This window comes from Pelobates fuscus, chromosome 2 (assembly GCF_036172605.1).
Source record: "Pelobates fuscus isolate aPelFus1 chromosome 2, aPelFus1.pri, whole genome shotgun sequence".
NCBI classification, from domain to species: domain Eukaryota; kingdom Metazoa; phylum Chordata; class Amphibia; order Anura; family Pelobatidae; genus Pelobates; species Pelobates fuscus.
Window position 1 is genome coordinate 262,004,655 of NC_086318.1, and position 144,179 is coordinate 262,148,833.

The following is a 144,179-nucleotide window of genomic DNA, read 5'->3' on the forward strand; positions in this document are numbered from 1 at the left end:
ATATATATTTAGTAAAGCCCCTAGTTTTTGTTAATATATATATATATATATATATATATATATATATATATATATACATACATATACACATACACACATACAGTAGTATACAAAGCCAGGACTCAAAGTTTCCTTAAAATTAATAATTTAATCCAGAGATTAATCCAAGAAAGAAATACAAATAAATCAACATTTCATGAACTTTCCTTTAGGACATAAAACATATACACACACACACACACACACATATATATATATATATATATATACATATATATATGTGTATCGGAAAATGTATATAGTTTCCATAGTTGTCTTTTCCTGGTCATAGGCCATGGTAGCACAACAATGGGTTAGCTCATCCCTATCCCTAATTGGACAGGAACCAATTAAAATAAAGGTACAAATACACCAACCTACCTCCTCCTCCCTCAGTCTTGTTATCAGCAATATCCCAGAGTGGGATCCTTGTGCTGCCATTGCCTATATGGCTTCATTTTTTTCTAGTCATATCCATGGCAGCACAACAATGGGTAATACCCGTGCAATAACCAAGGGAGGGAATAAAGAAAAACTCAGACTCCATATTATATAATGCAAGAGTATTAGCACAATCAATCCAAAACGTGACAATCACTGCAAATAAATCAAACTCATAAGTTAGATGCAGAAAGGACAGTTTTACCAAACTGATCAAACTGACCAGGCTTTATTTCTATTCAAAAATGTCTGGAGACACTTTTGCCGCTGCTGCCAAGGATGAAGAGAGGGATCGTGTAGAGTGCACTTTCAGACCTTCAGGGACCCTCATTTTAGATGCTTTATAGGCTTGGATGATAGAGACTATCCATCTATGGATGGCTACTTTAGATGCTTGAAAGCCTCTTCTGACGCCCTTAGGTATGATAAAACGTCTTTGAGAGATCCGCCATTCCAAGTTCTTTGCAAATAAATTCTAAGACATCTCACTAAGTCAATAGAGGCCAAAATTGATTCTTCATTGGTTTGTTCCTTGGAAATCAATGTTGGGAGCACTATTTCCTCATTTGGGGCGGAATTCAGAAACTGTCCTTAATATCACTCTGTCTTTATGGAATATTGTGAAAGGCTCCTTAGCAGATAAAACGTGACATTCCGATACGCTTCTTCCAGAGGCCAAGACCACTAGTAGAACTGTTTTAATGGTGAGCAGATGAGCAGAAATAGACTCCAATGACTCAAACAGATGATATTTAAATGCTTTCAGAACCAACGGTAAATCCCATGGAGGAGCAACAGGTTTGATAGGCGGATTCATCTTTAGGACTGCTGTCATGAACTTGATTATATCCATGTCAAAGGCCCACTTATGGTTGCTAAGTGGTGAAAAGTGAGTAAGAAAGAAATGAGTTCGATTCCCAGCAAGGGGAAAAGACTTCATGTGTGTCCGGGGGCGACCAGACCAGGGGGTAACCCTTACACAATTGTATGAAGATAGAGAAGCAGACCTGGTGGGTCAGAAAAAATTGGGCGCCCCCCAGTGGAAATCCATGCATATATACAGAGGGTAAAACATAACCTTTAATGAATGCTGTATAAAAAGGTATAGTAACCTATAATAGGATCGCAAATAAGTGATAAACAAAAAAGAAGGAAAGAAGAAAAAATGTAACAAATATATAGGAGGTTATAATAGAGAGAACACGTTGGATGGGGTGAAGTGTCCTATGATAAGTTCCCTGGAGGATACTTCAATTGTCCCCCCACCGTGTAAAAATAGCTCTCAAGTGCACTGGTAACTCGATGCAGTAATACTATATAGAACCCTCCAGTAAGTTCCCAAAAATCGAACCCAACAAACCGGGATCAATGAGGGTGGATAGAGTAGCAAAAACCTGCATACTCAGGAGAGAACTGTGGCAACAGGAAATCACAAAACGAGGTCTGTATACTTATGTGGTAACACACTGTCCAGGATATATACAATGTAGCTGAGACAGCGATCTGGTTATTAGAGTCTAGCCTGCAGTGGCCAGGGGCACAGAACTGTGGGAGAGAGAGAATCAACTGTGCCGAACAGAGTTTCCCGCCCCAACCCCATACATCCCTTCCCTCTTGCAGCCTCTAAGGTGACTATCTCACAATCCAGATTACTAGTATCACTCGTGGAATAACCTTGGTTGCTAACTAAATCTTTGCCGAGAGCAATGACACCGGATAACCTCCCTTATCCGGTGGTTATCCGGTGTCATTGCTCTCGGCAAAGATTTAGTTAGCAACCAAGGTTATTCCACGAGTGATACTAGTAATCTGGATTGTGAGATAGTCACCTTAGAGGCTGCAAGAGGGAAGGGACGTATGGGGTTGGGGTGGGGAACTCTGTTCAGCACAGTTGATTCTCTCTCTCCCACAGTTCTGTGCCCCTGGCCACTGCAGGCTAGACTCCAATAACCAGATCGCCGTCTCAGCTACATTGTATATATCCTGGACAGTGTGTTATCACATAAGTATACAGACCTCGTTTTGTTATTTCCTGTTGCCACAGTTTTCTCCTGAATATGCAGGTTTTCGCTACTCTATCCACCCTCATTGATCCCGATTTGTTGGGTTCGATTTTTGGGTACTGACTGGAGGGTTCTATATAGTATAACTGCATCGAGTTACCAGTGCACTTGAGAGCTATTTTTACACGTTGGGGGGACAATTGAAGTATCCTCTATGGAACTTATCTTAGGACACTTCACCCCATCCAACGTGCTCTCTCAGGCAGGCAGGGAGGTTATCCGGTGTCAGATTCAGTTAGCAACCAAGGTTATTCCACGAGTGATACTAGTAATCTGGATTGTGAGATAGTCACCTTAGAGGCTGCAAGAGGGAAGGGACGTATGGGGTTGGGGTGGGAAACTCTGTTCAGCACAGTTGATTCTCTCTCTCCCACAGTTCTGTGCCCCTGGCCACTGCAGGCTAGACTCTAATAACCAGATCGCTGTCTCAGCTACATTGTATATATCCTGGACAGTGTGTTATCACATAAGTATACAGACCTCGTTTTGTGATTTCCTGTTGCCACAGTTCTCTCCTGAGTATGCAGGTTTTTGATACTCTATCCACCCTCATTGATCCCGGTTTGTTGGGTTCGATTTTTGGGAACTTACTGGAGGGTTCTATATAGTATTACTGCATCGAGTTACCAGTGCACTTGAGAGCTATTTTTACACGGTGGGGGGACAATTGAAGTATCCTCCAGGGAACTTATCATAGGACACTTCACCCCATCCAACGTGTTCTCTCTATTATAACCTCCTATATATTTGTTACATTTTTTCTTTTTTGTTTATCGCTTATTTGCGATCCTATTATAGGTTACTATACCTTTTTATACAGCATTCATTAAAGGTTATGTTTTACCCTCTGTATATATGCATGGATTTCCACTGGGGGGCGCCCAATTTTTTCTGACCCACCAGGTCTGCTTCTCTAAGTGGTGAAAAGGATGACATTTGGACTTTCAATGTACTACAATTCAGTCCTTTCTCTAAACCGGATTGCAGAAATTCCAGAATATCTTTGTTAGATGCTTTCTGAATATCCATTTGTCTAGATATTACCCATGAAGGAATTACATAACAGACTCTGTAATATGTGGCTGAAGTACTTTTTCTCCTTGCCTGGAAGAGAGTGTATCAATCACTGTTTGTGAAAAACCTTTGTCTCTTAACCCTACCCTTTTTAATTCCATGCCATCAGGTTGAGGGATGCTGGCACTGGGTGAAGAACTGGGCATTGTTGTGTTAAAAATTTAACTTTTAAGAGTTGCCATAGGTATTCCTTGCAGAGAATCAGTAGGAGCAGAAATCATGGTCTGCATGGCCAGAATGAACCTACTAGTATAATCAATACTTTCTCTTACCTTAGCCTCCTCAGCAGGGGAAAGATGAGTGGAGTTGGAAGGAATGCACATCCTAGTTTGAATTGACATTTGAATGACAATGCATCTCTTCCTAAGGCTTGTGGGTCCAGCCTTTTCGAGAAGAAGTCCCTCACCTTCATGTTGCTGCTTGTAGCCATCAAGTCTATGTGAGGAAGTCCCAATTTCTCTGTTATCATCTGGAACATCTTGTATGATAGACTTCATTCTCGTGGATCTATGCTGAGGAAGCCGGCTACAGAATTTTGTATTCCTGGAAGATGTATGGCTGTTATACCTACCAGATTTGTTTATGCCCAAGTCTTTCAAGTGGTAAGAGTTTCATTCATGGGTGGTTCGTGGTTGCAGAAATATAATGATTTCAAATCGGGTCCATCTTTTAAACACCCTGTATAATGTATCTATCAGAATCAATGCAGGGTAGAAGCCATTATTCTTTTATTGTTGGTTAACACAGAGTTATTCAAAGTGGCCTGACCTTGAAGAATTGCTGCCTTGGAGAATTTTTCCAGTTTGGCTATTCTGACCGTAAATTTCTAATTAAGTTTGAATTCCTAACCCTTCTCACTTTAGTGACCGACTCCGGGTATGTTCAGAGCATGAGAATAACAGTTTTTATTAGATTATTTATTCTATTTAAAAAAAAAAAAAAATATTATATATATATATATATATTTGCTTTATATCCGTAAGATTTCCCAGAAGGGGCTTATAACATCTTTATACATCACATTATATCTCACACTACTGGAGGAATACAAATCTTCTTATATTTCTCAATGGGAGGCTGATTTGGTGGGAATGTTGGGGTACGGGAGGGAGAGATTGGGCATATATTTAAGAGGCAATTTCAAAAGTGTTTTGGTAAATGCAGTTTCAGATACAAATATATAAAATATTAATGAGAGGGTATACAATCCCGTAAAGCTATCCAATGTATTGGTAATTTTGTGGGGGTTTTCTATACTGGGAAATTAGTTAGGGGCCTACTGTTACAGGTATTTCATACTTCTATCCTAGTCCACAGTAACTTCCTATAATTCTGACTAAGAAAAAGGCTCACATCTCACCAGCAAAAACTTAAATTACCCTGGCCGCATGAAGTGCTTTGGCAGCTGTTTAGCTTAAAAGATACCTCCCACTCTTTAGCAATAGTCGAAAAATCTAAGATAATAAAATAATGTATGAACTGAATATCATGTTGCATAAAATGATAGCTGCATTCAATAAAGTTTGGAATAACTCATCTGATTATACTGGGTTAACTTGGCAGGTTTGATCTGTTTGCCCTGTGGACCCCCATCCTATGCCTTTTACGATTAGGCATTACTTTTACGCATGATTTATGATATGGTATGGTATGGTACATCTATTTTGTTTGCACACCATACCTGTGCATAAGTCTGGTAATTTTTTTTTTATTTTTTTTTTTTTAAGTTTAACACAGTCAATGAATATTTCAAATATGAAATAGTTACAAAATTCTGATAAGTTTGCATGTAATCTTGTTTGTGACGTCAAATATGTAGGACACAAGACAACCATATATATATTCAGAGCTGGACTGGACATTCTAGAAGCTGTGCATTGCAAGAAATGTCATACTTAGCATGTGTATACCACAGTGAAGAAATTCAAAATGAAAAAAATATTTATTAAAAGGTTTAGTAAGAAATGCAAAGGGTGAATACACTTAGCACCACCTACTTAGAGAATACACCTTTCATATTTAACAGTTTTATCAAACACTGTCATATTAACTTATGATTTGGATTGTTGGGTTTGTTCAACATTATATTTTGTTAACCAATGAATTGGAATAATGTAGGTCTCCAGGGCCGGACTGGCCCACCGGGATACCGGGAAATTTCCCGGTGGGCCGCATTAAGCTGGGGCCGGGCTGACAGCCCTAATGATTATTATGATAAATCCTCCCCTCGGACTGTGCCAGCCAATCAGTCCGAGGGGAGGAAGGAGGGAGGAGCTGGGGGCTGGTGTGGCTGCCAGCAGTTGCAGGGAGACCTGTCAGTCTCCCTGCACAGTCTGAAATCATTCCGGCCGCATGCCCCGCCCCCAAACGGAAGCTCCGCCTCCCACCCACAGGCTCCGCCCCCACGCATGGTGCTGAAAAACTGCCCACCGGACCAACAGGAAACTGAAGGTATTTACCGTTTTACAGCCCCATACCCACCATACAGCCCCCCACCTCACAGACAGCCCCCCCTACCCACATCACAGCCCCCCACATACTATACAGCCCCCCCACATACTATACAGCCCCCACCCACTATACAGCCCCTACCCACTATACAGCCCCCCTACCCATACCACAGCCCCCCTACCCACCTCACAGCTCCCTACCCACTATACAGCCCCCCTACCCACTATACAGCCCCCTACCAATACCACAGCCCCCCTACCCACTATACTGCCCCCCATCCCACCTCACAGCCCCCCTACCCACTGTACTGCCCCCCTACCCACTATACAGCCCCCTACCAATACCACAGCCCCCCTACCCACTATACTGCCCCCCATCCCACCTCACAGCCCCCCTACCCACTGTACTGCCTCCCTACCCACTATAAAGCCCCCTACCCACTATACAGCCCCCCTTCCCACCTCACAGCCCCCCTACCCACTGTACTGCCCCCCTACCCACCTCACAGCCCCCCTACCACTATACTGCCCCCCTACCCACATCACAGCCCTCTTACCTACCTCACTGCCCCCCTACCTACCTCACTGCCCCCTACCCACTATACAGCCCCCTATCCACTATACTACCCCCTACCCACTATACTGCCCCTATCCACATCACAGCCCCCCTACCCACATCACAGCCCCCCTACCCACTATACTGCCCCCTTCCCACCTCACAGCCCCCCTACCCACTATACTGCCTCCCTACCCACATCACAGCCCCCCTTCCCACCTCACAGCCCCCTACCCACTATACTGCCCCCCTTCCCACCTCACAGCTCCCCTACCCACTATACTGCCTCCCTACCCACTATACTGCCTCCCTACCTACCTCACAGACCCCCTACCCACCTCATAGCCCCCTACCCACCTCATAGCCCCCCTACCCACCTCATAGCCCCCCTACCCACCTCATAGCCCCCTTACCCACCTCACAGCCCCCCTACCCACTATACTGCCCCCTACCCACCTCACAGCCCCCCTCTCACCTCACCACCCCCCTACCCACTATACAGGCCCCCTCCCACTATACAGCCCCCTACTCACTTCACATCCCCCCTACCCACTATACAGCCCCCCTAGCCACCTCATAGCACCCCTACCCACCTCACAGCCCCCCTACCCACTATACTGCCCCCTACCCACCTCACAGCCCCCCCTCTCACCTCACCACCACCCTACCCACTATACAGGCCCCCTCCCTCTATACAGCCCCCTACTCACCTCACATCCCCCCCTACCCACCTCATAGCCCCCCTACCCACCTCACAGCCCCCCTACCCACCTCACAGCCCCCCTACCCACCTCACAGCCCCCCTACCCACCTCACAGCCCCCCTTCCCACCTCACAGCCGCCCTACCCACTATACTGCCTCCCTACCCACATCACAGCCCCCATTCCCACCTCACAGCCCCCCTTCCCAGCTCACAGCCCCACTACCCAATATACTGCCCCCCTTCCCACCTCACAGCCCCCCTACCCACTATACTGCCTCCCTACCCACATCACAGCCCCCCTACCTACCTCACAGCCCCCCTACCCACTTTACAGCCCCCCTACCCACCTCATAGCCCCCCTACCCACCTCACAGCCCCCTTACCCACTATACTGCTCCCTACCCACCTCACAGCCCCCCTCTCACTCATCTCGGGTGGCAACACATACGTATTACATGTGACAATACATGGCGTAGTTACTTATGGGGCTGGCATTGATTTTTTTCCAGGGCTGCTTTGTATCCCCAGTCCGGCCCTGTAGGTCTCTCTATAGGCTATATAGGATGTTTCGATGTCATACACATTGTTTGTGCATGTAATTTTAATCTCACTTCAGTTAAGTTCTAAACATGGACAGTTTGAACAAAGGCACTTTACATTTACCTGGAAAATGTTTAAACTTAATTTTTACCAACATTTTCTATTACAATGAAATGGCAACCCTACAAATGTACACACCACAGTGTGTTTCTTTAAATTAAATGTACACTTACACAACATTTCATTCCAGTGGTATAACCGTAACCATTTCCAACCCCAAAAAATAAATTACCACAATGCTCTAAAACACACAAAAAAAAAAAAAAAAAAGAAGAAGAAGAATAGTTCTTCAAAATTGTACAGACATAATATTAACAGTATGATTATGTTTTGGCACTAAACATACCAGGTCCTGGCATGTATTCCGTTTGTACACACACATTAAAAAAACATACAAACTTACTTCCTTAAAAACCCAGACTTTCTACTCTTAAGTCAATTATAAAATATATAAACAAAATCTAAAATGATGGTGCACAGCTTTATAGTGTGATAGATGAAGTGAATATATAGGGTAATACTTACACAACCTTCTATAGTGTAATAATTCCAGTACACTATAGATGTTTAATAATTATTTATGATCCAAAAAGCTTATATAAAGTCAGCTTACATTTCCAGATAAACCATTTAAAGGATCTGCCATTTAGAATAAATAATGTTTCCATCCATATAAATAATGGAGAAACTCACTTTTTCAATGATTCACCTATTATTTCAGGTTTTATTTGAACTCAGAAAGATTACGAGAAATGTACTTTAATGGGGGAATATTTTGGGACGCTTACCCAAAATAGAGTTTAGGAATTATGAGTTTACTTCTAGACTAGTGCATTGGTGCATTTCATATATGCCCAAACAAATTGATCAGTCTGGTATTTACCATTGGAGTATTATTCGATGAATAAGACTCCACAGTCAAATTCCAGATGTACACAAGTCTAATAATTTCCATGAAACGCCAATATATGCATTTTCAGACAGCAGTTGTCATGTCACAGTGCTGTGATATTAGCCTTAATGTACAAAAGAAACAAAACATGATTTTACACAATGTATTATTTTACACAATGTATTATTTTACACAAGCATAACAAAAAGGTGTCTAAACTTTTTAATTTTTGTTCTATAATACAAAAATGGAAGCTTAGCAAATGCAGAGCATGCATGTGACAAATGCAATCAAAATTGCATTTTTATTGGTATTTATTTCAGTTAATAAGAACCACTTCTAGTTAATCTTCACATAGATTGTAACAACCTTTAAATGGCTCCCAAATATACTTCCAGGTAGCAGCTTGTTTGTTCTTGAACATGGTTTTCATCTTCAGTGAGTCATTTGGCCTTTTTTTAAGTAGATTCTGTTTCAATCTGCAGTTAATTAGAAAGCTGTTGTTTTGCAAGGGTGAGAAGGCATTTCTGTTAGAAAATGTACAACAAAATTAATACTAATTTTAGAAATAGCAAAGTGCATTGCATGCATCTTCCTTTTAAGATCGGATTCCATATTAAATGGGATTTCTTGTCAAACGGTGCCAAAATATTCACCAAAATCACAGGTATTAATAGATTGGGGTTTTTTTTGTCTCTCTACAGTCGTGCTGTTGGAAGTTTTTCTTTGATCATTTGCAATCCTGTAAAAGTGAAAGATACATTAATATAGAAATACATATTTCAGGGTGTTCGTTATAGAATAGTATCACAGTTGTATATATTTCTTTTGAATTTATTTAAATATAATAAAAAGTGTGGACTAATAACAGTACATATAGGAAGGTGTGGCCTGACTGCTGACCAGGCAGGCTGTGTGTCAGAAGCTCCTCAGCTTATCTTTTATCTTGAGTGTAGATATGCAGATTTGTTTGTATTTTTTTGGTACTGAATCTACAACAAGCATCCTGACATTATTCTGGAACCAGCTTTTTCAGAATAGTCAGAGATCTCCCTAATTGTCCAAAACTGCAGCCTACATTCCCACATCTTGGATCAGTGGGTGTTTTCCCATTGCACTAATACTCCCCAAGCAGCCCTGTGACTATCAATGTTTAAAGTTTACCTGACATTCTCTTTTTTTTTTTTTTTTTTTTTTTTTAAGTATAAAGGTTGTCGTTTAACTGCTCATATTTTTAGAACAATGTTCGGTAATACAATAACATTCAAGTGAGCAATACAGGCTAGTTCTAGATATTGTCTTTGCATTAGCTTGATAGTCGTTTATAGGTTATTACAGTTGAGAAATAGGTAGCGTAGATGGGCAACAGGCCTAAACTAAAACAAAACATTTCGGTCTAAACCTACGTTCTGAGTGGATGCAGGTGTGCATATACACAAAGATTTCCTTGAGTCACATTATTTGCTAGGCGGGATCAAGGTTGGGCTAAGACAGACATATATGGCACGGAAGAGTAACATTGCAGGTCCCTTGTCGCTGGCTATTCCGGCCATGTGATTGCAAGGACGCCGCAATCACATTGCCAGGGAGGGCCGGATCGGGCAGTGGGAGTCTGCCTGAGATCCCATGCAGACCCCAAGATCGCGATTGCCGGCAGGGGATCGCCAGCGATCATGTAAGTGGCAATTTAGTAAAAATACGTACAAGGTACGTCCGCGGTCATTACCGACTTTTTTTGGCTTAAAGACTCCCCGGCATACTCAGCAGCCACAACATTGAAACCACCTGCTATATATTATGTAGGTCCCCCTTGTGCTGCCAAAGCAGCTCTTATGTACCTCTGAACAGGTCATGTGGTATCTGGCACCAAGACATTAGCAGCAGATCATTTAGGTCCTGCAAGTTGCAACGTGGACCTCCAAAGGTCCACGTTCTGGCACAATTCATGAATGCTCAATTGGATTGAGATCTGGGGATTTTGGAGGCTAATATTTTTTCAGAATGCTGCATCATAAGCCTTTCTCTTTACCCATGTAATCACAGTCTGGAAAAAGACATGCAACTGTATATCTTTTTGACAGATACAATATTTATTGTGAGTTCATTATTTTGCACCTATAATTTTGATGTGGGATGTAAATAACGGTTATATGACTCATAAAATAGTGGTGCAAAGCTCTAGGGAAAATGTATAGCCAAAAGAAAACAAACAAAAAAAAACCGAAATGTTTAAAATCAAGGAATTTTGCCAGTTTGAACTACACGTGCATGCCAATCTATTTCCACTATATATGCAACTTAACCCCTTAAGGACCAAACTTCTTGAATAAAAGGGGATCATGACATGTCACACATGTCATGTGTCCTTAAGGGGTTAAAGCACCTGACTCTTGTTTCTTATAGGTCATTCCTCAAATCAAACATATCTTGTTTCTAGACATGTGGTAACCGTTCTGGAGGAATAGGGCATCAGCTGAATCCATGCACTAAAATTCCAATATATTTGGTTCCCTGCAATCCACATTGTTTATGTTTAACTGGAAAAAAAAGTTACATACTGGTCTTAAACACATTACAGTACATAAAAGTCTAAACATCTTACCAAGGTTTTCCGCAGTTTCCCTTATGGATCTCTGGTCTACAAGGAAATTTGTTTCCGTAGCTCTAAAGAACAAAAACAATTGTCATTTAGTTACAAGGCAAGAAAAATACTCTAAATGTAAATATAGTTGTGAAAATATATACAAATTGTAACTATTGGTATAAAGACGATAATATGATTAGCGGTTTAGTTTAAATACTGATTTTAGATTGGTGTTTTGTTTTTGTAAGGTTACTCCTCAAGTATAATTTATGTTTGCAAGATAAATTGTATTTATGTGGTTACAGTCCACAAAGCTACTGTTAGTGGAATAAAGGAAGACATTAAAGCAGGATGCAGCAAAATTGTTGAAGTGACCATAAAATATGGCCTTTGCCAGGCAAAACTTTTTTTTCCTATAACAATTATTGCTAGAACGTAAAACTAAGAATTACAGGGATGCCACGATAGGTGGACGAAAAGCAGGTGACTGCAGTGAACAACAGCCCTGGGACTTTTTTTTGCCAAAAGCGATTAAAATATCACATAATTTAGAAAATCTATTGGCAGATTTGCAAATCTACTCCAACCCTTCCCTGACAGTACAACCAAGAGTCATTTACAGGTGTGTAAAGAGGACTGTGATTGTATTAGGCAGTTGCTCATGTTCTAAAATGAAGCATGCTGGATCATATACTTCATCCAGCCCATCCATAGCAACATAACTCACAGATTGGCTCCACATAAAAAGTTCACAGCCATCCATGACCAAGACTGAGAGCTCACTATTGGTAATCCAAAACACCTTACTTTTCCATAATTGCGATAGTTCCATGATTCCCTGGAGCGGTGCTCTACTTTCCCCTGTCTCCCACCCTTGTTATTTTCCCATTCACCACCTACATTTCGGATGATTAACAGGACTTGCACCGACTCAACAACTGGACACAATTCAAGTCTAACTAAGTTAATTGTTATGTTCAATGTTCTCACTTTTTTGTTTGTTTATACACACCATGTGGAGAACAGCACCTATACACAAGCTGCTACTGCATATCTGACTTACCCAATGGGGACGGTCAATATGGTTTTCTGCAACGTTAGGGATTTAAACTCACCTGAAAAATGAAATCTAGTACTCTAGTAGTTGCAAAACTGAAAGCACATATAGTCTTTCTCCAAGAGACAAATCTTGGAGGCCCAAATGCCCCAAAACTATACCATAGGAAATGTCCACACTTTTATTACAACAACCTCTCAAGTGGTAAGGTCTAGGAGAGTGTCTATAGTATTGGGTGTTCATGTACCACTTACCTATAAAACAAAACATCTCGGACAACAAGGGATTGTCACGGTTCTCACAGTGACATCCAGACATGGTCGCCCCAGAAGTGCCCAAGAGGGGATTTAAACTCTGGACTCTGTCTTAGTCCTGCTGTCTTGTCTCTGGGTTTTTGTTTCTCACCTTGTCTCCTCACCTTGTCTCCTCATCTGGGGGCTGGACTTTTCCTGTGGCTGCGCCTGTCTATCTAAGCCCACCTGCGCACTGCCTTGCCCTGGGAACTTTGTCAGTTCGTTGTTTCATGTTTCCTGTTCCTGTTGCTTAAAGACTGACTTGGCTTGTGACCCCTGCTTCTGAATCCTCGTTATTGCGTGTTCGCTGCCTGCCCTGACCTTTGGAACTGTGTCTGACTACTTCTCTGGATTTGCCCTAGTCTGTACTGCTAATCGGAAAACCTTTCATGCACAACCCCCGTGCACAGATTCACAGTCCTGGTGGTTTCTAACCTTATCACCTTAGACTGTGTAGATCTGCAAGGGTGAGCACAAATCTCTTCCTACCGGACTCCCAACTAAGGTAAGCCCTGACAGGGATGATTTAATCCTGAAGGGTTCTTTAGGGACCACACTTGTGACCTTTGATATTTATTGGGCAAGTAAATATTTACAATGTGCATCTTCTAGATGTATGCTTTCAAATATAGGCAAAAAATGTGACAGCAGAAAATAACCATTCGGCCCATCTAGTCTGCCCAATAATTTAAAGAGTGACTTGATTATAGGGGGAGACTTTAAATCGATCCATGGATGTGGTCAGGCATAGAACAGCTAGAAACCCATTATGTAACAGGCAAAATTAGGATAAATCCCAAACATACCTGGAGATGTATTGTAGGAAAATCAGATAAAAAAGGTGCTAGTGGTTATTGTATTCGATAGAACACAAATTGTCTCTTAAAATGAGTAGTAGGTCTTCACATAATACATAAAAACCCTCAAGAGGTATTGCCAGGAAAAGTGCTGCCTTTAGCTAAAACAAGTGGGGCACATCAACTAAGTAGTAGATTGAAAATCAATGCTGAAATTATATAAACAAGATGCTCTAAAAATATTGCATCCAAGTGTGCTCAAATAATGAATATAAACATGATGTAAATCAATAAATATGCAGTTGAAACACAGTCCATAAAAGATATGAGAAAAAAATATGTCTATATTGCAACAATGTCTCAACTGTCTGGATAAACACCTATGTTATAAAGTAACATAAAAGTTACAAATCATCCAAAGCTGATGTATAGTATACAGTATAGAGAAACTGCTATGTTTACATAGCAGGGTTAATCCAACCTCTAGTGGCTGTCGTATCCAACGTGCAGAACGTCCATAGGAACATGCACATTCCGCTCCACTCAGGAGCTGATGTCGGCGGGGGGAGGAGAGGTCACCAGCGCCGAGGGAGCCCGGCGCTCGATTAAGGTAAGTTGCTAAAAGGGTTTTAACCACTTCAGCACCAAAGGAGGGGGACCCTGAGGGTGGGGGCACCCGTAGGGCACTATAGTGTCAGGAAAACAGGTTTGTTTTCCTGACACTATAGTGATCCTTTAAAGTTGAAAAGGGTGAAATCCTATATCTTACAGTCAGAAAAAACTATGCATTCCTTCTTAAAGTTCTTATTCCCTTGAGCCCAAGGCAGCATAAAATATCTATGGGTTAACATCACACGAGACACTAAAGAACTACACCTAGCCAACTTTCCTTCTCTACTGAACGACATTAGAAAAGACATGGAAGGCCAAAATAAACCCCATTTTTGATAGTTGGGGAGAGTTAAAATAATCACAATGAACATCCTTCCTAGGATACTTCACTTACTCGGTACTCTGCCCATCTCCATACCACCAAGCTTCTAAAAACAGTACGATCTATACTTATCAATTTTCTATTAGTAGGGAAAAAAACCTTGTAACCAAATGTTAGTCAAATTGGGAGGGTTAGGACTCTCCTACATACTCCACTATTATTACGCAACCCACCTGAGCAGAATAAATCGGCTGGTTTTCAGGATTCCTTTGGTGCAATCAAACATACATTCACCACTTATGGCTTTACCATGGATGTCCAGCCATACATCATATAGTTTTGTTGACACGCACCCATCTATTTCAGCTACGTTAACGGTATGGAAGAAATTAGCTACATATAAAGATTTAGCCCCAGATATACCTCTGAAATACACAGTCTTATACAAGCCACTATTCCCAGTTGGTGAAAAAGGCTTACTGCTAATAACTAAAAACAAAATCAGTCTACTCTTCCCTACTTATCGCTGGGAGACATTGTAGAAAATTCTAAATTAAAACCGATACCAGAAATAATTATGCAGAAAACACAAACACCCCTACATATATTTCAATTCCATCAATTAAAACACTTCCTGGCAACATTAAAGCTACCAGAAATGGACTCCGAGAAGAACCTATGTATGAAAAACTATGCTTTCAGAACAAACCAGTTACGATTACACTTTCCAAGTTTTATAAATTGATCAAATCCTTGTTTAACTCCCAAAACGTTCCTAATACACACGCATATGGAACACACAACTCACAAAACCACTCACGGATCAAGCAGGGTTAACAATTTGTCAATGTACATTCGAATCACATTTAAACTTCAAATCAGTAGCTAGATGGTATACCTCCCCTTTAGAGATCCACAGATTTGACAAGTCCCAATCACACAACTGTTGGAGATACAATAAAGATCTTGAGACACTTCAACACATATGGTGGGACTGTGAACAAAAACATGCAGGAATTTTGGAAGAAAGTTCGAGAAATAGTAGACATTTCAGGTGTTAATCTACCTTTGGAAATTCCAACACAGTTTTCACCTAACTCATATACCCTCCAATACATATAAATATGTATTAATATTTTCTCCTTACTGTTACAAAATTTACACTCCTGTGGAAATCCACAAAGCAGCCCTTATACTTAACTTGGTTGTCCAGATTTGAACACTTCCTGGCTATGGAAAAAGTCAGATTGTCAACCCTTGGGAAATGACAAACACACAGTGTGGAACTACATGCACAGTAATATAGTTAAACCTTCTATGATATGAAACTTTCAAACGCCAGGGCGGAGCATAGGTGGGGGGAAACTCGCATAGTATTCCTACATTACTCTAGACTTCTGACTAGCTCTGCACACAACCTGATTCAACTTAATCCAGTATGCTCTCATTAACCGCCTCTATTAATCTCGGAGTACCATGGGACAAGATAGACCACCTCATTTAACAGCTTGTTTTTACACATACACAAAATGAATTGCTGAACCATGGAAGACCATGTAATGTTACTATACTTTATTAGCGGGTATTTTTGTTATCAATGTTTTTCTTTTTTGTTATTTGCATTCTTTCTTGATGGTTCAACTACAGGATAAATAGGCAATTAAGAAATATCAGGTGTCACCATGAATGTGCATCCATTTTATACAGATAACGTATCAAGAACAATACGGACTCTTTCCATTGCTGCAGGGCTCTTTTTTTCCTACTATATTATTTATTATTTCCTACTACATACAGACATTGTACAAGATGTATCGATTGCAATTGTGTTGAATTGCAATTTATGAAAAACCTTAATAAAAATAAAAAAGTTCACAGCATGAAGCATGTGAATGTTCATATTGCCTAGATGGGTCAAGCCAAGACTCCTTAAGGTCTACTGATGCCATCTCTATAACTAGTTCCCTATGTCCACATCTTTACAACTTAAAATTGAGTTTCTGGGAGAAGGAGCAGGGAAGTGCAAGAGACAAGCATTTTAGTCATTTCTAATAGACAATGACGTTATCCTAACCATGACTGCTTTTGTGGACTGTGAAAAACATTGATTGTAAAGTAACGTGTGCTTTTTTTTTCCACATGATAATACAGGAGCAATATTGTCCTGCATATAACAAGTTGAACTACAACAGAGGACCAAACTTCTCCCCCTGTCACTTTGTTATTGGTTGCCATTCCTTGACCAGCACTGTTAAGGATATCAGTCATGGAGCATTGCACTCTAATTGGCTGTTTCTTACAGACCTTTAAAGGGAGAGTTTTAATAGCTAACTTCAGACAATCATAGAGAAGAAGAGAAGCAAACAAAATAACACTAGCTATACACATCACTGCTCTGAGACAACAGATCAGTGACTGACATATCCTGACCAATAACCTAGTACTTCAAGAAAACAAAAATATTAACAGTTCAGTAAGTGTAGAAATTGAGTAAATGATCATTATTAAAAAGGTTGCATTAAAGAATTAAACATCAAATATAAAATAAAAAGGACTATATAAAAAAAAAGCAAATAATACTACTTACGATTTAATGACCTTCACAATTCCAACTTGCACAAATGAAGATAATGTGTTCTTTTGCATATCCGAAGATAAGGCTTCATAACATTTGGTTACTCCTGTGGAGATTTTTACAAGGAATTTTCAGTGAAATTCTTACTTAAATTATAAACAATGAGTAACATCATAAAAAGTTTATAGAGGGGGGCGGGGCCAGACCGCCGAGCTGGACGGTCGCAAACAGGAGAAGCTCCTGCAACAAACCAATAATCCAACCACTACAACATGCTTTGACCACCTTAATTAGACCGACAACGATTGCACCTGGAGCAAGGGGTCCGCTGGGTCCAGGGAGAGACTGGCTTCCTAAGCTGCAGTCCCCTGGGGGAGAAACTCTAGTGGCCAACACTGGGGCCTTCACCTGCGGTGAGCGGGGCGGACGGCCGCTGCCCCACGAGGTACAATCCCGAGCGGATCCGGCCCTGCTCCCCCCCCCCTATGGGCCGGGGGGTGATCCCGGCCCTTACCCTGAGACCCCAAGCGAGAAATCACAACTGCGGCTGGGGGGACCCGAGCGCTGTGCCTAAAATGGCGGGCGCCATGTGCTCAGGAGGTGGGGAGGAGACCTGCTACCTCCACGCGATCACGACTCACAAAGCAGCTCAAGACTTACGACCCTACAATAAAGTAAGGCGGAGAAACATTCACCGGTCCCCGGGGCCATCTGAGCCAAAATCAAGCTGCCCAATCAACCCACGCGAAGAGAGAACAGCGGCAGCACTGAGGAATGGAAGTGCCGCACGGCACCCACCCCCACCAGGGATCTCTGAGCGAGAGGCAAGGCGGGACACTGGAGCGGTGTAGCCTCGGGGCCACCAGGACGCAGACACAATCCTACTGGGACAGCCCGGGTCGCCCCGACCAGCCAGGGTGATAACCTTTATAAAGCGATATGACTTGAATGTATCTATACAGCCTAATTGCAATAGCATTAGCACAAAGCTTGTACCACACACACTAGGCAGACTCTCGGACGCTTAGCTTACACTTAGCCTACAACCAATGATAAAATGGAACCTGCCAGTTCGACACTTTATTGGCTTACCTACTTTGTACTCACTTCAAATGTATACCACTAACGATACTGCTTTCATGTGTCTCCTATGAACACCTAAACACCTTCTTGTAGTTTAGCATATGTATTTACGCACAAATATAAAAATGTGCAAAACTCAATATGTACCCCACTGTTACAAATGTTGCTGAAACAAGCAAGTGGAATGCCTTTGGGGCACCATGAGCGTGTCTGTTAAACCTATATGCACAATAAAATAAAGAATTAAAAAAATGATCCACAGGCCTAGTAATGTTATACAGTACTTTTATTGTGGATATTTCAACAATAATCTGTGGATGATGAAACCAACTTCAAGCACTATAACCACTTCAGTGCGTTGCCACCTCCAATTTCCTCCAATGTCCTCCAATGAAGAAAAACATTTAAGAACGGTTTGGCTTTTTACCTGTGGTCTGTCCGGTTCGGTTTAAAAAGAGAGAGCCTCAGCTGATATCTCTCAGGAATTTGTCAGCTCAGAGCTCTCTGAAGTGGTTATGGTGTTTGTAGTGTTCCTTTAAGGTACACATGTAAATGTAATCTATACATTTATATCTACGCATGATGCATTTTTTTTTTATGGCGCCACTTATGCAGATTCAAATTAAAGGGACACTGTAGTCACCAGAACAAGTACAGCTTATTGAATTTGTTCTGGTGAGTAGAATCATTACCTTCAGGCTTTTTGCTGTAAACACTGTCTTTTCAGAGAAAATGCAGTGTTTACATTACAGCCTAGTGATAACTTCACTGGCCACCCCTCAGATGGCTGTTAGAGATCCATCATGGGTCATGGCTGCCTGAAATGCACCCAAACATTTAGTATCTCCTCCCTCTGCATGCAGACACTGAACTTTCCTCATAGAGATTCATTGATTCAATTCATCTCTATGAGGAGATGCTGATTGGCCAGGGCTGTTTGAATTGTGCTGGCTCTGCCCCTGATCTGCCTCCTTGTCAGTCTCAGCCAATCCTATGGGGAAGCATTGTGATTGGATCAGGCTACCACTTCTGATGATCTCAGAGGAAGTTCACAGACAGAGGCAGCAGCTTCAGACTTGAATACAAGTAAGATTTTTATATCTTTGGGGAGGCAAAGGGGGCCAGATAGTGGTTTTAACACTATAGGGTCAGGAATACAAGTTTGTGTTCCTGACCCTATAGTGCCCCTTTAAATACCAAGGCATCACATAGTACTAATCTTTGGTCATATCTGCTTTCAGGAAGCCCATCTATTTCATTTTACCACACAGAGCAAATGTCAGCCTGTTTATCAAAATAGTATAAGATTCAAATGAAAATAATATAAACTAACTAAACCTAACTACGCAATCTAGACAAAATCCCCTTCACTGATTTGAACCCATATATAAAGCTTTATTTTTTATATTTGTGGTATTAGGTTTCAAATTTCAAGATATTTATTCTTTATGAATTACAGGTCCTCCAAAGTCCACACACAACAATACGAATTAGAGGATATTCATTGTAATTAATATAGCATGCAAGAAAGAACAATTTTCAATAAAAGGAACACATCAAGCACCTTAACCAGTACAGGACGCTTTAGTAATTATGGTACCAGGGGTGCTGGCTCCCCCCTCCATTGTTAGTAGTCATGCCAGTTTAGAACGGTAGGACTTCTTAACTTGGTTCCTCGGGGGCACATCTCCAAAACAGCCTTCAGCCTGCTTAGGAATTTCAGTTAGCTCTTGTGAGCTAAGCCCTGCAGAGCAGAGATAGCTCAATTTCTGAGAGAGCGAGACGATTGCTCTCTGCCAATGAGCTAAACCACGCACCTCCAGGCTTAGCTTAAACAGAGAGCTTCCGGTTTTCTGAAGGCGGAAGTGGAGGCGGAGCACAGTGCCTTGCAGACCATAGGTATTGTGAGCGTAAAAGTGGCATTGTGGTTGATGGAAGATACATCAGGCCTGATTTGCTAAACTGCGACCTGAGAATTTTCAGTTACATGCCCCAGGAAAGATGTTAGCGTTTGCAATCTACATTGCTGAGGTTCTGCAAAACATGGTATGGATCCCTGGGGCAGAGTATTTGGAGAGTAGGATGGGCCAATGCTCCAACAGCACCAGTTGCTGTGTAACAAACCACAATTTAGATTTGACTTTAGAGTTAACTAATTGACACTCACCTGTAGCTAGTCAATTAGTAGACAGGCCTTTAAAATGAAGAGGGCAGCCTGCTGCAGGGGAGGGAGAAAAAGACAGCTAGGAGAGTGAATGACAACTGTGTTCATTGCAAAGACATTTCTTTTGTTTGGAAATTGGTAAGTGGGAAAGCCACCCAATTGCAGATGGCAATTTCCTGTCTAGTAAGAGCTCAAGTAAGAGCAAGGGATTTTGTTTGTTTTTTATTTAAAGCACCTGTTTTCTTACTGAATAAAGAAAAAGGAAAATCGAGCTGACTGTGTCCTGGACTTTATATACCCTAGAAGGCGGTGGTTACTGCAAGATCTGTGACAGCCCTACCTGTAAAAGAGGTGGTTTGTTACATATGGTGGAGAATGCGGGCATAACCACGTAAGCCTGAGGGTAGGAGTCAGTTAAAGCTCAACATGGAGGATGTTATCAAGGCTCTGATCCAGTCCACCTCTGTGCAACAGGAGACTAACAGGAGAGCTGCAGAAAACAGTGCAGCCCTGCAGCAACTGGTGCTGGCCCAGGCAGATGGTGCTAAAGTCCTGGCTAAAACACAAATGGAGTGCACTGAGTCCTTGGTGAAACAGCTTGTTGTGACACAAGCGGAGATGTTTAAAGTAGCCCGTGAGGAGCAGCAAAAAGTCACCCAGGGGCTACAACAGGAAATCCAAGCTATCTTTGGAAAATTGAATGGAGACCCTGATGGAGGATATCAGGGTCAGCCAAAGGCGATTCGGGCGAGCCACTATCTTCAGAAAATGACCACATCCGATGATGTAGAGGCGTACCTTCTGGCATTTGAACGCACTGCTGAGAGAGAGGGATGGCCGGCTGGTGAGTGGGCAAGCATATTGGCACCGTTCCTAAGTGGAGAGCCACAGAAAGCATATTATGACCTAGAACCAGCCGAGGCAAGTAACTACAGCAAATTGAAAGCTGAAATCTTGGCACGACTGGGTATAACCTCTGCAGTACGTGCCCAAAGGTTCCACTCATGGTCATATTCTTCAGACAAAGCCGCACGCTCCCAAATGTTTGACCTCATACACCTTGCACGGAAATGGCTACAACCTGAAATCCATTCAGCTAGCCACATTGTGGAAACCCTAGTTATGGACCGGTTTTTGCGTGGTTTACCAGCTGCCCTACGTCGCTGGGTCAGCCAAAGTGACCCCCATACCGCTGACCAACTGATTACCTTGGTAGAAAGATATGTGGCTGCAGGAGAACTGCTATCTCCTACTTCAAAGGAAAACCCGCGCAATCCTAAGCCCCATGATTCGGCAAGACCTGGTAAGACTGTTCAAGGTTTAAGGGGAGCTGAAGAGCGGCAGCTCTATACACAAAACACCAGTGGGGCATCCAGGTCTAATAGGCCTGGGAGAGGAACTGATTGGTGGACAGATTTCACTGTCAAATGTTTCAGGTGCAAAGAGGCTGGTCATATGGCCAAAGACTGTCCATTGGGGGATGAACCTATGGAATGCAATATGGGCAAAGATGAGGGAGCCCGTTCATGTTTGTTTAACTGTTATGGTACTATTACCAATGACGATGATGATAACCCGCATAAATGCTGTGTAACTGTGAACGGAAAAATGTCTAAAGCATTACTTGATTCAGGCAGTATGGTAACGTTGGTAACAGAGTCTATAATACCTTGGGTAAAACCCGATCATGTACAGAAAATAGGCATTATCTGTGTTCATGGTGATAAAAAAAAGAATACCCCACTGCGGAAGTAAATATTGGAACCCAGTATGGGGATTTAAAGTACCGAGTGGGTGTTGTACCTAGATTAGCCCATGAGGTAGTGATCGGTAGAGACTTTCCTCATTTTCTAGAATTATGGGCAGCTGTACAAAAGAGGAAACAAAATTTATCAGAAATTAGTCAATCGGCCGAGGATAATGTGTTCCCTTTTTCCGATATGGACTTGGGTTTTGACCACTGTGACGGAAAAATTAGAAAAAGGAGAAAGTACTGCCCTAAACCAGTATTAATAGGAGATAACCCAGCTCAAACTAGTGAGGAGTCTACCAATACTACAGACAAGGATAAGGACCTAATTGATATTGGAATTAGTCCAGGTAATTTTAAAAGTGCTCAGTGGGAAGATCCCACTTTAGTGACAGCTAGAAATGATATTAAAGTTGTGAACGGGGTTGCTAATCAGCCAGGAGAAGCCCTACCGTTCCCCTATTTTGAACTACAAAACGACCTAATGTACCGTGTAGAAAAAAGGGATTCAGACGTCATTAAGCAGCTGTTGGTTCCTCAGACTTACCAAAATATAGTACTAAAGTTGGCTCACAGCCACGTATTAGGGGGACATTTGGGAGTCGAAAAGACTAGAGAGAGAGTCCTTAGAAGGTTTTACTGGCCTGGAGTGTTTACTGCTATTACAAACTATTGCTCTTCGTGCCCCGAGTGCCAGTACAGGGCTCCTTTCAAGACTTTTCGTAGTCCACTTGTACCCTTACCCATAATTGATGTGCCTTTTGAAAGGATCGCTATGGAGAATAAGTTCCTTGCGACTTGGCATGGACCCTATGAAATAATAGAAAAAGTGAGTGATGTCAATTATAAAGTCAGACAGCCAGGGAGAAGAAAGCCTGAACAGTTGTATCATATAAATCTGTTAAAGCCATGGAAGGACAGGGAGATCCTGATTGCTTTAAAACCTACAGACCCCCCTATAGCAGAGCCAGAAGTGAACGTATCTGAGACTCTGTCTGTGCATCAAAAGCAAGAGGTCAGAGATTTCATCAGAAGAAATAGGGATGTTTTCTCGGTAGTTCCAGGAAAGACTAAAGTGATCAAACATGATATAATAACCGAACCGGGGAAAAGAGTTAATCTCAAGCCCTATAGAATTCCTAAGGGCCGGAGGGAGGTTATAACATTAGAAGTTGAGAGCATGTTAAAACTTGGAGTCATTGAAGAATCCCAGAGTAACTGGAGTAGCCCTATTGTATTGGTGCCAAAACCTGATGGCACATGGAGGTTCTGTAATGACTACCGCAAGTTAAATGCCATCTCAAAATTTGATGCCTACCCAATGCCCAGAGTTGATGAGTTAATAGAAAGACTGGGTAAAGCTCGTTATCTAACAACCTTGGACTTAACCAAGGGTTACTGGCAGGTCCCTCTCACCGAAAGAGCCAAAGAAAAGACAGCCTTTTCAACACCCAGTGGCCTATTTCAGTACACTGTATTGCCATTTGGGTTGCATGGGGCACCTGCCACATTCCAACGAATGATGGACAGAATTCTTAGACCTCATGTTCGTTATGCTGCAGCATATTTGGACGATGTCGTCATCCACAGTACAGACTGGGAATCCCACCTTCCCAAAGTTCAAGCGGTGCTTGATGCTGTCCGCTCAGCGGGCTTAACTGCCAACCCTTCCAAGTGTACAATTGGTTTAGAGGAAGCAAAGTACTTAGGTTATTCTATTGGGAGGGGTTTGGTTAAACCACAGGAAGCCAAAGTAGAAGCCATACAAAAATGGCCACAGCCCCTTACAAAGAAACAAGTAAAGGCATTTCTGGGTTTGATTGGATATTATAGGCGGTTCATCACAGATTTTGCTACCATGGCTGCACCTCTAACAGACCTTATTAAAGCCAAATCCCCGGTCATAGTTAAGTGGTGCCCTGAGGCGGAAGAGTCTTTTAAGAGTTTGAAGGAAGCTATCTGTAGCCACCCTGTCTTGGTGACCCCAGATTTTTCCAGGGACTTTATAGTTCAAACAGATGCTTCTGATATTGGCTTGAGGGCTGTCGAGGGTACACTCTCTGATTTCCATGGTCGCTCAAACCAATAGGTATGAGCTGGGGGGGAGGATATGTGAGCGTAAAAGTGGCATTGTGGTTGATGGAAGATACATCAGGCCTGATTTGCTAAACTGCGACCTGAGAATTTTCAGTTAAATGCCCCAGGAAAGATGTTAGCGTTTGCAATCTACATTGCTGAGGTTCTGCAAAACATGGTATGGATCCCTGGGGCAGAGTATTTGGAGAGTAGGATGGGCCAATGCTCCAACAGCACTAGTTGCTGTGTAACAAACCACAATTTAGATTTGACTTTAGAGTTAACTAATTGACACTCACCTGTAGCTAGTCAATTAGTAGACAGGCCTTTAAAATGAAGAGGGCAGCCTGCTGCAGGGGAGGGAGAAAAAGACAGCTAGGAGAGTGAATGACAACTGTGTTCATTGCAAAGACATTTCTTTTGTTTGGAAATTGGTAAGTGGGAAAGCCACCCAATTGCAGATAGCAATTTCCTGTCTAGTAAGAGCTCAAGTAAGAGCAAGGGATTTTGTTTGTTTTTTATTTAAAGCACCTGTTTTCTTACTGAATAAAGAAAAAGGAAAATCGAGCTGACTGTGTCCTGGACTTTGAATACCCTAGAAGGCGGTGGTTACTGCAAGATCTGTGACAGCCCTACCTGTAAAAGAGGTGGTTTGTTACAGTATGCAGAAAAGCCATTCTAAAAATACTTACAAAGTAGGGGGGTCTCAAGGTACTACTGGCAACATAACTACTACAGTTTGCTATAGTGTTTACGGTGCTTGGCGTTTTCCTTTAATAATTTGGCAGTATACAATGCAAGGCAATATAAAACTGTGTGTTAACTTTCTAGAACCTTCCGTGGAACATTCTGTTCGCCAACTGTTACTGACTGAAGAAAAAAGCTCTGCCCAGCATTTATTTCTCAGATGCAAATACTTATAGGTTATATGATTTACTGAACGGTTTATGAAGTTAAATGAACAGCTTACAAGTTCAAGGAACTCACCTCCTACAATTCGTTGAGAAATAAAACTTCTCAATCCAGACACATACTGTTTTTCTGTAAAAGTCTCAAACACTTCCTTTGCAAGGTACAAACAGGCCAACTGTAGAGTGGAAAAAAATATTAAATATAAAACATTTTATGTTGCTCAATAGTCAAAAAGTGTACTGCTTGAAACCATGTTTCAAAACGAATGCAGCAAAATATTAAGTTGTAAGTAAAACTAAAAGCACTAGTACAGATTAAAACTAAAGGTGATCTTTCCACAAAGGAAAGTAAAAGCACCAGTAAGCATACATTTTACAACATGACAGGAGGCTTCATATTTTGCATTAACTCTCTTAACTCCACAGCAGCAAAGATAACACATAAACAAGGTGAACCACTCTTTAAAGTGCTGGAACAAGCTAAACAGTCCATGCCCCACTGCTCCCGCTATGACTCGAATTCTGAAGCCTCAGATTCCCACATTAAGGAGAATGCGCGCCCTGGCAAGCGAAAAACAAAAATTCAGCACAAACTATACAAGGGCAAGGCAGCTGCTAAACGCTACAAGATGGCAACAACCTATGCCCTTACCCCACGACACAAACGATCCATACTGGATAAATGGCAAGCGGTGTCGTCAGATGACACTTGGGATTCGGATGCCAAGTCACACATCGCATTCATGCGGGAGACTATTGTGGGTGAGTCCCAGATTATGGAGGGCACTGGCCCCGCACAAGAGGATGGGGAAGCTTTTTGACCCATGGAATATCCGACAACCACGTTCAGGTGAATGGACACCCCTGACCATTTGTCTAAGTTCATGCATTTATGGCTCCATAAGCCTCTGTAAAAGGTGGTACGTAACAGACTGAGGTCGGAATGCCCACGCCTTTCCCTGGCCAATAACGTGGCCCAAACCCCTGAATTCGACCAAGTGATGATGACCTTCATGACGAGAGGTGGTTGTGACCCCCGTAAAGGTGCCCAAGATAAATTGTTGGACCCCTCTCACGGATCATGTACCTGGTGGACAATGCAATCAGAGCTAGCCAGCACTGATTCCAGCACTGTTCAGGAATGGGCTCAGGGCATACATGAATGGGCATAGAGATGTTTCTGTTTTATCAGAAACACAAATGTAGCCCTTTCCTCTGAGAGGCGCAAAGCAACACTGCTCCATATAGACAGAAAGTTAGTGGACTTAGGCACCAAAGAGCTCGGACCCCAGGTACAGGGCAAACTGTTTGGTGAAGCCTTTCTAAAGGAGCTTAACAAGCATGTTAATGTCTTCACTTTGCTCACTAAGGTACAGACCTTGATGCGGAAGGTCTTTCGGGGCAACCACAAGGGGTTTTTTTTTTTGGCAGGAGTGGCCGACAAAGGGGCCGTGCCACCAGCCAATTTGGGCTTTCACGCCCCTGTTCCTCATAACTGCAACCGTTTTACCCGGAAGTGGGCTACAGACAGCCTGTCATACTCTAGAGGCTCAGATAGAGGCCGCGTATCACGTGGACTTGGCAGAGCATGTTTCTCCTCAGGTAAGCAACATATTATCTCATTCCATTCTATATGTCTCCGTACTGCAGGCCATATCTCTGTATTTTCAGAATTGGGCGGACATCTCCACGGACGCGTGGGTGCTGCAGACGGTTCATGGTGTTATCAACGACCTCATTGGTTTCCCCCATCAGACGGGTCCGCCCGACCTATGAACTGCTCCGCGGACGATTCCAGACTCATCGACTCCGAACTCTGGGAACTTCACACCAAGGGTGCGATTCAACCTGCTCGGGAACCTGCAGGGTTTTTCAGCAATATGTTCCTGGTAAAAAATCTTCCACCCAGTTATCAACCTACGGAAGATCAACGCTCATGTGGTATACAGCCATTTCAAGATGGAGGGTGTATCCATCTTTTGAGGGACCTTCTTCAGGATGGCGATTGGTTCACGAGGATGGACCTCAAAGACGCGTACCTCTCAGTACCCGTTCATCCTTCCTGACATTAGTTCCTCCGATTCATGTGGCTCGACCAACCTTGGCAGTTCACGTGCCTCCCTTTTGGCCTCAGTTCGGCTCCATGGTGTTTCACCAAGCTTCTGAAGCATGTGGCTACTCATTTTCTAGCAAGAGGGGTTCGTTGCAGGTCGAGACCAAAACTAGACACTATACCGTGGAACTGCTGGAATCGCTGGGTTTTGTTGTAAACTGTCAAAAATCTGCAATGACGCCCTCCCAAACGATCCAATTTCTGGGTTTTGAAAATCTCGCTCACGTAGCGGGTCTCCTGTCCGCATCCATCCAGGCCTTTTTATCGTGTCCACTACACTACAGAGCGGTGCAACGCCTGAAAGCCTCGTTACTTCGTCAGAACCCTAACTACGACCAACCGGTACCGGTGACAGCATGCAGGCCTGGAACAGTCGGGCTATCTTCGTCGACAAACCAGATTTTGTCCTGGAATCAGACACCAGCCTCTGGGGATAGAGCACGACGCGTGAAAGAGTATCTACAGTGGGTGTTTGGACATCCCAGAAACTCTCCATCAATTGCCTAGCAGGACCTTCACAATCTACAGCCTAGCGAGGGAGAGATCCAACTGTTAAATTGTCAATTTTGAGGAGAATGCATCATATCAACCACTATATCAACCGTCTGGGCGGAGCCCGATCCAGTCTCTTGTAGGAAATAAAGTAGATCTTCAATTTCTGTCTACCTTGCAACATCTCCCTCAGGGCGGAATACTTACTGGGCAAGATAAATCTCACGGCGGACTGGTTCTCCCACCATTGGCGAGACGGCAGCAACTGGATGCTGGACCCCTAGATATTCAACACCGTCTCGAACCAGAGAGGCCCATTCCAATTGGATCTGTTTGCATCACGCAACAACATGCAGACTCCGGACTTCTTCAGCTGGCTTCCGGATCTGGAGAGCAGGGCAGTGGACGACTTCCTGCAGATTTGGCCAGTTAACGTAGCCTACACCTTTCCCCTCTTTGCTATGATAGCGAGGACACTCCACTACCTGAGAATTCAACAACTGTCACTCTAGTCAGCCGTGGTTTCCAGACCTACTGGACCCGCTTATCCTACCATCTTATCCAACTCTCCTCAAGGATCCAAAGGGGAACCATCACCCGTTGCTCTTGGATGATTGTCTACCCCTTAGACTCTTTCCGGGGTGCTTGGAAGATCAGTGAACTATCGCAGGCTGCTAGAGACCTCTTGTGGGATTCTTGGGCCCCAGGGACGAGACGATGCTACCTCTCGGCTTGGGCCTCCTGATCCGCTTGGTGAATGGAACAGAACCTTGATCCGTTTACTGCCCCTATGTCATCCATTTTGAACTCCCGGTCTTCCCTTCTTTCTTCAGGTAGATCCTATTGATCGATTAATGTTGTGCGTTCTGCGATTTCGGCAGCTTACATCCTGATTCAGGGGGTCCCGGTGGGTAAAGATCCCCTGGTATGTCAATTACTGATGGGCATTTGCCTTCAGTGACCCCCCGAATCCCAAATACTCAAGTTTGTGGGACGTCAACCTCCGTTTTTTACGGGATTTGCCTCCTTTTGTCGTCTCCGACCCTCAGCTGTGTGTTGTTTCAGCATTATGGTGTTATGTGGAAGTAACCTCTCCATTGCGATACTCTGCCTCCGGGCAACTACTGGTGTCTTACGTTAGACCCCATAATCCTGTGTCGGTTACTACGCTCGCCAGATGCATCTACTGGGTATTGTCTATAGCGGGTGTGGATGTCTCATTCAGAGCGCATTCTGTTTGAGCTGTGGCTGCTTCGTTGGCTTTCTTAGCTGGGGCGTCGCTGTCAGATATCTTGCGAGCAGCGGACTGGTCTAGAGTGACCACGTTTCGGACTTTCTATTTCCGTCCGGGATCTAATGCAGCTTTTTCTCTCCTTTCTCTGCGTTGAAAGTGTAAAATATGAAGCTTCCCGTCATGTTGTAAAATTGAAGATTATGCTAGTTTTAGTGTACTAATAATCTTAATTTTTGCAATGACAGGAGGAGAGTATTTTCCTACCCATGTTACCTTCCCTTTGATTATGGGACAACGTGTTTTTTTGCCCTCTGGTTTAATAAAATAAAGTTACGGAATATAGGATAATAAGAAACCATGTAAACTAGGACAGGAGAAAAAGATTTATGAATAAGCCAGAAGGAAAAAAAAAAAAAAAAAACACATGTTGTCCCATAATCAAGGGGAAGGTAACATGGGTAGGAAAATACTCGCCACCTGTCATTACTAAAATTTTGATTATTAGTACACTAAAGCTAGCATAATCTTCAATTATCATTTTTTTTTCTTAATCTGGAGAAGGTCTGCATATGAACTCTTCTATTAGATTATCAATAACATGATTCAAAAAATATCTGTGCTTCAGAACTAGGCATTCAATTGCCAAGCTGTCACATACATTGCCTCCAGTTTTCTAGTGCATTTGCACTGTGATGTGCTTAATTTATAGTTCTGGCTGTGTCAGATTATAACAGTGATACTCTTGCTCCTAACCTTAGCTTGTAGTGACTTTTCTGAAATATTTGATCAAATTCTGATCCTCAGTTTCCTTATACATCCAAGTGTATCCCCTACTAACTGCCTACAGTCCAATCAGACATTTTTCCTGGTTCATCTTCTCCAAAACACCACTGATGCTTCTTTGGCTTTGGTTATACATTACATAACATTCCAGCCTTACAATGCAAGCTGTGAATTTGGTATGTACATTTAGACACTAGAACTACTCCAGTAGATCCTGTATAAGTTGTTTCAGTATTTGTCCAAGTCACAAAAGACCCACTAATGTATGCTGATGAAAACCAATATTAGAATTTCATCACAAGGAATGAAACCTGCTAAAGTATGTGGGATACTTATTTGAACATAGACTAGTTCAGATATGGATTTTCAGACTCACTGGAAGATTTAAAAGTTGTTAATCCAGAATTCTGAATGGGTGGATGGATGCTGGATTGACGCATTAGTGAAAGGGCAAAGAAATTTAGAATTTTTTTTTAATTGTTCTTTTTTAAATGCTAGTGCTTTAAAATGAAATCAAAGATTCTCAAGTAAACGTCACCATAGTTCACCAGATTTCTACATGCAAAAAAAAAAAAAAAGTGGCAGAACCTGGCATTGCATTGCCTTCGTGGAAGACTCTCGAAATCTACAGTAGACCTTTTCAAATAGGTAATTAGACCAATAGCAGTTCAACTTTAACTTTCACCATATGTGAAGATAGAAACTTGTTTTCCATGTATCCTAACTTGTTGGGACAGTTTTGATAAATTTGAAGTGGTTATTCCTGAAAAAACATGGAGTTTAGCTTTTTTTCTCTTCTGGGGATCAGGAAATCCATCCTGAAACAATAGAGTGTACGGTGACTGATGGAGAATGAATTATTTTACCTATGCAATGCTTAGTGAATATTCCCCTAGACATATAGAGCTAGAAATATATACAGTAACCTATGTATGTATTGCATATGGAGACGTGGATTTAATAACATTATTCTGTACCAACAGATATCTGGGCAAGCTTCCCTTAATGGCTCTTTTAGTGAGAAAAGGCGAGGAAATCGAGGTGAAGAATTAAAAAAGGCCCACATGTGTAATTAGTACATCTGGAGATACCTTGCCTAACTCTCACCTGCAGTACCAGAGAGAAGGGGACTTGTCATAGACACAGGTAAATAAAGGGTTAAAAAGCCTGTCTGTCTTAGTTAAGTCTTTCCACATCTGCAAGGGTTAAAAGCAAGAATTCTATCCCCTGTCTGCTATCGTGCAAGCACACATACTCCCTTTTTTCTCTCACAAGACCTTCGCATAGTTTAAAGACGTGCTAGACATGCGCAGTAGATTTCCTGTAATACGTAATGTTATATGAGAAATTATACTCTTTGCACTGAACGTCTAGGATTGGTTGATTTTGTTTAATATACAAGCTGTACCCACATTAAAAAAAGCATAATTTTTCTGGAACTTCATAATGACTGTTGTACATTAATTGTTCTCTGCAGTGAACATACATAAAGAGATTAAGGAAAGCAGGATGTGTTAACTGCATAAGTCCATGACAGCTTAAAGGTTTCTAGACCCTGTAGAATTTTGCGCCTAATCGTGACCTTGAGATTTATGGTCTCATAAAGAAAAATGTTTCCTTTAAAGACACTTTAAATCCTTTATGTTTCCTCTTTTAAACCTTGGTTTTCATTTCTCAAATGGGTGGCAAAAACATGGCAACTTCAAAGTAGGATAGGTTGAGTCTGATCTCCTGTAATGCGATAATTTCTAGTATGTCCTTCATCCAAAATAATTATATTACCGTATATTATTTTTTACCAATTTCTAGGATTGTACCACCCTCCTAGATTGTAAAATCATTTAAGCACTCATTTGAGTGCTAAGGAATCTGTTGGCACTATATAAATGCTAATAATAGTGATAATTTAAATCGGCAAGCGTCATAATATTAGCAGATTTATACATTTGTGCTTTGCTTTTTTGATTTTGATAAATGGTACACACACAGGGTTATTCACTAAAGTAAGATTTCAAGTTTTAGAACAAAATAGTCAAATCAGGGGTATAGCGGACTTGGAGGTGGGGGTGGCGGGGTTCCAAATCAGCTTTTTTGGAGACTCAAGGCAACAAAAGGTCACTTCCCTAATATTTTCTTCCGTGCTTCTAAGCAGGGAGTGAAGCAGAGATTGACAGTTTTTAACCCCTTAAGGACACATGACGTGTGTGACACGTCATGATTCCATTTTATTCCAGAGGTTTGGTCCTTAAGGGGTTAAACACTATCCACAAATATAGAAAATAAAAAAATCATGCCATATACTAAAATGTAGGGGATGATTTATACTATATATATATATATATATATATATATATTTCATTTTAATACTTGATGAAATTATTATTTTTATTAAAGGAACACTATAGTCACCAGAACAACTACAGCTTAATGTAGTTGTTCTGGTGAGTATAAATCAGTACATACGGGCTTTTTAAGGAAAACACTGCCTTTTCAGAGAAAAATTCTCCCTAGGGACACCAACAGTGGGCCACTCGAGGTGCTTCCTGGGGCAGTGCTGCTTGACTTTCAACGTGTCCACACTCTGCATGGAGAGGATTGGTCAGGGGGGTGTTTGGCTCCACCCCAGGCCCACTATCATACCTGAGGCTGCTACATGTCACTTACAGGCTCCGTGGGGGTGCTGCGCGGCAGCCACAAAGATCCTGGTCCCATGCCGCTCTTACTGACGTGAACGCCGTGCTCCTGGATTCCTCCAACTCTGAGGTCACGCAGCGTTTTCCTGAAGGAAGTGCATACACCACTGAACTATCTACGATGTTGTCAGATTTCCATGGCAATATCGCGCCATCTACAGGAGCCCTTTGGAATTACAGGACCCTGTAGTTGTTAGATTTTATACTTACCTTTTTGTTATGTCATATTTGTTGGACACCTAAGTCTAGCCTGCACAGGTCACACCCCTTTGTGTGTCCTGGTGCAGAGTGATGATGGTGACCAACAGTATTCTTCTTTGCCATATGCAAGTTCCCCTCTTTCTGGGAATCATTGTCCTATCATGGTTCATGTTAGCCTGAGACTGCATTATATTGTTAGTCTGTATTTCCAGTTGCTGACCCGATTTTGACTATTGTGACTCTCTGTATACAGGGAGTGCAGAATTATTAGGCAAGTTGTATTTTTGAGGATTAATTTTATTATTGAACAACAACCATGTTCTCAATGAACCCAAAAAACTCATTAATATCAAAGCTGAATATTTTTGGAAGTAGTTTTTAGTTTGTTTTTAGTTTTAGCTATTTTAGGGGGATATCTGTGTGTGCAGGGGACTATTACTGTGCATAATTATTAGGCAACTTAACAAAAAACAAATATATACCCATTTCAATTATTTATTTTTACCAGTGAAACCAATATAACATCTCAACATTCACAAATATACATTTCTGACATTCAAAAACATAACAAAAACAAATCAGTGACCAATATAGCCACCTTTCTTTGCAAGGACACTAAAAAGCCTGCCATCCATGGATTCTGTCAGTGTTTTGATCTGTTCACCATCAACATTGCGTGCAGAAGCAACCACAGCCTCCCAGACACTGTTCAGAGAGGTGTACTGTTTTCCCTCCTTGTAAATCTCACATTTGATGATGGACCACAGGTTTTCAATGGGGTTCAGATCAGGTGAACAAGGAGGCCATGTCATTAGATTTTCTTCTTTTATACCCTTTCTTGCCAGCCACGCTGTGGAGTACTTGGACGCGTGTGATGGAGCATTGTCCTGCATTAAAATCATGTTTTTCTTGAAGGATGCAGACTTCTTCCTGTACCACTGCTTGAAGAAGGTGTCTTCCAGAAACTGGCAGTAGGACTGGGAATTGAGCTTGACTCCATCCTCAACCCGAAAAGGCCCCACAAGCTCATCTTTGATGATACCAGCCCAAACCAGTACTCCACCTCCACCTTGCTGGCGTCTGAGTCGGACTGGAGCTCTCTGCCCTTTACCAATCCAGCCATCTGGCCCATCAAGACTCACTCTCATTTCATCAGTCCATAAAACCATAGAAAAATCAGTCTTGAGATATTTCTTGGCCCAGTCTTGACGTTTCAGCTTGTGTGTCTTGTTCAGTGGTGGTCGTCTTTCAGCCTTTCTTACCTTGGCCATGTCTCTGAGTATTGCACACCTTGTGCTTTTGGGCACTCCAGTGATGTTGCAGCTCTGAAATATGGCCAAACTGGTGGCAAGTGGCATCTTGGCAGCTGCACGCTTGACTTTTCTCAGTTCATGGGCAGTTATTTTGCGCCTTGGTTTTTCCCACACGCTTCTTGCGACCCTGTTGACTATTTTGAATGAAACGCTTGGTTGTTCGATGATCACGCTTCAGAAGCTTTGCAATTTTAAGAGTGCTGCATCCCTCTGCAAGATATCTCACTATTTTTGACTTTTCTGAGCCTGTCAAGTCCTTCTTTTGACCCATTTTGCCAAAGGAAAGGAAGTTGCCTAATAATTATGCACACCTGATATAGGGTGTTGATGTCATTAGACCACACCCCTTCTCATTACAGAGATGCACATCACCTAATATGCTTAATTGGTAGTAGGCTTTCGAGCCTATACAGCTTGGAGTAAGACAACATGCATAAAGAGGATGATGTGGTCAAAATACTCATTTGCCTAATAATTCTGCACGCCCTGTACTTTTAAACGTGGCTTGTTTTCTTGTTCTTGCGTACCTTTGTATCCCTTGAACTTGGCATTCTTTCTTCTTTCTTTCATGTTGTTACTACATTTTCTCGCCTTTTTAACCCCTTAAGGACCAAACTTCTGGAATAAAAGGGAATCATGACATGTCACACATGTCATGTGTCCTTAAGGGGTTAAGCACACGGTAAGCTTAGCCACTCTATGGTCCGGTATATGTAGCCTGTCTTTCATTCTATTTTGGCTATTATCCTTCTCTTTGACAATGTCCTTTTTCCACTTCTCATGTCCCAAACCCCTTTCAGAAGCAACTACTTTGCAAGATTGTAATCAGAATGAGAATTAAAACCTTGTTTTGGTCGTTGTGGGTAAGCATTTGGTTATTTCATCAGAGCACAAAACAAAGAAACAAACCAAAAACAAATTATAATTAGGGTGCCATGTAGGCGATGCAGAAATATAAAAGGATTATTACAGTGCTAATTATTAAAGGACAGATTTAATTAAACTTGAGCACTAGGCATTTAATAGATATACGTCAATAGACACATACATGAATTCCTTTGGCATACCTGGTATCCTTCAAGGAAGGGTTGGAACATTCTTGATAAAAACAATGCTCCATTAGCACCTTTCTCTGTAACTATGATCTCAAGAGGGGTTAGATGAATTATATCACACTTTGTCAACAGGAAGCAGCCTTCTTCAAAATCCTGCCAAGTAAAAATGTTTTTGGTCAAGTAGAACAAAAAAAAAAAAAATCTAACTACCACTACAGCTCAGTCAAGAAGTTATTTTAAAGAGAACCCATTTGCAAGTGGTTTGACAAAAAACAATGGTTTCCAGGCAGCCAGAGCCTATACCCAATACATGTTGTTGCATATATACTTATTTTTCTTAATAACGGAGTTTGTATTTTATTTGTGGACTGGCTTGGTTATTCGCTAAATTTGGAATGTTGTCCAGATCAGAAAAATTTCAGCTGAAATTGCAATTTTCATTTTTATTGACTGCAAAGTTGGTTACTTCAAACAGAGGAGACCAACTCATTCAGCAATATCTAGTGTCTGCTTCAAAAAAAATATCACATGTGTCTCCAATACAGAATAGAAGATTTTTGTATTTTTATCAAACATCAAATTTCAGCCAGGTACAGCCTGAGCAAATCCTGAAGAAGGCAACATTTCCAAAATAAAGTCAACCGCTTTTGCTCGCAGACCTACAAAGACAAGTTTTATTGGCCCACTGAAAGCCCAAGTATCCATAGGGCAAATTATTGAAATAATACACTACTATGATCACACAATTGCTCTGTTTTCCAATAGTTAAACACCTTTTTAGGTGTTGTGTTCCTGAATTGTAAATTTAATGGAAACTGACCCTAAACATGAATAACCAGATGATACTGCTGTACTTTTCACTTCATTGTGACCTATTACCTTCTCTTCAAAATCAGGAAAGAAAATGAACTCTTTGGTAAAAACACTTCTCAAGAACTTGAATGATTTGTAGATTTCCTCTGAAAAACAAGTGAGAGCTCATTAGCACATAACTCCTATAATAGACATTGATGGTAAACAACAAAAATAGAACTACTAATACAGGCTAGAACCCCATAGCGTTTAACATTCAAATCAATGCAGAGAATTCAGTATCACAGCCACTGGTGTGATAATTCTTGCACCATCATATGTGCAATAGTTGGCTTCTAGATTAACCTTTTTTCAAGTACAGAAATGCTTTATTCTGATTTGTAAACTCATCTCTTTAAGAGCTGTATTGCTGAATGATTATTTTGTAAACAAAAGATGTGGACAGGTTACAAACCATAACCTAACAGACTGATGTGGTCCCAAAAGAGTAAGAGAGATTCCCAGGCACTCAAAGTGTGAAAGCCGCAGGCAGATTTATTGAAACAAAAACAGACAGCAACGTTTCGACCCACCAAGAGGTCTTTTTCAAGGTCTTGGTGGGTTGAAACGTTGCGGTCTGTTTGTTTCAATAAATCTGCCTGCGGCTTTCACACTTTGAGTGCCTGGGAATCTCTCTTGCTGCCTTAATGTGTTGGGATTGCTGGTCCTGTTCCAGAGCACCTGTGGCCGCTGGGAGTGAGTGCGGTTCCTGTGATCAATTTTGCCAAAAGAGTAAGCAACTTATTTCTAAATAGAATCATAATTTTGTTTTGAATATGTTATTTTCCAGTGGCCCTGTGCAGACGAGTTAATATCAAAATACCAAGAAAATAATTGTATTATTGATGTCTTGTAATTATTGCTTGTAACTACAACAGCAAAGGCCCAAAAAAATATGGATTTTCTAAATACTACTTTCTTGAGAAAGGAAAAGATAAATATAGTGCGTAGTACCTTTCAATGAACTGTTCGAGAGCTTACAAGCCAAAACCACCAGAGCAGGACGTATGCAGACATTAACCATTTGATTCCTGTAAGACGCACACATGAGAACAGAGACTGCACTTTTGAATACAATCTCCTTGTCTAGATTACCAGTTTTTTCATAATCAACCAAAATCACCTGTCCTTCAACAATGTTTATAATGTTTGAATGGACTTCAAGGCTAGACCGAACTACTCTGTTGGAAGGTAGGTTATCTGTAAGACAAGTGAATAAGAATTTAAGTGGTTTGCACATGAATAGAGACAGGACCTATTAAACTATTTAGATCATAAGAGCAATTAAGTTACAGGGACAAGTCAGATGTAAAAAAAAAAAAAATTTTTAATAAAGTAAGAATGCTAATGTTAATAGTTTATTTTTCATCAATTAACAAAATGCAACATGACTGAACACAAGGAAAATCTAATTCAAATCAACATTTGGTGTGACAACGATTTGCCTTCAAAATAGCATCAATTCTTCTAAGTACACTTGCAGGCATATAGTCAGGGGCATAATTAAACAATTATAACAAACAGGTACTAACAATCACCCATTTAACCCCTTAACGCCGTTACATATATATATATATGTATATTGTATATATATATACACACACACATATACACAAACACACACAAATATTATATACATAATGTCAAACTAAGTGTTTTATATATACACATATATTAATATAAAAATACACTTACATTTAAATTACACACGTATATATAAATAACAACTATATATATTATAAAATAAATAAAATAAAAATAAATAATACAATGTAAAAATAATTTTTAAAAAATGATATATATATATCATTTTATTCTAACGGTATTTAGATATATTTATAGATAGATTTATATCAAAATACACTTAGAATGAAAAAAAAAAATATATATATATATATATATCTATCTATCTATGTACAAAATAAATAAAAATACAAAATATACATATGTCCATATACATAATTACATAAATAATTTCATAAATATACACGTAGAATTTCATAAATATACACGTAGAATTTCATAAATATACACGTAGAATTTCATAAATATACACGTAGACTTCAAATATATAAATATGTGTGTATATAAATATAAAATTACTTTATTATGTATAAAATATTACATAAATATGCACGTAGAGTTTAAGGGGCATGTCCCTCAAATTGCAATCAATAAAATTACTTAATTATGTATAAAATATTACATAAATATGCACGTAGAGTTTAAATTATATATATATATATATATATATATATATATATATATATATATATATATATATATATATATTTAAACTCTATATATTTAAACTCTACGTGCATATTTATGTAATATTTTATACATAATTAAGTAATTTTATTGATTGCAATTTGAGGGACATGCCCGACGATCCAGACCGAAAGTCCAGAGAATTTAATTTGCTAGCACTGTGTTTAATCCTGTAACTTTCAATTATACCCTAAAACCTGTACATGGGGGGGATACTGTTTTACTCTGGAGACTTCTCTTAACCCCTTAAGGACTGAGCCAAACGTACAAGTTGTGAACAAAACAAAACGTAAACAAAACCTGGCATTTGCGCTATATGTCTGTCCAACCGTAATTCACCTCTTTCATATTAAATGCACCCCCCCCCCCTTATTATATACAATTTTATTCAGGGGAAACAGGGCTTTCATTTAATATCAAATATTTAGCTGTGAAACATAATTTAATATGAAAAGAATGGGAGAAAATAAGAAATTGTTATTTTTTTAGTTCTACATGACATTTTAACTGTCAATGTCATAATACTGTTAGCTTTTACTGCAATAAAATACACATATTTGTATTCAGCAAAGTCTCACATTTAAAACAGTACCCCCTATGTACAGGTTTTATGGTGTTTTGGGAAGTTACAGGGTCAAATATAGCACGATACATTTGAAATTAAAATTCGCCAGATTGGTTACGTTGCCTTTGAGACTGTACAGTAGCCCAGGAATCAAATTTACACCCATAATGGCATACCATTTGCAATAGTAGACAACCCAAAGTATTACAAATGGGGTATGTCCAGTCTTTTTTACTAGCCATTTGGTCACAAACACTGGCCAAAGTTAGCGTTAGTATTTGTTTGTGTGTGAAAAATGCAAAAAAACGCCAATTTTGGCCAGTGTTTGTGACTAAGTGGCTACTAAAAAAGACTGGACATACCGCATTTGCAATACCTTGGGTTGTCTACTATTGCAAATGGTATGCCATCATAGGGGTAATTTTCATTCTTGGGCTACCATAGGGTCACAAAGGCAACGTAAGCAATCTGGCGGATTTTAATGTGAAAAAAATGAAACACAAGCCTTATATTTGACGCTGTAACTTTTGAAAACACCATAAAACCTGTACATGAGGGGTACTGTTGTACTCGGGAGACTTCGCTGAACACAAATATTTGTGTTTCAAAACAGTAAAAAGTATTGCAGCAATAACATTGTCCGTGTAAGTGCTGTTTGTGCGTGAAAAATGCAAAAACCGTCACTTTTACTGGCGATATCATCGTTGTAATACATTTTACTGTTTTGAAACACTAATATTTGTGTTCAGCGAAGTCTCCCGAGTAAAACAGTACCCCCCATGTACAGGTTTTATGGTGTCTTGGAAAGTTATAGGGTTAAATATAGTGCTAGCTAATTAAATTCCCTATACTTTTGGCATGGGTTGTCAGGCAGGTCCCGCTAATTGTAATTAATTAGGATACCTAATTATGTAAAAATATTACATAAATATATGTGTAGAATGAATATATATATATATATATATATATATATATATATATCACAATACAGTTAGAACGAAATAACACATCTATATATTTTGTAAACACATCTATATATTTTGTAATTATTTTTTTTTACGTATTTACATATTTTTTTTATATTATATATAAATATATATACACAACAATAATTATATATATATATATATATATATATATATATATATACACACACACACACACATTTTTTTTTTACACTTATTTAATTTATTTTAATTTGATTTCCAGCCAGCAGGGGGACATTACAGTTAGTCCCCCTGCTGGCATTGCTGCAGCCAGCTATCCCGGCCATGTGATTGTGAGGTCCTCGCAAGGACCTCACTCTCACATGGCCCAGTGGGGGGGCTGAAGAGGGCAGACGTGCCGCGGGGGGCTCCCTGGGAGTCCCCCAAACCGCGATCGCCGACCGGGGATCGCCGGCGACCGGGTAAGTAAAAAAAAAAAAAAACGGAGGGCGTACAATTACGCCTGCCGGCGTTTAGAGCCGCTTAAAAAAAGGACGTAATTGTACGCCCTCCGGTCCGTGAGAAGTTCTGCAAGCGTGAGTTGGCCGTACGGGTGAGGGTAGCGGATAGGAGAAGGTCATGGGCAGAGCCGAGAGACCAAGAAGAGGCATACCTGTGGAACAGTGAAGAGATTATAGGAGGGGCTCGAATTGGTCAGTGCTTTATAGTTGTGGATTAGTACCTTGAATTGACTCCTATAGGATACAGGAAGCCAATGTAAGGACTGACAGAAAGGAAAATCAGTCTAGCTGCAACATTCATTACAGACTGTAGCGGGACAATACAACTTCCGGGAAGACCTATTAGGAGAGTTACAATAATCCATGCGAGGTAAAGACAAAAGTCTTTCCAGAAGCTTTGAGGAAAAAGGGAGCAGGGAATTGAGACGATAGTTAGAAGGGGAGGACGGGTCAAGAGATGTTTTTATTAATTAAGATGGGTACTACAGTAGCATGTTTTAGGGCAGCAGGGACAACACCAGAAGAGAGAAAGCAGTTGAAAATGTGTGTTAAGGAAGGCACAAGACAAGAAGAGAGATCTGATAAGGGGAGACGGGACAGGATCAAGCAGGCAAGTGTTGCGGCGAGAGGAAAGGAGAAGCGCAGCCACCTCTTGTTCAGTAGCCTGGGAGGAAGCCTGAAGGGTAGGAAAGGCATGATCCATGTGTGGTTGAGAAAGAGAGGGGCAAGGCGGTGAGAATGCTTTCCTTGGCTGTATAATCTTGTCGGTAAAGTAGCATGCAAAGCTATCGGCTGTAAGGTTAGTTTGGGGGAGTGGCCACAGCAGGGCAAAGAAGGGAGTTAAAGGTATTAATAAGACGCCTGGGATTACCAGCAGCGTTCATAGAACGGAGCATCTCTACAGGTAGAGTGTTAATTTAGTGTGCCACAGTATTTAAATTCTATGCGTAGATGTATGTAATCTTTTTCACAATTATGTGATATTATTAATTACAATTTGAGGGACCTGCCTGACAACCCAGGCCGAAATTCCAGATAATTTAAATTTGCAAGCCCTATTAATATTTAACCCTGTAACTTTCCAAGACACCATAAAACCTGTACATGGGGGGTACTGTAGTACTCAGGAGAGATCACTGAACCCAAATATTAGTGTTTCAAAACCGTAAAATGTATCAAAACAATGATATAATCATCAAAAGCGCAGTTTTTGATTGAAAAATGCAAAAATCAAATATGAACGCTAACTTTGGCCGGCATTTGTGACTAAGTTGCTACTAAAAAAAGACTGTACATACCCCATTTTAAATACCCTGGGTTGTTTACTTTTTTTAAATGGTATGCCATGATGGGGGTAATTCTCATTCATGGTCTCATAATGCTGATCTCAGTGAAAAAGCTGTTTATTTGTGAAAATTGCAAAAATACAAAACTGAACAAGATTTTGGCCAGTATTTGTGTCTAAGTGGCTACTAAAAAAAAAAAAAAAGACTGGACATAGCACATTTTGAATACCCTGGGTTGTCTACTTTTTCAAATGCTATGTCATGATGGGGTTAAAATTTCATTCATGGGCTGCCATACGGTCTCAAAGGCAACATAGGCCCAGCAATTCAATCTGTCACATTTTAATGTGTAAAAGCTGTAAATGGGGAAAGCCCTATATGTTACCATGCAACTTTCCAACACCCCATAAACCTGTACATGGGAGGTACTGTTGTACTCGTGAGACATTGCTGAATTTTTTGATTTTTTTGGGGGGGGGGGGACGGGGGAGAAAGAACACTATAAGACAGTTCAGGGAGGGGGGGGGGGAAGAACAGTATGGGACAGGGGAGGGGAGGGGGAGAACATTATGGGACAGGGGATGGGTGGGAGAACATTATGTGACGGGGAGAAGAACACTATGGGACGGGGAGGGGGGGGAGAACACTATGGGACGGGAGAGGGGGGGAAGAACACTATGGGACGGGAGAGGGGGGGAAGAACACTATGGGACGGGAGAGGGGGGGAAGAACACTATGGGACGGGAGAGGGGGGGGAAGAACACTATGGGATAGGAGGGGGGGGAAGAACACTATGGGACGGGAGAGGGGGGGAAGAACACTATGGGATAGGAGGGGGGGGAAGAACACTATGGGACGGGAGAGGGGGGGAAGAACACTATGGGACAGGAGAGGGGGGAAGAACACTATGGGACAGGAGAGGGGGGAAGAACACTATGGGACAGGAGAGGGGGGAAGAACACTATGGGACGGGAGAGGGGGGGAAGAACACTATGGGACGGGAGAGGGGGGGAAGAACACTATGGGATAGGAGGGGGGGAAGAACACTATGGGACGGGAGAGGGGGGGAAGAACACTATGGGATAGGAGAGGGGGGAAGAACACTATGGGACAGGAGAGGGGGGAAGAACACTATGGGACAGGAGAGGGGGGAAGAACACTATGGGACAGGAGAGGGGGGAAGAACACTATGGGACAGGAGAGGGGGGAAGAACACTATCGGACAGGAGAGGGGGGAAGAACACTATCGGACAGGAGAGGGGGGAAGAACACTATGGGACAGGAGAGGGGGGGAGAACACTATCGGACAGGAGAGGGGGGGGAGAACACTATCGGACAGGGGAGGGGGGGGAGAACACTATCGGACAGGGGAGGGGGGGAAAACACTATCGGACAGGGGAGGGGGAGGAGAACACTATGGGACGGGGAGGGGGAGGAGAACACTATGGGACAGGGGAGGGGGAGGAGAACACTATGGGACAGGGGAGGGGGAGGAGAACACTATGGGACAGGGGAGGGGGAGGAGAACACTATGGGACAGGGGAGGGGGAGGAGAACACTATGGGACAGGGGAGGGGGAGGAGAACACTATGGGACAGGGGAGGGGGGGAGAACACTATGGGACAGGGGAGGGGGGGGAGAACACTATGGGACAGGGGAGGGGGGGAGAACACTATGGGACAGGGGAGGGGGGGAGAACACTATGGGACAGGGGAGGGGGGGAGAACACTATCGGGGAGGGAGGCAGAACACTATGGGACGGGGAGGGGGGAGAACACTATCGGATAGGGAAGGGGGAGGAGAACACTATGGGACAGGGGGGGAGAACAATATGGGACAGGGAAGGGGGTGGAAGAACACTATGGGACAGGGAAGGGGGGAGAAGAACAATATGGGACAGAGGAGGGGGGAGAAGAACAATATGGGACAGAGGAGGGGGGATAAGAACAATATGGGACAGAGGAGGGGGAGAAGAACAATGTGGGACAGAGGAGGGGGGAGAAGAACAATGTGGGACAGAGGAGGGGGGAGAAGAACAATGTGGGACAGAGGAGGGGGGAGAAGAACAATATGGGACAGAGGAGGGGGGAGAAGAACAATATGGGACAGAGGAAGGGGGAGAAGAACAATATGGGACAGAGGAGGGGGGGAGAAGAAGAACAATGTGGGACAGAGGAGGAGGGAGAAGCACAATGTGGGACAGAGGAGGGGGGAGAAGCACAATATGGGACAGAGGAGGGGGGAGAAGCACAATATGGGACAGGGGAGGGGGGAGAAGCACAATATGGGACAGGGGACAAGAACAATATGGGACAGGGGAGAAGAACAATATGGGACAGGGGAGAAGAACAATATGGGACAGAGGAGGGGGGAGAATAACAATATGGGGCAGGAGGGGAGAACAATATGGGACAGGAGAGGGGGAGAGAACAATATGGGACAGGAGAGGGGGAGAGAACAATATGGGACAGGAGAGGGGGAGAACACTATGGGACAGGGGAGGGGGGAGAACACTATGGGATAGGGGAGGGGGGGGAAAACACTATGGGATAGGGGAGGGTGGGGAGAACACTATGGGACAGGGGAGGATGGGGAGAACCCTATGGGACAGGGTAGGGTGGGGAGAACCCTATGGGACAGGGGAGGGGAGAAAAGAACAATATGGAACTGGAGAGGAGGGGGGAAAGAACACTAAAAAAGAGGGAAGGGGAGAGGAACACTAGAGGGGGGAGAGAGGAACATTAAGCAGGGGGGTACCACTAAAAGAGAAGGGACGTTTTTCCTTTTAGATTAAATTCATTAAAAAGTCTAATATAAAAAAAATGGGGGGGGGTCATAATCAGTTTCGGTTTTTGGCCAAGGGCATCCTGAATTTTCGGTTTCGGCCCAGAATTTTCATTTCGGTGCACCCCTAGTACCAACAATATTAATTTCCACATGCGGGATTTAAATACAATAAAATAATTATATAAAATAGAATTTACTTACCAGGCCAATCTAGACATCCTCCAAAGGACTCTGTTAAATCTTTAAGCCAAAGGGTCTTTTCAACTAAAACATCATAATTAATGACTGGCAGATTTTGTAGCAAAATAGTTGCTATTAAAACCCCAGGGCTCAGAACCATGTTGGCTATTTGATGCAGTTCTACGTGATGGGCAATGTCCCTGACGAATGTAAGCATAGCCTCAGATGGACGCTGGGAAAGATGTCTGCAATTAAACAGTGATCAAATGAGAGTAATATTGTTAAATATAGGCAAATGTAAATTAGGTTTCCATGGCACAGTTTACATCTTATAAAATGAAAATAAAAAGTTTGCATAAGATGGGTAGATTCTACTCTGATATTTACAAAGAAAGCCTAAGTATGTCTACCAATATTAAATTACTGCAGACGAGCAAATGTTTCAAACAGAATACATACATAGGTTTTCTCACCTGCAAGTTAACATACAGTGAGGGGAAAAAAGTATTTGATCTTCTGCTGATTTTGAACGTTTGCCCACTGACAAAGAAATGATCCATCTATAATTTTAATGGTAGGTTTACTTTAACAGAGAGAGAGACAGAATAACAAAAAAAAAAAAAATCCAGAAAAACGTATGTCACAAAAGTTATAAATAGATTTGCATGTCAATGAGTGAAATAAGTATTTGACCCCTTCGACTTAGTACTTGGTGGCAAAACCCATGTTGGCAATCACAGAGGACGTTTTTTGTAGTTGGCCACCAGGTTTCCACAAATGTCCCACTCCTCTTTGCAGATCCTCTCCAAGTCATTAAGGTTTCAAGGCTGACGTTTGGCAACTCGAACCTTCAGCTCCCTCCACAGATTTTCTATGGGGTTATGGTCTGGAGATTGGCTAGGCCACTCCAGGACCTTAATGTTCTTCTTCTTGAGCCACTAATTTGTTGCCTTGGCTGTGTGTTTAGGGTCATTTTCATGCTGGAATACCCATGCACGACCCATTTTCAATGCCCTGGTTGAGTGAAGGAGGTTCTCACCAAAGATTTGACGGTACATGGCTCCGTCCATCGTCCCTTTGATGCGGTGCAGTTGTCCTGTCCCCTTAGCAGAAAAACACCCCCAAAGCATAATGTTTCCACCTTCATGTTTGACGGTGGGGATGGTGTTCTTGGGGTCAAAGGCAGCATTCCTCCTTCTCCAAACACAGCGAGTTGAGTTGATGCCAAAGAGCTTGATTTTGGTCTCATCTGACCACAACACTTTCACCCAGTCCTAATCTGAATTTTTCAGATGTTCATTGGCAAACTTCAGACGGGCCTGTACATGTGCTTTCTTGAGCAGGGGGACCTTGCGGGCACTGCAGGATTTCAGTCCTTCATATGTACTGTGTTACCAATTGTTTTCTTGTTGTCTATGGTCCCAGATGCCTTGAGATCATTAACAAGATCCTCCCATGTAGTTCTGCACTGATTCCTCACCGTTTTCATGATCATTGAAACTCCACAAGGTGAGATCTTGCATGGAGCACCAGACCGAGGGAGACTGACAGTTATTTTGGGTTTCTTCCATTTGCGAATAAATCGCACCAACTGTTGTCACCTTCTCACCAATGGTGGAGTCATGTTTTGGGCTGGAACCATGGAAAGAGAGCTGGTCGGCCCCTTTAGGGTCCCCGAAGGTGTAAAGATGACCTCTGCAAAGTATGTGGAGTTTCTGACTGACCACTTTCTTCCCTGGTACAGAAGGAAGAACTATGCTTTCCGTAATAAAATCATCTTCATGCATGACAATGCACCATCTCATGCTGCAAAGAATACCTCTGCAGCAATGGCTGCTATGGGGATAAAAGGAGAGAAAGTCATGGTGTGGCCTCCATCCTCCCCTGACCTCAATCCTATTGAGAACCTTTGGAGCATCCTCAAGCAAAAGATCTATGAGAGTGGGAGGCAGTTTACATCCAAACAGCAGCTCTGGGAGGCTATTCTGACATCTTGCAAACAAATTCAAGCAGAAACTGTCCAAAAACTCACAAGTTCAATGGATGCAAGACTTGTGAAGCTGCTATCAAATAAAGGGTCCTATGTTAAAATGTAACGTGACCTGTTAAAATGTTTAAAAAGTTCGATTGAAATAGCTTTTGATTTCAGTAAATATGCTGCAAATTCTTTACAACCTACAGTGTCATGAAACTTATTGTGCGTAATAATTTGGAACAGTGCATTGTAAGTTTATGTTTTAAAAAAATACTGTTATCATTAGGAGGTTTGTTCAATAAAATTTTAATTGTATTCTTAATAGTTGATAACATGAGAATTATGCTGACTGTTATTTACATCAATTATTTAGGTAAATGAGAAAAAATATAATTTGCATAATAATTTGGAATAAGGTGTATAACTTTTTTGACATGCGTTTTTATGGAATTTTTTTATTATTCTGTCTCTCACTGTTAAAATACACCTGTCATTAAAATTATAGACTGATCAGTTCTTTGTAAGTGGACAAATGTTCAAAATCAGCAAGGGATCAAATACTTTTTTCCTTCACTGTATATAATCAGTTAACCCTCCTGTAACTATATAAGAAGGTTTGTGTTAATAATTGAGGGTTATACTGGAGATGGTCATTAAAAAGCACTATATGGTATCCTGCTTTATTGAGTTTGATTCATTACCACATAATTATCATTATTATTATTATTATACTATATAAAGCATCCCATAGAGCTGTTGAATAGGTGGATTAAGACATGTATTTGCAACAAGTTATGCTGGACGCACAGGAACAGAAGGTGTTGGGCCCTGCTCAAACAAGTTTACCCCACTCCTTCTAGAAAGTAAAGTGGCACAGTATGTAAAGGTAGGATGTATATAATGTATGGGGGGGGGGAGGGGGAGAAGAGGGAGTTAATAGGTAACAATGAAGGATGCGTTTTTTTTGATGACACAGTTGCATAATCAACCACTGCACAACAATATTGTCCTATACCATATATACCAATGTTATCATCTTACATATTCAGGGCTTGAAATTTCCAGTTGCCTCTAGCCATTGCAGAGTGAAAATGTAGCCCTAGCGAGTAGAAATTTGTGATGGATTCTCCAGGTCTGTGGTGGCAAGTAACAAAAATGCAGGTTTACATTTTACAAGGATACCTAAAATTACCTATCTCAGCAAAAAAATATGAGTATGCAGTTCCACCATATGGCTATACCGTGTTAGGCCAACGTCTACGCCACAGTACCCGGATATCGGTGGTGCATACACTAATTTAAACTTAGGAGACAAATTAAATATTTCTTGTGCTAAATCAAGTGCATTTAATTAATTTGTTAATATTGGGGCACTGTGGCACAGTGGCGGGCTTAACATAATATGGCAATATGCTAGAACTGATTCCCCATAGTTGTTTTCTGAGATAGGTGATTTTAAGTAGCCTGTAATTTTGTGTGTGCGCTGCAAGTTGCGATGTTGCTCAATCGGATTAAGATCTGGGAAATTTGGAGGCCAAGGCAACACCTTAAACTCTTTGTCATGTTTCACAAACCATTCCTGAATGATTTTTGCAGTGTGGCAGGTGCTTTACCCTGTCAAAAGAGGCTACTGCCTTTAGGAAACACCATGCCATCAAGCAATGTACATTATCTGCAACAATTTTTAGGTAGGTGGTATGTGTCAAAGTAACATCCACATGCCAGTAACCAAAGTTTCCCAGCAGAACATCGACAAGTGCATAACAATGCCTCTGTATGCCTGACTTCCTCCCATAATGCATCCTGCTCCCATGTAAACAACATACCTGGCCATTCACCTAATCTGAAAGAAAATGTGATTCATCAGACGAGGCAACCTACTTCCATTCCTCCATGGTAAAGTTCTGATGCTCATTTTAGAAGTTTGAGCTACAGTAGCTCTTCTTTGTGATCGGACCAGACGAGCTAGTCTTCATTCCCCAAGTTCATCAATGAGCCTTGGGCTCCCATGAGGTTTGTTCACACAAAACAAGACCCATTTTGGAGATGCTCTGACTCAGTCAGCTAGCCATCACTTTTTGGCCCTTGTCAACGTCACTAAGATCTTTAAACTTGCCAATTTTTTCCTGCTTTCAACACATAAAATTCAAAAACTAACTCACAGGTACCATTGTAATGATATAATAGATGTTATTCACTTCACCTGTCAGTGATCTTAATATAGTGGCTAATCAGTATAGTGTGGGACCAGGCAGGGAACTTTGTAAGTGAAAAGGCTTTACTGCAGATAATACAATTGTGTGAAAATTCATCTATTGTAATCTATTCCAACAAGAAAGAGAAAGGTGACAAGACAGGAAAACCAAGCTTCCACATATGGCATGGTTTGTGCCTCTAGTCTCTAATACAATGTAGTGGTATCACACACAGTCATTTCTGCATTACTTCGGGTTAGCGGTCTTTAAAATCTACAAGCACTCTTAACAAGTGCTGGTCACATATCAAGAGTTTAAATGGAAATCTATTTGCTGTGCACAGAAACCTTAAAGGGACTATATAGTCACCAGAACAACGACACCCTCCCCCACCCTATTCTTCCATCCCTTTCTCTCTTTTCTATCTATAAGTTTCTCGTTCATAAACCTTTAGAACTAAAGTTGACAGCCAGTGGCTGGACATACAGAGGAATACTGACAGGCATACAATATTGTTAGAGGAAGTAAACGGCTGGTTCCTAGGCAATCACTACACACAGGTTTCTAGGACACAACCCTTTAAAACTAAAATTGACAGCCATACCGAGATATCCTGACAGGCATTCAATATTGCTATACTGCACCCTGTATGCTGTATATATGTCAATGGATATGCACTATGTGATGTTCTCAATGCATGTGCACTGTTTCCCGTCCACAATATCGACTTATTGCACCATGTATGCTGTTTCTATGTCAATGAATGTGCATCTTGTGATGTTCCCGATGTAGGCGCATTATTTCCCGCCAACAAAACCTAATTACTGCACCATGGAAGCTGTATATATGTCAATGGTTGTACGTTATGCAATGTTTTCGATGTATGTGCATTATATCCAGTCAACAAAATCGAATTACTGCACAATGTATGCTGTATATATGTCAATGGATATGCACTAGGTGATGTTCTCGATGCATGTGCACTGTTCCCCGTCAACAAAATCGACTTATTGCACCATGTATGCGGTTTCTATGTCAATGAATGTGCATCTTGTGATGTTCCCGATGTAGGTGCATTATTTCCCGCCAACAAAACCTAATTACTGCACCATGGAAGCTGTATATATGTCAATGGTTGAGCGTTATGCGATGTTTTCGATGTATGTGCATTATTTCCCGCCAACAAAACCTAATTACTGCACCATGGAAGCTGTATATATGTCAATGGTTGAGCGTTATGCGATGTTTTCGATGTATGTGCATTATATCCCGTCAACAAAATCGAATTACTGCACCATGTATGCTGTATATATGTCAATGGATGTGCATTCTGTGATGTTCTCAATGTATGTACATTATTTCCTGTCAAAGAAAATTTAAAAAGAATTTAAAAAAAAAAAAAAATCAGTTACACAACCAATAGCATTAAATTGACTAAAATAATTATGCAGTGTCCAGAGCCCTTCAATAGCATACTTTCCCTATAATACACAAGTCACAGTTATGTATGTATTTATTTTTACACATTTATTTTATGTACATACACACACACACAAGCACAAAAAGTGCAAACTTCCATTGCGTAACAATATACCTGGGAATTAGATTATATTGTGAACGATTTATTCTTCCTGACGTCAATGAGCGCAGTGACATAGGCTGTCCGAAGTAAACGTGAATGCTTCCAAAGTTGTCGTTCAGTAGTTTTCTGGCTTTTATCAAGCCCTGCAAAGCAAAAATAAATTAAAACATTAAAAAGAAATGATGACACACCTCTGCTTTTAGACAAGAAATATGTGTGATTTCTGAAGCATGCCTTACTGATGTTGATTCTTTGGGTTTGGGTACGCCAAGGAGTTCATGTGCATAGAGTGACTCTTCCAGTATCCTCTCATAACTGATGCTGACTGGGACCAGATATGTGTCAAACACTTCTCCTTTAAAGAAAGGCTCCATTGCAACGTTTAGCAGACCTGAGAAAAATATGTGGTATTTCACGTGAAGTAAACTTATATAGCGCTCATTTACTACTGTGGGGATATTTATGGGATAATATGGGAAAATCATAGTAAACAGTTGAGAATTGCCCACTATTTCAATTCTCAGATCCCAAAGATCGTTATTGTGTAAGTGAAATGTATTCCATATAAATAAAATCACAATGTTATAAAAATAGATACAATTTATTGTGACAAATTAAATAATAATAATAATATGTAACATGCGTGATAATAATCAACGAATATTCAGTAGAACATGAGTATGCAATACAAATGGCAATACATTCCAATGGTTATCATAGCAATTGCCAAGAAGATTTATGATGGTAGTTCACAGAAAGAAACAAAAGTGAAACTTACACACACAGAGCTTGCAGCGTAAGGCAATAAACTTCGCTAACAGTTAGAATAACCCTTTCAATGCTGGCTAGACCTCCTAAGTAATTAAGACCTATTCTCATGTAATTTTAAATAAAACAACATTTATACCAGCTCATTAGTCATTTCCTGGAACTATCCAATAAGAGTAATCTACCATGTTCTATAAGCAGAATTTTAACTTGCCTAAACAGATATTTTATCTTATTTTAGAGCAAATCAATACACCTGGATAAAAATCACGATATGCTAACATGTGATAAATCACATAAATACATAATTATTCTTTTCACATCTGCAGAATGGGATGGTTATAACTATATACTTCTTAGTTAACTAAGATTTCTAAATATCGAAATCTGATCGTGATTTATCCAGTCATATATCATGCTATTAGAAAAAATGTAATTAATTTAGATTAATTAAATGAAACCTGTATAATTACCAGTTGAGTAGACATTCTCATCTGATGAGTAGGTAGTCTCAGGAACTGAATGGATGTGTGATTGGTGTGTAAGAAATTCTGAGTGCCCTGGAGTGGATATCTGTCATGGATTTCTCTGCATTGCCCCCGACTGCTCACCTCTTTGCTTCTTTTCTTGCTTACCTCTCTCTTCCCTTTGTCTTAACTTTTTTAAAAGGGAAAATTCACTAGGTGATAGACCAATAGAAACACTGGAGGTGTGGTTACCTTCCAGATAGCAATTTAAGTATTTGGTCTATAGAGGGCAGTCTCGTCCCACTAAACATTCCTATCCAGGAAAGAGTTAACTTTACCTGGTGGCTATTTTAACGTCATTTAGCTTATCTTTATGGTTATTTATAATTTAAGTTTTCTGTCAGTTCAAAGAGTTTCTTTGGGCTTTCTTCAGACTAGGTGTCTGGCAAATTCTGCTATAATTTCTAATATGACAGTTATAACTAAGTATGACCCCTAAACTTACAATGGGACGTTATACAATATCGAAAGTAAAATTAAATTATTTAATCTTCTCTGTCACAAATCTCTGGGTTTAGAATTGATTATATTCCATTAGCATTTAGACAGTCTGTCCATCCCCCGTTCTCATTTCTTATCAATTTGGTTTGTATATACTAAGCATTCCTTAGCTTCTGGCAAAGTAGTTAGTTTTACAGAAAGGATAGAAATCTTGTGTCTTTTGTTGGCTTGAGAATAACAAAATGGAGTCTGCTCTGTTCAGAGTGACTGACAATATACATTTTAATTTCTATCATAGCACAAAATGTCTGCCGATATAAATACCCTGACACTACACAATCTATACTCATGCATATTTTAAAAGGGCACGCTAAGCACCATGACCATCACAGTTCAGTGTAGTGTTTGTGATGCAAAGAGTATATGGGCACAATCCCATCCTTGGTAACCTTGAAAATTTGGCATGTACATGTCTGCATTATCATTATAAAGTACGTTCAACCTGGCTGAAAGTGCTTCGTTATTATTATTGACTTAACTTGTGCCAACTTATGCTTTAAAATATTATAAAGAGGTCAATTTAACAAGTAGACCATTACAAAATGTCACAGGAAGACAGTGAAACCTCGGAACTCGAACAATTCAGAAGTCGAACTAAAATTTTGCGTCTCTGTATGCGAACGATCCTCGGTACCCGAACACATCACGTGGCATTCACAGAGGGACACAAGTGTGGGGAAACATTGGATACAAGTGTGAGATGAGAAAATATGGTCAGATTGACTATGTAAAGGGATAGAGGGGAATATAGGGAGAGGAAAACCAGAGGGCAGAGGGACAAGTAAAGGGTGAAGGGATATGGACAGAATTATTATGCAAGGAGAAAGAGGAAAATGTGAGGAGAAGCATACCAGAGGACAAAGGGACATGAGTAAGGGAAGAGGGACTATGGACATAAAGATACAAGCAGAGGAAAAAGGGGCATTAGATATTTTGAACCGGATACAGCCATTTTATATGCTTTTGTATGTAATGCCAGAAGAACAGTTACCTATCCCCATCCATGTAATTTTGGGGGTCTGGAACGGATTAAAACAAATTTACATTAATTTCTATGGGAAATGTTGATTCAGTTCTCGAACAGCCTTCTGGAACGGATTAATTTTGAGTTCCGAGGTTCCACTGTAGGTTTAGGAGGACCCTGTTCAAAAAAGTTTACAATTGTGAGGATTAACCCACTCGTTGTAAAACACATTATCAAGAAGCATGAAATGGGTGAGCTATGGATGTCAGTAAGACGCTTGGTTTTTCGCAAACTGTGCTGTATGTGTATATAGATTAGAATGCGCTTAGTTGCTTATCATTTTCTAAATTAAACAAACCACACATGATACATATCCCAAGTCCATGGAATCAACTAAGTATATTTTGATTCTAATGTTAAAAATGATTCACAAAATTCAAAGTGGGTCCCAAGGTGATTTTAATAGGCAAAAAAGCATTGATCGTGTAACAGCCCAGAATAAATGGTTTAATATCTGGAACCCGGATGTCAGATGACCAACAGAAGGGAGTAGAAATTTTACCTTTTATTACCATCAGAAATAATGAAAAACAATGTAAATACAAAAAATCATGGGCAAAAGAAAAGTACTGTTCTCCTGTCTCACGAGTTTCGCCTGGAATAGCGGCTCTTTCAATTGGTAAATTACTCATTCATTTTTTTATTTCTTATTATTTCTGGTGGTAATAAAAGGGAATATATTTACTCCCTCCTGTTGTTCAACGGATATCCGGGTTCTAGATAGGGGAGTGCCACCACCAAAGTGACACAGGTCTTTTTAACTTGGAAACAATGATCTCTATTGATGTACAATGAAGACTCTAGATGTTTGAATACATCCTTTATAAAAAATATATATATATTTCTTTAAAATTATACACGATAGGTTTATATAATTTTTTCTATGTATTTTCTTTTATTTTTTTACATAAATTTTTTTATATTCATTCTATATATTTATTTTTCTCCTTATAAATTATTAGATTAGTAGTTAATGTTTTTGAGTTTAGATTGGGACTTAGATTTAGTCGTTGTTATTTAGAAGGATGTACTCCAAAAGAGTCAAAAGGAAAGCTGACGGTGGAACGCAACTGTCATGGCGCTGGAACGCAAACAGCTCCTTTGAACTTTCCAGTGCGAAAATCAGTTGGCTAACAGATGCCGGCTGTAACACGAACATGGCCGTTCCAGTTACAGATCTACGGAAAGCCATAGCACCTATTGAAAGCTTAAGGATTGGATGATGCCTTCGGAAACACTTACTAGGAGGAGGGTGTAACGGATCACCTGGCACCCCGACTGGGTACCTCCGTTGAAGGAGGCTCCAAGCGTCCGCAGACACCACAACCACTACGACAAGGCTCCAGGTTCCAGTGGGTGAACCTCTCCTCCAAGAGAGTGAAGCAGGAGCAAGCTCTTACAAGAGCTTAGAAGTTATTATCCAAGGGAGCATGCAAAGCATAGCAATCCCTTGTAGTGATATAGCAATTCCCCCAATAAGAGACAGGACTCTAGATTGAGGGTGAAGAAGAACTCTAGTTTAATTACACACACTCTGCTTTTATGCAATTCCTTTCATTAGTTCAAAAGTTAGTCGGAAGTCCTTTTTTCATGCCCAAAACAGTTCCACAGATTCAAGCTGTGCGGTCGGTCTATTTCTGCTCTGAAAATAACAAAGTCCCATCCGAAGTCGCCGTTCGAATCGTCGAACTCACTTCGACCTTTGTCGAAGTGTCGAAGTGAAACCGGGGTTGTTTCCGTGGTGTTCTATTGTCTACCAGAGGTCTGTTTTACACCCAGAAATGACAAAGTCCCGTTCGAACGTGTGTTCGAATCTTCGAACGGGACTTAGTCTCCAGCCGCAGTGTCGAAGGGTAGGGGAAGGTACAGCTCACCACGTTCGACTGGATTAAAATGGCCGCCACCACGTGTTCGACTGTAATGGCGGCCACTTCGACGGCTTCTGCACTACAACTGCATTCGAAGTGCCAGTTCAAAAGGGCCAGGAACAGCATACAAAAATCCATTGTGCCCAAATATACTTCTTGAAGGGTTAATACACCCCAGGGCCATAGTCGCAGGGCAGGAGGCTAGCAACCAGGCTTCTCCAGTTCACAGTGGCGAGGTTGGTTCCGCCACAGAGGGTATAAGCCCTATTTAAAGAGACTTTGGAGGGATCAGATTAGAATGCCTTTATTTGTGTTGAACTTTTAAATGTATTGATTGTTCCGGAGAAAGTCCACTTTGTGTGGAGGAAATGCGTTGGACAGCTTTTTACTTGTGACTATTTATATTCTTTTAAGGGCTATTTTGTGCCAAAATAAAAATGTGATTTTTTTTCCATCTGATCCTGACCATTGAATTTGATTTTCTGAGACATCGGTTCCTGGAAGCCAAGGGGAAGCAGATGGTTTTGCTGCCCTAATTCCCTGTGGGGAGATATTCAAGGCGTTTTCCACTGACATCTTGTGAGTGCAATCAGTATCTCTCCTACATTGTTACGTCACAGTACATCTCGATGTGTTGTTAATTTGTTTTTTTGCAGGTACACAGCTGTATCCCATTTTTTGTATATTTATATATTGTGTTGAAAAGGGGTTGCCATTTGTGAAAGCCCCTTGGGAAGCTATACCTATTATAGGTGAAGTACTCTTGCCTACATTAATTGGTTTCCACTTGTAACACATTGGTATATGGGTGGTGCGTATATACTTTTTAACTTTGAGCCAGGTGCTCCAAAACCAGTTGAGCACTACATTCAGTCTTCAGTCATATATTTGACAAATATCAAAACTGCTACTCCTAGAAGGCACTTGTCTCTAGTATCTCTCATTCACATGTACTGTATTGGAAGCCACTGACAGAATACCCTTTGAAGAAAGGATGTCGTTTGCCACCTTAAAGGCACAAGAGGCTACAGAGTTTAGAGCCTATACCCTGAAAAGGCTCTAACATTGCAAGTTAATATTCTACACCATAAATGTATTTTTTTTTATTTATTTACATGTATCTACAATAGTTACAATTTTGAGGGTAAGTGCTTATGTTCACAATTAAGCACCGCACTTGCACATTATATATTAGGTAGGGGTGTATCACCTAAATATAAGGTGCATATTTGGTATATACTTTTCTAAAATTAACTTTGTTACAATCCCTGGCTGTCAGACAACCGGTCCTGTTACTTCCTAAATCAAGAGCAGGGAACTGATCAGAACACCAGCCTTTAAAATATTTCTCATTGAGCTGCATTAGGAAATCTGCAATTGGACAGCCTTTGTAAGCCAATTTTAGATATACTCCATAATTTAATGCATCCAATGTTTTCACTGGAGGTATATTTACTAAAGTTATTTTTATTTATATTGTATTTGAGCAGTGGAGTGGCCCTTTAACTCAATTATTTATAATGCAGATGAGTTATAGAGTGTTACATTTACCGAAGAGTCTTGAAATATTGAGTGAGTATACAATAGCTATTTATTCTTGCTGAATGGGAAAAAAATGCATTATGATCAAATATTGGCAATGATAATGCAAGTAGTCTCCGTGTTAGAGAGGTAAAAATCACAGGACAATAATAAAATGTCAGTGAAATTGAACCTGTGATCAATTGATCATTTTATTCAAGATTGTAACCTTTTGTTAAGTCATGATGTTACATACCAAGCTTTGGATTTAACGTCTTGCACGTTCTGCTTCTTTGGCCTTCAACAAAGAATTCCACTGGAGCATGTCCATTCTGCAAAAGGAAATTGAATATTATTTTAAGCCAATAAAATCAATGATAAAATGTGTTTGAGTATACTTCTACACAACTAAGCAGAGTTGGTTTGGATTTGCCAACACAATATTGCGACCAAAAACAATTGCATGGGGCCACACTTTAGAAATAATGCAGTTTCTTTAAATAATTTAGGTTTACTGCAAAGGTCTCGGCGGCCAGATGTAGGTGGCCAACCTGGACGTAGTCTGTACCGAGGTGCAGGCAGCGGGTGCACGCACGCAGGCTACAGAGGCCGAGGTCCATGAGCTCAAGCAAGAGATTCAAGAGGTGAAGAACCAGATGCACAGCCTAATACACTCCCACACCTCCCCGACACAGAGAGTAGATCTCCCCGAAGACCGCAAGAGACACGCCAATATTAAACTTCGAGGTATCCCAGACACAATAGGCCAGGCTGAACTGCCACATAATTTAAGACGGCTGACAGACACACTCCTACCTCATTCTCAGGCCAAAAAAAAAAAAAAAAAAATTCAGTTAGAGGGCTGTTACAGGATAAACAAGTCCCAACAGGCTCCATCTGATGCCACCCGTGACGTAATTGTTCGCTACCACTCCGTGACAGACAGGAACCGCATTCGAGCAGCAGTGAAGCAAAACGCCACTGGACTTTGAGAACTCCAAATTTACATTTTTTCATGACCTCACCAGGAATACCCTACAATTGCGGAGGTCCATGAGCTCAGTCACGAGCCAATTACGGGAAGTCGGAGTGGAGTATCGATGGACTCTTTTTCGAGCCCTCAAAGCTACAACAACAGACGGTAGGGAGTTGAGGCTCACCTCCATAACAGACGCCGCAGTGTTTCTTCAAACACTGGTACTGAGCCCACACCCGGATGAGCCCAACATTGCCTCCAACACCCAGACTGAGATTCCAAACTGAGCGAGACCTTCCACACTTAGAGGGAAAGAGAATCCGGGAGCAGCGAATGCGACCTGACCACCCACCTTGCCCAATGCTGCATTTTGTTAAATTGTATTCCTGTTCCGAATTATCACGGTTATTTTAATTTTTTTTTTTCTTTTCTATTTTCATTCTCTCTCTCTCGCCTCAACATTTCACAAACAACTCTAGCCATGACTAGGCCCAATCCACAGTCAAAGCCCCAAGCTGGCCCATGATAGCCGTAATAGAGCCCAGACACACGGGAAGGAAACCAACTCTCCCCTCCCCAGAGTCGCCCTAGGTTAGGGGACATTCTTCTACCGGTCACAACGATGGGCACCTTACTAACGACGCGGTCACCGATAGCCTCACCTGACTCACACATACGACAACGTGACAATATATGCCTGGGATGTGTGGGGATATTTATGGGATAGTAATAGTAAACCGTTGAGAATTGCCCACTATTTCAATTCTCAGATCCCAAAGATCGTTATCGTGTAAGTGAAATGTATTCCATATAAATAAAATCACAATTTGTTAGAAAAATAGATACAATTTATTGTGACATTTTAAATAATAATAATAATAATAATAATAATAATAATAAGTAACATGCGTGACAATAATCAATGAATATTCAGTATAACATGGTATGCAATTAAATGGCAATACAAAAACATTTTTCAATGGTTAACAGTCTTAATTGTCAAGACAATGATTTATGATGGGCTTCACAGAGAAACGAAAGTTTCACACAGAGAAAGCTTCCCGCGAATAGCCATAAACAACTTTTATATGCTGGCTAGACCTCCTAAGTAATTAAGACCTATTCGCATGTGATTTTAAATAAAATAACATTTATACTAGCTCATTAGTCATTTCCTGGAACCATCCAATAAGAGTAATCTACCATGTTCTATAAGCAGAATTTTAACTTGCCTAAACAGATATTTTATCTTATTTTAGAGCAAATCAATACACCTGGATAAATATCACGATATGCTAACATGTGATAAATCACATAAATACATAATTATTCTTTTCCCATCTGCAGAATGGGATGGTTATAACTATATACTTCTTAGTTAACCAAGATTTCTAAATATCAAAATCTGATCGTGATTTATCCAGTCATATATCATGCTATTAGAATTTTTTTTATTAATTTAGATTAATTAAATGAAGCCAGTATAATTACCAGTTGAGTAGATATTTTCATCAGATTAGTAGGTATTCTCAGGAATTTGAATGTCATGGGTCTCTTTCTCTATCTCCTGACTTAGCCTGCTTCCAACTCTTTGCCCCCGACTGCTCACTCTCTTGCTTCCTTTGCTTTCTCTGCATACCTCTCTCTTCCCTTTGTCTTAACTTTTTTAAAGGGAAAATTCACTAGGTGATAGACCAATAGAAACACTGGATGTGTGGTTACCTTCCAGATAACAATTTAAGTATTTGGTCTATAGAGGGAAGTCTCGTCCCACTAAACATACCTATCCAGGAAAGAGTTAACTTTACCTGGTGGCTATTTTGACGTCATTTACCTTATCTTTATAGTGGTCTATAACTTGAGTTTTCTGTCAGTACAAACAGTTTCTTTGGGCTTTCTTCAGACTATGTGTCTCCAATTCCTGCTGTAATTTCTAATATGACAGTTATAACTAAGTATGACCCCTAAACTTACAATGGGACGTTATACAATATCGAAAGTCAAATTAAATTATTTAATCTTCTCTGTCACAAATGTCTGGGTTTAGAATTGATTATATTCCATTAGCATTTAGACTCATTTCTTATCTTGATTTGTTTATACTATGCATTCCTTTAGCTCTGGCAAAGTGGTTAGTTTTACAGAAAGGATAGAAATTTTGTGTCTCTTTGTTAACTTGAAAATAACAAAATGGAGTCTGGTCTGTTTAGAGTGACTCTGACAATATACACTTTTAATTTCTATCATAGCACAAAATTTCTGCCGATATAAATACCCTGACAGATGGACCGCTAACAGACTAACAGACTTGCCCGCTATAGCACACAGCTATACCAAGCCAAACAACTTGTAAACTTTCCTCAATAAAACAAAGATTTAAAAAAAAAAAAAAAAAAAGAAAAAGAAATACTGATGCTCGCTGCAATCTAAAGATACCATAAAACAAAGTAGGGAATGGCTGACAAAAGGCAGAGCTCCGCTGTTAAGTTTTGTCCAATTCCAACAGCTGTCAAAAATGACGGCTGTTGGTTTCAGGCATCAATCTATGGAGTACCAAAAAAAAACAACAAAGTGCTCTAAGTTTAAAGACGCTTAGACAAAATCGAGAAGTGTAAAGTGAAAGCAGCTTCCACACAAACGTAGGGACTCCCCACCCTACTGTAACAGGATATACAATTAATTACAAAATGGTAAAAATATACCAATAGTAAGAAAAGTGCATAGCGCTAAAATTAGTGTAACACTTACCCCTAGGGGTTGAAAAATGACAACACTGTCAAGATAAATAAAAAAAACACATATAATGTAACACCATAGGCAATTGGTCAGTGGACTATTATAAAAATGTTCCACTCACAATGGTAAGAGCATAGTATGGATGAGCTCAGGTTACTTCGGCTTTAGTGTACTCTAGTGACACTCAACCTTTTCTTATGAAGTATAGAGGGTCCATTTCCTCATGAGGAAGAAGACCAAAAGGGGGAGAACAGGGGGGCAGAGTCAACCCTAGTGCATTAAACTAACAGTCACAGTTTACAACGGTGGTGCACAGGTTGCCTCTCACCTAGTATATAGGTAGATGTATCAATTAAGGGAGATACAACCCTTCTTTATTCAGCAGCAGCAATAGTAGATGATCCACAGGACACTGTCCTAAATAGTATAACAACAATTTATTGAATTTAAACATACACAAAGAATGTCCAAATGGTCCACATACTGAGATGCATTTTGCAAGTCACAGCCCGGCTTCATCAAATCAGTATCATGCTGCTGCTGATCCCTTGTTTAAATAACCGTATGTGTGCTTTGATTGATAAAGCCCCGCTCGTGGTTCCTCCAATCATATTGTGGCGCCCGACATCACCTGTGGGTTATTGTCGGCTTGTTACTTCTTCCATAAACTATCCTCGTATCCAGGAAGTTACAGGACGGCAGTCCATTACGTCATTTCCTCCTCTCGCTTGCCAAATAAAAAAGTCCTTGCCCTTTTTAAATGGATAAGAATGAGAAGCAAACGGTGCACTACAGTTGGTTGGCTCTGCCCCTCTGTGTCCCCCTTTTTGTCTCCTACCACATGAGGAAATTGACTATTTATACTTCATAAGAAAATGTTGAGTGTCACCAGAGTACACTAATGCTGAAGTAACCTGAGCCTATCCGTACTGGGCTGTTACCTATGTAAGTATAAAAGTCTGCTGACCAATTACCTACGGTGTTACACTATATGTTTTTTATTTATCTTTACAGTGTTGTCATTTTTCAACCCCTAGGGGTAAGTGTTACACTACTTTTAGCGCTACGCACTTTTTTTACTATTGGTATATTTTTACCATTTAGTAATTAATTGTATATCAATCTATGGAGGCTTACATGGTCTCTTCACGGTTTTATTCTTTCACATATGTAGTAGACTTTAGTAAGTGCATAAGTGTAATACACAGACACGGCCCTGGCAGGTGAAGCACCAGGAGCTGGACAGAGCCCCCCAGAAAGAAATGGCAGCAGCCACAAGGGACAGAATCAGGCAAGTAAAACCTACCTTTGCGGCACTCTGTGGCCACTGGACCCTAACCAGAATTGTAACTTTAAGTGGTCTTTACAAAATATGCTAAATCCCCGAACATGACAGATCACTTTAAGTATGATTCAAAGTGAGTACAAGAGATATAAACACATTCAAATTACAAGAATTAAACGAAATTGATAGATATAATGCATGTCTTTTGAGAAAATCAAAATGACTAATAAAATCCTTACATACTTTATTTTGGCAATTTGGGAAATAAGACCCCAATATTGTACTAAATTTTTTAATTAAAACAAAACAAAAAAACAGTATTTTGTTCAACATAAGCACATTCATAATTTGCTTTTACATACAACATTGATCAGTAACAAACAAAAAATACAAATAATTAATAAATACTGACCCGCAAGATAGTCTTTACATATTCTGCAAATACTGCCCAGTATAGTTTGTTCCCTCGGAACGTGCGACGCATGAAGAAGGCTCCTGACATACGTAACAGTTCTCCAACAATTTTCATTCCCATGAAGTCTAAAACATTACAAAATTAAATTAACTATTTTATCAATACACACACACACACAAAAAAAAAACAAATAAATAAATAAATAATAATAATGCATTCCTCATGTAAGGCAATAGGAAAAAAAAAATTAAACAAAAAAAATTAAAAGAAAAAAAAAAAACAAGAGGAAGCTTAACCAATTGGGAGATTTTCATTCTGGTCTATGAGGTTTGATCTTATTCCATAAATCCCAAAAGCATATGCAATATGTAGTTTATTCCCCAGGAGCAGAATCACTTATCAAATAAGAGGATGGTAAACTAAACAGTCTAACTAAACAAATCATTAAAATTAACTCTAAGATGCAATTTCACCTAGTCCACTGTTAGTGGGTGAGTAGAATGTGGAAGCATATAGGCTACTATCAGACACAAGTAAGTAAAACATTTCATATTATACAGAGAGATATATATATATATATATATATATATATATATATAGATAGATATATATATTTATATATCTAATAGAACATCAAAGTCAAAGTCTCATAATGAGGTAAATACATGCCCATTCCAGCAGCGATGACAGGAAGTGCCAAGTCATATGTGTACAAAATGTAGGACATCATCAAAAAGTCAATGTAGCTCCGATGGCTGGGCAAGAGGACAACAGGATGTTCCTGAATAGCTTGAGTAAGCTACAGGAGTAAATCAAAACATACATGTATAAAGAATGTGATTGGCTTAGTAAAAAACACATTAAGATGATCACAACAACTTTTAAAACAGGATGAAATCACCAGTTAGTCATAATTTGTAAATGGTATGTCAAGAGAAATACTTTAGGATTAATGCTACTAGAATTAGATTTCAAAAAATGAAAACAAACATAAAATAACATCAGTTTACACTAAAACCTTATTTCACTGAATTAAAACAAACATTCTTACGTTGTCTTTGCAGGTAAAGCATAAATATATGTGTGTACCTTATATGACAAGTATATTTTATTAACACTTTAACCCCTTAAGGACTGAGCCAAATGTACAAGTTGTGATCAAAACAAAACGTAAACAAAACCTGGCATTTGCGCTATATGTCTGTCCAACCGTAACTCACCTCTTTCATATTAAATGCACCCACCCTTATTATATATCATTTTATTCAGGGGAAACAGGGCTTTCATTTAATATCAAATATTTAGCTATGAAACATGATTTAATATGACAAAAATGGGAGAAAATTAGAATTTTTTTAGTTCTACATGACATGTTAACTGTCAATGTCATAATACGGTTTGCTTTTACTGCAATAAAATACACATATTTGTATAGGTTTTATGGTGTTTTGGGAAGTTACAGGGTCAAATATAGCACGTTACATTTGAAATTGAAATTCACCAGATTGGTTACATTGCCTTTGAGACTGGGTAGCCATTTGGTCACAAACACTGGCCAAAGTTAGCGTTAGTATTTATTTGTGTGTGAAAAATGCGAAAAAACACGCCAATTGTGCCCATTGTTTGTGACTAAGTGGCTACTAAAAAAGACTGGACATACCCCATTTGCAATACCTTGGGTTGTCTACTATTGCAAATGGTATGCCATCATAGGGGTAATTTTCATTCTTGGGCTACCATAGGGTCTCAAAGGCAATGTAAAAAATCTGGCGAATTTTTATGTGAAAAAAAATGAAACACAAGCCTTATATTTGACGCTGTAACTTTTGAAAACACCATAAAACCTGTACATGAGGGTTACTGTTGTACTCGGGAGACTTCGCTGAACAAACATATTTGTGTTTCAAAACAGTAAAAAGTATCACAGCAATAATATCGTCCGTGTAAGTGCTGTTTATGCGTGAAAAATGCAAAAAACGTCACTTTTACTGGCGATATCATCGTTGTAATACATTTTACTGTTTTGAAACACTAATATTTGTGTTCAGCGAAGTCTCCCGAGTAAAACAGTACCCCCCCATGTACAGGTTTTATGGTGTCTTGGAAAGTTATAGGGTTAAATATAGTGCTAGCTAATTAAATTCCCTATACTTTTGGCATGGGTTGACAGGCAGGTCCCGCTAATTGTAATTAATTAAGATACCTAATTATGTAAAAATATTACATAAATATATATTATTTCGTTCTATGTATATTTTGATAGAGATTATATATATATATATATATATATATATATATATCTTACAATACAGTTAGAACGAAATAACACATCTATATATTTTTAAATTTTATTTAACGTATTTACATATTTTTTTTAATATTATATATATATATATAAAAATCAGTCTACGTGTAATTTGATATTAATAGTAAAATACACCTAGACAGTGTATATATATATATATATATATATATGCACACACACACACACACACAAATTGTATTTTATTTCCAGCCAGCAGAGGGACTACCTTTCATTACAGGCAGTCCCCCCCTGCTGGCAATGCAGCAAACCCGGCCATGTGATTCTGAGGTCCTCGCAAGGACCTCACTCTCACATGGCCGGGTGGTGCACAGGAGGAAGGATCTGCCGCGGGGGACTTCCTGGGAAAGACCGGGTAAGTAAAAAAAATAAAACCTGCAGCGTTTAGAGACGCTTAGAATAGGGCGTAAAAGTACGCCCTCCGGTTTTAAGGGGTTAAATTGTACACCTATTGTTTACCCACTAAAAATAACTACATACTGTGCATAATTTTATTTTATTTTTTAAAAACACATGCTTAGCAATAAGAAAACATTTCAAGTGTGCAGTTTACATGCAGCCCATGAAAATCAACCGTTCCTTAGATAAACTCTAAACTGGGGTGAATCAATAAATTTCATGTCATTTTTTTGTCCATATATTTTATTTACAATCTGCTTGCACAATATAAACACATTAGGGAATATTTATAAGTGTTACGAACACTGGTATAGTAGATACCCTTTTCGCCTATTCCTTCCGAACTGCTGAGCCTGAGTGATTATAGCTGCAGTTCGGGGGTAGATACGAATAGTTTCAGACGAATGCAGCTTCCAAGTAGTTTCTCCCCAGCAAGTTGACAGTTACCCAAACAGGAGTCTAGAAACAGGAGTCACCCATTTAAGGGAGTTTGCCATGAGTTTTTGGAGGGGCCTGCTTGCCCGCCTCCTGCCCTGTGACTATGGCCCCTGGGATGGATTGCCCTTTAAAAGCGTTACTTGGGCATAATGGATTTTATTGTGCTGCTTATGGCCCTTTAACTCCTATGGAAAGGATCTGTACTCTTAAACTGGCACTTTAGATGCAGCCGAAGTAGTCGAAGTGGCCGCCATTCAACAAACGCACACGTGGTGGCGGCCATTTTAATTCAGCCGAACGTGGTCAGCTGTGTTTTGTCGTCGAATTCATGGAACTAAAATCGGATAATCGACGGCACAAACATCGCTGAAGATTTACCTTCTTTTGAACTTTCCCATTCGAATGGAGTCGAACGCCACATTAACACTGCTATTTGCATGGACGGCACCCGTTCATGCATTCGAATGACATTTGCATTGGGATGAATAGGCCGTCCGCACAGCCCAAATCTATGGAACTGTTTTGGGCATGAAAATGTGCGTGCGGTCAAAATATGACTTCCAGCTAACTCCCGAAGGGCGGAACGGATTCTAATGGTTTTTGGATATGTTTGTTCCCTATGTATGCTGATTCAGAAAATGTGATGTATAGTTATAAAGTTATAGAAATTGGGTAAAAATGTGTGTTTAAACTGTAACCAGTTAGCGATTGGATGGTTACTGATTGTCTGTGGGTGTCTCCCTTGCATGGGAGAATTGCATAAAAGCAGAGTATATGTCATTAAACTGCAGTTCTACTTCATCCTCAATTTAGAGTCCTGTCTCTTATTGGGGGAAATCTGCTACAAGGGATTGCTATGCTCCTCATACTCCCTTGCTATAATCACTACTAAGCTATTTTAAGAGCTTGTTCCTGCTTTACTCTCTTGGAGGAGAGGTTTACCCACTGGAGCCTGGAAGTAGTTCCAGGGTGGGTAAGAGACGGCGAGACCCCAACCAAGCTGCGACGGTTCTGGAGGTCTGTGGTGCTTATGGTGTCTGGCGGAGCGCTTGGAGCCCTCGGGAAGCACTAGGAGCATCCATCAACGGAGGTACCCAGTTGGTGTGCCAGGTGATCCGTTACACCCCTCCTTTCTGCCTGTGAGATAATTGAGTCAGCTAACTTAATAACTCAATTATCTCCAGGCAGTAAAAACATTTTCCCCAAAACTTGGAACGTACCCTAAAACACAATGTATACCCATAAAAGTCCCATCCCCTGATAGCCGTGATCTGGGTGACCAACATAACCAAAAATCCCCCATATCAGTTTAGGGGTTTTTGAATTTTATGGAAGTCCCATTTGACCGACAGCACTCGAGGCTCCTGCCCAGAAACAGTTCCATGAGTTTAGGCTGTGCGGTCAGTCTATTTCGGAAAGTCATAAAAATGAATAAATGCATGAACGGAATAGTAGCGATTGTTCCCCTGGTTTGTGGGAACCAAACTACCAAACAGTGCTCTACTGGCTGTTCGGGAAAAGGAAGCAGGCATTCGTATTGTTTGACTGGTGTTCGGGAAGTCAAGTGTCCGATTTTAGTTCCAGACACTCGACGACCAAGTCCCGCTGCCTCCTTTCGTGCAAACAAGATGGCCGCCATTTTCTCTTGCACGTGGCGTTCGGCTATACGAACAGCGGCCACACGGGGAGATCGCTCAATAGACAGTTTTCTTTGAAGATAATGAGCCGGGGGGTGGTCGGTGTTCGGTAGTTACAACTACCGAACTAATAAAGCATAAAAAGTCCCTAATGGAAATAAAAGTCTTGAATAACATGCTATTTTCTTCACAATAAGTGTTGTTTTTTAAAAAGTGGTTAAAAGTACTAAATGTGAGGCAACCCCTATAGAAACCATTAGCGATTCCTCCTCTTTTACATTTTTGCACCAATGTTTAGGAGAGAATACAAATTGCCAACGTGTTTCTGCTCTACTGTTCCAAATTCATTTTGGATAACATGTTTTCTTAAAGCGGTTCTATCACTTTTTTAGCATTATTATTGTACTGGCATGTTTAAATATCATTAATGGGTAGCAAACACTTTTATTTACGACCTGCAGGTTTACAAAAGTTGAAAATGGGTGGAACCTTTTTCAAGCTCCATGTCATTTGTCAAATGCCATCAAGCTGTTACTCATCTAATTTCAGTGCCATGTCATCAATTGTTTGTGTGGATTCCTTATTCTAAACTATCTAGGAAAGACAGATGCAAGGATTTCCGGCAGCTGCCATCTTGGAAACGCTAAGATAGAAGCACCGAGAAAGAAGCCACAGAAAAAGTAAGTAGCACTGGTACCAGGGTCGCTAAACGTTGGGAGGGGTCAGGAGGGGTCAGAAGGGCTCGAAAGAGGGGATACATTGGCTGGTCTATGGGGCAGAATTTGGTGACAGAGCCACTTTATATAAACTGTTCCAGCATATTGTCAATATGGTAACCATACTCAGACTAGGTGTGCTCTAATTAAATCATTATCTAGGGCTGCCAATATTTCAGTGTGGCTAATACTTACTCTATGTATACCTTCTTCATTCACACACACTTTCTGGAAAAGCCGTTTAAAGATCTTGCTCAAGCTCATGGCAAACAGTCTTATGGCTCCCATATGTAAATTGTGAGCCATTTCATCAAGGATTTCAGCAGCCTGCTCTTGGATAATTTCAGAAGACTCGCCAGATTCCAAAGATATCTAAAAGGCAGCAATACAGTTGTTACAGACATATACTACATATGGATTAAACTTCCTTTATAGCTGGCTGTATATTAATTATTAAAAAAAAAAAAAAAAAAAACAAGATTAAAATGAACAATGTAGGCAATCATAACCCTTTCAACTGACTGAAGTATATATGGTGCCTGGAGTCCATAGGAACTGGGTTCCTATATTCCTATATGTGTATTTATTTTTCAAAGTAAGATAAAAACAAAAACTGTAAAATGTTATTTTCTTCAAAGTGTTAAATTTAAAAAAAGAAAAGTATTACAATAAAAAGCCCAGTTTTGATCCATGTGTTTGGTTTCAGATCATAAAAAAGAGCTGCATCCCTCTGATATATAATTTTAATGTAAGCTTTGTTACATTGTTTTCTCCCACTTTGTCATTCATTCTATACTTCTACAACTTTAGAATGAATTAGAAAACAAAAACTAAAACAGTTGCCCCTCTTAAAGTGAAGTCTAATACATACATTTTATATTTAATTACTATAAAGGGACATTATAGGCACCCAGACCACTTCAGCTAATTGAAGTGGTCTGGGCGCAGTGCCCTTATTGCACTTTGTGCTGCAATGTAAAACAATGCAGTTCCAGAGAAACTGCAATGTTTACATTGCAGCACTAAGTCTGCTTCCAGTTGCTGTCTCCCAGACAGCCACTTGAGGCGCTTCCTGGATACTAACGGATCTTTGGTCCGGTAACTGATGCTGGACATCTTCTCAGTCTGCATTCGGACATGCAGTGTCAGATATTTTCCCCATAGGAAAGCATTGATTCAATGCTTTACTATGGGGAGCTCTAATGCGCGTGCTTGACAAAGGAGGAGGTGGAGCCAAAGGACATCAGCATGGGATCACGTAAGTAAAGTAAGTTTTAATCCTTTATACACTGACTGGGGGGGGCGGGGGTCAGTGGGAGCTATAATTCCAGGAATACTGCTTTGTATTCCTGGCACTATAGTATTCTTTTAAGCCACTATATCAATACACCCCCCATTACGATAGGTTCACTTCTATTTTTACAGAATTAAAGGGACCCAGTCGGCACCCAGGCCACTTCAGCTCATTGAAGTGGTCTGGGTGCCAACTCCCATCACCATTAACCCTGCAAGTGTAATTATAGCATTTTTTTTTAACTGCAATATTTACCTTGCAGGGTTAAGTCATCCTCTAGTGGCCATCTACCAGACAGCCACTAGAGGGACTTCTGACTTCTTAGACAACTTTTGGTCATCTATGCAAATCAATTTAAAAATATATTATTTTTTTTAACTCACCTGTTTGATAACATATTGCAGCTGACTGGATGCCAAGACAATAGATTTTATGGCACTTGGCTTACAAGGGGTAAGATTCTTGTAGATCACTGGTGTGTAACATTTCATAGCATAACATAGATCACTGGACTGCCGGCGCTCCTCTAGTATATCTTCAAAGACTTCTCTTTTCTTGCTTCTAAAGTCATTTTGCTGTGAATCAAAATAGTGCAAACTGAAGTTTATCAACTTCATTAATAATAATCAAAAAAGTTGAACACATTGAAATGTAAAAAAAAAATTCTACTTAAAAGGTATACTAGCAGAAAAGATATACATCTATCATTTATGTGGTCATGCAGGTTGGAGTAACCCTCTAAATATAGATTTAGCTTTTTAAAATGCATGCATCTTTACTGAGTGGTCAGCTCTAGCATTTACGTTGCCAAGAGTGCCCATTTAAAGGAACACTCTATTGTTAGAAACACAAACACAAACATGTATAGATCAATAACTCCCCACACACACTTAAATAGTTAAATAAAAAGTTACGCTTACCTTTAGTACCCCCGACCACTGCTCCTCCCTTGGCTGAGATCATCACTACAGATGATCTCAGCAAATCTAATGCTTCCCCATAGCGGCTTGTGCGCGTTCTCAGCAATCTCCACACTGCATCATTCAATATCCGTATAGAGATACGTCCCTATGGGGAATGTTTGGAGTCATCATGCACAGTGTGAAGACGCCACACGTCAGCTCTGTAAAAGATTGCAGGACCACTCCAGGAAGCATTTTTACCACTCCGGGGTGACATCCTCTAGAGGTGGTCTTAGACCACAATGTAAACACTTACTTTTCACAGAAAATTGAGTGTTTGCATTGCAGAGGCGACAAGGAAGTATATTTGCATACATTAAGAGTAGTTATGCAGTAGTTCTGGTGTTTAGTTTCTTAACAAATAATTTTGCTCTAGTATTATTATCATCATCATTATTATATCTAGAAACCAATTTGATTAATGGCGTTATAGCTATACCATGACAGCAGATGAGAGAACATTTGTAAAAATGTTATTGTCCGAAACTATTCTTAACTGAGAGGGGAGAGAGCGTTTACACAAATCTCAGAAACTCTGAACACAATGCCATGCTGCATGCAAATAGGATATTAACATAGACTGTCATTTGATTCCTTATTGTAAAATAACCATGTGTTTACAATATAACTGTGCAGTGGGATCACAAGCTGTCGCCCGGCAATACAGGCACACATGGTATACTCCTCATGAAGATCCTGCAATATGTCAACTTACTAAATACATTGTACCCATGGCTCCAGCCATCTCCTCTGACACCGCTTCCCGCCTTCCACTAGGAGTTACCTATAACAGGCATAACCTGCTAGGTAGCATGCAGCCACACACGAGCTCGGCTAAGTTTTCTATAGGAACACAGGAAGAGGCGGAGATCCCCGATACTGACAGTAGGGAGCTCATGTTTGACAGCTACGGAAGCCTGAGAGGGATTGACTCGGGTTATAATCTATTTCCGGTCACTGTTTACGGAAGCCGCATAGTCCAAAGTAACACGTGGTTGAACGCTCTCACATCAACCTAATAGCATACACACGTTTTTTTCTTCAGATTGCTGCTGTTGAATCCTGAATCTTTCCAGTATGGAAGATGCACAGGGATACGTCGAGGTCCAGGACCAGTTAAACTCCCTGCTTAGTGATCTGTATGATTTCGGTGAGTTGTAGCATTGTATAGAATATGCTCGGATACTGTATACACTTACATTGGAGGGTTAGTTCATTAAATGAGCTGTATTTACTCCAGTTCAGTGAACTGTGCTGTGTAAAACTGATAGCAGTCACAATATAGTATACAGTATATTATCAGATTATCCTAAGTGATGTGTGGAACTGATCTTGGGGGATAAATCTGTCCTCCCACAATCCTCTGCTGGACAAAGTTCAGTGGATAAGAAAAATACAATACATCCCGAGATGCTCTTGAGGAAGTCCAAACTTTGGCATTAAAGGGAAACTTTCGTCTAGGAATACAAAGTTGGATCCCGAGCACTATAAGGCTCCCACCCACATTGCAGAAATGGATAAAAAAAAACTTTTTTTTTCTTTCTTTTTTTTTTTGTCACTTACCTGATTCAGGGACCTAATGAACATGTGTGGCAAGCGACGCGCTCGCATTAGGACATCCCTATAGGAAAGCATTGGATCAATGCTTTCCTATGGGGTTTTAGCTGAAAAACCCCAAAAGTCGCCCAGCGACTTTGATGCGCCTTTGTGGCTGTCTGGTACACAGCCACTAGTGGTGGAATTATTGCAGTTTCTAAATAACTGCAATAATTACCATTGCAGGGTTAAACTGACAGGGACAGGTCACTCAGACTACTTCAATGAGCTTAAGTGTTCTGGCTGTTTTACTCCAGTTTTATTTTTCACATATATGTTCAAACAGGACAACAGTTGACAACTGTGTCAGGAAGACAGCCACTAGAGGCTGGATTAACCCTGCAATGTAAGCATGTTTACATCTGAAGGATTAAAACCTGGCGGACCTGGCATCCAGACCACTTCATTGAGCTGAAGTGGTCTGGGTGACTTTAGTGTTCTTTTAATAATCAAAGAAGGTCCCCCTCACTGCCCCTCCTTACCTACTACCCCTAAGCAATACACCTGAATGGAAAGTGTGTGAGGCTTGGCTAAGTTTAATTGTGTTACTTGGCTGAGTGTGTGTGTGTGTGTGTGTGTGTGTGTGTGTGTGTGTGTGTGTGTGTGTGTGTGTGACTGGCTGAGTGCGATTGTATATGAGTTTGAGTGTAGTTCCCCATGCTAACACTAACATGCTGGCTGCAGTGAATCCTATTCTCTGTCAACATGAACCTGCCACAGTGACAGGGAGCAATAGGACTGACTCAAAATATGGCATGTATAAATAGAATGTAATATACATTTGTTATATACAATTTAATATAATACACATTTTATTAAAGGACCACTATAATGCCAGGAAAACAAACTGCAATAAAAAGAAGCAGCGACGAGGGACATCGTCGCTGCCTTTGGTAAGTGACTGAAGGGGTTTTCACCCCTTCAGCAACTGGGGATGGGAGGTGGGAGGGAGAGGGGACCTGCAGTGCCATAAATACGGATTGTTATCCTGGCACGGGAGAGTCCCTTTAACACTAGATGGACCTGTCACCCAGACCACTTAATTGAGCTGAAGTGGTCTGGGTGCCTATAGTGGTCCTTTTAATAATACATGCATATTTATATATACTGTGTGAAAGGACAAATATATATATATATACATGCACACACATATATGCATATTACTATAAATCAAATGAATTGAGTGAAAATAATTCATTAAAGGGACACTCCAGACCCCCGAAGCACTTTAGTTTGCTGGAAAACTTTGTGTGAAGAGTGTGTTCTATTCATTTCATTTTGCAAAAAATGCAGATTTCAATGGAAATTGACACTTTTATAAACTAACCTGATTACATCCACACAGACAACTGGTCCTGTTACTTCCTAATTTGGTTAGCTTAATGGAGCTAAACTAAAGAGGCAGCAATTGCCCAGAGCACCTGCTTTGGAAAATAATTCTCATTGAGCTGCATTATGAAGTCTGTAATTGGACAGCCACAGAAAGTCTGAGCAGGTTAGATGGGGAGGTAGTGCAAAGGCAAAACTGCAACTTCTGCAAGCTGGTTTTAGATATACCTCAATGGAAAAAAAAAAACATAATTCAATGCATGCAAGTGTTCATCTGGGGTATATCTCCTAAACAATTATTTTGTTTTGGGGCAGTGGAGTGTCCTTTTTAAGTACCGTATATACTCGAGTATAAGCCGAGTTTTTCAGCCCATTTTTTGGGCTGAAAAACCCCAACTCGGCTTATACTCGAGTCAAGGTCTGTATTATGGCAATTTGCATTGCCATAATACAGACTGGGGGGAGAGGGGGGCTGGCAGAGCTGTAACTTACCTGTTCTGCAGCTCCTGTCAGCTCTCTCCTCCTCTGCGCCGTCCGTTCAGCACCTCGGTCAGCTCCCAGTGTAAGTCTCGCGAGAGCCGCGGCTCTCGCGAGACTTACAGTGTGAGCTGATAGAAGGAGCTGCACGGACGGCGCAGAGGAGGAGAGAGCTGACAGGAGCTGCAGAACAGGTACCGTATATACTCGAGTATAAGCAGAGTTTTTCAGCCCATTTTTTGGGCTGAAAAACCCCAACTCGGCTTATACTCGAGTCAGAGTCTGTATTATGGCAATTTGCATTGCCATAATACAGACTGGGGGGAGAGGGGGGCTGGCAGAGCTGTACTTACCTTTCCTGCAGCTCCTGTCAGCTCTCTCCTCCTCCGCGCCGTCCGTTCAGCACCTCGGTCAGCTCCCAGTGTAAGTCTCGCGAGAGCCGCGGCTCTCGCGAGACTTACACTGTGAGCTGACAGAAGAGCAGAACGGACGGCGCAGAGGAGGAGAGAGCTGACAGGAGCTGCAGGAAAGGTAAGTACAGCTCTGCCAGCCCCCCTCTCCCCCCCACTGAACTGCCACTGGACCACCAGGAAAGGAGAGCCCCCCTCCCTGCCATATATCAAGCAGGGAGGGGGGACGAAAAAAAAAAATATAAATAAAAATAAATAAAATAATAAAAAAAAAATTAATAATAAAAAAAAGGGGTATAAGGACCACTATGGGAGGGCGGGGGTATAAGGACCACTATGGGAGGGAGGGGGTGGGTTAAGGACCACTATGGGAGGGAGGGGGGTATAAGGACCGCTATGGGAGGGAGGGGGGGGTATAAGGACCACTATGGGAGGGAGGGGGGGGGGTAAGGACCACTATGGGAGGGAGGGGGGGTATAAGGACCACTATGGGAGGGAGGGGGGGATAAGGACCACTATGGGAGGGAGGGGGGGATAAGGACCACTATGGGAGGGAGGGGGGGTATAAGGACCACTATGGGAGGGAGGGGGGGTATAAGGACCACTATGGGAGGGAGGGGGGGATAAGGACCACTATGGGAGGGAGGGGGGTATAAGGACCACTATGGGAGGGAGGGGGGATAAGGACCACTATGGGAGGGAGGGGGGGGGATAAGGACCACTATGGGAGGGAGGGGGGGGATAAGGACCACTATTGGAGGGAGGGGGGTATAAGGACCACTATGGGAGGGAGGGGGGGTATAAGGACCACTATGGGAGGGGGTGGGATAAGGACCACTATGGAAGGGAGGGGGGGTATAAGGACCATTATGGGAGGGAGGGGGGGGGGGGTATATGGACCACTATGGGAGGGATGGGGGGGATAAGGAACACTATGGGAGGGAGAAGGGGGATAAGGACCACTATGAGAGGGAGGGGGTGGGATAAGGACCACTATGGGAGGGGAGGGGGAAGTAAGGACCACTAGGGGAGGGGAGGGTAAGGACCACTAGGGGAGGGGTGAGTCAGGACCACTGGGGGGGGGGGAGTGAAGGAACACGGGGGTGGGGAGGTAAGGACCACTGAGGGAGGAGGAGGGGAAGTCAGGACATATGGGGGGGGGGGGAGGGGCGGCAAAATTTTTTTTGCCTACGGCGGCAAATATCCTTGCACCGGCCCTGCACACACTGCATTCACACACTGCATTCATGCACACACACACTGCATTCATGCACACACACACTGCACTCATACACACACTGCATTCATACACACACGCTGCACTCATACACACACACATACGCACACACTGCATTCATTATACACACACTGTAAATAAATATTCAATTAATATATTTTTTTTAGGATCTAATTTTATTTAGAAATTTACCAGTAGCTGCTGCATTTCCCACCCTAGTCTTATACTCGAGTCAATAAGTTTTCCCAGTTTTTTGGGATAAAATTAGGGGCCTCGGCTTATATTCGGGTCGGCTTATACTCGAGTATATACGGTAAGTTACAGCTCTGCCAGCCCCCCTCTCCCCCCACTGAACTGCCACTGGACCACCAGGGAAGGAGAGCCCCCCTCCCTGCCATATATCAAGCAGGGAGGGGGGACGAAAAAAAAATATATAAATAAAATAAATAATAATAAAAAAATAATAATAATAAAAAAAATTAATAATTAAAAAAAAAAAGGGGTATAAGGACCACTATGGGAGGGGGGGGTATAAGGACCGCTATGGGAGGGAGGGGGGGGATAAGGACCGCTATGGAAGGGAGGGGGGGGATAAGGACCACTATGGGAGGGAGGGGGGTATAAGGACCACTATGGGAGGGAGGGGGGGTATAAGGACCACTATGGGAGGGAGGGGGGTATAAGGACCACTATGGGAGGGAGGGGGGGATAAGGACCAATATGGGAGGGAGGGGGGTATAAGGACCACTATGGGAGGGAGGGGGGTATAAGGACCACTATGGGAGGGGGTGGGATAAGGACCACTATGGGAGGGAGGGGGGTATAAGGACCACTATGGGAGGGAGGGGGGTATAAGGACCACTATGGGAGGGAGGGGGGGGATAAGGACCACTATTGGAGGGAGGGGGGTATAAGGACCACTATGGGAGGGAGGGGGGTATAAGGACCACTATGGGAGGGAGGGGGTGGGATAAGGACCACTATGGGAGGGAGGGGGGGGGGTATATGGACCACTATGGGAGGGATGGGGGGGGATAAGGAACACTATGGGAGGGAGAAGGGGGATAAGGACCACTATGAGAGGGAGGGGTGGGATAAGGACCACTATGGGAGGGGAGGGGAGGGTAAGGACCACTAGGGGAGGGGTGAGTCAGGACCACTGGGGGGGGGGGGGTGAAGGAACACGGGGGTGGGGAGGTAAGGACCACTGAGGGAGGAGGAGGGGAAGTCAGGACATATGGGGGGGGAGGGGGCGGCAAAAATGTTTTTGCCTACGGCGGCAAATATCCTTGCACCGGCCCTGCACACACTGCATTCACACACACACACACTGCATTCATACACACACACACACTGCATTCATGCACACACTGCACTCATACACACACGCTGCACTCATACACACACACATACGCACACACTGCATTCATTATACACACACTGTAAATAAATATTCAATTAATATATTTTTTTTAGGATCTAATTTTATTTAGAAATTTACCAGTAGCTGCTGCATTTCCCACCCTAGTCTTATACTCGAGTCAATAAGTTTTCCCAGTTTTTTGGGATAAAATTAGGGGCCTCGGCTTATATTCGGGTCGGCTTATACTCGAGTATATACGGTATATATTTTTCATGCACCCATTGACACTATTCAACCAACACACACTTTCACTGACACAAACACATCCTAACTGATGCCTGTAAATTGACACACACTCTAACTAATATTGGCACAAACAATGTTTAACCACCTAAGGACGGCGGGCATTCTATGCCATCCTTTTTGGGGCGCTCCTAAACGCCGGCGGGTGGCATAGAACGTCCCAGCCGTCCTTAGTAGGGATCGACCGATACTGATTTTTTTTTTTTTTGAATGCAGTGTGTGTATAGTGAATGTAGTGTGTTTATAATGAATGCAGAGTGTGTGTGTGTGTGTGTGTGTGTTAGCGTTCAATGTAGTTTTTTATTTAGCATTTTTCACACACAACAAATATGAACGTTAACTTTGGCCAGTGTTTGTGACTAAGTGGCTACTAAAAGCGACTGGACATACCCCATTTGTAATACCTTGGGTTGTCTACTTTTGCGAATGGTATGCCATAATGGGGGTAATTTTCATTCTTGGGCTACCATACGGTCTGAAAGGCAACATAACCAGTCTGGCAAATGTCAATGTGTATAAACTGAAAAATGTAATGTGCTATATTTGACCCTGTAACTTTCCAAAACACCATACAACCTGTACATTGGGTGTACTGTTTTACTCGTGAGACATCGCTGAATACAAATAAGTGTACTTTATTGCAGGCTAACAGTATTGTGACATTCACAGTTAAAATGCCATGCAAAACTAAAAAACTGTTTTCTTAATTTCTAAATTTTTTTATATTGTATTTATATTAAATTATGCTTAATATACAAATATTTGATCTGACATGAAAGCCCTGTTTCTCCTGAACAAACTGATATATGGGACGTGTGGGTGCACATAAAATGAAAGAGATGAACAGACAGAGCACAAATTCAAGGTGTTGTTAACGTTTTGTTTTATCACAACTTGTACAACTGCCTCAGTCCTTAAGGGGTTAAACAACATATCTATTGACAGATAAACACACTGAGATGCACACTTCCTGACAGACACACAAACTCTCAGATACACATACACCCACTGACACCCGTATGATATTTTCCTGCTCCCCCTTCACTCAATAGTTGGCATAGTGGTTTATGTCTCATAACACCTCACATATAATAGAACAGAACATTTGAAATATTACAGCAACTACAGAACACCTCTCTATAAATGACACATACCCAATATTGCTTTAATTTGTTTTTGTTTGCCATATAGGTTACAGAAATTTTAGAAAACTTCTATAAGTATTGTTTGCATGTACACACATTTAGTATGTTTTGTTTTGGGGTTTGTTTTTTTCCTTCTGTGTGTTTTTTTAAATATTTCCATAAATGTGATTTTATTTTTATTATATTTTTTTGCGTGTATGTGTAAATATGTTTTTGTTTTATTTATATTCGCAGGTGATAATTTTGTACACAGAGACAAGACAAAAACAAAGAGAGTTGCTGCTACTCAAAAACATAATTCCTTGAAAAAGCCAGATGATGGTGGAAATGTCGGTGAACTTAATGAATGTCTTGCATCATCCAAATCACACTCCAAAAGCAAGACAAAGAATGCATTAATGTTTTTTAAAAGCATTAAGGATGAGCTACGTGATAAGATTGATCTTACAGATACACCATCTGCGGAACCTAATGGGGTCTCTTGTTCTGAGCAAGGGGAACCCAATGTTGAAGTGGTGACTTTCAGTAGTTATCGAAAAAAGAAAAAAGCCAAAGTAGAAAGTAATGTTGAGCCACAGGAGGGTACTGAGGTAACAACATTCTAATCAAAATGTGATGATTTTGAGCAGCCCAAAAATATATATTCTATATATACAGACAATCTGTTATTTCAGTCAGTGGGCAAGTAACACACACACCCCTGTAACTTTTCACATGTGTATCTATATTTTACTTTCTTCTGGTAAAATTACTGTCTTAAAGTTCTGTCACACAAGATAAACACAAACGATTGAGTCTTCTTTCTTTGGAAATAAGTCTGTTTACAGCTTCTTTAATAAAATAATGGATTTTTTTTCCTTTTGTAGACCAGCTTAGAGGAGAAAGATGCAGATGAAACCAAACACATGTTTAACTTGGAAAAGGTATGTTCTTTGTCATGTGTCTTTGTTTCTAGGGTTCTATATTTATTGTGTATATTTTTTTCCCCTCTGTTTTGACTTGCTAAACCTCTTTGCAGTGAGTTTTACATCCCAGAGAATTAATAGGACCAATTAGGTTTCAGCTAATTGGCTAGTTAGACACCCAACTGATGCTAGAATATAACCATTAATACTTTAGAAAAAAAAATATCTTCTCTATAGTACAGTTGGTTTGAATATAAAAGTATCTAGTTTGTTTTCTGTATCGTCATGTTAATGGTTGCTTGTTTCTTTTAAAAATAAAAGGCACAGATAAGTTTAAAAAATTCTCCACTAGTAATTTTATGCATAAAAACATTTGAATGTTGAGTGCCTTCACGTTTTAACTATAGGGCTTTGTTAATGTGTAGGTATTTATTATGATTATAAATAAACCTTTTTTTTCTTCCTGTAAATTGTGTGTGTGTGTATATTTATTTATTTTGCCTAGGCACGCTTGGAAGTTCACAAGTTTGGAATCACAGGATACAAGAAGGAAAAACAAAGACTTTTTGAAAAAGAGAGAGCAATTATGTTGGGAGCTAAGGTGAGACAATGTGACCTTGTTTGTTATTAAAGTGATTTTTATGTGTAATACAATCATACATGAATAAACACTGTTTGAATTGTCAGGAATTCCAACAGAATTCCAAATTTGAGGCTAAAATAGCCAAACTGGAAAAATCTCCATCAGCATCTGACTTTTGCAGCTCTGCAGAAGCTGTGTGTCATTAAACCGCCTCTGAGGCTTGGCACCCTGGCGGAACCCAGTTAAGAGCCAAACCATTGCAAGGGAACGTTACCAGAGTATTACTGGTAACCTAACCACTACAGCAGACTGTAGTGATATTGATGCTCAGAGTAATCCTTTAAATATCAAGACTTTACTCAGAAGCTTGAAATTGCATTTTTGATAAATACACCATCTGTACACGGTTTATTAGGTATGACAAGTACTGAAAGCTAATATGTATTTGAGAAAAATATATAATCTTCGCAAGGGTTGAATAGTAGGAAGTGAGTGACATGATGCCATGGGGAATGGAAACCGAAAAAGGAAATCATAACAGCAATCAAGCTAAATGTAAATATGTGTAGAACACAAGTTTTTTTTTATTTACTGACACTTAATATTTTAAAGCAGATCTACATATTGAAAATTCTAATTCTTGTTTTCTTATTTCCAGCCACCAAAGAGAGAATATTTAAATTACAAAGTCTACCAAGAAAAAAGAGCAGCAAGGAAGGAAGATAGTAGAATGGTTAGTTTCATACATGTTTCTGTTGCTGTATACATGCTATCCGGCTGACTTAATAATCCAGAAATTGTCAAGAATCTACAAGGGAATTAAGGGTATTAAGTTGTGCCTTACATTTAAGTTATGGAGAAAACACATTCCTGCTCAGTGGAAATTCACATTGGCAAATAAATACTTTTTATAAGTCACATTTCTCCTGATAGCGTGACAAAGTTCTGAGTGTTCAAATAATTTTACGCTAAAATGACTGGCATTAAAATCAAAGGCTTTCGGGCATTTAATCATATCTAGAAATGTCCCTGTATTTTGAAATCCAGAGACATATTAACACCAGGGCTTAAAATTTCAAGCTAGACCTTAAAATGTACTTGCTAATACAAGCACAGAGAGTCCATGGCATAATCCCCAAGTGTGAATTTGTTTTTAATTGCCATGGATAAATTCTTAGTTGCCAATGGCTAGTGTCAAATTGAAACTTTGAGCCCTATTAAGGCATTTTATTTGCATGAATGTAATAGGATTAAAGCTGATATCCCAGTGAGATCAGTTGAATAACCCCACCTCAGTTTGTCACAATGCCCCTTATTTAATGTATTAACATTGCTCACTGAGCAGTTCTATACTCATTTTGAAATTATTTAGAAATTTAGCCCTGAACAAATTGTGAGAATCTTCTTTAGACTATTACTGAAGCCCTCTGGACCATTTTGGCTGAATTTTGATGGTATCCAACATCAAGCTTATAAGATCCAACTGGTTTGCAAAATGTAGAGGGAAAAAATAATAATAAATTAAATGTGTATCCTTCAGAATTCTTTCAGATTTATTTTCATTAATGTTAGGGGAGTAAAGAGACAAAATTGCACTTTTAAGCACATTTTGAAATCTTATTTGTAATATTTGTTTTACATTATATTGCTTAATTTGTATAAGGTTATAGTCTCTAATAAGATTGATTTCTGTGTGTCCTGTAATCTAGGAAAATAGTCTTGAGGCTTCAAGTAAAAAGCTGAAACGGGGACATGGAGAGAGGTGAGTTTCAAAGTTGCTAAGAATTGTGTGCATTTCAACTGATAAATGAATTGCCTTCTAATCTGCGCCCGAATTATTCAATCCATCCAGGATTTACCTGCGGAGTCTTATTCATAGAATTAGCCATGGTTATGAAACACTGTCCTAAAAAAAAAAAAAAATTGAAAAAAGTTAGCTTTAAAAGTTAACGTTTATTTTTTTTATGCATGTTTTATAATCTTGGTTTTTATGTAAAATGTTTATTTATTTATTTTTCAAATTCAGGAAAACAAAAAAGGTCAAAAACTCAGGAGGAATTATACCAACAGGACATGTCGGAAAATTTAAGAATGGGGCATTATTCCTAAGTGTTAAAGACATAAAGATGATTAAGCAATCCAAAGTGATTAAATGAAGACCGAATAAGAAAACATTCTGCATTTCAAGCGCCAATATCAAAATTCTGTGATTGTCACACAATTAAGTTTGTATGATGCAAACCTGTGAAAGTTTGATGGTGCTTTTATATGTGCCCTGTTCTTTTTCAAGAAAAAAAGGATAGAAACGTAACAAAGTAACCCACATTCCAAAGTAGAAAGCTGGAAGCACAATGAGGTAGCCTTTTTATCCACTTCTTTCCCGCTACCTGGAATCTTTCAAGTTAAAGTTGGTTTTATTATATTTTGATTAAACAATATATACTATTTACAGAATAAGATCACCCAGGTCATGTTTCAGATAATATGTATGTATTGTTAAGTTGAAATAAAACTAAAGATTTGAAATATACATAAGTTACCTATACTACACATTGTTTTCAATAAAAATAAATATATATGTATATATATTATATTCTTTTCTCTATCAGTGGATCAGAGAAATCTTAATGTAGCCTTACTGGTAAAATATTTTATGAATAAATAAATATCTGTGGTTCACGAACATGTTGGTAGCTTCACATTCTTGAAGATTAGTGTTTCCCAAATGTTTTATGAAATTGTATTTCATGTTACCCAACATAAAAATGTATTTATGAGCGCATATGATTTGTAACGATATAACTAGGTATTCCAGTTGATGGCATTTATCAGTACCATCTATGGGTAATTACCATTTTGTGATGTCCTATATAGTTAAAGGATAATGTACAAACTAATGCAAATGGAGAAAGTTGCAGTGAAGGGAGGATAACTAAGTGGGATAACAGGCTAATTTGATATGTAATATTAGATTCCACCTTTAAAAGTCTATTTCCTCTGATGTTGGTCCCAGATTTTAATTTATTTTATGCGTTTTATTTTATTTTTTTTATGTGATTTACTAAAGGAACCATATGAAAAGGTCTGAAACATACACTTTTTTTTTTTTTCCAAACGCCACTCAGGTCCACTCGCGACTATTTCCGCTTTTGCTCCACCACCTTGGCTGAGATAACCAAAATTGATTATCTCAGCTAATCCAAGACTTTAGGAAAGCAGAAACAAGCTATTACGTATGAGTGGCAAAACGCTGCACTGCACCAATCAGCATCTCGTTATGAATAAATGCATCTCTATGAGGAATTTTTAGTGCCTCCGTGCAGAGCGTGGAGACGCTGAATGTAGGTGCTGCACACTGTTTAGTAACAATTTTATTTCTTGCCTGGCGTACACCGGGTGCAGCTCCCTATCTCCTCTTAGCCAAAACTGCCATGCAGAGAATGCAAGATGATCATTCTCTGCCAATCAGCCAAGCCTTGCCCCACCATACCTAAATTAAAGCTGAACACTTCAGGCTGCGAGGAGGCTGCAGTGAAGGCCTGTGGAAGCCAGGACAGTTACATCTCAAAGGGATTGGCCAGTCCCTTCCTCACTGGTTAAAGCAGTGGTTCACAAACTTTTTAGGTTCAAGGCGCCCTTAATATTTCAATATTTTTCTAAGGCACCCCAAGTTAAAAGAATTTCCTAGGTTGTATATATGTATATACTCCCTTGGAGTACAGCGCCAGCTCCTGTAGTGTTAATTGCCTTTACCTGTGGAATTCCCTTGTATCAACTCTTGTCTGCCTGCAACACTGATTCTACTTTGATTAACCCCTGCAATGCTGATTCCATTTTGGTTAACCCCTGCAACGCTGTCCCAACTTTGATTTAATTCCTGCAATTTAAATGCAGCTTCAGTCAAGTTTCTCTTCATTTATCAAGTGCTGGAACTTTGGTAAAAGGACTTTATTTTCCTTAAAGACTTATTTATTATTGAAGGAATTGCTTTGCTTATTGTTTATATTTGCATTGGGACTTGCATCATATTCATTTACCTTTCTAAAATAAAGACTTTTTTTTTTATTCAGTGACTGTGCCCGTATACATCTCTGCATACTGAGCCCATTCACCCCAAATCCGTGACACTAATAAGTCCTTCATCAGACTACAACTTCCTAAAACTATGCACATATAGCATGTATGAAAAAAGATCACCTATAATTGTGTCATGGCAGAGTTAAGGTGGGAAAGATTTCACATGTCTTGTTTTCCAGAGAGTTCTAAGGCATATATGGGCTCTTAATAAGGTGAAAGTATTTGTGATATTGTGTGTTGGGTCTGTGATCCATATAAATATACTGCTTATAATCTCTTTACCTGTTTGTTTGCCTTGAGATCGATACTCGTCCAAGAAGGTGGGGTGCTACCATCTGCACTAGTGTGGTTTTATTTTTTTTCTCTCTTCATGTCACCCAGCATCAAGCTGTATATTCTTTTAGTAAGGGGTAAGCAATTATCCGACTGTCTATCATCTATCGCTCCACTCACTGATTCATATCTTGTTAATCATTTTTGGTGTAATAAGGGATTTTAACTGTTTGTCCTGGTTGACTGGTCTTGGTGTGTTGTAGTAAAAGTACATAGTGGTCCTTATAATTAGTGGCTTGTGATACTTTAAGGCATAGATCTAATTCTGAAGAGTTAATGGTAGTGAATTCCCTCAGTCTGAGGAACCCATAAAAAGCTAACTATATGGAGGCTTTTATAACTTGATTGGTATTGGATTTGAATGGTGAAGTGTTCAAGAGATCTGATGGTAACCTGAATAGGCTTCCGTCAATCGGTAATCTCTGAGGTGTTTGTGTACTGCATCTCTGAATTCTTTTTAATTTGATATGAAGATAAGAATGTTTGTTTGTTTGGATATAGTGAAAGCATGAGGTGCTGTAAACCTGTAAGATAAAGTTTAATTGTGTTATAAGATAGTTGCAACTTAAGGTGGCAAAAGGAAGTGAAGGTCACTAACGATTCCATGGAGAATGTCTACCACATGAAATTCCTTCATAAATCTGGTGAAAATATTGAAAGCTCTTTTGTATTACCGTCTCGTGTTGCCAGAGCGCATTGTGACAGTTCTCTGCCATGTGCCAAGAGTTGGATCAGTCCATGATGAGGTCTTGACAGTGAGGGGCAGGTGCTGCTATTGGTGAGGCATTAGGGTGTATTTTGAGGAATTCCTGAAAATGGAAGAGAGACAAATGGTCAGCTGATGTGTTATGAATACCGGTAACATGTGCACACAAGAGGTAAGAATTGATGAGTTGCTGCTAACCCAGTTAAACGTCTAATGAATCTCATGATAACGAGGGAAGGAGAACGGTCTGTGTTGTCAGAAAAACATTGCACCATGTGGCCAGACTAGATTGGCCCCCAGGCCCGGCTACGGCCACAATTGCATAGATTTCAAATAATGCTGAAGTCTGATTAAAGGTTTCCAGCGCCTTGGTTTTAGGAGGCCAACAGCCCCATAGCCATTTGTTGCTGCAAATAGCTGCAAAGCCAGTGGTAGCAGCTGCATCAGACCAGAGCATTGGAGAACTGTCGGCAGTTGGTGAGATAAGCATTTCGTTGCCGTAGGAATTTCTGCCACATCTGCAAATCTGCTGTGGCCTGGGGATCAAGATAAACCCTACTCTCCTTAGAGGGGAAACATGGCAATAAACAGAGAAGCTGTGAAATGAGTGATCTGCACTGAGGGATGATTCTCATTGCAAAATTTAACGATCCAAGCAATGACTGTAGTTCCTTACAAACCTAGTCGCAAGTAACCATTAATACATGCTAGGGTGTGATTTAATTTTATCCGTAGGTAGGTTGGACTACATAGCTACAGAGTCAAGTTGAATGCCAAAAAAATGGACTATAGCGTCGGGACCTTCTGTTTTTGGAAGGAGAAAACGGGACACCTAAACTCTCAAACAGTTGTATAGCATCCTGTAAACAATGTGGTGGGTTAGCATTACACTTAATGGTGAGGAAATCTAAATAGTGAAGGACAGATGAATATCTACACGACTTAAGCAGGAAACAGCACAAGGCATCAGCAAAAGTATTGAATGTTCGGGCTACTTTTGAGCCGAAGGTTAGTGTATTTAAAAAAAATAATACTGGTCTCTCCACTGAATCCCATGAAGATGCCAAAGAGAAAGGTGAATAGGGAGCAATTTAAAAGCATTAACAATGTCGGTCTTGCTTGGCCAGGCCCCAACCTCAGCTGATATGATGGCTTGAATGGCATTGGCTACCTTGGCATATTGTAGTGAGAATTCTTCAGAAGGGATTAAAGAATTCAAACTAGGGATGTTGGAGGAGTTGGGGGCGGAAAGATCTATAATCAGTCTTTTTTTTTTTTTTTTTTTGAGTTTCTGCCCATGACAACCCAATTGGATTTGTCCACCATGTAGAAAAAGGGGGTGAGAGAAAAGGATGACCTTAAATAAACCCTTAATGTAATTTGTGTTGTAAAAGTGCATCGACTGAATTGGGGTCTGGTAACCCGACCTGTTACCTCCGCTAATTCCCTTCCTTCAGCCGAACAGGAACCATGTAAAATGTAGAGAGACCCATTTCCCCCCCCCCCCCAGTAACTGGATGAGATACAGTTCTGGAGGTACAACAACACTTTATTTGCCACACTCTGCTTTTATGTAAAATGCCATGCAAGGGGCGTACACCACACAACAGTGTCCCCTCCCAGGGGTCACGTTGCAGAAATGGAACTACCGTTCCTTTGTCCCCTGTTCCCGCCACCCAACCACAGGGCTTTCCACTTCTGGTGACAGGGAATCTTCTTCCCAGGAGCCTCTTTCTAACCTGTTCATGCCACCCAAGTATAGGCTCCTCATCCCATGAGCCTCTGCAAATGGGAGTCACATTGCGAGAAAGCTTTCTGTCTTTTTGACTCCCAGTTACAGAAAACCTGCCTTCATTCGTGGAGTCCATGTGAAACCAGGCAAGGGATGCCTCTCCTTTCGGGCTATGAATGCTCATTAATTACTTCCATTGCGGTCTCACACCTATGTTGCGAGTCGATAATGTTCTTATTGATTGGCATGAACATTCCAATGGGTACCAGAGAGGTCCTCGTTCGGGAACTGAACAAGGTGAGACACCATCTGCGAATGCTCCCCCTGGTTGGCGTTTATCTATACGAATGGCAGCCACCCAGGGGCCGCATGCACCAATGGCTTCTCTGGCGGTTTGTGGTTTGACACCTTGTTGCGAAGTGTGAACGCTCTAATCGACGTTCTAAGTGGTTCATTGAGGTGTTCCCCGTTCGGGAGGCAAATGGATTCCCTTCATGGAAGCACTCCCGAACAGGAAGCAGGCACAGCACATACTAAAGAAGGGCAAAACCCATGAATAGCTGTAGTCCCGCCACAGGGGCATTAATAGCTAGTGATGTCCCGAACGGTTTGCTGGTGAATAGTTTCTGGCGAACATCGCATGTTCGCGTTCGCCATGGATGGCGAACATATGCGATGTTCGGTCCGCCCCCTATTCGTCATCATTGAGTAAACTTTGACCCTGTACCTCACAGTCAGCAGACACATTCCAGCCAACCAGCAGCAGTCCCGCCCTCCCAGACCCTGCCAGCTCCTAGACAGCATACAATTTAGATTAATTCTGAAGCTGCATTCTTTTTTTTTTATATATATATATATATATATATATGTATATATATATATTTTTTTTTTGTATTTTTTTTTGTGTTTGTTTATTATACATTATCCTCCATAGCCAGTAACCTGTGTTTATTATACATTATCCCCCATAGTCATTTATCGTTGGACCTAGGCAGCATGATGTCTTAGGCCGGCCCAGAGAGTGAGTGAGTGAGTGAGTGAATAATGTAAAATATATGTTCAGAAACATATTAGTAATATATGTAAATCGGGTTCATGCAAAGAGGGTGAAAAGGTATTAAAGAAAAACACACTTATTGCATCAAATTTACAAAGCCGAGCTTTTAAAAGCTTTCCTCATTTCTTTCTCGGGATGAGGAATATATCGGTTGTAGACTGAAGATTTCCATCTGCCCAATCTTTTAATAATATGCACTGGAGTGTCAGTGTTGAAGGAGACCGAAGCTGCCTCTATTCTAAATGAAAGACCCGAGACATGGATACAACCCAATCTTAGGAGTAGTGTTCTGATGTAGAAGATGAATTTAGCCGTAGTCAGAGGGATTCAGTGAGAGTAGTGGTGAAATGTGTGTGCATGACTGAGTGTGGGTAAGTAAGAGTCAAGTATTTTAACTGGGCACTAGTTCTAGGTGGGATAAAGTGTTATAGCGGATGGATGAGTAGTTTGGTTTGTTTTAGAGGTTTGTAGAGAAAGTATATAGTGATCATGATTTTTAGCGATATCCAATATTTTTAAGGTGGTCTCAAACAAACATAAAATGCTATATAAAATTTGTGGGAATATCGAATAGTCGTGTACAGTAAATCAGAGAGGGCTCAGAATATCGAACCATTGATCGGTATCCAACCTTGTGCAAATGGGGAGTTTGCGGTTGTGCAAATGGACTACACTACAATACACTACCTGATCGATACAACATCATACCTGATGTTTTAAAGCACGTTATTCCAAACAATTTAGGAATGTTAGGGGATTTATGCCCTTTATGGATTAAAATCAGACTCTGCATCAACTATGTCATTTTCCATGGGAGTTTTGCCATGGATCCCCCTCCGGCATGCCACAGTCCAGGTGTTAGTCCCCTGCCAGAAAGAGTCCCTGTGGGTTTTAAAATTTGCCTGCCTATTGAAGTCTATGGCGGTTCCCCCGTTCGCGAACATTTGCGGAAGTTCGCCGTTCGCGAACGGAAAATTTTATGTTCGCGACATCACTATTAATAGCCGATTGTAAATCCTTACATTCCACAATACCAGTAGGTAAGGCTAAAATGGCAGTGTGGAATCCATCAGAAAATCCCAAAATCAATAATTCCTCTAATTGTGGAGACGGGTTTGAAGCTAAAAGTTGAGACAACTTAACACTAACAGATGTAAAATACTGTTTGGAATGCAGTTTATTAGGGAACATTGATTTTGAATGTGCGCGGAAACATTGAGTACCATTATACAAAATGCACTGAACCTACAAGCACCCATATTAAAATTGTTCCATATTTGCGATTTCCCAAGAAAAACAATAGGTATGCCAAGCTTATCCTTCACAATTTTCTCTGTCATGGCTCGTAAACCAGGAGATTGTTGACCCAAAACAGAGGTGTCATTAGGACAAAGGTTTGTCGCGTGAGAGGTTGAGGACAATGCACAGGCTGGTGTCCAGCACAGTGCCTACAGAACAGCTCTTTATCCAATTTACTCCAGTTAGTGATGGTATTAATCTAGGACAGAGTTGCTGCTGCTTTGGCAGAAAATGACCTGTGATAATCATAAAAGGTATTTCCACCATATTTGTGCCCCAGCTCCACCTTCCTTCTGTGCGGCAAGTTAGTACATACTAAATCACAATAAAGCCCAAATGCCAGTAAGAATTCGGGAATAGTAAGTTTCTTACTAAGTCTTTCAGGACCACACATAATTTACCATAAGAGTAAGTCTTATTGTCCACAATATCCTGGGAAGCCAAATTCACGTCCTTGCCTTACAGGATATCTTTGCGGATATGACATGGAACCATATGGGCTGGTGTGATCATAAGAGTATCAACAGGTGTTATAGGGACTGCAACATTACCCTGTGGTATGGCAGATGGAGCAGCTAGAGTCGTAGCAGCTGACAAAGTCGGGTTCACTGCCAAATGACCAGACTCTAACCTCTCGAGTCTATCCCTAATTTGGCCCGTGGATGATAGGAATGAGTCATCATGGCTTGTAAATCAGCAGAGTTGTTGTTCCCGCTAGATCCTTCTCCCACGCCTGAGTTGTCAGTGTTAGTTTGCATTAATCTAAACAACTCGGTTTCCTGTCAGTTGCAGGGAAAGGAACACTCCTTCTCCTAAGTTCAGCTTGAATGCGTGGAATTATCCATGATCTAATTGATGATGGACTGACTGAATTACGTCTCCCAGATGGTGAACCAGACCTAGCTGGGGTGCTAGGGAGTGAAAGTTAATCTCTCCCTTACGGAACTTGCGACAATCTAAAATGAGAATTGAAAATTAGAATATCGTCACCTAGGGTACTGGCTGCTAATTAGTACCAAGTGGTTAAAATATTCACTACGGGGTGACAGGTAAGGCCCTACTAATGCCAAGTGGCTTGAGAGGCTCTATCCATGCATTGGACCAAGGGCCTATATGCCACGGCACGTTTTGGAGGGATGTTGGCCTCTCGGTGATGAATTAAGAGAAAAATTGGGAGTGAAAAGGCCAAATACCTCCGCGGAACCACTAGAATGAGGCATAGAAGGCCTTAGTGTCAGGTCCCCTGCCCCCGCGCTGCTTGCGGCGACCATGCTTACCTCATCACAGCGAGCGGCGTCATCTGGTCCCTTGCTCCAGACTGGCAGTGTGTGCTACACCCGGTCATGGGAACCCGGCACATAGTGATGACGTCAGTGTTTTGACTATCCCTATTTGCCTAACCTGACCATTCTAAGGATCGGTATTGCAATTCTCTCTACTCTGTCCTGTCTGCATGTTAGGGTTCCCTAGTGAACGTTACACTTAGAAGGCTAAATATGGAAACCTCTTTCCTAATAGCCAGTAATTCTTCTAGTCTAAAAGGACTGATAGATTTTGGGTAGTACCCATATAAGCCAATGGGTAAACATACCTGGATGAACCAAAAACGAAATCGTATGCAACAGGTTTGAAGGTTCAGTAGATAGTACACCTAAGGGTATTTGGAAGGGAGAATCATGTCTGAGTAAGAGAATGAGACCCTAATACAACAGTAACGTAATGTAGTGTGTTACCAATTGTTTTCTTGGTGACTATGGTCCCAGCTGCCTTGAGATCATTAACAAGATCCTCCTGTGTAGTTCTGAGCTGATTCCTCACCATTCTCACCCACTCAGCTTGATGTCTTGATGTAGAGTAGGTGGCTGATGGTAGCTCCACTCTTGAACCTGTAACCGTATCTACTAAGGGGGTTGGGGCCTATGCAGAACAGCATTGGGGATAGTGTATCACCTTGGTATATGCCAAATTTGATGTATACTTGAGTTATTGTCCTGGAATTGGCTTCTAGAGTTGTTTTCCACTTGCCAATCAAGTTCTCGGTAAAGGGTCTTGTATATATTTATATATATACATATGTGTGTGTTTAGCACAGAAGTGATTTTTAAAATACTTTAAAATAGGGTTCCAAGCGTTCCATGTCTAGATGCCAGCACACAAACATGTGTTTGGCATTGACTAAATGCTGGGACATGGCATCCAAAAGTTGCTGAGAGAAGAGGAGGAGCATGGCAAGGGTCAAGAGGAGGTATGACACTAGATGTGCGTGTTTATAACCACAGATAAATGTGCTGAAGATCCACAATAAATATAGATAATAAGAGTTTAACCCCTTAAGGACCAAACTTCTGGAATAAAAGGGAATCATGACATGTCACACATGTCATGTGTCCTTAAGGGGTTAAAGAGACAGCAAAACAGATAAAGGACTTTTGGAAGTATCGCCATTTTGCCTATAAATATTAGGGATGTGCATGGGAAAAATATTCGGTTCGGTTCGGCATTCTGAAATTCGGGACTTTGGGAACTTATGCACTACGGCACTTTGGAACTTCAGGACTTGGGGTAAGTGTAGGGTTAGGGTATGGTTAAGGGTAGGTTTAGGGTATGGTTAAGGGTAGGGTTAGGAGTACGATTAGGGTAGGGTTAGGAATAGGGTTAGGATTAACCTAACCCTACTCCAACCACTAACCCTACCCCAACCCTAACCCACCCTCTCATGTTTTGCCACTTTTCAGAAATCCGAAGCACTTCGGCAATTTGGTTTGGTTCAGCATTCCAAAATTTGGCACTTTGGAAATTCGGCACTCTGGCACTTCGGACATTCGGAAGTATCCAAATTTGCCTTTGGAACTAAACGAATTGCACATGTCTAATAAATATGCACCCAGCAAGTGACATTTGAGGAGGAACCCTAGACGTATACCTGTTGCATGTCAATGGCTTCAGGAGGAAGACATGAAAGGTGCTGAATATCTTGATGGCATGAGGAATTACTAGTTTGTAAGACACAGCATTTACTATTTGAAAACTCTTATAAGGACAAAAAATGAGATGCCAGCATAATGGTGGAAACTTGGAGTTTGACTTTATGGGTACTCAGCCAAACGAGTTGTCATTAATGGTAAATTTTTAAACTGTACAAAAGTGGTAAGTGGTGTCCCTCAGAGGTCTGTTTTTGGACCGCTTCTATTTAACATATATATAAATGATCTTGAAATAAGCATTGAAAGCCATGTTTTAGTGTTTGCAGAGGACACAAAACTTTGTAAAGTAATAAAATGTGAGCAGGATATTGCTTTGCTGCAGAGGGATTTAGATAGATTCGGGGACTGGGCACTAAAATGGCAGATAAAATTGAATGTAGAGAAATGCAAAGTTATGCACTTTGGGGTTAAAAATGCACAAGCAACTTACACCCAAACATGGTAGTGAATTAGAGATAGCCACAGACGGATTTGGGAATTGTTATAGACAACAAATTAGTTGCTAAGGCCAGTAAGGTTTTGTCATGTATAAATGGGGGCATAAATTCTCGGGTTGAAAATATAATTTTGCCTCTTTATAAATCGCTGGTAAGACCACAATCTGAATATGCTTGTTCTATGTACCTGTTCTAGAGAAAAGTGCTGAGAAGAGCTACAAAATTGATAAAAGGAATGGAGCATTTTAGATATGAAGAAAGGCTAAAACATTTAAATCTCTTTAGTTTTGGAAAAACAGCAATATACGCATACACACACACACAAGAACAAGAATATTTTTCCCTTAAGAGCCCTTCAAATATTTTCCCAAACACCGAAGTTAAGCTCACAGGTCTATAGTTTCCAGGCAAGGATTATGAACCCTTTTTAAATATAGCAACGAAATCTGCCTTCTTCCAATTCTCTGGTACAATACCTAAAACAAAACAATCTTGAAAGACTAAATACAGTGGTTTACTTATTTCCCCACTTAGCTCCTTAGTACTCATGGGTGAATACCATCAGGCCCCGGAGCTTTATTTATTACATATAGTCTATGGTTACTGTGACTTGATTATACGTGAATGAAAGCGGAATGGGATAAGGAGAAAAAAATTAATAAATTATATATATATATATATATATATATATAGATAGATATAGATATATCTTTGTATATGAGGTTCCACTAGTCTCCAGTAGTAGTATTCTAGGTATAGTCTTGTCTAACCATTGTTAGGGGGCGCAGGCCCAGGAGCATGTGCAGTTGCTCCTGTGATATAGGTGAAATAGGGTGTCCATGTTTGGGTACATTTCACAGAGCAACCCCATAGGGATGCTGGCAGTGATTCCATAGAATATATCTCCTCGACTTTTGCTATCCACTGCCAAATCAGGGACTTTGCTGCGGTTAGCAAACGGAGTGTCAGTGACTTTTTGTATTTTTGCAGTGGTAGGGGGATATGATGTAAGAGCATGGTCAGAGGTTGGAATGGTAGAGTGGTGTCTGTAATGTGTTGGATTTTGGTGTGTATCATCTTCCAAAAAGAACCGATCGTGGGGCATGACCACCAGATGTGAAGTCCGGTGCCCTTTTCCATTCCACAGCGCAAGCATTCTTTAGGTATTTATGCGTGCATGTGGTGCAGGGCATCTGGTGTCTTGTGCCAGTGCATCTGCAATTAGTAGCTCAGCTCTTGGAACTTTGAGCTGATGGAGCATTTGCGTGTGAGGGTGAAAATGTTGTCCCATTCTTGTGCCGTGAGCATTGTTCCCGTTTCCCTTTCCCATTTACTCTTGAATCTGAGGGGTATATCACCTGCGCTCAACTGGAGCATATGTATAAATTAGATATACCCAGTTTGATGTGTTTCCATGTAATACATAGCTGTTCAAAGTGTGTCAAGGTTCTGTGACACTGTCTCCTACCCTGGATGGATGTGTAGTAGGTATTCATTTGGTGGTAATGGAACAGGTCTAGAGGGGTGGGCTGTCTTTCCGGGAATAGTGCTGTTATGGGCTTAAGTTGGGTGGTTGTGCACCACTGGTGCATGTATACCCAGTCTGTTACTTGAATATGGCTAAGTCCCTCGTCCTCAGGCCCCTGGCCACATCCAGATTGTTTGTGATGGGGATAAGCGGGTTAGGCGATGTTGTCAGTTGTCTTTGGTATAGGAGGATGCACCATACTCTAATTGTAGCCTCTATCATCGTGTTATTGGTACGTAAGGTGCCAGCCAATTGGCTTCCCAGCTATAACATGGATGGGATTTTACCCTCAGCTTGTTGGATCGATCTCCTTATCTACACATTGCTTCTCAGAAGGGTGGGCATGCCAGTCTACAAATCTGTGCAAATGTGTAGCCTGGTAGTAGGTCACTATGGAAGGTAGGCCTGTTTAGGCTGCTTCAATAGGATTGGCCGTTAGTTCCATGCAAACATCGCTGATGTGATGAAGCTAAAAAATTATCTAGGGATTGTAATCGGTATGATCTGAAAACAGGTATAATATGTGCGGAATGACGTTGACTGCATTAATGCGAACAAACCAGAAGATATATTGGGGCGTCTAGCGTAGCATGTCTGTTTCTAGTGTGTTAAGTAAGGAAAGAAATTTAAGTTGGTACAGTTGGGAGAGGTCTTGTGATAACCAAATGCCTAAGTATCTAAGTAAGTTTACTTTCGCACCATGCGAAGGGGAAGTGTGAGTGGAGTTGGGGTTGAGCGAGAGATGTGCCTCCGATTTGTCTATATTAAGTTTCAGGTTGGATATCAATCTAAATCGCTTAAAGCCTACCAATAGTTTGGGGAGAAAAATTAATGGGTGTTCCAGAAAAAAGGGCATATCGCCTGCATAGGCAGCAACACAGTGTTTCCGTCTTCCCAAGGTGATCCCTGTAATACCACCATCCCGTCTGACCACCTCCGGGAACAGCTCTAGAGAAAGGGCAAGCAGGAGGACACAGGGCAGCCCTGGCTCATACCATTCTTGATTGGGAATGGGGGCGTGAGCACACCATTACCGCAGATGTGGGCCATGGGTGGTATATAGGGATTGTATCCATGAGAGCATATACGGGCGGGAGTGTGGACGTAAGGTAACGCCTGTCTACTCGGTCAAATGCTTTTTCAGAGTCGGTGGAGAGAAGCACCACTTCTCTCTTGGTTGACCGGGCAGCATGGATGATGTTGTGACGAAGTGCCCTTCGCCACTTTGTCCTGGAGAGGCCTGCTTGCCTGCCTCCTCCCCTGCGACTATGGTCCTGGACTATAGTGCACTGCAAACCCTGTATTCAGGCATATGGACTTGTATTAGACTGTCTTTTTCCCTTTATCTATGCTGTAGGTTTGGACTGCTAATATAACCTAACAGCCAGGGGATTTAGGCGAATATATTACATGAGAATGCCATTACTGGAGAATACAGCCGTTCGTATGATTTCATGCGAATTCTTTGTGCTCTGAATAGGTGGCCGCCATTTCGGGACTTTTCCACGTGTTCGCGGCCATCTTGCGTGCGAACAGCGGTGTTTGCCTGTGAACGCATGGAACTGAAATCGGAAGCACAAACAGGCGAATACCGCTAAGACCTCCAGACATCCAGAAATACGCACGGAAACTACCGAACGACCGGCCGTTCGGTAGTTATACTTAACTTAGTATGGGGATTCTAGCGACCACAAAGATGCGAATGGATGGCAAGAATTTCGTCTATTTTACCGTGCGAACGGAGACCGACCGCAAGGCCAAAACTCATGGAACTATTTTCGGCTAGTTGGTCTGTGCGGTCGGTCAAAACTTTGCAGCCCTGTATCTCCCGAACCATCCATCCGAATGGGCTGATTTTTGGACAGACTGTTCCCCTGAACAAGGGCTATTTGGGGATACCAGATTTAAAGCTGTACCCCCTGTTTTTGGGGTACATCCAGAACTTGGGTAAAATAATGTATGTTTTAATTAGGTTATGTGTTTATCTGAGGGGAGGAGACGTGGGGGTGTTACCATGCATGTGATTGGTCAATTTCATCCTCCCCCTGGGAGTGTCCTGTATGTACCTGATCCTAATAAAAAGCAGGCTGGGTGTTCCAGTCCTCAGACCTCTTCTGACCCTCAATACGTAGCCGTGTCTCGTTATTGGAGGGAACTGCTATATCACACTGGGGATTGCTATGCTCTGCATATTCCCCTGAGCTCTTAATCACTTAGCTCTTTTAAGAGCTTGTTCCAGATACGCTCTCCTGGAGGAGAGGTCTTCCCCACACGGTCCTGGAGGACAGAAGCCGATCCAGGGTGGAAGGAAGACGGCGCGGCTCCAGTTAAGCTACGGCGGTTGTGGAGTCTGCGGTGGTTGTGGTGTCGTCTGCAGTGCTTGGAGTCCTCTGAGAGCGCTAGGAGCATCCATCAACGGAGGGTACTCGGTCGGGGTACACGGAGCTCCGTTACAGTGGTGGCAGCGGTGGGATGGCGTCCTAGTGCGAGGAGAAGCAGCTCAGAGACACTGGTAACGTTTGGAGTTACAATTAAGGGCAACGCTAGCCATTGGGCAGCGCCCCTGGCTACAACAGGATGGCTTCCCTAGGGCGAGGAACAGCATCCTGGGAACACCCAGCAAAACTGGACTATTGGTATAGTCACGTACAGTTTGACGCTATGCTGAAGCGGCGGTTGGATATCTACGGGTCCCTTCTAACCGAGGAAATGGTACCAAGAATAAGGAGAGAACTGGCGGAGTATCTGCAGATGGAAGCAGAATATCGGGCATTGAGGGCAAAGTATTCCGTCCCTGCGCCCCAACAACAGCGTGAGTTACAGGGGGCCGAAGGGGCCGTCCTTCCCCCCCAGCAGCCGTGTGTCCTACAGAGAGCAGAGACAGTTGGTCCCTCTCTACAGCAACAGGACCATGGTAAGGGAGCGGAGACAGGCGGTCTCCCTCTCCAGCGGCAGTGTGTACCCCAGGGGGCCGAAGGTGCCGTCCTTTCCCCCCAGCAGCAGTGTGTCCTACAGAGAGCAGAGACAGTTGGTCCCTCTCTACAGCAACAGGACCATGGTAAGGGAGCGGAGACAGGCGGTCTCCCTCTCCAGCGGCAGTGTGTACCCCAGGGGGCCGAAGGTGCCGTCCTTTCCCCCCAGCAGCAGTGTGTCCTACAGAGAGCAGAGACAGTTGGTCCCTCTCTACAGCAACAGGACCATGGTAAGGGAGTGGAGACAGGCGGTCTCCCTCTCCAGCGGCAGCCTGTGTTTCCAGGAAAGGAGCACAGCACCCCCTCTCTCCAGCGGCAGCTTCCCCCAACAAGGGGAGACACCAACCCTCCAGACGGCGCAGATGGGACCGTGGTCTCTGTGCCTGACCTACAGGGATGCTGGACAGCCTTTCCAGATCCCCAACTACCCTCACCGGGACACCCAGAGGAGGGGGTAAGTACAAATTCCCCTCCCCAGCTAACTCCTAGCGTAGCACCAGGGTTAACGGAGGCGATGCGAACCCCTCCTGACGTCCATGTTCCCTTGACTACTGAGCCGGACTATGGTCTCAGTACCCCAGCGGAAGAGCTGGCAGCTGGACAGAGCGCAGTCGGCCTCTGCCCTACCTTTGTCCCTGATCCAGAGCCTGATGTCCTGCAGGCTACCCCAGCAGAAGAGCTGGCATCTGGGCAGAGTGCAGTTGGCCTCTGCCCTTCAAGTACCCTCGGCATGTGGCCTCATTACCACAGCCAAATACCCAGGTGCAGTAACTGTGTGTTGTGGGTAGGCTGTTCCTGTACTTTGATGTTGTGGGGGGGCCACTCGGACATCTGTTTATTGTGGGTTGGTGGATCGACTAACGGAGGCACTGACCGACAGAAGGTCAGGTGCCTGGTTAGTCTTCCCCCCAAAGGGGAGATGTGTGACGAAGTGCCCTTCGCCACTTTGTCCTGGAGAGGCCTGCTTGCCTGCCTCCTCCCCTGCGACTATGGTCCTGGACTATAGTGCACTGCAAACCCTGTATTCAGGCATATGGACTTGTATTAGACTGTCTTTTTCCCTTTATCTATGCTGTAGGTTTGGACTGCTAATATAACCTAACAGCCAGGGGATTTAGGCGAATATATTACATGAGAATGCCATTACTGGAGAATACAGCCGTTCGTATGATTTCATGCGAATTCTTTGTGCTCTGAATAGGTGGCCGCCATTTCGGGACTTTTCCACGTGTTCGCGGCCATCTTGCGTGCGAACAGCGGTGTTTGCCTGTGAACGCATGGAACTGAAATCGGAAGCACAAACAGGCGAATACCGCTAAGACCTCCAGACATCCAGAAATACGCACGGAAACTACCGAACGACCGGCCGTTCGGTAGTTATACTTAACTTAGTATGGGGATTCTAGCGACCACAAAGATGCGAATGGATGGCAAGAATTTCGTCTATTTTACCGTGCGAACGGAGACCGACCGCAAGGCCAAAACTCATGGAACTATTTTCGGCTAGTTGGTCTGTGCGGTCGGTCAAAACTTTGCAGCCCTGTATCTCCCGAACCATCCATCCGAATGGGCTGATTTTTGGACAGACTGTTCCCCTGAACAAGGGCTATTTGGGGATACCAGATTTAAAGCTGTACCCCCTGTTTTTGGGGTACATCCAGAACTTGGGTAAAATAATGTATGTTTTAATTAGGTTATGTGTTTATCTGAGGGGAGGAGACGTGGGGGTGTTACCATGCATGTGATTGGTCAATTTCATCCTCCCCCTGGGAGTGTCCTGTATGTACCTGATCCTAATAAAAAGCAGGCTGGGTGTTCCAGTCCTCAGACCTCTTCTGACCCTCAATACGTAGCCGTGTCTCGTTATTGGAGGGAACTGCTATATCACACTGGGGATTGCTATGCTCTGCATATTCCCCTGAGCTCTTAATCACTTAGCTCTTTTAAGAGCTTGTTCCAGATACGCTCTCCTGGAGGAGAGGTCTTCCCCACACGGTCCTGGAGGACAGAAGCCGATCCAGGGTGGAAGGAAGACGGCGCGGCTCCAGTTAAGCTACGGCGGTTGTGGAGTCTGCGGTGGTTGTGGTGTCGTCTGCAGTGCTTGGAGTCCTCTGAGAGCGCTAGGAGCATCCATCAACGGAGGGTACTCGGTCGGGGTACACGGAGCTCCGTTACAGTGGTGGCAGCGGTGGGATGGCGTCCTAGTGCGAGGAGAAGCAGCTCAGAGACACTGGTAACGTTTGGAGTTACAATTAAGGGCAACGCTAGCCATTGGGCAGCGCCCCTGGCTACAACAGGATGGCTTCCCTAGGGCGAGGAACAGCATCCTGGGAACACCCAGCAAAACTGGACTATTGGTATAGTCACGTACAGTTTGACGCTATGCTGAAGCGGCGGTTGGATATCTACGGGTCCCTTCTAACCGAGGAAATGGTACCAAGAATAAGGAGAGAACTGGCGGAGTATCTGCAGATGGAAGCAGAATATCGGGCATTGAGGGCAAAGTATTCCGTCCCTGCGCCCCAACAACAGCGTGAGTTACAGGGGGCCGAAGGGGCCGTCCTTCCCCCCCAGCAGCCGTGTGTCCTACAGAGAGCAGAGACAGTTGGTCCCTCTCTACAGCAACAGGACCATGGTAAGGGAGCGGAGACAGGCGGTCTCCCTCTCCAGCGGCAGTGTGTACCCCAGGGGGCCGAAGGTGCCGTCCTTTCCCCCCAGCAGCAGTGTGTCCTACAGAGAGCAGAGACAGTTGGTCCCTCTCTACAGCAACAGGACCATGGTAAGGGAGCGGAGACAGGCGGTCTCCCTCTCCAGCGGCAGTGTGTACCCCAGGGGGCCGAAGGTGCCGTCCTTTCCCCCCAGCAGCAGTGTGTCCTACAGAGAGCAGAGACAGTTGGTCCCTCTCTACAGCAACAGGACCATGGTAAGGGAGTGGAGACAGGCGGTCTCCCTCTCCAGCGGCAGCCTGTGTTTCCAGGAAAGGAGCACAGCACCCCCTCTCTCCAGCGGCAGCTTCCCCCAACAAGGGGAGACACCAACCCTCCAGACGGCGCAGATGGGACCGTGGTCTCTGTGCCTGACCTACAGGGATGCTGGACAGCCTTTCCAGATCCCCAACTACCCTCACCGGGACACCCAGAGGAGGGGGTAAGTACAAATTCCCCTCCCCAGCTAACTCCTAGCGTAGCACCAGGGTTAACGGAGGCGATGCGAACCCCTCCTGACGTCCATGTTCCCTTGACTACTGAGCCGGACTATGGTCTCAGTACCCCAGCGGAAGAGCTGGCAGCTGGACAGAGCGCAGTCGGCCTCTGCCCTACCTTTGTCCCTGATCCAGAGCCTGATGTCCTGCAGGCTACCCCAGCAGAAGAGCTGGCATCTGGGCAGAGTGCAGTTGGCCTCTGCCCTTCAAGTACCCTCGGCATGTGGCCTCATTACCACAGCCAAATACCCAGGTGCAGTAACTGTGTGTTGTGGGTAGGCTGTTCCTGTACTTTGATGTTGTGGGGGGGCCACTCGGACATCTGTTTATTGTGGGTTGGTGGATCGACTAACGGAGGCACTGACCGACAGAAGGTCAGGTGCCTGGTTAGTCTTCCCCCCAAAGGGGAGATGTGTGACGAAGTGCCCTTCGCCACTTTGTCCTGGAGAGGCCTGCTTGCCTGCCTCCTCCCCTGCGACTATGGTCCTGGACTATAGTGCACTGCAAACCCTGTATTCAGGCATATGGACTTGTATTAGACTGTCTTTTTCCCTTTATCTATGCTGTAGGTTTGGACTGCTAATATAACCTAACAGCCAGGGGATTTAGGCGAATATATTACATGAGAATGCCATTACTGGAGAATACAGCCGTTCGTATGATTTCATGCGAATTCTTTGTGCTCTGAATAGGTGGCCGCCATTTCGGGACTTTTCCACGTGTTCGCGGCCATCTTGCGTGCGAACAGCGGTGTTTGCCTGTGAACGCATGGAACTGAAATCGGAAGCACAAACAGGCGAATACCGCTAAGACCTCCAGACATCCAGAAATACGCACGGAAACTACCGAACGACCGGCCGTTCGGTAGTTATACTTAACTTAGTATGGGGATTCTAGCGACCACAAAGATGCGAATGGATGGCAAGAATTTCGTCTATTTTACCGTGCGAACGGAGACCGACCGCAAGGCCAAAACTCATGGAACTATTTTCGGCTAGTTGGTCTGTGCGGTCGGTCAAAACTTTGCAGCCCTGTATCTCCCGAACCATCCATCCGAATGGGCTGATTTTTGGACAGACTGTTCCCCTGAACAAGGGCTATTTGGGGATACCAGATTTAAAGCTGTACCCCCTGTTTTTGGGGTACATCCAGAACTTGGGTAAAATAATGTATGTTTTAATTAGGTTATGTGTTTATCTGAGGGGAGGAGACGTGGGGGTGTTACCATGCATGTGATTGGTCAATTTCATCCTCCCCCTGGGAGTGTCCTGTATGTACCTGATCCTAATAAAAAGCAGGCTGGGTGTTCCAGTCCTCAGACCTCTTCTGACCCTCAATACGTAGCCGTGTCTCGTTATTGGAGGGAACTGCTATATCACACTGGGGATTGCTATGCTCTGCATATTCCCCTGAGCTCTTAATCACTTAGCTCTTTTAAGAGCTTGTTCCAGATACGCTCTCCTGGAGGAGAGGTCTTCCCCACACGGTCCTGGAGGACAGAAGCCGATCCAGGGTGGAAGGAAGACGGCGCGGCTCCAGTTAAGCTACGGCGGTTGTGGAGTCTGCGGTGGTTGTGGTGTCGTCTGCAGTGCTTGGAGTCCTCTGAGAGCGCTAGGAGCATCCATCAACGGAGGGTACTCGGTCGGGGTACACGGAGCTCCGTTACAGATGTTAAGGGCTCTAATCGTGCTGTCCTGTCCCTCCCTACCTGGGATAAATCCCACCGGGTCGGAGTGGATCAGACCTGAGAGGAGTCTCGAGAGTCACAAAGACCCAACAAACTGTGCCACCTACGAACCTATTCCGTTCCTGAATGTGGATTTAAATCTGTTCGCAAAAGCCTTTGCTCTTTGTTGAGCTCATTTGCATACATCTACCCAGAATCCCTTGCAGTAGTGAGAGCACTGTTAAAGTAAGATTTCTATGGGAAAAAGAAGTCTTATGGCTTTACTGGTGTATTTGTGTTTAGCAATGTATTAACTATCCACTTACTTCAGGTGGAAGGGGTTTTCATCCACACTTTTTTCCCCACCACAACTCGATCTATATCTATCTATAGTTCCCACATACTAGGACTGATAAAAGAGCTAGAGATGATTTAGAAAGAGAAGGCAGTAGTAGTCCCAGTTGTGATGTGAGCACTCGGGGCTGTGAACCCCAAGTTGGGAGAGTGACTTTAACAGATTCCCACTAGGACATCTAAGATTACTGCAGTGCAGTTCTAGGAATGGCCTGATTAAGAGCCCATTGAGCCTGGTGCTGACAATTCTGATGGGCCTAATTACAGAATCTTAATGACAGAAAACACTAAAACAGTTATATTTCCCAAGCGTCATATATCTGGTGGAGGTAGTGCTGGATGGAAACTCACAGGATATAGCTATCAGAAAACACATACCATATGCTAATCTCTCGCTTTCATCTTTCAAGTAAATACCCCCTAACAGCAGTGTATAGTGAAGCATGATTTCAGAGGGCGGGATAAAAGGATGGGCCACTGATGTGAATCATGTAACTAAAACTGCCCAAAGGGACAAACATACTCAAAAAGGGGGCGTGTCTGCACGAAGAATTAGATGGTCAGCCTGGCATGAATGCACATCAGGCTGCCTGACAATCAAGCAAGATGACCAACCAAAGGCATACTATGCAGACAGCACCCTGAGCTTGGCATAAATGCATCTAATGATGCGCTGGCTCTAAGATTTCTAAGGACTGTCCCCTAGCACTCGCTGTTGCACTCTTCTCCTAACCTTCACTAGCAGGCAGAAGCTCCTGTTACACAGTCTGGGATAGAGAAAACGTGTATGTAGTGAGTGTAGAAGAAAGGGAACATGCCACAGTGTTAGATAGACTGAAGCAGTAAGAGCATTTGCATAGTGCGCAAAGTCAGCTTTACTTTAACTAGTTTCATTGTCAGTCAGTCCACACCAGCGCTGCGGAATATGTTGGTGCTACATAAATGCCAAAAATAACAATAATAATAATGTTGCAGGTTGAGAGTGTCGTCCAAATTAGACCAAGTAGATTCTGGATTTGAGTCTTTGAGATGCAGGTTTGTTGCTTGTTTGAGTTAGGCAGGGCCGTCTATAATGCGGGGCAAATAGGGCAGTTGCCCCGTTGTATGCAAAGAAAATATTTATCTGCCCCATGGGCCCACTGGTGCTGCAGCTGCACCAGGGGCCCACACACTAAGGCAGCCCATTGGGTGGCCCATGCAGTTAGGGCTGCCCGGTGGGCATTTCTTAGCAGGGGCCCGGTCGGGCCCTGTGGCCCTTTAACAGGGCCCCCTTGCTTTACGGCAGCCGTCTGGGAGGAAGTGACTGCCGTGAGTACGAGGCCGCAGGTCCAATATCCGCATACGCGGACTCCCAGAACCGCCTGCAGAGGAAGACGTGGAGGCCCCGCTGAAGGCCCTCTTCCGAGACATACTTGGGATGTTCATGCCACGAGATGTAATATGCTGTCTGCACCACTACAAGCACAAAGAACTGATAATGGTGAAAGCACGCTAGAGACAGCTCTGGAGATTCCGCGGAGCGGAGGTAGCATTATATCAAGACCTGTCACCACTCACGCTGGAGGCCCGCTGGGTCCTGCGACCTGTCACTGCACTCCTAAGAGACCGGGACATCCCGTAAAAGTGGGGATTCCCCTTCGCCCTCCATGCGAGACACCAGAATGACTGGGTCCCCCTGCGCTGGCCAGAAGAAGTTCCAGGATTTTTGCAAAGATGGATATCATGGACTGGATTCTTGGGCCACTAGAGCAAAGACCAGGGCCCCAAATGCCCAGCCCATGGTAACCTTAAGTGGCTGGTTGGGATGCGGCATGTGTGGGGCGGGACGTGGGATGGGAATGTTAGCATTTAAGCAGACTCTGAATTTGTGGACAATGTTAGTGAAGCCTGAAGGAGGCATAAGGGTTGATAACTAAGGTGACCTGAATCGTGAGGGAGACTGGGAAACACATTGACGTGACAGACAGCACGGAGACACACCAGGCGGGGAGACAGGGGGGCGGGAATGCTGGAGAGACGTGCAAGGGAGGGGACCGAGGGAAAGATAATGGCGACAACTGACTGGGCACCCAAGAAAGACACGGTAATCCGAATCTGTATGACACACACCAGTCACACCATGAACCCACCCAGACCCCCAGATGCGAGCACCCGGGCAGTGCGACTATACCACACCAACATCAAATATGACCCAACCCCAGTACCACAGGTGACGTAAGAGTGAATCAACGCTACCAACCCACAACCTCACTACGGTCCCAACAAAACCAGGCAGGACTAGCAACGGGAAGTATATGGGACAACACGACGACTGACCCAAACGCGCACTGTTAGGGGACACGCCCCGCCCCCAGCTGCGCAGCCAGAGACAGGACGAGACTGGAAATAACCTGCGATGATGGAGACACCCACGAATAGCTAAGCACATCAACCACCCCCATGGGACCATTATCCGCATTATGATAGACAATCTATACTGTACTGTACTGTACCCGCACGATCTGATATTAGAAGCAACTTAGTGTAAACCATCCGCCCAGATATATGTGGGACTGACAACTCACGGAGGCTGACATATATAACCCAAACTTGACCTCAAATACACTCTATCACCACTTCAGTGGCCGACAAACTTGACCGGCGGGCCATGGCTCCATACCGACCCTGTGTATGCTAAGACTACTGGGGGGGGGAACACTGCCATTGCTGCCCTAGTATCATCTAGGTGGCAGTTTGGCTTTTGCCCCTACCCCTACCCCGCGATATCTTACAAACCCGCTATAGCTTACAGCTTCACTTCTGTCCCCAAGAAGGCTCCCCTGGACACCAGACATCTAGGCTAAGAGACACACGGCCGCCGGGTGACACCACAGAACCCTCTGGTTTTCCCTAATTAAACCCCCTTACCGACCCACCCTACCACAGATATAGCAGTCCAGACGCAGCTGACGGAACACCTGATTCAATACTTTGGCGAGAACAACACGGAGGGAATGTCGGCAGTTACACTGTGGGAAGCTCACAAGAGTGTCCTCACGGGACACTTTATCAGAATCGCATCACGCAAAAAAAGAGAAAACAGACAAAAAAAATCAAAGACCTCACCACCCAGATAACGAGTCTAGAGACCCTCCATAAACGAACCCAGCTGGAAGCCCAATACCGAGAACTTCTAGCGACATGCCGCCAGCTCACGGAACTCATAGATAGCAAACATCACAGAGTGCTACAGAGCTCCAAAGCCTACTACTACATCCATACCAATAAAGGTGGGAGGCTCCTGGCCCGAATGATCCGAGGTCAACAAGCTAGAGCACAAGTACACGCACTACAAACATCGAAGGGCGACCTAATGCAATATCCAGAAGAATTAGCAGAAGAGTTCCGAATGTACTATGAGAAACTGTATAACATACACACCGAACGAGCAGAGAATCACCAGGACATGATGACCAGGGCCATAGAACAATACCTACAAGGATTCAGGACCGACACACTCACACCAGAAGAAGCAGGCATGCTAGACACCCCGATCTCTGAAGATAAAGTCCGAGCAGCAATCAAGGTGACGAAAAAGGGCAAAGCACCCGGCCCAGATCTTTTTTCAGCAGGGTACTACAAGAAATTCAGTGACATCTTAACCCCACGGCTCACTGCCGCCCTAAACCAGCTGCAGAAGGAAGACATGCTCCACCCAGAGACCATAGCAGCTACCATCACAGTAATACCCAAACCGGGTAAAAACCCAGAAATTTTTGGAAATCATCGCCCCATCTCCCTTCTTAACACCGACGTGAAGCTCTTTTCTAAGATCACAGTGACCAGGCTACATACATAGATACCCAGACTGATCCACCCAGACCAGACAGGCTTCATACCAGGCCGCAAAGCCAGGGACTGCACCCTGAGGGCATTCACCATTCAGCGTCTCGCAAAAAGGGAGCGCAAGAATCTACTTATGCTTTCCACAGACGCAGAAAAAGCGTTCGACCGTGTGAAATGGCGATTCATGATGGCAACACTCGCCAGAGTGGGACTGGGGAGAGGAATGCTCACATGGATTGAAAAATTATACAATAACCCGAACACACGGGTCCGCGTAAACGGGGCACCTATGGACAGGTTCGCCATTAGCAACGGCACCAGACAGAGATGCCCACTGTCTTAGCCAGGATTCGACAAACACCTGCAGTCCAGGGGTTCCAATATACAGAAAAGGAACATAAGGCACATGCTCTTTTTCGTGATAACCCCTTGCACTCCCTGCCTGCATTATTGGAGGAGTTCAATACTTATGGCCAAATCTCGGGGCTCAAATTAAAACAGACGAAGTGCGAAATCCTACACATCATGACCCTGATGGCGTAACAGGACCGAATCAAACACATTTTTCCCTTCCAATGTTGCAGCGACCAGATGAAGTACCTGGGAATCTTGATCCCCCACGACCCTAAAGACATATACGCCCGAAACTATACCCCACTCCTTAACCAAATTCTAGCAGACCTTAAACTATGGAACCACGAGGGGGCGGGGCTTGGACGCCATCCTGGAAGGTCGCAGGAAGATTGAGCTCCTGACAAAATTCAACTTAAAAGTGTTTTCAAAGGGGGACAATACCCCAACACAGACAATCTGCATAAGACTAACCTTATCCCGCATCACTGGAGTGACCTAGCAGTGGACTATAAACCCACCATTGTTACAACCGGCAGCTGCGGCCTACAACCTAAAGCGGCCTGGTGTTGCCCTGGCGGGAGAAGAGGCCGATCTCCACGTCCGGGGTGACACAGGCTTTTACCCTGGTGGATAGTCTGAGCCTCGTACTCCCCCCTCTGGGCCGGCGGGGGTTATCGCGGCCCTCAACAAGCGGGTACTTACCTCTAGAACGCTCCTGAGCGACACCAGTGAAAGCAGCCTACACGCGGTCCCCCAAAATGGCCGACGGCAATACTACACAAACCTGCCAGCAACTCTGCGACTGAGAAGCAGACTTCCAGCAGAGATTCAACACTATGTGCCAGCAGTATTGGAGCGAATGGGAGAATCGGCGAAAGCAACCTACACTGCCTGCACCCATGGCGCAACCTTTGGAAAAACCTCCGGCCCGATGCCTCCCTCCTGAGCGGAAGACCCAGAGGGTCCACAGCACCACCCGCAGTCCACGCTCCAGGCTGCGACACCGTCGCCCGAGACTCCGAAACCTTCCTCCAAGGACAGCAAAGGTGGCTCGTGGACGTGAGGAACTGGGGTCCTGGCAACACCCGAGGCTTTATGACACGGCACGGCACGGCGACACGGGAGATGAACAGACCCTGCTGCACAACCCTGCACCCAGCCTGATCATCACGGGCGTCGGTTGAGAGAACTGTTTTCACCCGGCCAGAGCATACATCCAGGCTAATCACTTACTTTTCATTTTATTACCCCGGTCTTGATCTTAACCCCAGTTTTAATTTTAATTTGCATTCTATGGCAACCAACATAGAGGTCAGAAATGTACACCCGATCTTTGCATGGTTTAGTGGCTTTATTCTTTCAGCATACAATGGCATCGTTTACAAGCCTGTACACATGTGCATAGAGCCCTTCATCTAATCCATTTTCTGCAAATCACCCTGTCAATCTTCCACAATCCAGCAGCAGCACTTAGTGAACAGTTAACACAAAATGTGACAAGTCCATTTATCTGAGCCTAAGGAATAGTATAGCTAGACTGAATACTCATACTAAGTTTCTGTTCAATATGTTCTCATTGTTTATTCTTGTATAATTAAGCGAACCTGACCTCCTTGTAAAGCCAACTCTTACATATCCAAGAAGCAACATATGTTTAATGTCTCAAGCTTGCGGTCCTTTACGTGACCCACCACATTGGACATACTTACTTAGCTTATACTCAGCTTGCATTATAAACTCTATAAAATTGTGCTTTTTCTTTAATGCCACGTAACTGTTTAACTATGCTTGTATTTAAATAGCCTGTAACTGCCGTTGTGGCATTACAAGTATGCTTGTTATCTCTTGCACATCAAAAAATAAAGAATAAAAAAAAAAAAAACTATGGAACCACGAATACATCTCCTGGCAAGTACACATAGCAGTGGTTAAGATGAACATCTTACCGAGGCTTCTCTACTACTTCACCACTATCCCCTGACATATAACACTAGACTTTTTCACAACACTAAAAACGGCGATCAGTAAATACGTTTGGAAAGGGGACCGAGCGCGCCTCAGTCATGACAAGATATGCCTACCCAAATCGCGGGGCGGACTAGCACTACCAGACCTGCGCAAATACTTCCACGCAGCCATACTCCAACGTATACAAGACTGGCATACAGTCCCAGACCACAAATTGTAGGCGTCTCTAGACAGAGAATGCACAAACAAAACCCTCCATACACACGTATGGCACCAACTGACAGGAGCGGCGTAACACTATGCAAGACTGGCATACAGTCCCAGACCACAAATTGTAGGCGTCTCTAGACAGAGAATACACACGTATGGCACCAACTGACAGGAGCGGCGTAACACCTCATTAAAATCTCCTCCATCGCACAGACCTTGAAAACATGGGCCACACTGAGAAAGGAATCGTGCATATCTCCGCAACCGAGCCCACTGATCCCATTGACGCACAACACTGCCATAGGTGACGGATTGCCACCGACTGCACCGACTGCATGGCCCATTTACCCCCCTAAGCGGGTTGCTAAGCAACACAGGTCTGAAAAGCCTGCGGGAATGGTCCACGGAAGTAACCCCCACACTGATGCACAGATTCCACTATGCGCAATTACGACACTTTTATTACAACCTTCCAAACCAAGCAGCGGTACACAGGGAAACAACGTGGTTCGAAAACTTGTGTGTGACCGAAACCGAAGAAGACAGCAGGGTATCCGTACTATACCAACGGCTCAGAAATGTCGCCTATAAGAGACAATGGGGGGGCGGGGCCTGACCGGGGAGCCGAGCAGACACGCTTTTCGTGAGCTCCCGAGACTGGACCCGATTTTCTGCGGAAAACGAGGGGAAACCCACCCAATCTGGACCCTCAGCACACCTAAACTGGCACTGAGCCAACTGGGGTACGGAGGGGCACTTTTCAGACCCATTAACCCGCTGGGAATCCGGGCTGAGACTTTGAGGCCTACATCGCATGGTGGTGGGGAGAGACGGCCACTCTCCCAGCCTACCAAATTAAGCAGCACCCGCAGCATCGGGCCCTTCTACCCCCCCCCCCCCCTGGGACCAGTGGGGGTTATCCTGGTCCATTTAAGCAAACACCTTAAGCTAAACTCGGCTGCAGCAGGAGTACACTGTTAAATGCACGAGACACTGCGACAAGCAGACGCACCTAAAATGGCGACTACAGGCCATGCGGCAGAGCACGCTCCCACTCAACCTCTACATGAGCGACTGGACGCATTTTTCCGCCGATTCTGGGAGAAGCTGTACAGCCGGACGGCACCTTTGACCCCGCAACACGGAGAGAAGGTGAGGCGGCCTCAGACAGAGAGACAGGGCGGGCTGACCCCGAGGAAAGCCGCTGTGCACCGACAGACGGCCCAACCATCCAGGCAGGGGAACAGAAGGAGATCCCCTCCTATACACCGGCCACACCGCAGGAGAGCCGCCCGCCGCTGGCGGCGGTTTGCAACCTGGGCCCTCCGTAGCGCCCGTCATGGGAATGACCCGGCCCCGAGTGGCAACCGAGTCCGTGGCCACATGGTGCATACCCCACTTGCTGCCAGGAAAGAGGGAGAAGCCCCCTACCGCAATCACCTCCACTCCCTGATGACCCATCTGAAATCTCTGCCGGAATCCAGGACCAGAGAGATCCCGAACGGCCGACACACGCCCGACCGCACTAAAAGAGCCTTCAGAACGGGCATAGGGTGAGGCAAGTTGGACTTATACAGGCCCCGGCCCACAACCAACAACCCAGCCTAAACCGCAGAGACTTACTTTATGCCGAACTGAATTAAAGAATTTCTTGCATGCCTCCTTTAGTGGTAATCAGACCAAGCCGCATGTATCACAAACCACATACCTACCAAGGGAACACACTCACCTGTCACAATCAGCAATATGCAGGCACCACACAGACAGGTAACGCACCAGCTGGAACCCGAGAATGCCCTGCTCAGCAAACTCGGATAGTGTAACTCCACTCACATGAATAGCGGTAAAGCCGCAGCATGCTCACACATAGTATAACACACATGCATTACTCTTTTTGTCACGCATTGTCGCAACCTGATCTAACGAATACTTGTGCTCCATCACCTAGGCAGCGATTTAATTTAATTTAATTTAATTATCATAACGTAATAGCTAGTTATGCCCTTCTTCTTGTTACTAAGCCTGTTGTACAGTATTAGCGAGTTTAAATCTATGCTATATCATAACGGTTACTCGCCTGCTGCTGTTGAGAACAGATGTTATTAAGCCATGTCTATCACATTGAATGTTCATCACCTTGACCTTTTTACTTTTTTATGTACTCTCTCTTAAGCGACAACTGTTTAAGCGACAACTGTTTAAGCGACAAATGTCTAAGCGACAACTGTTTAAGCGACGAATGTCTAAGCGACGAATGTCTAAGCGACAACTGTTTAAGCGACAAATGCCTAAGCGACAAATGTCTATCATTCTAATTTTTTATTTTATTAACCACGCTTGTATAAACCTGTTTACATGACGTTCTAAAAAAACAAAAAATATGGCAGTCTTTCTCAGAGGTGTATTGTCCACCACCTTGTTATACTAACCTGTGTTACCCCACAATGCTTCCTCTTTCTCTTCTGTACCCCATGACGCATATGCCATAATAAAAGAAAGATTTACAAAAAATAAAAAAATAAGAGACAATGGGAAGACCTGACAGAGAGGTCACTTGTGTGTGACCGAAACCGAAGCAGACAGCAGGGTATCCGTACTATACCAACGGTGTCAGAAATGTCGCCTATAAGAGACAATGGGAAGACCTGACAGAGAGGACCTTCAGGGATGCTCAATGGGAACAGATCCTCATCCGGCAACATAAAAGTTTGATCAGCTCCAGATACCAAGAAGTCAACTTTAAACTGATCTCTCACTGGTACCGCACACCCTCGTTGTTACCTAGAATATTCCCGGAGGTCCCCGACACTTGCTGGAGATGCGAAGCACAGACAGGCACTATCCGACACATCTGGTGGGAATGCGCTAAGATAAGACTGTACTGGGATGGGATCAAGCTGGAATTGACCAAAGTCCTGGGCGAACTGCCAGAACTCAACATCAAAACCACCCTACTCCACTTCACAGACAGATCGATCGCTCAATATAAAAAGTCAATCCTGACACACCTACTCATTGCAGCTAAATCATTGATCCCCGTCACGTGGAAACAAACCCAACCACCCACCACGGCACAATGGCTACTGAAGGTAGAAGAGATCCATACAGCAAAGGCAAAATATGCGGACTTGCTGGGACAAAGCACCAAACACACCGAACTATGGAGACCATGGTTGTCTCGTATACCTAACACACACACACAGACAGATGGAGGAGAGGGACACAATATAGGAGGTAGCGCCTCAGGCCCCTCTTAGGACGCAACCTACTAGCTCTCCTCTACCCTGCCCCTGCATTTTAGCCTGGCGCCCGTTTGACCTGGCCTGGACCCCCTAAATACCTAACCCTAGACCAGTGATGGCGAACCTATGGCACGCGTGCCACAGGTGGCACGCCGTGCCCTCTCTGTGGGCACGTGGCCACAGGTCCGCCATCACTGCAGAGTAGGCACCTGCCTGCCCGAAACGGCAGGCGCCTACTCTGCTTCCGTGTCGGGAGGCAGGGGAGGGATCTGTGATGCTGATCCCCTGTCCTCCCGGACGATGCTGTGTGGAGCATTGCCGAGCGTTACCATGGCAACGCTCCACACAGCATCGCGCGGGAGGACAGGGGATCAGCATCACAGATCCCTCCCCCTGCCTCCCGACACGGAAGCACTGCCTGCCACCACCGGACCACCAGGGATGACGGTACCACCACCGGACCACCAGGGATGACGGTACCACCACCGGACCACCAGGGATGGCTGTGACACACAGCACCCCTACCCCCCCCGAAGTACCCTTACCCCCCCAGCACCACCCCTATCTCCCCAGCACCCCCCCTACCCCCCCACAGCACCACCCACCCCCCCAGCAGCACCCTACCCCCCCAGCAGCACCCTACCCCCCAGAAGTACCCTTACCCCCCCAGCACCACCCTAATCTCCCCAGCACCACCCCTAACCCCCCCAGCACCACCCCTATCTCCCCAGCACCACCCCTACCCCCACAGCACCACCCACCCCCACAGCACCACCCTACCCCCCCACAGCACCCCTACCCCCCCAGAAGTATCCTTACCCCCAGCACCACCCCTAACCCCCCCAGCACCACCCCTAACCCCCCAGCACCACCCCTATCTCCCCAGCACCACCCTACCCCCCACAGCACCCCTACCCCCCCAGAAGTACCCTTACCCCCCAGCACCACCCCTATCTCCCCAGCACCACCCCTACCGCCACAGCAGCACCCTACCCCCCACAGCACCCCTACCCCCACAGAAGTACCCTTACCCCCCAGCACCACCCCTATCTCCCCAGCACCACCCCTACCCCCCCCAGCACCACCCTACCCCCCCCAGCATCACCCTACCCCCCCAGCAGCACCCTACCCCCCCACAGCACCACCCCACCTCCCCCAGCAGCACCCTACCCCCCCAGCAGCACCCTACCCCCCACAGCACCAACCCACCAGCAGCACCCTACCCCCCCAGCAGCACCCTACCCCCCCAGCAGCACCCTACCCCCCCAGAAGTACCCCTACTCCCCCACAACACTACCCCTACCACCCCCAGCAGTACCCCTACCCCCCCAGCAGTACCCCTACCCCCCAGAAGTACCCCTACCACCCCAGCAGTACCCCTACCACCCCAGCAGTACCCCTACCCCCCAGCAGTACCCCTACCACCCCAGCAGTACCCCTACTACCATCAGCAGTACCCCTACCACCCCCAGCAGTACCCCTACCCCCACACACACAGCACCCCTTCCCCCCACACACAGTACCCCTACCCCCCCACAGCACCCCTACCCCCCACACACAGTATCCCTACCCCCCATAGCAGTACCCATACCCCGCCAGCAGTATCCCTACCCCCCACACGGTACCCCTACCCCCCCAGCAGTACCCCTACCCCCCCACAGCACCCCTACCCCCCACAGCACCCGTCTCACACACACACACACAGCACCCCCCTCACACACACACACAGCACCCCCCTCACACACACACAGCACCCCCTCACACACACACAGCACCCCCAAACACACACACAGCACCCCCCCACACACACACACAGCACCCCCCCACACACACAGCACCCCCCCCCACACACACACACACACACAGCACCCCCCCACACACAGCACCCCCCCACACACACAGCACCCCTCATACACACACACACAGCACCCCTCATACACACACACACAGCACCCCTCATACACACACACACAGCACCCCTCATACACACACACACAGCACCCATCATACACACACACACAGCACCCCTCATACACACACACAGCACCCCTCATACACACACACAGCACCCCTCATACACACATACAACACCCACACACACGCACCCCCCACACACACGCACCCCCCACACACACGCACCCCCCCCACACACACACACACACGCCCCCCACACACACACACACGCACCCCACACACACACACACACACACACACGCAATTGCCGTGTTGGCACTTTAAGGAAAAAAAAGTTGGCATGTATTGCGGTTTGGGCACTCGGGCTCAAAAAGGTTCGCCATCACTGCCCTAGACCCTCAGAGGCGGGTGGGAGGGGAGGACATGGAGAGAAGTACACCACCTGACAGGATTATCATTAATCACCAGCCCCATCTGACAGACAAACAGCCACACTGAGAACGAAGGGCAGCAATGCACAGGTGTGAGACCAAGATAGCACCGCAGCGCACATCTAACATGACACACACCAAGATTCACTGCACAGAGTAGACAGCGGAACACATAACATAAGTAATTCACACACCTAGAAAATACAAAAAACTAAGTATGTACAGCTCAATCAAAGTCCATTGGAGGACGGCGATGAAGTGGTTCCAACTATATTGTAGACAGAATGCTTTGTATCAAAATGTATTATTGTTTGCAGGTCAGTGTGAAAGAAGGAATTATAGATGAGTATTCAGGTAGGAGAACTGCTGTAGCAGTAGATGAGCAGATGTAAATAGCAAGTACTTTATAGACCTAATAACTTAATTTAGTATTTTTGGATAAGCTTTTCAAATAATGTAATATCTTAATATACAATTTTAAAATGGTTTAATATTTTGAAATATTTGATTTTTTTATACAATCTAGGTTTTTAATATTTGTAAAAAAAAAAAATTGAATCCCTTTTGGCCATATTGTACATTAAGGACCAGGGCTGTTTTAACAATTTTGTGGTGTTTGTGATTAGCTGTAATTTTCCTATCTCTCATTTAGTGTTCCCATACAAATTATATATTGTTTTTTTCAGGACAAAAAGGGCTTAAGGGCTTTCTTTACGTACCATTATTTCTATCATGTCATATAACTTAATAACATTTTTTTTTTTTTAAATGTGGTGAAAAATAAAAAAAAAACATGTTTTTTGACTTGTACTTGAAAAATCTTTTACTCATCTACAAAAGCTAATGAAAAAACCTGCTACATACATTCAAAATTGTGTTCTGATTTTAAGTTATAGGGCTTTAAGTACAAGTAGGATATTGCCGTTTCAAAATATACATTTTTAAAATGTATCAATAGTGACATTGTAACACTGTTATCTGTCATAAATCTCTGAAAAACACCCCACATGTACATATTTTTTTAAAGTAGACAACCCAGGGTATTCATATAAGGATATTTTGACACTTTCTGTGTAGCCATTTTACCACAAATCTTTGCCAAACTTTGCATAGGTAGTTTATTTTTTATTTTTTTCACATACATTGCATTTCAGGTATAAGTTAACAGATCCTGTTATGTGTTGCTGCCAAAAACACACTAATATGTGTTTAGCAACATCTCCTGAGTACAGTGATACCCAGGGCCGGATTAACATAGGGGCTGATGGAGCTGCAGGCCCAGGGCCATGGAATAGGCCCATTTAAAAAAAAAAAAAAAAGTTTTTTTTTTTTTTTTACACACTACTCTTAGGTTTGCCACCTGACTGGTATTTTACTGGCACAGCCGGTATTTGAGTCTGCCTGGCCGTGCCGGTATTGCAGTAATACCGGCAATACAAATGCAGGTATTTTTCTCAGAATAAATGGAGATTACTCTGCAATACCAGCACCGGCCAGTAGGGGTCACTGTGTGTGGAGAGAGGCAGGGATAGGAAGTTACAGCATATACCTGCCTCTCTCTACTACTCACCGATCCGTGGGGGAGCAGCAACACAGCACAGAGTCCAGATAGCAGCTCTACAGCTCAGGTAAGTGAGGGATGGGGGGGGGGGGGAAAGGCAGCAGGGACACTAGGGGACACTGAGACACTAGGGGACACAGACACTAGGGGACACATGGGGACACAGACACTAGGGGACACTGAGACACTAGGACACATGGGGACACAGACACTGGGAAACCTGGAAACACTGAGACACTTGGGGACACTGGAAAACATGGGGAGACTGAGACACTAGGGGACACTGGGACACATGGGGATGCTGAGACACATGGGGACGCTGTGAGACATAGGGACATTGGGAGACATGGAGACACTATGTCCCCATTTTGCCCAGTGTCCCCATGTCCCCCAGCCAGTGTCCCTAGTGTCTCAGTGTCCCCAAGTATCTCAGTGTGCCTAGTGTCCCCATGTGTCCCTATATGTCCCAGTGTGTCCATGTCTATGTCCATAACTGTCCCTAAGTGTCTATCTCCCAGCCAGTGTCCCCTAGTCTTCCAGTGTCCCCTAGTCTCCCAGTGTCTGTGTTCCCATGTCTCTGTGTCCCTACTGTCTTAGTGTCCCCAAATGTTTCAGTGTCCCCATGTCTCCCAGTGTCTGTGTTCCTAGTGTCTCAGTTTGCCTAGTGTCCCCATGTCTCCTAGTGTCCCTATATGTCCCAGTGTCCCCATGTCTCCCAGTGTCCCCAAGTGTCTGTCTCCTGACCAGTGTCCCCTAGTCTCCCATTGTCCCCTAGTCTCCCAGTGTCTGTGTTCCCATGTCTCTCTGTCCCTAGTGTCTTAGTGTCCACAAATGTTTCAGTGTCCCCATGTCTCCCAGTGTCTGTGTCCCTAATGTCTCAGTGTCCCCATTTCTCCCAGTTTCCATAAATGTCTCAGTGTCCCCATGTCTGTGTGTTCCCGGGTCTCTCAGTGTCCCCATGTCTCTCAGTGTCCCCATGGGGATACACTGAGACATTGGGACACTGGGAGAAATGGGGACACTGAGACACTGGGGACTGGGCGACATAGGGACACTGGGTGACTTGCGAGACTGAGACACTGGGAGACAGGGAGACACTGGGAGCAATCCATCTATACAGCAGAATCAAACTGTGAGTAGTTTGTTGGTGATTTTACAGAATTTTCTCTGATGTCACTCCTTGTGATTATACAAATGATTAACGCTGCTATTTTTTCCCAAGAAAGGTGGCAACCCTAACTACTCTTCACATACTCTTGCTTAAAGGAGCACTATAGGGCCAGGAACACAATCATGTATTTCTGACCCTATTATGTTAAAACCACCACCCTGTCCCCTTCTTGCCTCCCTAAGTATAGTAAAATATAACTTGTATTCAAGTCTTCAGCTGCTGGCTCTGCCTCTGAACTGACTGTCTGCTGACATCATCAGAAGTGGTGGTCTGAGCAAATTACAATACTTGCCCATAGGATTGGCTGAGACTGTCAACTAGGCAGATCAGGGGCAGAGCCAGCACAAGTCCAACATAGCCCAGGCCAATCAGCATCTCCTCATAAAGATAAATTGAATCAATGCATCTCTATGAGGAAAGTTCAGTGTCTGCATGCAGAGGGTGGAGACACTGAATGGCAGTGCGCACAATAGGCAGTACTGCCCCAGGAAGCACCTCTAGCAGCCATCTAAGGCGTGGCGAGTGGAGTTATTTTCTCTGAAAAAGACAGTGTTTACTGCAAAAGGCCTGAATGGAATGATTCTACTTACCAGAACAAATACAATAAGCTGTAGTTGTTCTGGTGACTATAGTGTCCCTTTAAGTTTGGAAGCTTAAGAGGGATGTATGGGAACAAAACTTGTGTGGACTGGCTGACAATAAAATTAGTTTAGGTAATGCAGACGTTGGTCTCTCTAACACTGTGGCATGCCCCCTTTCTTCTAAATTCACCTACACCTTTTCTCTGTCTCAGTCTATATACCAGGAACTTCTGCCTGCTAGTAAGAAGGTAAGGAGACAAGTGGACCAGCGAGTGCTAGGCAGTCCTTTGAAAGCATGGAGTGAGCGCATCATTACATGCATTTATGTCAAGCTCAGGGTGCTGCCTGCATAGTGTGCCCTTAGTTGGACAGCCTGCATGATTGGCATGATTGTCTGCTAGTAAGAAGGTAAGGAGACAAGTGGACCAGCGAGTGCTAGGCAGTCCTTTGAAAGCATGGAGTGAGCGCATCATTAGATGCATTTATGTCAAGCTCAGGGTGCTGCCTGCATAGTATGCCCTTAGTTGGACAGCCTGCATGATTGGCAGGCAGCCTGACATGCATTCATGCCAGGCTGTCCTTCAAATTCTTTGGACAGACATATCCCCTTTTTGGGCATGTTCTCCCCTTTTGGCAGGTCTGGTCACATGATTCGCACCAGTGGCCCATCCTTTTACCCCGCCCATTGACTTCCTGCTTCACTGGACACTGCTGTTAGGGGTTGTGGATTTACTTGACAAATGAAAGCAAAAATTAGAGAGAGATTAGCATAGAGCATGTGTTTTCTTATAACTGCATCCTATGAGTTTCCCTCCAGCATCATCTCTATCAGATAAGCTTGGGAGGTATGACTGTTTTAGTGTTTTTGGTCGATATGATTCCGTAATTAGGCCCATCATATTTGTCAGCACCAGGCCCACTGTGCTCTTAACCCTGCCAAACAACAGCACATAACAACAATATGTGTTCAGCAACATACGCATACGCTTGTTGGGTTGTTAGGGGGCTAAAAGGCCACATTTCGCAGGTGCGCAAATCTGTTTTCCAACTTGGAATTTTGACATGTAGTCAACCTGCGCCCATGTCCTATTTGGGACATTTTTTCAGATTTTGTTTATTTTGTTGTATGTGCAGAAACATGGGTGATGGGGTAGGGTACAGAAGGAAGGGGGGAAGGGGGGTAGGGGGTATACACATTTTTCCACATAAACAGTCTCGAGTCGCAGCTCGCAAGTACCAATAACAGTATGCTCTTTCACATGAGGCTATCTAATACATCTAGCACTCCTGTTCTGCATGTCTCTTTTTTTTTCTCATAAATTCAGTCAATAATTTAGTATAAACAGATGTATAAGTAATGTATATATGAGGTCCTGTGGTAGTCACGACGATAAGTAATTATATACATGGAAATTTGTTAAGTCTAAATCAATATGAAGTAGAAGGGGAAGGGGAAGAAAGAGAAAGAGAAAAGGGAAAGAAAGGAGGTGAAATAGGGACAAAGTGGCCCAGAACCATATGGGAATTGAAGTACGGGTCATAACGAGGGATAACACTAGGCACTAAAATAACATAAGAACTGTGAAAGAGAATAGGCATAGGAGGTACATAAGATATTCAGACAAGTTGGGTTAATACACAGATAACATAGGCTTTTAACATAAATTGTATTGGTAATTGTAAAGGTTAAAAATAAGTAATGAATCTGCACAATAATCTTGGAATTTAAAGAAAGTAAATAGGTAAAAAGGAAGCCCAATGGGCAATAGGGATGAAAAGGTTATGGGAATAAGCCGTGATATCCGTCAAATGTATGTATTAACCGACTAAAGGTTTATATATCTTAAACTCGTAATTCCTCACTATAAAGGCTGATATCCCTAAATTCCTAAGCTAGGGGAAAAAAATGAAGAAAAATACCCAACAATAAGCTATACAAACACAGAACACTGATAGAAGCAGTAAATAAACACAGTCTCCTCCCGTTCCCAAAAAAGAAAAAAAAAAGGAAAAGAGAAGGGGAAAAAAAGGGAAAAAAAGAGAAAATATAGGCTAAAAGATAGGGAACCTAGACAATTGAAAACTGACAAATAGTAGAGGAAATAATAACTCCTAGTAACTTCCTTCCCCCAACCCTTGGCTAGACATAGAACAATTAATTAACTCAAGATAGAGACAGTGCAGTCTCTGTTATCTTTTCTTACTTTTCTCTCCTCTTCCCTGCGGGCAGGGCTGTCTCCCCCCACAGGGTACTGAAGGATAGTACCCAGACCTTGGATTACGCACGGTTATCCAAGAGATGGATGAATGAGTATGGGGTGATGAATGGAATAAATGTTTTTGTATATTCAGCATACGTCTTAAAAAATGGGGTAAAACTCTCAGGTTGTTCCAAAACCCTAAAGGATTCATGGTTAGACTAATCTCAATAAATGCTCAAGGTCTAAACTCCCATGTTAAAAGAGGTTTTCTATATGACACATTGATTAGAGAGAAAGTTAATGTGGGATTTATTCAGGAGACGCACTGGCTAGCAAAAAACAAAGGCTTATGGCATTATAAAAAATTTCCAATATTGTATAATGCATCCCAACAAAGAAAAAAAAAAAAGTGGTGTTTCTATAATTTTTTCCAAAGACACAATATTTGAGCCCCAATACCAAAAGGCCGACTTAGAAGGAAGATTTATAATACTGATCGGTTTGCTTAATGGGGTGATGTACACACTCGTGAATGTATACTTGCCGAATAAACATCCAACTAGAAAATTAATTGAGATTTTGAGACTGGTGGAACAGGTAAAAAAAGGAAAAGTAATAGTGGCTGGGGATTTCAACTGCATACTTGACCCCTCTATGGATAAACAACTGAGGGGAAATAAAAAAAATAATCAAAATTTAGTAAAACAGGCTAAAGAAATGAACAAAACAGTAAATAAATATGATTTAATTGATTGCTGGAGATTGATGCATCCCAACGATAAAAATTATACCCATAGGTCTGCCCCCCATGGCTCAGTTGCAAGAATTGATTTAATACTTGGAAACCTAGATTTCTCTAAATCATTGACCTCAGTTAAGATACTAGGTAACACTTGGTCAGATCACGATTTAATAATAGCCGAAGTGGCGGAAAATATAAAAAGAAACCCCCCACTATGGAGATTAGATGATCGTCTCTTGGAAGAAAAGAAAAATATAGATTATATGAGTAATATGATGGAATTTTTTTTCAAAGAAAACACAAAGGTAGAGACCACCAAAGAATGTCTCTGGTGTACCTTTAAAGCGGTAATAAGAGGGTACTGGTTTAAGTTGGCAAGCCAACAAAAAACAAAAAGAGAGGCAAATTTACCAGATTTGTATATTGAATATTACAACTTAGTAAATTTGAATAAAAATAATTTTTCAACTGAAAGACAAAAAATGATCAAAACCTGCGAATTAAATATAAACCAGCTAATCGAGGCCAGAATTCAACGAAACCTTAAAAAATTGAAAATAAAATTTTATTACAAAAATAATAAAGTAGATTCCATACTAACAAATAGATTAAAAAAACAAAACTTAGAAAGAAAAATCTATAAGTTAATAGTAGGAGACGAGAATATTATAAAACCGGAGGACATAGCCGAGGCTTTTAAGAAATTCTATGGCAAATTATATAATTTACATTTAAATCCTCCAATAAAAGATATGGAAAGATACCTAGCAAAGATAAAAATGCCAAAAATTACTATAGACCAAAAAAGGAAGTTAAATAAACCATTTACCACAGATGAACTAGAATGGGCAATAAACAACTTAGCAAAAAATAAGGCCCCGGGCCCGGACGGATACACTAATCAATTTTACAAGAAATTTAAATCTCAAATCATTCCAGCGCTAACAGACACATTCAATGAAATATCAAACAAAGGTCAAGCTTCTATTGATTTCTTGAGAGCACATATTACTCCAATACTAAAACCGGGTAAATCCCCGACAGAAATATCAAATTACCGCCCAATATCATTAATAAACGCCGACGTAAAACTCTACTCAGCAATATTGGCGAAGAGACTCCAACTAGTAATGCCAGAAATTATACACAAAGACCAGATAGGCTTTGTGGTCGGAAGACAATCTAATAACAACACCAGAAGAATGATAGAGATACTGGACTGGGCTCAGAAAAGTGGGATGCCTCAGCTGACCCTGTCTATTGACGCCGAAAAAGCGTTTGACAGGGTCAGCTGGGATTTCCTAAAACAAACTATGCATAAAATGGGTTTTGAGGGTTGGTTTACGGGGGCAGTGGAGGCCCTGTACTCAGTGCCGTCTGCCAGGATTGTAGGTAGGGACTTAAGATCAGAATGGTTTACAATTCTCAACGGCACGAGACAGGGCTGTCCACTCTCTCCGCTGTTATACGTAATTTCTGTGGAACCCCTGGCATGCAGGATTAGACAAAACACAGGCATAATAGGAATTAAAATTCCCGATGAACAACTCAAAATCTGTCTCTACGCAGATGACGTAATACTGACCATTACAGACCCAGAAAACTCGTTACCTCAGTTGTTATATGAGATAACGCAATACGGAGAGGTCTCTAATTTCAAAATGAATATTAATAAAACCTCAGCTCTAACCACAAACATAAATAAAATACAGCTACAAAGATTAAGACAAAACTATCAGTTTAACTGGTCAATTATAAAGTTACCATATTTAGGTATTCTGTTAACATCAGACGTTGACAGTTTAATGGAAATTAACTTTATGAATCAATTAAAAGAAATGAATAGACTCTTGAGGGAATGGAGGCGCTATGAAATCTCATGGTGGGGCCGGATAAACACGATTAGAGCCTATATAGTCCCAAAATGGATTTACCTGTTCCGTATGATACCTCTCAAGATCTCAATTCATTGGCTAAATATAATACAAAAATGTTTCACAGACTTCATTTGGAGGGGCAAGAAACCCAGAATTAATTCACTAACACTAGCGAACAAAACTCATCGGGGAGGCCTGGGGTACCCATTAATAATTAATATCTATCATGCAATTATGACAACACATGCCCTAAACTTACAAGCTACAGATTGCAAAGAACAAGCATGGTATAAAATAGAACTATATAGAGAAAAGATTACAAATTTAGAAACATTACTTTGGGCCAATATAAACAAAAGGGTATGCTTACCAGAAATCAAAAGTAAAATTATCTCACAAACAATAAATGAATGGTATATAATAAAAAAAAAAATTGGGAATAGCGGATCAAATCCCAGACACTATACCCATAAAAATGGTAGAAAACATTATGGAGGATATAAATATGGAAAATTGGTATAAAAATTTCGACACATGTATTAATGATTTATATAGAAATGATCAGATAGAAGATTACCCGACCATAAAAACAAGACTAGACCTACCATCTAGGGAAATTTTCAGCTATTTACGCATCAAAAGCTTCCTAAAGAAGCACCTGATAAAATATAATGGGGATACAGGAAAGTTAACTAGAAAGATCTTAACTAAAGACACCACGAATAAAAAATACTCCACAATAATAGAGCTACTTAATCTCATAAATCAACCAAATATTCCTGTGATCTTTAAAAAATGGGAAAGAGAATTGGATAGCAAAATCGACTTTATCTCATGGTGCCAAGCTTTCCAAAAAATTAAAAAAAACCTCCATTCCCTAAACATATTGGAAAACTTTAAAAAAGTCAGCTATAGATGGTACATGGTCCCAAAGAGATTAAATAAAATTTGCCATACTAACCCTCCAAATTGTTGGAGATGTTTTAATTTAGACGGCTCTATGCTACATATATGGTGGAGCTGCCCAAGAATTCAACCAATATGGGAGCTTATATATAGCATAATAACACAGATAAGTAATATACAGTTAAACTTTACACCAGAAACTGCCTTACTACATATTTATAATACCGAATTAAACAAAAAAAATGAAATATTAGTCATTCACTGTTTTATGGCTCTAAAGCTGTTGATTGCAAGATCATGGAAAAATACTGATATCCCTGACCTACAACATATAAAAGAACAAATTTTGAACCAACTAGAGATGGAAATAGGAACAACCTGGTATAATGATAATAAAAAACAAAACCTACTAAGAGAAATATATAACTCTCTAATAATAGACATAAAACGAATAGAATAGATGCGGTCTACTGTCACAATGAAACAGAGATTACCCATTTTACACGAGAGATATTAATATTTAAATATATGCTGGTTGGTATGAATGTAGATAAACTAATCATAGTCAAGAGACAACAAATGTAATTAATAATAACTTTTTTTTTTTTTTCCAATATTTTCTCTTATATTTCTTTTTTGTGTGTATATAGAGGATAAATTTCTATGGTTAGGATATAAATGTATGGGAATGTATTGCATGTTGGATTCATAACAGAATCATGTTTTATTGATTAAGTATAATTGTTAATACTTAATGTTTTGTAAAAAGAAGAAAAACTTAATAAAAAGGAATTAAAAAAAAAAAAAATTCAGTCAATAATAGCAGCGTAGAATTACAGCGTGTACCTCACATCTAGTTACATTCACACTCATATGTATCGTACTGATCAGTGTATGCTTAGTTGGTGTCGGCGATAGAATGCTGTTGTTGTGCATATATATGGCCGTCCAACTGTTTCTCCCAAAGGCTCGTCCATTGTGCCCATGAAACTTGGAAGGCCATTCTTTGTGGGGCAGTGTTAATGGACATATATTCGTAAGTATAGTATTGGTGTATTTTGGTTAGGAGTTGGGATTTAGACGGGCATTGGGGTTGTTTCCACTGAGTTGCGATAAGATTCCTCACTGCTAGTATGATTATAGCCAACTTGCGTTTGACATGTTTTGGGGTCATTCTTGGGAATGAAAGGAATAATCCCGTGTGTATGTCTAAGGGAGGTGTTGTGATGTCTATGGACTCTAGTACATTTTGTGCCGCCTTCCAGAGGGGTCTGATCCGTGGACATGTCCACCATATATGCAGCATTGTACCTGTCGCCGCGCTACACCTCCAACAGTGTGGCGGGATGGTTCTGTATATCGTGTGTAGTTTTTGGGGTGTTAGATACCACCTGTAGATCAGTTTTTTGTGGGCTTCAATGTGTGAGTAGCATTGTGTGAGGCCTTTCAGTGCCTGCGTGGAGGCAAGTATTTCTTCATCAGTTAGCTGTGTTCCCTCGTCTGTGAGCCATTGGGTGACATAAGCAGGAGTGTGTGGTGGCATCGATTTTAAGAGTGTGTGATAACATAGCGCAAGGGTTTTGGGTTTAGCTGGTGTTTGCCAACATCTGTCATACAGCAGATCCATTTCTTTGGAACCCATGCTGTTAGCCGCTGGTGTATGTGCTACATGGGATGGGATCACGCTTTGGAGTTGCATGTAGGGAAAGATTGAGGAGTTGGACAACTGAAATTTCCTCTGTAAATCTGGGAATGGTTTGATAGTGCTGTTCTCTAAAATTTGGTCCATTGAGGTGATACCCAGTTTCGTCCAGGACTTCATTGAGAGCCAGGGTGATATTGCCCTCAAGGCTGTCAAAGGAGTGCGGGGGTGGAATTTGTGTGTGGCATTCTGTGTGCGCCGTAACATGCCCCACTGAGAGATGGTGAGCAATGTGGTCGGGAAAAGGTTCCCGTTTGTGGGGCGAAGCGACTTAGGAGTCCATAAGATATCTGTTAGAGGTGTTGAGCCTGCTTGGGTTGTTTCCATATCTACCCATTGGAATATACCTTTGGGTGTGTGTAATTTAACCGCGGTTTCTAAGATAGCCGCTTTATAGTAACTGTATAAATCCGGTAGGCCTACACCTCCATCTGCAGTGCGTTGTTGTAGGAGGTGGCGGGCTAGTCTGGGTTTACGAGATTCCCAGATGTATGAGGATAGGGTCTGTTGGAGCTTTTTAAAGAATGCGAGTGGAGCCTTCAGTTGCAAGAGGCGGAATACGTAGAGCAATTTTGGGAGTAGGGTCATTTTAATGGTGTTTATTCTACCTAACCAAGACAGTTTGACTGGCTTCCATTGGAGGCATATCGACTTACAAAGAGGGAGCAGTGGTTGGTAGTTGTAGCGGAACATGTCATTCGTTGTGGGCGCTATTTTGATCCCTAAGTAGGTAATGTGATCCTTTCTCCAGTCGAAGGTATATGTTTGAGTGAGGTCTCGGATCAAAGAGTGTGGTAGACCTATAGGTAGGGCTTGGGTTTTAGATTGGTTTAGTTTGTAGTATGCGAGTGTGCCATATGTGTCTAATAGTTGTATTAGTGTTGGTAGGGATGTTGGTACATCACTTAGTGTTAGGAGAATATCGTCCGCAAACATGGAGAGTTTGTATTCGGTGGAACCTATTGACATTCCTTTAATATTTGGGTGGTGTCTGATGATGTGTGCCAGGGGTTCCAGGGAGAGGATGAACAACAGGGGAGAGAGGGGGCAGCCCTGCCTAGTTCCATTGGTGATGTTAAGAGGCGTGGATATGAACCCGGCGTTTGCCACCCGTGCTGTGGGGTTATTGTACAGAGCCATTATGCCCGATATGATTGGTAGGGTGAAACCAAACGATTGCAGGACATGTTGCATACAATCCCAGTTGAGCCTATCAAAGGCCTTCTCGGCGTCTAGTGCCAGGAGAAGACCCTTGGTTTGGTGGATGTTCGCATGGGCAAGAATATTCAAAATGTTCCTGGTAGAGTGTTTGTATAGTTTCTGTTGGAAACGACGCTCCATTGAAACGCTCCTCCCCTTGCCCCGTTGTCCCCACCTACTCCCTCCTCTAGCTCAGAGTCCAGCCCAAACCCTCCCCTTCCGGTACCTGCTTCCGTTAACTCCACATACCCAGATTTGGCGCCATATCTAGCTTCCGGTCAGGCTCTTCCTAGCCCGGCCCGGAATATTCTACTCACCAACCTTCCCCTTAGTAAAGCTTCCCCATCCCCTTGTCTTACTACCCCTCGACCGGAACCCCTAACGGACTCATCTCTACGAAGCCCCATACTAACCCGACAACTGACCGGTACTCTCCAACCCCGACATTATCAAATGCCTCTTCGATTGACTCCTGGCCCGACACACATTAACGATGATGGCCAGATACAATATGCTGATCCAGTCTACGTCTATGTCCCTTTCACAACCACCGATCTCTTTAATTGGAAGACCCATAACTCCTCTTACACTGAAAAGCCTCAAGCCATGACGGATTTGTTTACCTCAATAGTCCAGACACACAATCCCACTTGGGCTGATTGCCAGCAATTATTAATGACATTGTTTAATAACGAGGAAAGGACACGGATAAATCAAGCGGCAATTAAAGCGCTGGAAGAAGAGGCCCGTACACAGAATCAGGCCAACCCAGCAGCATGGGCCGCAGCCCATTATCCAAATACCGATCCAAATTGGAATGTCAATGGCGCAGACATGGTCCATTTAAAAGCTTACAGAGACGCTATTATTGCTGGCATGAAAGCCAGAGGAAAGAAGGCGATTAATATGTCTAAGACGGCTGAGGTATTACAGAAATGTGATGAATCGCCCTGTGTCTTTTATGACCGATTATTGGAGGCATACCGTTTGTATACCCCCTTTAATCCGGAGGCTCCTGAGAATTCCCGGATGGTTAACTCTGCCTTTGTCAGCCAAGCCTACGGAGATATAAAGCGCAAGCTACAGAAGTTAGAAGGGTTTGTAGGGATGTCCATAAACCAACTAATGGAGGTAGCAAATAAAGTATATATGAACAGGGAAACAGAGACAAAGAAAGAGGAAGAGCGCAAGATGCGTAGAAAGGCAGATATGCTAGCGGTAGCGATCGCAGGCGTAGATAGAAGGGAAAAGGAGGTGTATAGGGGAGCAGATAAAGGCGAGAGTAAGTGGAATAGGGAACCCCTGAGTAGGAATCAATGCGCGTACTGTAGGGAAGAAGGGCATTGTAGAAGTGAGTGTCCACAAAGGGAACAGTATGAGAGAGACAGACCAAGGGCAGGATATGGTAATTATAGAGGAAGAGCAAGAGGTAGAGGAGGTCCTGGAGGGAATAATGGTAGCAATAGAGGAAATGTTAGAGAAGATAGGTATTATCCAGCAGCGCAGAGATCCTGCGATAGAGAAGATAGGGACTTTGTAGGATTGGCTGACACGGTCATGGAGGACTATTGATACCGACCGGGCTCCATCCCCCTTGGCCGAGCTGAGCCTATGTTCAATGTATCAATAGGGGGAAAAAGGAGTGCGTTCATGATCGATACTGGTGCTGAACATTCGGTGGTGACTGACCTAGTTGCTCCTCCATCTGGAAGAACTATCACCGTAATAGGAGCAACTGGAAGCAGTGCTGCTAAACCGGTTCTTAAAAGTCGACTCTGTACATTGGGAGGCCACGTAGTGAAACATCAATTCCTTTATATTCCTTGAATGTCCAGTCTAATTGCTAGGACGTGATTTGTTGTCAAAACTACAAGCGCAGATAACGTTTCTACCTAATGGAACAACATCTTTAAAGTTCAATGGACCTTCAGGTATAATGACAATATCTGTACCAAAGGAAGAAGAGTGGCGACTTTATACAGCGTTGACTAGCCAAAACCCTAAGAGTGATGAATCCTTGTTCAATATACCAGGAGTGTGGGCAGAGAACAACCCACCAGGACTTGCTCGCAATATCCCACCAATTCGAATCGAACTGAAACTTGGGGTCTATCCAGTGAGCTTAAGGCAATATCATATCCCACAAAAGGCCAAGAAGAATATACAATCGTATTTGGATAAGTTCATACGGTATGGTATCCTAAAATTCTGTAAAATTCTGTACCCTGGAACACCCCATTGTTGCCTGTTCAAAAGCCCGGTACAGATGAGTATCGCCCTGTGTAGGACTTGAGAGCAGTCAAAGATGCGGTCGTAAGTATACACCCAGTTGTGCCCAATCCATATAACCTGCTTGCTTTAATTCCGGGCGGGGCTACCTATTTCACTGTCTTGGATCTCAAAGATGGCTTCTTTTGCCTTCGAATTGCTGCGGAAAGCCAGTGTATCTTTGCATTCCAATGGGAAAATGCTGTAACGGGCTCGAAACGCCAGATGACTTGGACAAGACTGCCCCAAGGGTTTAAAAATTCACCTACCCTATTTGGATCAGCTTTAAGTCAAGACTTACTGGATTTCAAGTCCATCCCAGGAGAGTGTGTACTATTGCAATATGTAGATGATTTGTTGATAGCGGCAGTTACAAGAGAAATATGTCAGCAAGCAACACATGATCTACTACACATTCTCTGGAAGGCAGGATACAAGGTGTCCAGGAAGAAAGCTCAGTTGTGTCAGCCGACTGTCAAGTATCTGGGATTCCATATCTCTGAAGGTCAAAGAATAATGGGGCCAGAGAGAAAAGAAGCTGTATGCCAAATACCAATACCCAAGAATAGAAGACAAGTGCGGGAATTCTTGGGGGCAGCAGGCTTCTGTAGGATATGGATTCCCAGTTATGCGATATTGGCGAAACCTCTTTGCGCAGCTATAAAAGGTACAGAACACGATCCCTCCCTATGGACCTCTGAACAGCAAAAGGCATTTGAAGATGTGAAGAAGGCTTAGATGAGTGCCCCAGCATTAGGTCTACCTGATCATACACATCCATTCTACTTATATGTACACGAGCAAAGAAGAATGGCTGTGGGAGTATTGACACAGTACTTGGGATCATGGCAAAGACCTGTTGCATATATGTCAAAACAACTGGATGCAGTGGCCAGTGGTCTTCCACCTTGTCTAAGAGCCGTAGCTGCCGCCGCCCTGCTGGTAGCCGAAGCTGATAAACTCACGCTGGGTCAAGAACTCTATGTGCGAGTCCCGCACGCAGTACAAACGTTGCTAGAAGTATATGGACTGAATCAGTCCATATACTTATCAATAATCCTGAACAATTCATAGATAGGTTCGGAAACTTATTTGGGTTTCAGATATATGGGACGGGTTTGGATCCTGGGACAATATTATTTATAGGGATAGAGACCGATACCGTAGCATCCCAAACTCATCAGGTTTTCCATTCTTTTTATGAAGAGATGAGTGCAGAAAATAAGATTCCCCATAATGCTAAGAACCTGTTTATAGATCTAGCTGAAAGTATTACTGGTAGTCTTAATGTGACCAACTGCTATGTGTGTGGAGGTACTAACATGGGAGACCAATGGCCCTGGGAAGCAAAGGAGGTAATGCATTCTGGTTCTGAGACAATTGAACAGATAATATCTTCTCAAGCCGATTATCAAATGAGTGTTAGAGGTAAATCTGAGTGGCGATTAAAGACCTCCATCATAGGTTATGTTTGCATAGCAAGGAAATGAATAATGTTTAATACATCTGTAGGAGAATTAACTTGTCTAGGGCAAAAAGCTTATGATGATAATACAAAGAATACAACCTGGTGGTCGGCTTCAAATGTCTCAGAACCACCTAACCCGTTTGCAAGTTATGCCAATTTAAAGGACGTGTGGTTTGATCTATCTATCACATCTAGTTGGAAAGCCCCAGCAAATTTGTACTGGATCTGTGGTAAGAAGGCCTATTCGGAGTTACCACAGGACTGGGAAGGGGCATGTGTGTTAGGTATGCTCAAACCATCCTTCTTCTTGTTGCCTATTGAAACAGGAGAGACTTTGGGAGTTAAAGTATATGATGTGAATCATAGGAAGAAAAGGGGACCCCTAGAGATAGGTACCTGGGAAGATAATGAATGGCCTCCCCAGCGTATATAGATTATTATGGGCCAGCTACATGGGCAGAGGATGGTACTTTTGGATATAGAACCCCAATATGTATGCTCAACCGCATTATTAGGTTACAGGCGGTGGTTGAGATAATTACCAATGAAACATCACAAGTGCTCAATCTTCTAGCGAAGCATAATACTAGGATGAGGACAGCCGTTTACCAAAATAGATTAGTTTTGGATTACCTATTGGCAGTAGATGGAGGTGTATGTGGGAAGTTTAACCTAAGCAATTTCTGTCTTCAAATAGATGATGAAGGGCAAGCAATAGCTGAGCTTACTAGCCATATGGTTAAACTAGCGCATGTGCCTACTCAGGTATGGAAAGGGTATAATCCAAGTAGTTGGTTTGGTAACCGGTATGAGCAGTTTGGAGGACTTAAGGCATTGGTAGGTGGAGTCATGCTAATCTTAATGCTGTGTCTTCTCCTACCATGTCTTGTTCCTTTGGTAGTTAGGTCTGTGCAGAGCATCATAGAAAATATAGCAGAGAGAAAGGCTGCTGCACAGATAATGGTCATATATATAGATATGAGGCTCTAAATCAGGGAGAACCAGTGCAGGAAGAGGAATGTTGAGGGATTCATATCATTAATCGCAAAGTCTGGTCTGGTTCATGGCAACCTGAGGTATATGTAAACTATGGTTAAGTGATGCCTCCGTAATTGTGAAAATATCAGAGGCATCAAAGGGGGGAATGTGGTGGAATCTCGGTAAAAATAAATTTAGTAGGCTGAGATTACCACGTGGCATGTGTACGTGCATATACTGGTGTATCGGTCGGTTGGTTGCACGTGGCAAAGATACGATCAGTAGTGTACGGAGCATGTGCGAGAATACCGGATGTAGTATTCCCCTCCTCCATTGTGCTGAGCAAGCCATGCGGTCAAACCGGAAGTTAGTTCTTGTTCGATTGATTGGGTAAGAGTATGTGTGGGTGGGGCTTATTATGGGAGGAGTTACATGCCTATATAAGGAGCCTACACTATTGTCCGGGGCTCAGATCTTGTTGTATTTTGGTGACATTAGTCCCTCTGAGTCCCGTTCGGTGAATCGAATAAAGAATCTCTTCCTTCCTGAAGAAACCTGTGTCCATCTCTCTGTGCTTGACTTCCGTCAGTTTCTCCGGTAACAGTTTAGGGTCTAAAAGGCCACGTTTGGCTAGTGCGCATATCCGTTTTCCAACTTGGAATTTTGACATGTAGTCAACTTGCACCCATATCCTATTTGGACCAATGTATTTTTTTTTTTTTTAATTCTTTATTTTTGCAGTGCTTTTGATGGTTACAGGCATACATATGGTACCCCAACGGCATTCCATACGTTGAATTCTAAACATAAGTTACAGTGGGTAGTAGATGGACAATGCACTTTTTTTTCTTGATATTACATAGATAACAAGCTGATAAGTATCGCATTAGTGTATAAAATGCTAGGCTAAAATTGCGCTTAACTCAACTAGTCACACATCAGGTTGTAGTTATATTACAATGACAGCAAACTATGACATAGAGATTGCTTATCCATTTATAGAGATAGTGCGTCAGTGTTAATAGGTTAAGATTATACTACTAGGTCTGGTCATAAACTAAACATGAAGAATATCCTATTGTGATATGTAATCAGCAGAGTAGCAGGCTATGGTTCAGTGGTAGTATGTGAAAAGCACACGAGCAGATTACATTATGTATAAAAGTCCCCGCCAGTTGCATGCTGTCTAGGGGCCAGCTAGTGGGTATGTGAAAACATATTATTATCTGGCATAGATTAGAAGTATATGCAACCAGCAAAAACATTAGAGCCAAATGTATAGCGAGAATTCTGTGGAGATCACCCGTCTTTGCTTTGATAGCTGCAGAAGGGATTAGGTAGAGAGAGTCAGTAGGGTAGTACAGCCCGGTGCCCCGAGAGTTCGCACTGTTCCGCTGCTTAGGAGCCCCCTCCGGTGCTTGGAAGTGGAGCCTAAGCCTCTGTGTGTAGTTTAAGCAGTGCTCACCCGATGCCTGCTCTGCTGAGCTGCTGGCGCTGTGTGTGAGTCTCTCTGGTGTTGGAGCTATCCGCGTGGCAAGGTCAGTATCCCCTCGGTGTTCTGTCTCCGGTGGGCCATGGTTGGACTCTTTGGTCTGTTCTGCCCGTCGGTGAGCAGGCTAGTTGCGGTGCAGTAGGCTTTGTGGGGTCTCAAGTGCCGGGAGGCTTCTTGTTGGTCAAGGTTCGCAGGAACCGCTGGGTGGTAGGAAGGTCAGGATGTACGTGCGGGTTCTGTCTTTCATTACCCATGTGCAAGCTCAGGTGGTGGCTGCCGATCGTCCTGTGATCTGGAGTGCTGGCCCTGCGCACATGGTCTCCGCCATCTTGTGCGCGGGTCTCAGGACTGCATGTCACTGCTTCCACAGCATTCTGCTTAGCTTAGCGTGGCTTGGACCGGGATCACCCCCCCCGGTCCAGAGGGGGGGGGAACGGGTGTTGTGTTTTACTTTGCTTTCCTAGGTCCCTGTCGTCACTTCCATTCCGCTCAGTCCCAGTTCTGGTATAGGCGGGGCAGAGGATGTGTGTGGTCGTGTCCCCCTCTAAGATTAGCTGTGGAACCTGACTTAGCTTTTAGAACGTATACCGACTTGTACAAGTGAAGGTACGTGAAAACAAGGAAAAGAAGGAAAAAAAAATAATTACAAAAAAAATAATAAACCAACAGGGATCACATATGGAACAATTGCAAACCGAGAGTTTGTCAGTTCTTTTTAAACTGTGTCCATGTTGGACGTGGCTGTGTCCCTTTTCGACCAGCTATGGTATATAGTGTTCCGTCAGGGGGTTGTCACGACACTCCTTAGTCGACATGCCCTCGTGCAGTACTCGCACTCACCACTGTTTCTGTTTGGCACTGTTTCTCATTTCCTTTCGTTAGGCACTACACCTGGCCCTTGTTTAGCACCTATATATTCTGGTTTCTCCCCTCACTCCCTGTCAGATCATTATCCTCTATCCTTGACCCTGTACCTGCTGTTTCCTGGCTCCCGTGATTCTGGCTCCTGTCTCCTGTCTCCTGTGTCTTGTTTCCTGAGTATCCTGTGTTTCCTGATCTGGTGTTCCGATGTCCTTATGGTCCTGTGTCCTGTGCCTCCTGTTCCAGTGTTCGCCTGCAGTGTTCCTGTCTAGACTCCTTCTCCAGTGATTCTGACCTTGCTGCATTATTTCTGTGTGACCTGCTTAGGACTTTGCCCCTTGATGTTCATTTTGTACTTGGTGGCTGCACTAACCTGACTAAGCCTTTACCTTTGCCTAGGACTATCGTGGACTCTGCCTGCTCTATTGTATATATTGGGTTATTGTATATATTTATATATTTGTGGCATTGTCATATTTTGTTTTGTATATATTATATATATCTATATCCTTTTGGTTTGCCTTAATACATTTTCTTTATTACTCCATTTATCGTGTCCTAGAATTATTTCTCTGCTAAGTTGGTTCCCACACTTAAAGGGACAGTGCTGTTGCAGGGCAGCACCCCTTCATGTCATGACAGGGGTTGTGTGTGTACTCCCCGAGGGTCGAGGTATGAATGAGTTCACCGTGGCAGGGTCCCCCATCTGAGATGGGCTAATCGTGTCCGTATTCCTATGAGTCTCTGTGAGTCCTAACGATGCCAGTATTGCAGGGATGTCTGTATCCGACGTGGCTTTGTAAGTGTTGTCGTTGTGTGTGATCGTTATGATCCTAGGTGCCCCCATCGGTACTGCACTCCTGCTGCTCTCAGGCAGCTGGTTAGGTTGTACATCGTTTTCCTCCATTGCAACGTTGCCCTTGTCAGATCTTGAAAAAAGAGCAATTGGGCATTTTCGAATGTCAGGGTTGTCTTGCCTTTTACTGCCGTCAGTATGGTGATTTTATCTTGTGTCATGGCACAGCATAGGATGACGTCTCGTGCTTCTGTGGGTGGTGAATTGGGCCCTGTTGGCAGTCGGTATGTGCTCTCTAGCGTGATTTTCCGGGCGGCATGAGGTGGTATGATTGTGTTCAGGAGTCTCCTGATGAAGTGAGGTATTTCGGTCTGGGAGATTGTAGCGGGCACCCCCCGGAGTTTGATATGGTTGCGGCGCAGGCGGTCTCCCTGAGAGGATAATTTGCACAGCCAGTGCCTGTTGAGTTGTTTGCATATCTTGCAGGTTTTTTTTGAGGTGGGACATTTTGTTTGTTACTTGTGCTACGTTCTCCTCCACTGTATTTATTCTGGCCGTGTTTTGCCGTACCTCCGCCTTAATGGTGCCTATGTCTGTGGCAATTAAGTCCTGGAGTTCTTGCATCCAGTGTTGAAGGTCTTGTTTCGTGGCTAGGGTATGTTCCCCTGTTTCTTTAAGGGTTTCTTGGAGGGTTGGAAGTGTGGCCCATCGTGTCCCTTCCGTTTGTGCTGCCTGCAATTGGGCTGGTGGTGTAGGCTGCATCTCGTATGTTTGTGCTGCCTGTAGTTGGGCTGTTGCTTGAGGCTGCGACTCGGTTACTGGGGCTGCCTGTGGTTGGGCTGCTAGTGTGGGCCGCATTAGTGCAGAGGAAGTCTCCTCCGCCGCCATCTTGGGTGGCGCTTTTCGTTGTAGCAGTTCCCCGATGCCGGGTTGTTCTGCCGACCCTTCTGGGAGCGGCGTGTCATTGTCGCTGGGGTATCCGCGGTGTTTTCCCCCTCCGCTCTCGGTTCTTTGTATCCCGGTAGCCGCCGAGGAACGTCTCCAGGGTGTGGAGAGTTAGCTGGTAGTAGGCCCAGGTTTTTTGCTTAGCTTTCCCGGTCTTCGGGGGCTGGAAAAAGGGCATCAGCCTGTTCCTCTCGTTGCCCCGGGTCGGTCTGTGGTCTTAGTGAGGTTGCTCCTTGTGTTAGTTTTGAGTTTTTGTCGGGTAATGGTTGTAACGAGCGGGAGCTGACAGATCGTGTGTCTGTTCGGGATCAGTCCCAGGCTCCTCCCCTGCCAGAAAACTTTTTAACTTTTTTAAGCAAATGTGCGGGTATCAAATGCACCTTTAGCAGCAATCTCTAAACTAACTCCTGCAAAAAGAATCTAACTGGAGATTTGGGGGAAGGAAACTAACTAAATTTTTCCGCTTTCAAAAGAAACAAAACAATTCAGGAAAAAGTATTACAAAAAGATGTGTTCTGTGTGGTAGAGTTTAAAACATGTTCCAATACACAGTCCAGGTTTTGAAGGGCTATCAGGACAGTGAAAGGGGGTGTCTGTCCTTTTCACTTTTTTATAACAGACCCGGCAACGTTTCTGGGGATTTTTTTTTTTTTTGCAGTTGGCGGTATCGTAAAAATAAAATGCGTAGCACCAATTCTGGATTCCTCTGGCACCGTTGTTGGAACTTCAAAGGAACCATCTTTCAGGTTGAAATTGGAGAAAGAGGGTTTTTCCAGGATTCATTTTTAAAAAAAAGTTTAAAATGAATTGTGGGTTGCTACTTGCATTAGATAGATAGCCACCTTTTTATACCAGGCTTTTGTTTTTCTTAAAATAAGATATGGCTGCATCAGCTGATCAGCCAAATCTACACCCCCTATGTGCCTGTTTTAAGCCCTGACGCAAACAGGTTTGCTCTGTACTCTGCCTCGGACAGTGACGTCTGACATGCTTTCGTCACGGATGGTGGTTAGCATGTTAACATCCGTCCTGTCCTTAGATTTTATTGCAAGCACTTCAGCTTTGTACAGAGCTTTACATTCACCTTTTTTAATTTGACCTCAATGAGAGGTCTGGCGAAATCTTTGGAATTTTTTCTCACAGTGCCGCAGGCCAGTGTCTGCAAACCATAAAGCGTTTTAAACAAACGGACACTGCTATAAAAATTGTCCACATAAAGGTGGTAACCTTTATTGAACAAAGGGATCAGTAGGTCCCAAACAATTTTCCCACTTGATCTCAGAGAGTCAGGACAGCCAGGAGGGTCCAGTTGACCATCTTTTCCCTCATATATGCGAAAGGCAAATGTATAGCCACTTTCGCTCTCGCACAGTTTGTACAGTTTTATGCCATACTTAGCACGCTTTGAGGGAATGTATTATTTGAATCCTAATCTCCCTTTGTATTTCATTAAGGATTCATCAATGGAAAAAAATTGTTGGGGAGTACAAACTTCTGAAAATTTGTGCTGAAGATGGTCTACCAGTGGGCGTATTTTATGAAGCCTATCATATTGGGGGTGATCTCTGGGGTGACAGAGGGTATTGAGAGTAAAATGTAAATATCTCAGCATAAACTCATATCTTGTTCTAGACAGGGGCGTATTAGCCGTGAGGCAAACAAGGCATTTGCCTTGGGCGGCATTTTCCAGGGGGCGGCAAAAAACGCCGCCCCCAAATGCCCAAGGCAAATGTCTTGTTAGCCTTGCGGCTAACAGACATGCTGGGCTGGTTGCTGGGCGTGCGGCGAGGGAGCTCTTCCCCTGAGCTCTCTGCTCAGCTCCCTCGCGCGCCGCCCGCAGAGTGAGACTGGGAGCCGGAATATGACGTCATATTCCGGCTCCGCCTCCCAGCCTCACTCTGCGGGCGGCGCGCGAGGGAGCTGAGCAGAGAGCTCAGGGGAAGAGCTCCCTCGCCGGCCGCCCAGCCTGCCCGCCAATGCCATCCTGCAGCCACTGGACCACCAGGGAATGGGAGAACCTCCCCACCCCCAGCATTCCCAAAGGTAGGGGGGGGGGGGGAGTAAATTAAAAAAAAAAAAAAAAAGTGTTAGTGTGTCTGTTAGTGTGTCTCTGACTGTGTGTGTCTGTTAGTGTGTGTGTGTGTCTGTGACAGTGTGTGTGTCTGAGTGTGTGTCTGTCTGTTAGTGTGTGTGTCCGACAGTGTGTGTCTGTTAGTGTGTGTGTGTGTGTCCGACAGTGTGTGTCTGTTAGTGTGTGTGTCCGACTGTGTGTGTTTGTTAGTGTTTGTTAGTGTGTGTCCGACTGTGTGTGTCTGTTAGTGTGTGTGTCAGACTGTGTGTGTTTGTTAGTGTGTGTCCGACTGTGTGTGTTTGTTAGTGTGTGTGTGTGTCCGACTGTGTGTTTGTTAGTGTGTGTGTTTGTTAGTGTGTGTGTCCGACTGTGTGTCTGTTAGTGTGTGTCTCACTGTGTGTGTCTGTTAGTGTGTGTCTCACTGTGTGTGTCTGTTAGTGTGTGTCTCACTGTGTGTGTCTGTTAGTGTGTGTCTCACTGTGTGTGTCTGTTAGTGTGTGTGTCTCACTGTGTGTGTCTGTTAGTGTGTGTGTCTCACTGTGTGTGTCTGTTAGTGTGTGTGTCTCACTGTGTGTGTCTGTTAGTGTGTGTGTCCGACTGTGTGTGTTTGTTAGTGTGTGTGTCCGACTGTGTGTGTCTGACTGTGTTTGTCTGTTAGCTAGTGTATGCGTATCTGTCAGTGAATGTGTGTATTTAGAAGGCGGGGCAGGGGGGAAGGGTTGGGTGGGGGTGGCGCGCGTGCGCGCGGGGGGGGGGGTGTCTGAGTTTTGTCCTGCCTAGGGCAGCACAAAACCAAGATACACCACTGGTTCTAGACATGGTTTCGGATTACACTGGACTAGAACAGATTGAGTTGGTGCTCCAGTAAGAGCAAATTGATGGGTTCTTTATTATCCCCATGAGCATTGTAAGAGCCCAGAAATGTTTAAGGTCAGGGACATATGTGGGATGCCAAGCATGCTCACTGACTGCATAGCTACCTGAATTGGTATAAAAAAATTGTGTAACATATACATTAGTCTGGGAAGCAATCTCCTCCCAGGTGGTATCCCCTAAAAATAGCTCCATGTATTGCAGAGGGGAGAAGTCATCCACATTGACATTAATGCCTGCGTTGGCACTAAAAGGGGGGATGTTGGGCTCAGCTAACTGTGGAGGTACCCAGTCCTCCTCCACATTCGGCGTAGCAGGGAAATCACAGCTTCTTTTTGGACCCGGGTCACACACAGATGACGTGTATCTGCATGCCTAGCAGATATAACAGCGGGATTTTGGCGGAAGCGATCTCTAATCGCTCCCGCCGCCCAATTTCCATGATGACGGTTCAGGACCATCACCAGTCCTCAAGGGGATGTTACCGATGATGGTCTTGAACCGTCATCGGTTCTTAAGGGGTTAAAAGTTTATATAATTAGAAATCATTTGAAAACCTTACCCAAAATATTAGAGGCCCAAATAAGTCTAATTCAAAAAAAGCCAAGAGTCTGACTATATGTAGAAAGATGGCAAAGTGGGTTTAGAAGCCTCTGGTGCTAGTAATTTACGTAAATAAGTATTAGCAGCCACAAGCTGGTGTTGTGAACCAATGAAAAAGAAATTGGAGTGGTAGTCACCTTTGTGGCACAAAACCTCTCTTTCTCATTGTGTGGCAGAGAGCACCAGGTGCAGCCTAGTAGCTCCCTGGGGAGACCGGGCAGGTTTTCATGTCAGAAGTCATGATACACATCCTGTAGGGCTGCCTCAGTTACGGGCTAGATGGTGATACTGGGATGGCGTTAGAGAAGGCTGGATGGGTCAGAGTGTCACGACTAGTAATGTGGTCCAGCACGCAGAAACTATGTAAACATATACATAAGTAAGAAAAGGAAAATAATAGGAAAGAGCGTAAACCGGTCCTTAGAATGGCCGGACTAATACGCTAGAGACAGAGAATGGTCAAAGGGAAAGCCGAGGTCAAGGAAGCCAGAAAATACTCAATACCGATAAACAAGCCAAGTCAGGGAAACCAGAGATCAGAATAACCAGGGAAACGCCAAGGATCAGGATACCAGGAAATCAGAAACACGAGAATAGCACTTTCAGGAAACCAGGAAACTGAAACCACGACATGGCAAAGTAATGGGGAAAGCTAGGGGTTTAAATACCCCTCTCTAGGCTATGATTGGTCAGAGGGCGACCTCTGACCCCAAAACGTGCGTGTGCGTTGACGTCGTGACGTCACGCACACGTTGGTATAATTCTCGGGGGCGGGGCTGGTAATAGACGCGACCACGCGGTCGGCGCCATCTTGGATCCGGGCGCGATGCCCGGAAGAACTATGTGCGCGGTTCCCGGCTCGCCGACGAGCAGGTAAGCTCGTGTAGTCGGAGCGGTCGTGCCGGTCGGGCACGACCGTGAGGCTCGGCAGGCCGGCGACCGCAACAGTACCCCCCACTCGAAGACCGCGCACCGGGCGGGAAGGACCCGGCTTAAGAGGAAAGCGGTTGTGAAACGACCGGATAAGACGGGGCGCATGGACCCGGTCAGCAGGAACCCAACAACGTTCCTCGGGACCATAACCCTTCCAGTCAACGAGATAGGACAAGACACCTCTGGATAATTTGGAGTCCATGATAGAATGGACTTCGTATTCTTCTTGATCACCCACTACCAAGGGTGGAGGAGGAGTGGATACCCTGGTGTAGCGATTGCAAGTAAGGGGCTTGAGCAGAGACACATGGAAAGTATTCGCTATTCTCATATGAGCCGGTAGTGCCAAAGAATAGGTCACTGGATTAATACGTTGGGTAACTCGAAAAGGACCAATGTACCGAGGGGCAAATTTCATGGATGGGACCTTAAGCTTGATATGTCTCGTGGAGAGCCACACCCTGTCACCTGGAATATAGACAGGATTAGCGCCCCGTTTCTTGTCAGCTTGGACCTTTGCTCGGAATGAGGCTTTTTGCAGAGCTGAATGGACGGAATCCCAGGTATCATGAATCGATTCTAAACGGGTGTCCAAAGCGGGGATTTCTGTGTCTGAGAATGCAGAAGGTAAAACAGCGGGGTGATAACCCTGATTAACAAAGAATGGACTGTGATTAGAAGATTCATGAGTGGCGTTGTTTCTGGCGAACTCAGCCATGGGTAAGAGCTCATACCAGTTAGATTGATTGGCATTTATAAAGCAACGTAAATAGGCTTCTAAAGACTGATTCGCCCTCTCTGCTGCTCCATTTGTTTGAGGGTGATATGCTGATGAAAAGGAGAGTTCGATGCCCAATTGTTTGCAAAAGGAACGCCAAAACCTAGAAACAAACTGGGTACCTCTGTCAGATACTATGTTTTTGGGTACACCGTGCAACCGAAAGATCTCTCTCAAGAATATTTGAACAAGATCTTGAGCAGATGGTAATTTCTTAAGTGGGACGAAATGTGCCATCTTCGTGAATCTATCAATAACCATAAGGACTGTATTAAACCCGTTTGAACTGGGTAGATCCACAATGAAATCCATGGCCAAGTGGGTCCAGGGGGCACTAGGTATGGGCAGTGGTTGTAACAGTCCAGGAGGTGACCTAGGAGGAACTTTAGAAACTGCACATATTTGACATGCCCCAACATAATCTTTGATGTCGTTTCTGAGAGCAGGCCACCAAAATCTCCTGGAGACGGCTGAGAGAGTTTTATGGACTCCAGGATGGCCCGCTGTGAGGTTGTCATGGAACAAATCTAGTATCTTCTTTTGAAACTGAGGTGACACATATAGTTTGTCCGGAGGTTTTCCCACAGGTGCCTGAGTTTGATCTGCTATTATGGCACAGAAGAGTGGAGAAGACACTTCGGAAACAGTAGTGGCAATGAGGCATTCAGGAGGTACAATAGGATATATCTCCTGTTCTGGTACTTCATCTGTCTCAAACTGCCGAGAAAGTGCATCTGCCTTGATGTTTTTAGTACCAGGCCGGTACGTAATTACGAAATTGAATCGGGAGAGAAACAATGACCACCTAGCCTGACGAGAGGACAGTCTCTTAGCGTCCCCAATATAAGCCAAATTCTTATGATCAGTAAAGATCAAAAGTGGCTCTTTGGAACCTTCTAAGAGATGCCTCCATTCCTTAAGGGCAAGTACAATGGCCAAAAGTTCCCTATTCCCTATGTCGTAATTCCTCTCTGCAGGTGTGAGTTTGCGAGAGTAAAATCCACAGGGATGTAAAGGCGTATCAGGACTTTCTCTTTGAGACAGAATGGCTCCAACTCCTGTTTCTGATGCATCCACCTCTAGGATAAATGGTTTGGATGGATCAGGATGGGTCAGGACAGGTGCTGAGGAAAATAAAAATTTTAATTGTTCAAATGCCTCTCTTGCTTCTTTGGGCCAAGATATACAATTTGTTCCTTTTTTTGTTAAATTGGTTATAGGGGAAATCACGGAGGAAAATCCCCTTATGAATTTGCGGTAGTAATTCGCAAAACCTATAAAGCGTTGAGTAGCTTTAAGGCCCTTGGGTAATGGCCACTGTAAGACTGCCTCCAGTTTACGAGGATCCATCTGGAAACCAGACGGAGATATAACGTATCCAAGGAATTGTATCTCCGTTTGGTCAAACTGGCATTTCTCCAGTTTACAGTAAAGGCCGTTTTGTAACAGGGTTTTCAGTACAATTCTCACATGTTCGTGATGTGTCTCTAGGTCTGGGGAATAGATGAGAATGTCGTCCAAATACACTAGAACGAACATGTGAAGGTACTCTCTTAGGACATCGTTAATAAAATCCTGGAATACCGCTGGAGCGTTACATAATCCAAACGGCATAACCAGGTATTCGTAATGTCCCATTCTTGTGTTAAATGCGGTCTTCCATTCGTGACCGTCCTTAATCCTGACTAGATTGTATGCACTTCGGAGATCGAGCTTGGTAAAGACTCGAGCTCCCTTCAATCTGTCAAATAGTTCTGATATAAGGGGAATAGGGTAGGCGTTTTTAATGGTAATCCTATTCAAACCCCTATAATCAATACAAGGGCGTAGGTCTCCTTCTTTTTTAGAGACAAAGAAGAATCCAGCCCCGGCTGGTGAGGAGGACCTACGGATATGACCCTTTCTGAGAGCCTCCTTAATGTATTCCTCTAAACAAAGATTTTCCTGGGGGGACAAGGCATAGATTCCTCCCTTGGGAGGCATAGTCCCTGGTAATAAGTTTATGGTACAGTCATAAGGTCTATGAGGAGGTAACCCTTCTGACTGGACCTTGTTAAATACCTCTTTCAAATCCATATACTGTTGTGGAATTTGTGTGGTCAAGGGAGGTGTAACAGGAACATTAATGGTGCCAATAGGTTGTGGGATTTGTTTAAAGCAGACATCTTTGCATCTCTCACCCCAACTCACAATCTCTCCTTCAATCCAATCCAAACGCGGATTGTGTTTAAGGAGCCAAGGGAAACCGAGTATTATCGGAACTGTAGGTGAAGAGATAATTTGAAAGGTCATTTCTTCAGAATGGAGAACACCCACTGAAACAGTGATTGGCAGAGTTTCGTGTGTGATGAAAGGCTGGGTAAGAGGCCTCCCATCAATGGCCTCGACTGCTATAGGTTTCTCTTTATGTCTTAAGGGCAGGAGATGTTTTGCAGAGAATTCCTTGTCTAGGAAATTCTCCGCTGCCCCAGAGTCAATCATAGCCTCACATTGAATAGTAGTGTTCTCGAAAGATAAGGTTACTTTGATAAGGAAACGGTTCTTAGTCAATTTAGGGGACATATACATCACACCTAAGGTCGGTCCCCGTACGTGCCTTAGGTGTGCAAGTTTTCCGGCCGAACCGGGCATGATGACCTTAGATGCCCTTTCTTGCCACAATACATACATAACCCCTCGTTACGTCTGTGTTGTCTCTCTGCCTCAGTGAGTTTAGCACTACCCAATTGCATGGGTTCTGGTTCTGGAAGAGGCGTCTGGCTACTCACCACTGGGTTAGAGAAACGAGGAGCTATGGACAAATTAGAGCGTCTGTTACGTTGTTTGTTTTTCTCTCTCTCTCTGAGCCGGTTGTCAATGTCTATCATGTAGGCAATAAACTCATTTAGACTAACCGGAAGGTCTCTAGCTGCAGTCTCATCTTGTATATTCTCAGCTAAACCTTCAGAGAAAGCAGCCACCAGACCGCTATTGGTCCAATCAACCTCAGACGCTAATGTCCTGAACTCTATAGCATAATCGGCTACAGAACGACTGCCTTGCTTGATTCGCATAAGGGCTTTGGCAGCGTTCTTCTCCCTGCCTTTGGGTTCAAATGTAGCTTTAAAAGCCGTAAGAAAAGTATTGTAATCACGAGCTACTGCGTCACCACTTTCCCATAAGGGGTTAGCCCAGGTCAAAGCTTTTCCAGATAATTGGTTCATCAGATAGCCTATTTTAGATCTATCTGTTGGGAATGAACCTGGAGAGGCCTCAAAGTGGTATTCAATTTGGTTTAAAAAACCTCTGAATTCCTTAGAATCACCTCCATAGCGTGGGGGCGGTGACAAGGTTATGGACGGTGGTTTATGTGGTACGGGAACCACTACAGGTGGCGGAACCACAGGTGGTACCGGAGGGACCTCTAAATAGGCAGTCCTCTGGAGCAAGGTCTGAAATGCCTGGGCAAATTGGTCTAACCTGTGGTCCATATCCTCCACCCTACTCTCACATGCGATCATATGCTTGCATAGTTCTGCAGGATCCATGGCCATGTCGTAATGTCACGACTAGTAATGTGGTCCAGCACGCAGAAACTATGTAAACATATACATAAGTAAGAAAAGGAAAATAATAGGAAAGAGCGTAAACCGGTCCTTAGAATGGCCGGACTAATACGCTAGAGACAGAGAATGGTCAAAGGGAAAGCCGAGGTCAAGGAAGCCAGAAAATACTCAATACCGATAAACAAGCAAAGTCAGGGAAACCAGAGATCAGAATAACCAGGGAAACGCCAAGGATCAGGATACCAGGAAATCAGAAACACGAGAATAGCACTTTCAGGAAACCAGGAAACTGAAACCACGACATGGCAAAGTAATGGGGAAAGCTAGGGGTTTAAATACCCCTCTCTAGGCTATGATTGGTCAGAGGGCGACCTCTGACCCCAAAACTTGCGTGTGCGTTGACGTCGTGACGTCACGCACACGTTGGTATAATTCTCGGGGGCGGGGCTGGTAATAGACACGACCACGCGGTCGGCGCCATCTTGGATCCGGGCGCGATGCCCGGAAGAACTATGTGCGCGGTTCCCGGCTCGCCGACGAGCAGGTAAGCTCGTGTAGTCGGAGCGGTCGTGCCGGTCGGGCACGACCGTGAGGCTCGGCGGGCCGGCGACCGCAACACAGAGTTGGAAGTAGCTATCAGTAGCTTGCGGAGCTACATGCCAATGTGACTGCCATGTGACACTGTGAAGGCATAGAGTAGGCTGTATGGGTAAGAGATGGAACTGGCCATCAATGGCTTGCGGAGTTCTGTGCTGATGTGACCACCATGTAAGTTTTCATTTTTTTTTTTTTTTTTTTTGCTATTCAGTGGTATATTTAAGTAAGATTAATGTGCATCAGATACTTTCTCTTTGACAGCATTATTCATTAAAGTGTGAATTGTAAGGAATTCAAAGATAATTCAAATTTAATTTAGAATTTTAGATCACAATAGAAATTGGAAAAATCCTCCAAATAGCTATATTTTCAGTTTTACTATTTTGGCCAAAGATTGGAAGTTAACTGAAATTGAACTGTTGCAAATACAAATGAAACTGCTCACCACATGCTACCAACTATTGATAAATTCCAATTCCAATCAGAAACCATCCTTCGCTTGCCAATGGGAAAAAGAATTACAGCAATAATTTCCGATAAAAGAATGGAATAAAGCTTTCACAGCTGTGTCATATACAAATGTATCTCCCACTGGGAAACAAGTAGAAAAGTACTATTTCACTGGTAGCTAACTCCCAAAAGACTACAGCACATATATCCAATGACAATGAGCAAATGATGGAGATGCCAGGCTGAGGAGGTTTCTATATATTCTGGGGGTGATGGAAATTAAAGAATACTGGTCAAATGTTCAATACATTTTGTAGAAATGACTACCTTACCACTCCTTCTCCAAATATACCTCCTAGATATACTGGCAAACTCACTGTTGCAGGCACAAAAATGTCACTACATGTCCTTTTAGTATCCAAAAATATTATTGCGAAACATTAGAAATCAGTTGAGAGCCCGCAGGTTTTCTTAGTTGTTAGTG

At 43.0% G+C, this 144,179-nt stretch overlaps 2 protein-coding genes across 3 annotated transcripts; one reads left to right on the plus strand and one right to left on the minus strand.

The window, feature by feature from the left end:
* Window positions 1–9,093: 9,093 nt before the first annotated feature.
* Window positions 9,094–70,356, minus strand: GNPAT (glyceronephosphate O-acyltransferase). 2 transcript variants are annotated; one of them, XM_063443362.1, is made up of 16 exons: window positions 70,173–70,356; window positions 68,879–69,070; window positions 67,397–67,573; window positions 62,358–62,487; window positions 61,686–61,813; window positions 56,533–56,608; window positions 50,307–50,458; window positions 50,080–50,210; window positions 44,337–44,560; window positions 36,734–36,979; window positions 35,807–35,886; window positions 34,940–35,080; window positions 25,120–25,219; window positions 17,072–17,165; window positions 11,422–11,483; window positions 9,094–9,561 (listed from the first exon to the last, which is right to left on the minus strand). In XM_063443362.1, the coding sequence occupies exons 1-16, from the start codon at window positions 70,200–70,202 to the stop codon at window positions 9,518–9,520; spliced, it is 2,007 nt and encodes a 668-aa protein (XP_063299432.1). In that variant the 5' UTR covers window positions 70,203–70,356; the 3' UTR covers window positions 9,094–9,517. The 2 variants fall into 2 exon arrangements, with proteins under 2 accessions (XP_063299432.1, XP_063299433.1); XM_063443363.1 differs by lacking the exon at window positions 36,734–36,979.
* A 160-nt stretch (window positions 70,357–70,516) lies between these two features.
* Window positions 70,517–81,266, plus strand: C2H1orf131 (chromosome 2 C1orf131 homolog). Its single transcript, XM_063441238.1, has 7 exons — window positions 70,517–70,607; window positions 77,552–77,907; window positions 78,184–78,240; window positions 78,728–78,823; window positions 79,464–79,538; window positions 80,515–80,567; window positions 80,832–81,266. Exons 1-7 carry the CDS (start codon window positions 70,535–70,537, stop codon window positions 80,959–80,961), a joined length of 840 nt encoding a protein of 279 aa, XP_063297308.1. The 5' UTR covers window positions 70,517–70,534; the 3' UTR covers window positions 80,962–81,266.
* The last annotated feature ends 62,913 nt before the right edge of the window (window positions 81,267–144,179 follow it).

What these genes read in the sequence shown, in the direction of transcription:
- GNPAT (XM_063443362.1), bottom strand. Translation starts at nt 70,202, where the DNA reads ATGGCTGGAGCCATGGGTACAATGTATTTA. An exon ending in CTCGAACAGTTCATTGAAAG is followed by an intron (nt 35,887 to 36,733) that starts GTACTACGCACT and finishes CTTGTTTTTCAG; the next exon opens with AGGAAATCTACAAATCATTC. An exon ending in TTCCTGATTTTGAAGAGAAG is followed by an intron (nt 35,081 to 35,806) that starts GTAATAGGTCAC and finishes TTTACTTGGCAG; the next exon opens with GATTTTGAAGAAGGCTGCTT.
- C2H1orf131 (XM_063441238.1), top strand. Translation starts at nt 70,535, where the DNA reads ATGGAAGATGCACAGGGATACGTCGAGGTCCAGGACCAGTTAAACTCC. An exon ending in TAGTGATCTGTATGATTTCG is followed by an intron (nt 70,608 to 77,551) that starts GTGAGTTGTAGC and finishes TTATATTCGCAG; the next exon opens with GTGATAATTTTGTACACAGA. An exon ending in GGAAGGAAGATAGTAGAATG is followed by an intron (nt 79,539 to 80,514) that starts GTTAGTTTCATA and finishes CCTGTAATCTAG; the next exon opens with GAAAATAGTCTTGAGGCTTC.